This window comes from Pseudoliparis swirei, chromosome 7 (assembly GCF_029220125.1).
Source record: "Pseudoliparis swirei isolate HS2019 ecotype Mariana Trench chromosome 7, NWPU_hadal_v1, whole genome shotgun sequence".
In the NCBI taxonomy this organism is placed as follows: Eukaryota; Metazoa; Chordata; class Actinopteri; order Perciformes; family Liparidae; genus Pseudoliparis; species Pseudoliparis swirei.
In genome coordinates, this window is record NC_079394.1 from 14,656,379 (window position 1) to 14,782,380 (window position 126,002).

Sequence of the window (126,002 nt, forward strand, 5' to 3'; positions counted from 1 at the left end):
TTAATAAATGGGTTGATGGGTGCTAATAGATTAATAAAAGTGTATATTCTATTCTAAATAAGCACAACAAACAGTCATTAAAAACAGTAAAGAATCGACAATAACTGAAATATTATAAATACAGACAGAATAACTTATTGCACAGTGTATTTATTTATAAACGTAAATATATTTATATATATATATGAAAATGTTGTTATATATATTTATTTATATACGTAAATATATTTAAATATAAATATTTCTATATATATATAAATATATACATGTTTATATAAATATATATTTATATATATATATATATATATTAAAATCTATATTTACATATGTATAATAACATATATTTACACATATAAATACATATGTACAATATAGATTTTTATATATTTATTTCCATTAAACCAAACCCTAGACGACTACGTCCACATCTCCAGTAACCCGTGCGACCTCCACTGCACCACCACCGACGGCCAGCGGCAGCTGATGGTGGCGGCGCGCGACGGCACGTCCTGCAAGTACAGCAGCTACCGCGGCGTCTGCGTGGACGGTAAGTGTGAGGTGAGTGCAGCTTCCTCCTCCTCCTCCTCCTCATCATCATCATCATCATCATCTACCTCACCGTTTGCCACTTCTCATGTGGGCTCTTCTGTCTGATGCCCTGTGTTACAAACAGGTGTTGTTGTTGTTTGTTTTCTGAGGCTGTAAATAATGCAGATACATCCACACTATTCATATGCCTTCATTTCACACACACACACACACACACACACACACACACACATACACAGACACACACACATATTCACATGCCTTCGTTTTACACACACACACACACATTCTAATCCATTCATTTCACACACACAGACACACACACACACATACATATTAATATCTCTTCATTTTACACACAGACACACACACACACACTCATATCCCTTCATTTCACACACAGATACACACGCACACACACACAAACACACACATACATATCCCTTCATTTCACACACACACACATAAATATTCCTTCATTCCACACACACACACAAACACACACACACACAGACACTAACACACTCATATCCCTTCATTGCACACACACATAAACACACACAAACACACACACACGCCCCTTCATTTGAAGAACTCATGAAAGGGAAAGCTGTGACCTTATGACCTCGAACGACTACATGACCTCATCAACACTGATTGGACATACTAGGTGGACGACGTTCCCTTTATTGATGTTTCTCTAACCAGAGATTTAAACGTTGAAACGTGAGACATGAATAATTAAAAACAACAAATAAATATAAACATGAATAAAAGATGTACATTTTTAGAAACATCACGGCCATCTCTTTTATACTTATGATGTTCTCATGCATTCGTAATTTACAGTCGATGTTTATTTTCATATATTATTTCATCTTCCACTTCCTGCTTCGCAACTTCCTGCTTCCGGCCGCTTAGCCAATCGGGTGCGACGGCGTGCTGTTCTCCTCCAACACGTTGGATAAGTGCGGCGTCTGTCAGGGAGACGGCAGCAGCTGCAGCCGCGTTACCGGGAACCTCCACAAGGGGGCCACGAGTCTGGGTAAGTCGTCCCATAAATATATATATATATATATATATATATACAGGACTGTCTCAGAAAATTAGAATATTGTGATGAAGTTCTTTATTTTCTGTAATGAAATTTAAAAAACAAAAATGTCATGCATTCTGGATTCATTACAAATCAACTGAAATATTGCAAGCCTTTTATTCTTTTAATATTGCTGATTATGGCTTACAGCTTAAGAAAACTCAAATATCCTATTTCTAAATATTAGAATATCATGAAAAAGTATACTAGTAGGGTATTAAACAAATCACTTGAATCGTCTAATTAACTCGAAACACCTGGAAACACATTTTCAAATGTTTGATTTTGTTTTGCTGTTATAAATCTTTTTTTTTACTTGGTCTGAGGAAATATTCTAATTTTATGAGATAGGATTTTAGAGTTTTCTTAAGCTGTAAGCCATAATCAGCAATATTAAAAGAATAAAAGGCTTGCAATATTTCAGTTGATTTGTAATGAATCCAGAATGCATGACATTTTTGTTTTTTTAATTGCATTACAGAAAATAAAGAACTTTATCACAATATTCTAATTTTCTGAGACAGTCCTGTATATACACTACCATTCAAAAGTTTGGGATCACTTAGAAATGACCTTATTTTTCAAAGAAAAGCACTGTTTTTTCAACAAAGATAACATTACATTAATCAGAAATACACTCTCTACATTGTTAATGTGGTAAATGACTATTCTAGGTGGAAGTGTCTGGTTTCTAATGAAATATCTCCATAGGTGTATAGAGGCCCTTTTACAGCAACTATCACTCCAGTGTTCTAATGGTACATTGTGTTTGCTAATCGCCTTAGAAGACTAATGTCTGATTAGAAAACCCGTGCAATTATGTTAGCACAGCTGAAAACAGTTATGCTGGTGATATAAACTATACAACTGGCCTTCCTTTGAGCTTGAAGTTTGTAGAACAAAATTAATATTTCAAATATTAATCATTATTTCTAACCTTGTCAATGTCTTGACTATATTTTATATTCATTTGATAAATAAAAGTGTGATTTTTCATGGAAGACACGAAATTGTCTGGGTGATCCCAAACTTTTGAACGGTAGTGTATATATGTATATATATATACAGATATATATATATAAAAATATACATAAAGATATCTATGAATACATACTTTTATATATACATAAAAATATATATTTACACATATAAACGTATATATATATATATATATATTGAGAGAGAGAGAGAGATGTATACACACATTACTAGATATGCATTGACTATCTCTATATCTGATATACACCGAAAATATATAGTGAATTTAATTAGTCATTCCAGTTTTTTTCAGGCGCTACCAAGCGTTTGTCCAATCAGTGGTCACATTTTCAAAACTCTAAACACATTTAGCACAGCATCGGTGTTTTGTGGCCGTACCATTCACACATTTCATGTCGTTTTCAAACAATATGCAGTCAGTGAACACATTTTCACAATGCTTACATTTTCTTAACAGACAAGCTATATATACCTCTCAACAAAACGATGGATTGTTTTTGTATTATTTACGAATGTTAACACACAACATCCCACAATGGCAAACACAATATTCCAAACCTTAGATACAGTCTCAAAACCTGTTCTGCAATGATATCAGTTATAAAACAATATATCTCAGCTGATAATAAACAAACAATTGATTCCCCATCTCCTCCTGATGGTAGGTACGTTTGGAATGTTTTTGAGAAATATGTTTTTGCAAGTTTTGGATTAGAATTTAAGTTTCGATTATGACAGGTTGAGATGTTGATCACACAGACACCGCCGACATTGACTAACCCAATGTTGTTCTATTGCAGCCGTTGCCCCAAAACGGTTTATTTGTAAAAAAAATCAATTAAAAAAACTAAACAGTTTGGATTGAACTTTTTTAAAGGAACAATAGTTCCCCCCCTTTTTATCTGGGCTTGTTGCCGTTGTTCTTTTGTTCAGAATGCTCTTGTGTGTTTCTTGGATATTTTGTTCACTGTAAGCAATACTGTAAAACTTTTTTCTGTTCCATCATACTGTAAACAGTATTTATACTGTACCTCCTGTAGTAAACAGGAAAGAGAAAAAAACTGATTTGGTTTTTACTGGAATGCTTTTGAATGTGAATATTACATGTGGACATACAGTTCCCAACCAAGAAATGTAGTGTCAAAACAGTGGATTACATGTTTTGCATGCAAATACCTGTAAAACTTAAACATAAAAGTGTATGCAGTTGTTGTAATGTCAGCAACAGCCAGTGTTTTGAAACCTGGTGAACTTTGATTGACTGGAAGGACCTTGTGAAGTGAAAACAAGAGTTATTCTTTGACAGAATAATTTCATTTTGAGTCAGATTTCCAGTGTTTTGGTAAAGTTAGTGTCTGCAGAAAAAGATGTGTTCTATTCTGAAATGAAGAGTTAGTATATATTTAACAAAATGTGCTTTTGACAAGAAAATTATCCATTTGGCCAGTTGTGCTTTGTAGGTGTGAGTCTGTGTTAAGAGTTTAGAAAAAGTATCTGAAGTATGGGTAAGCGCTTGTTAGCGATTGAAAAAAACTGTAATATCAGTCAGAATAAACGTTTTGGTTAAATTAACAAAATATAATAACATAAAAACACACTTTCTACTTTCTGTCGTCAAGGTTACTCTTTCATCACTCAGATCCCTGAAGGATCATGGGACATCCAGATCATCGAGAGGAAGAAATCTGCTGACGTGCTGGGTACACACACTCAAAAGCACACGCCCACACACACATAAACACACACACACACACACACACACAATCATATCCCTTCATTTCACATATATTCACACACACATTCATTTCCCTTCATTTCACCACATACAAAAATACACACACATACGCACACGCACACACACACGCGCGCACACATACACACACACACACACACACACAGTAACGCTCTTCCTGATGAATGTTCATCGTCTCCTCCCAGCCGTCACCGACCAGGCAGGAAACTTCTTCTTCAACGGCGCCTACAAGGTGGACAGCCCTCAGAACTTCCACGCGGCGGGCGGTGTGTTCAAGTACCGCCGGCCCATGGACGTGTACGAGACGGGCATCGAGTACATCGTGGCTAAAGGGCCCATCGACCAGGCCGTCAACATTCTGGTACGCCCAGCTAGTGATGACGTGTGTGTGTCTCAAGCTTTTATTGTGAAAGGTAAGGACACGAGGAGAGGAGAGGATACGTCCGTCTCTATTCTATGCTGGATGGGCGACTTTAACTTTATCGCTAGTTTTACCTAGAACGTCTTCTCTCTGAGAAATACAATTTATTTTACTACTTTGTCTGTTTAATGCCTCATTTGCATATTTAAACATACATATTCATAAAACTACTTTTTTCAAGTATCATTGTGACATCTATTATTACACTTTATGCCGCTTTGGTCCTATTACTGGTCTGAAGCCAGTATATATAATTTTTATTTTATTATTTAAATGTATTATTTATATATATTTATATGTATACATTTGTATATGGATAGTAGTGCTGTGAAAAATAACGCGTTCACTCAGTTAATCCAATTACAGGTTTAACTAGTTATTTTTTTTTAACGCATTTAACGCATGCGCAGAATGAGCTTCCAATCCGTCTGTTGTTGGTCGTCGGGACGAAAAGAAAGTCACTTGCAAAATGAGCTTCCAATACACCAATTCAATCTGAACTCTGTCCGCTCTCATGCAGACGGTCTGTTCATCGGTAATGATCCTTCCGCAGGTTCACCTCCGGAAACCTTGTTACGACTTTTACTTCCTGTAGATCAGGGTCTCAACACGTCGATCGCGACCTGCCAGTCGATCGCGGCGTAGTGTCGGTAGATCGCATGACATTAAAAAGATTGGCCCGCCCCCTGACATGTTCTCTATAGCACATCTTTGTTCTTTTATTAAACTAAACGTCTGTTGTTGATCGTATCTCCACAGCAGCATGTCATTTCTGTCTCTTCGCGTTAACACTTATCGATCTCCGTCTCGCGCGCCACAGAGCTCCGTGCGCGCATCGGGACCGAGCAAAAAAAGTCACTTGTCAATCTGTCCACCTTTAGATTGTATCATGGTGGAGTTAATGGTTGACAAACAAGAAAAATGCTCTGCTTAACCCTCCTGTTACCTTTATATTTACTGACATATTTTACCCGCTGGGGTCAATTTGACCCCAGCAATTAAAACCTCCAGAAAATTATTAGAATTAATATTGCTTCCCAAGTTTAAGTGTGAGGTACTTTATGTTTGTTTGTTGACTACCTAAATAGCCCTTTAAATAAATAAAAAGTTGATATTTCTGATATGTTTGACACAGTGAAAAACAGCCTGGGGTCAAATTGACCCCAAAGAACACCGACATTAAACATTGAATGGGGTCAAATTGACCCTAAAGGTAACAGGAGGGTTAAACATTCTGTTTAGGATGAAGATGTATTAATGTTCCATATGGAAGAAAACTGCTAAATAACTGCTGAGTTGCAGCACCATTGTATAGAAGAATGTATAAATGTATATATCCGTCTTTTGTCATAAATCTCTATGTTCTCACAAAATATACCGAGAATATCGGTAATATGTGATTAATCATGATTAATCCACAAAAACCTGTGATTAATCCGATTAAAAATTGTAATCGTTTCACAGCCCTAATGGATAGATTTATATGAATATACTTTTTTATATATACATATGTATATATATATATACATATATATATATACATATATATATATATGTATATACATTTTTGTATATATATAGAAACTAACCCTCCCTGGACTCTCCTCTCAGGTGTGGAACCAGAGCGGCCACACGCCGTACATCACCTATGAGTACACCGTCCTCCGGGAGTCCATGCCGCCGATCCCGCATCCTCCCGTCTACACCGGGTCTGACGCCTCGGCCGGGGAGGTGTCTGCGGAGGTGGGCGGAGCACCGCCGGCCACCAACGGCAGCGTCTACGACCAGGCGGCACCCGAGGGCCGGCCGCTGCCGGAGGGCGCCGACGGGCCGAAGGGCCAAGAAACCAACGAGGTGTACGAGGAGACGGAGGCCATCGACTGCGACCTGGACGCCCCAAAGGTCACAGGTCAGGACTGTTGTCGCACCTGAGATCTGAACAGGTGTGATACATGTATGACACATGTATGACACATGTATGATACATGTATGATACCTGTATGATACATGTATGATACCTGTACGATACATGTATGATACCTGTATGATACCTGTACGATACCTGTATGATACCTGTACGATACATGTATGATACCTGTATGATACCTGTACGATACATGTATGATACCTGTACGATACATGTATGATACCTGTATGATACCTGTACGATACCTGTACGATACCTGTACGATACCTGTATGATACATGTATGATACCTGTACGATACCTGTATGATACCTGTACGATACATGTATGATACCTGTACGATACCTGTATGATACCTGTATGATACCTGTATGATACCTGTATGATACATGTATGATACCTGTATGATACCTGTACGATACATGTATGATACCTGTACGATACATGTATGATACCTGTATGATACCTGTATGATACATGTATGATACCTGTACGATACATGTATGATACCTGTATGATACATGTATGATACCTGTACGATACCTGTATGATACCTGTATGATACATGTATGATACCTGTATGATACATGTATGATACCTGTACGATACCTGTATGATACCTGTATGATACATGTATGATACCTGTATGATACCTGTATGATTTTTGATACATTTCAAAGGAGTGGCTGTAAAACGATGGATAACACATTTCACTTCTTCTAAAGCCTTATAATAGAGTATTATCATACTAAATAAAGGTCCCTGGTTATTGTTGCTGCTTCCATCAGCACTATTAATAGTTTACTAGTTTATTGTTACGTAGTCCTTCAATAAATCTACGCTAACTCAAATTTATACACCTTTTCACGTATTCACCAAAATAAAAGTATCTCGGACCCGAAACAAGTGGAACCAAGAGAACGAAAAAGAGATGAGGCCCATTGGCAGAGCACACAAATAGGTCAGATATTACATCTGTGTGTGTGTGTGTGTGTGGCCCTCTCGCTGCTCTGCATTATTCAGGCCTCAGACACATAGAGCGGATCGTTTGGCGGATGAAAAATTCAGAGTTTTCGTGTTTTCTCTTTTCTCAGTGAAACGTCGGCGTCACACACACGAGCGGTAATGGCTTCCCGTTCGCCCGGTGATACGAGGTGGAGGAGAAGGTGGTTGAAAGGCCTCCTCTTCCTCCTCGTCTTCCTCCTCTCGTTTCCCGTCTCCTCCTCTCTGTGTTTTTAAAGCATCGTGCTGCCTTCATAGGCTCGTAACTAAAACTGTGTAATATATACATATAATGTATAAATGTTACTATAACATTTAGTTAAATAACTCTCTCTGTTTTTAATTTGTTATGTTTATTCCAGTGTAAACATATTGTACACAAATTTATATAAATGTAATGTAAGTAAATTTCTCAAATATTATAACTAAAATACATTTAATTTGATTTATTATAACCCTCATTACTGAATGAACGATCAAAACGCACGTTATAACGTTAACTTTCTCCAAAGCTTTTTTGTCACAATAAATATGAATTAAAAATATTTGTTTCTCTTAATAAATCATATTAATTATAATAAATAATAATGTACACTTTAATTGACTGGGGAAATTCTTCTCTACCTTTAATTCGCCCGACTATTTGTGGTTCATTCGCTTCATTGCACTGGAGAGGGTGCGTGGCTTATCTCCGTGGAAACAGTTATCATTTCCGACGTCCACCACGGAAAAGATAACCACTATTTCTGCTTTATACTTGTTGTGGAAATATATAATATTAATAGTATGAGCCCAGACACAAGGACGTTAGATGTTCCGACGCATAAAGCAGAAATAATAGTGGTTATGAACTCATGGTGATAAGCCACGCCCCCTCTCCGGCGCTTCTGGCACGAATTATCTAAAATTGTCCGGCGAGTAAAGTAACGTGAGAGTTCGCTTCTCTTTGGTGTGAATGCAGCACGAATGAGAGTGAACAGATTAAAATATGACCTTCAAAATAAAAGCACAGGATTATTTTTCTTACATTTCTTTAAGAAAAGGTGATCACAAGTCTTTCAAGCCGTCGTTAACTTGCCGTTTTCTTCCCTCTTCGACCCATCAGAAGGAAACAGCAGCCATACGGGCAGCACCGTAAGCCCCGCCCCCGCCGGTGGGCCCCTGGACCCGGGGCCGGACTCCCCGAACCTCATTTGGAGGGTCCTGCTGGATGGCCGGGTTGGCCCTGACGAGCTGCTCGTCAACATCTCGACCAATCAGCTGCTGGCGGAGGGGGACGATCTGTACTCGTCGGAGGTGGGACCGGCGGAGGCGGACCTGAGCGGGCCGCTCGGCGCCAACGGCACGCTGGAGTTCACGCTGGGCCGCAAACGCAACGACAGCGGAGGAGACGGGTCCTTTCAGAACAAGACCGTGCCCAGCGGTGGGAGGAGCTCTGGACGCGCCAACAGAACCAGGTGAGCCTACAGAACCCAACAGAACCAGGTGAGCCTACAGAACCCAATAGAACCAGGTGAGCCTACAGAATCCAACAGAACCAGGTGAGCCTACAGAACCCAATATAACCAAGAGAGCATACAGAACCCAATAGAACCAGGTCAGCCTACAGAACCAGATGAGCCAATAGAATCCAACAGAACCAGGTGAGCCTACAAAACCCAACAGAATCAGGTCCTTCAGGCAGAAGTCCACTTTTCTGAACCTGGATGTTCAGACTCTGTAGAACCCTGCTGGACTTGAACAGGAAGGAATCCTCAGAGACGTAGCCAGAGGCAGTGAGACAGGTATACAGACTATAAGGCAGACAGACCAGTAGACAGACAGGTATACGTACAGACTATAAAGTGTGTGTGTGTGTGTGTGTGGTCACAGGGGGAATCAGAGGATCTACCAGAAGAACCGGAAGCTGAGCGTCGCCGACATGTACCGCTGGAAACTTTCCTCTCAGGAGCCCTGCAGCATGACCTGCTCTATAGGCAGATACACACAGACACACACACACGCACACAAACACACACACACACACACACATCTTCCATGCTGACTTAGCTTATTGTCTCCAGGCATCTCCAAGTCCTTCGTCACGTGCATCCGGTTCGACGGCGTGGAGGTGCACGACATGTACTGCGACGCTCTGACCCGACCGGAGCCGGTCCACGACTTCTGCATCGGGAGGGAGTGTCCGCCCAGGTACAGGAGGGGGGGGCGACATTTAAGCAGGGGGGGGGGGGGCTCATTCAACCTGTAAGTCAACGGGACCCCCCTGGTGTTCCAGGTGGGAGGCGAGCAGCTGGAGCGAATGTTCCCGGACGTGCGGCGAGGGCTTCCAGTTCCGTCAGGTGCGCTGCTGGAAGATGATCTCGCCGGGCCTGGACAGCTCGGTGTACAGCGACCTCTGCTCCGCCGCCGACCTGGAGAGACCCGTGGAGCGGCGGCCATGCAAGAGCCCCGCCTGCGGCCCCCAGTGGGAGGTGGCCGAGTGGACAGAGGTACGGAGGCGTCTGTGATACGGCGACCGCACCCGTAAAAAAAAAGATCGGCGCGATCCGGAGATAACGCAGGGTTCATACACAAGTTGACCATGGATTTCCATGACCTTTCCATGCCATTTATAACCTTTCCATTACCTATCCAGGACTTTTCCATTACCTTTCTATGACCTTTAAAAAAATAAAAATGTTTTAAATTCATGGGAAGGTCCTGGGAAGGTCCTGGAAAGGTCATGGAAATGTCATGGAAATCCACTGGTGATCATGTGTATGAACCCTGTATATCGCTTCAGGCTCTCAAATAGGGTTGGGTACCGAGAACCGGTGCCACATGCTACCCGGATCAAAACGCAACGCACATTTCGGTGCTTCCTTTCGGTGCCTGAGCCGATTGAAATAAAAAAATATATATTGTTTTGAACTTCTCTGGTGACTCCGCCCTGTCAGCAGGTTACGACAGCCTCTCATATTTAACTTTGAGAGCGGAGGCATGCGCAGTGTGTGACTACGTGAGGCCGGTGCCGAGCACACCAGCGTCAGGCTGAGCGCGATGGGGAGACCGTCACCGGTCCCCTTGAAAACATGGAGACCGATGAATAAAAGAGCAGCCTTAACTCAGATTAGTACCGTAACGTTGATTGCAAGTCTTGCATTCATAAAAGTAGGCAAACAAATAATAAATTAGCCATTATAACCATGTTTAAGCTAGCTCGTAGCTAGCGCTAGCTACGAGCTACGAGCGTGACAGTCTGCTAGCAGATGTGTTGATGTCCAGCGGTCCCGGCTGTATACCCGGTGTTACCGGGAATATAATGACGGAGAAATAAAGAACGTGGGGCATCACTTTGTTTCAGTGTAACTCTCGCTATCAATAGCAACACTTTATTTGTCACGTCATCTTCAGTACCTCTAGTTGGTTGTTCTCTTTGTCCATCAAAACAGTGACATGATTAACCCTATAAGGTCTGCACATGATAATATAAATATATATATATATATATATATATATCATATAATGGAGAACATATATTGTGTATGTTAACAGTCTGATATCCGTTTTTTGTCAGTGAGGCCATGATAACGGCTTTTACAGGGAATATGGCCAAAGAGGTTTTTAATGTCCTCATTGTGCGTTTAAAAAAAAGTATTGGTTCAGGCACCGGTATCGTTTTAAAAGTACCGGTTTAGCACCGGTATCGGAAAAAACCCAAACGATACCCATCCCTCAAGACTCTTAATTGAAGGAGTCCAGAGGAGCAGCTTGAGATGACCCTCGTCTTCACCTTCGTGTCTCGGTGCTTCCCTCCACAGTGTCCGGCTAAATGCGGCCGCAGAGCCCAGGTGACCCGCGACGTCCGCTGCTCCTACGAGACCCGACCGTGTGACCCGACCGCCAAACCGCCCAACGCCAAAAACTGCACCGGTCCGCCCTGCGAGCGCCAATGGACCATGTCGGAGTGGGGGCCCGTGAGTAGTCTTCATCCTCCAATCGGGTCACTGTGTTCATTTTGAAGGATTTATGGTTTTCTTTCCTTACATTTTAGATTTGTTCCAAAACATTAAAAAGATCACCTCCTTTTTCACTTCAGAGCCACCGAGTGAATTTCTTTTATGGCTTTGCACAGACAAATGAAGTTCTTGATGTTCCATTCAGAGTCAAGAGTCTGGAAGCCCGCACGTCTTATTATTTACAACTGTGGCGTCCGACCAGCACAAACATGGATGGATGTGAACTTTCCTTTCCACGGAGGAAAAAAGTCAGAAATGCGTTTTTTTATAATAGAAAAATACCAACTGTGAGCACCATGTACGACTTACTCTTTATTAACCGTTTTTGCAGTAAATCAGTGTTTGTAGTATTAAGCACCTTTTTTAACATGTACAAAATAATAATATACGGTTGTTTTGCGTTTTCTCACTGTGGTGACTTTTGCAGGATTTTCGGAGCTACATGACTTTAGTAGTCACCGTGACCCGGAAAGCAAACAGCTGGAGGCCAAAATGTGCGATGGTTTTATTCACTTCTTGTTTTTCTTTCAAAGTGTGTGTTAACCACTGGGTTTAAATCTCCCCACTGTGGGACCACTAAAGGATTATCTTATCTTAGAACATGAGGTAATTAAGAAGCTTGAACTTCAGCGGAACGATCAGATATTAAATGAATGCGACAAGATTTCCTCTGACTCGTCATTACATGACATTCATGAGATTGAATCCAACGTGAGGGCGACCCGATCTGACGTCAGCGTTTTTTGATAACGATCTTTTGTGACGAGACTCGGACGTCGAACAGTGAGAGCCAGATTGTACAACACTTTGTTGACGGTGACTCATCCCCCCCCCCCCCCCCCCCCACCCTGTTGTCGCAGTGCTCGGGCCTGTGCGGCCAGGGGAAGACGACGCGCCACGTGTACTGCAAGGCGCCGGAGGGCCGCGTGGTGCCTGAGAACCAGTGCTCGGCGGAGGACAAGCCGCTGGCCATTCACCCCTGTGGGGAGAGAGACTGTGCTCCACACTGGCTGAGCCAAGACTGGGAGAGGGTGAGGTCCTGATGCTGCCTTCAAGTGTGTACATGTAGTGGTCCTCTTTGATTTGGTCGGTTCTAAAATATTGGGGAATTCTAATGATGAATAAACTACAGTTTTTATCAGCTGTTATTGATTATTTAACAGTTCTGGGAGAAAGTCTTCCGGAAAGTCACCAGGTTTTGGCAACAAAACAACTTAGTTGAATTAGAAAAAAGATCATGACTTGTGTACAAGTAACAACATAACACTAATCAATGTAACATGTCAACAGAACAAGTAACAACATAACAATAAACAATATAACATGTAAACAGAACAAGTAACATAACAAACAATGTAACATGTCAACAGAACAAGTAACAACATAACAATAAACAATGTAACATGTAAACAGCCAGCATAAAGTCAGCGTTTACATTTTCTGTTTTCTATCCGTAGTGTAACACGACCTGCGGTCGCGGCATGAAGGGAAGGCTCATCCTGTGCGTCGGCATCAGTGCAGGAAAGTTCCAGAGCTTTGACGAAGAGGCCTGCGGCGGCAGCGAGAGGCCCGAAGAGGAGAACACCTGCTTTGAGAGGCCGTGCTTCAAATGGTACACCACCCCCTGGTCTGAGGTGAGGTCCGCACAGCGCACACACCACAAAGACACCACAAAGACTTCCTCCAGCTCATCAGCTGGCTTTGTTTCTTTTTGTGTGACCTCAGTGCACAAAGACGTGTGGTGTGGGCGTGAGGATGAGGGACGTCAAGTGTTACCAGGGCAGGGAGCTGGTCCGAGGCTGTGACCCCCTCACCAAGCCGGTGGCCAAGCAGACCTGCACTCTGCAGCCCTGCCCCACCGAGCCGCCAGGTAGCACCTGCCGCTCTACAGTCAGGGGCGCCTTTGCAACTCATTTAAATGGTTCACTTTGTGGGGACATCCTTTCGGTCCCCTTGAATTTGTTGTACCCCACAAATGCAGGAAGACAGGAACAAACACACACACGCTCACTATTATACTTCGTGAGGACACTCATTAACATAATTAATGCTCTAACCTTAATCATTACAACTAAATGCCTGACCCTCCCCAACCTTCACCTGAACCTTATTCTAACCAGAACCTTAAAACTAAGTCCTAAACTTTGAAGGTCCGTCCCGAAGTGAGGACCGACTCAAAATGGTCCTCACAAAGATAGCTGTACAAGCATTGACACACTCAGCGAGTTTCCTTTTTTTCTTCTATCAAAATTGTTAACAAATATATTATTTCAGCCACAAATCAACTGTTTACAATGCAAGAAAGACACAAAGAAAAGTAGTATAATTTACTGTTAACTACAGTGAATGTAGAGTGCCATTAAAGCGGAATATCGATTCTGACAACAAAACATGCAACAACCAGTATACAATAAAGTACAAAATAAAATAAAATAGACATGAATTATTAAATGTTAACCTGAAATTGAAAAAGGCTTTTTCTTTAAAAACATAATTCTTAATAAGAACTATTTCAAACTGGTTGCAGGTCCAGATTGAAATGTTTGGTGCTATGTGTCCCAGATGAGAGCTGCCAGGATCGCCCCTCCACCAACTGCCTGCTGGCGCTGAAGGTCAACCTGTGCAGCCACTGGTACTACAGCAAGGCCTGCTGCCACTCCTGCCGCGACCTGCGACCTCCGACCTCCTAGTCCAGGACGCCGCCCCCTCCTCTCCGACTTCAGAACGAGGAAACCAATGAGTATGTTTATATGTAAACGTGGTACTACAGTTACTGTGAACAATGGAGTCCAGGGCTTCCTCCTATGAAATGGATATAGCTGGTTAATTTAAATGATCTAAAATGAATTCTGATCCTCTTAATATCAGACAAGACACATTTTGTCAATCTCGTTGATGCTGCATCAACTGCAATATTCACACTTCTCTATTTGCTCTTTTTTCTTATTTATTTTCCAAACACTGAATGTGTGTCTTCTCTGTTTGGAATAAAAATGATTGGGGCAAAAAAAAGAGAAGCAAATTCTTACCGTGAGGAGAATTTCTTCTCCACATCTCAAAGTTTTAATCAGTTGCTTTGTGAGTCAAAATCGACGAAAATATTTCAACCCAGTCGCCAGGAAAACATTTTGGTATTGTCGTTTCTGCAAACCACGAATACATTGAATGTCGACGTTTCCGAATCAAAAATCCACTTTACAAATGTTTCATATTAGCCTTGTATGGCGCGTGCAGAAATGCACAAGTGGGTTGTTGCTGATGTTGTTATCATATTGTCAATTTGTAACCTTGTGTTATTTTGTTTTATTCCACAGTGTTCATTTTCTTAGCATAAATATTATTCTATGTTTCTTGCCCAGGGACAACGGGGGGAAATAGCCACATTAATGAAATAAATCTTAACATTTGGTTAGGTTTAGGCAACCAAACTACTTTGTGAAGTTCAAAAATATATCATTATGTTCAAATAATAACTTGACAAGAAACAATGCAACAAGAAACAATGTACGAAACAATATAACGTGACAACGTAGCAGTGTAACGTGACAACGTGACAATGTAACGTGACAATGTAATGTGAAAACGTAACAATGTAAGAAACAATATAATGTGATAACGTAACATTATAACGTGACAACGTAACGATATAACGTGACAACATAACAATGTAAAGTGACAATGTAACGTGACAACGTGGCAATGTAATGTGACAATGTGACGATGTAACGTGACAACAGTACAAAAGTAAATGCATAATTGGTAACTCGTTCATATTATACCACATACATTTCAATAATGGTCGCTCGTTGTGTTACATAATTTCCTTTGAACGAATTCTCAATCTGCCGCAATATAAAATCACAAAAAAATTTTCATGGCGACTGGGCTGAAAATTGAAATAAATCATTCTTCTTGTCCCGATAATACTTATCCTGACCGTATCCAATATTATGCAGAGTATAGTGTGATGAAGACAGAGAGCAGACAGTGAATAAACATTCTTATTAACATTATACGGTTCTTATACAGTTTTTATGAGCTGTAACTGAATATCTATCATTTCCGGTCGAAGGTCTTCCTCTAATAACACATGGAGACTAAATGAGTCGACACTCAAACAGACCTCCATCACCAGTGAGCATTTCACCCTTGTTGAAAAAAATCCATTAAATTATTTCTCAACCGAATGTACTGCATGACTATAATTTTTGTATACAGATACTGTTTATGGGATATTATTTAATTGTGTTTTAGTTTGGTGCCTGGCATGTAAAAAATGTATATTTCCATTCCGCCCCACTGCCCGCTCTGCGCCATGCCAGTACGCCTGCAGGACATGGAAGCGTATTTATTAGTCATAGCACATTTTTCATTTATCGTGACGATGCTCGCCGGCTGTTATTTATCCGGTAGACTGATGCCAGTTCAGAAGAAAGTTAATACAAACACAGAAGATTCCTGACACTTGAAGTACGCTTGAAATGTATTCAGGCGTGTGTATGTCTCATTTTTAACTATTGTGTACTGTGTTTTTATATAACTACCTCTTTGTACGAAACGTAAGTATAGACATTGTGTACTGTTGATAATAAACTTAAAACCTAATGGTGCTGATTTCAATTAAATAACAGTTAAAATGAACAGATTTATGTGTCGTTTTTATGTAAATTTGATAATTTTGCTAAGGCACAAGAAGTTGCTCCTTCTTAACAAATGAAAACAAATAAATAAATATGTAATGTAACAGCTCAAATGTAACAACATAACATAATGACGTAATGTACTAACGTAATAATATAACGTAGCAAGGTAACAACGTAATGTAGTAACATAACAACGTAATGTAGTGACGTAACAAGATAATGTAACAACATAACTTACTAACATAAAATATCAAGGTAACAACGTAATGTAATACCATTACAATATAACCTAACAATATAACATAGCAAGGTAACAATTTAATGTAGTAACGTAACAACGTAATGTAGCAACATAATGTAGTAAGGTGACAATGTAACGTAGTAACATAACAATATAATGTAACAAGTAACATAACGTAACAAGGTAACAACGTATTGGAGTAACGTAACAATGTAACACAATGTAACACATGAAAAGTAAAAGTGTACATTGAGTTTCACACAAGATGACAAGAACAAACTCAGACTCATTTTCTGAGGGAAGCCGACCAGAATAAACAGCATTTATTTTATTAGCAGCGTACCATTGCATCATACACGTTGCCCTCACATTACAGTGTACATGTGCTTTGTTTTATTCCATCAAAATGTTCATTTTGAGATGAAGAAATGAATGATGTGAAGTACCAAACACTCATCTACTGTGCTATCAATCTATCTACAGTGTGACGTATGTACCAGGAAGTAAACGCCTTCCAGAGATCACAGTCATTGGATCATTTAATGCTTCAGAAAAGCCCTTTGAAATGAGATTTGTTTTCTGAACCGCAATAGGAACTCACACAGTGAAACACTCACAGTGAAACACTCACACACTGAAACACGGCCCAGCTGCCCTCTGCTGTTAGAACTGAGTACACACAATAACACACAAAGCTGTGCTGACACCAGTGAACACAAACTTGTATGTAAACACATATATGGTCCATTTATGCCAGCAGTGTGAACTTAACCATAAGTACAAACACAACACCTGTTAGGCCTACTACTCCAGACATGGTTGTGGATCTAATGACAATAAACCCAGATTCATACTTTAAAAGACAGTTAGCTCGCTAGCTAAACAGCCATTAGCCTCATTTACGAAACCAGACTTATTTCGGCTATTTGGGGTTTTTACTTCCACTTCTGTCTAGTTTTGTGGTGAAAGACAAACAAACAACATCTGTGTTTAATATACCAAAAATCACCAACTGTAAATTGTCTCGTATATATACTTTGATACACATACAGTACATACTAGCTAGGTAGCTAACAAGCTACTTTTCTAAAAACACATAATCAGACATATTGGTCACAAAATGATCTGCTTTAAAGCCCCATTATGTAGTTTTTCCCTTTTAGCGCCCCCTTCAGTTTTTGAGGTATTTAACGTTTACTTCAGTGTCGTAAATACCCAGTTACGATAGATGCACCCTCGCATACACTTGTATTGAGTTGGGATCATGTGTTGTCCTGTATTATAATTATAATAATAATTATTGTTATTATTTGTACGTGTCATGGGTTATAAAAGGTGACGAGGGGGAGGTGACGCGAGGGTTTTTTTGTTTGGAGTGCGCTGACAGGCGGCGGTCTTGTGAGCGGACTCAGAACGGCAGCAATCCGGCGACTGTTTCTATTTTGGATTAATACCAACGGGCGGGATCACTAATACGAAGACTGCGCAGGAACATTGAACTGGGCCCAGCACCGACCGGACTAGGGTGAAGTAGCGCGGGGATTGAACGCGGCGCCTCGCCACGTTTCCGCCTGGTCGGTCAGCTGTTTGCCGGCTTTTGGGGGGAGGGGGGGTGTGTGTGCGCGTGCACTCGTTTACTTTTGTTTTGGGGGACTGCAAAGACTTTGGGACTGTCGGGATCCGGGGATTATACTTCGTTTTGAGTGGGTTTGATTGTTTGTAGTGTATGTGTTCATTTTGGGGGCTTGCAGATGCATTGAATTTGATTTAATATAACAACATTTGGGTTTCCGCATATCGACTGTGTGTTTTTCTTTTACGACCATTTGAGCAGTGAGAGTTAACACCAGAATTCGCAGATCCGCCCATTCCCTTTTTTTTTAGCATATTGTACCTTTTCCCCTTGATTGAGTTGCTAAGGGCGAATTGTTACAACATAACCAAAAGAATGACATTTAGTTTAGATGAAATACCGATCGCGTTTTCAGCCTATATACGTTGTTTTCTAAATGTTTGAATGTGGAGTACGTGTGATCGAATACAATATTGTTGACAACACCAAAGAGCTACATAAAAAAGCTACCCTTATACTGTAGCTGCGAGCGTGGAGTGGCACTCTATGACATTGCGTAATCACTGCCAGAAAGCAGGTCGAAGTACATCCGCCCCGGAGCGGGCGGCTCCAGAATCCTACATAGCTGAGTTATTTCCCCACAGACCCCCGATGGCAATAGCGGAGGCGCAAATCGCCATATTAAAAGTAATTGTAGCGGCACAATTTTTTTCAAGCTGTTATTTTAAGGTACAATTGTTACATAATGTTACTTTAAGTCAAGTCTGTCAGAAACAAACAGCATTCAGCTGTTAGCAGTTCCTCCAATATGGCTGCGAGGATATGTGTCGCGTTACCCAGAAGCCCTCGGGAGTTGCACTGCATCAATGCTATGTCCACAGCATGTTGATAGAATGCGCCGTTGCACCTCGACCTCCACGTCGTCGGCTCCTAGACGTCGGTGCTGACGCTGTGGGTGACCACCTCCTTCATGGTGACGGAGCGGATGAGGTTGAGCTTCTGGTAGAATCTGGTTAGGTCCACGGGGGGCAGCTCCAGGTCCTGCTGCTGCACAGTCCTGTAGCCGAACCCGCGCCCGCCGCCGCCGCCGCCGCAGAGCCTCTCCGGGTGCTGCAGGTAGAAGGGCAGCGAGCAGCGGGCGCAGGACGGGCAGAAGGCGTGCGAGCGCTGGCACCTGGGCGGCGGCGGCGGGGGCGTGGAGGAGTAGCTGGCCGGCCCGTTGGCCTCGGTGAGGAAGGTGGGGGGGTAGTCCGGCTCGTCAAAGTAGTGCTGCGGCGTCGGCGGCGACGGGGGAGCGGACAGAGCCAGAGGCCGGCCCGGAGACATGGCGGCGAGCTCCGGTTCCTCCCCTTCCCCCTTCTCAGACTCCTCCCTCTTACAGCAGTAATACTGCAGCGGGGGGAAATAACGGGAAGAGAGTTTTATTAATGTTCACAACAATGTGAATATGTGGCAATGATGGACTTTCACCAAGGAGACCGGTGTTCCTGTCCCATGTGAAACCACATCTCCAATATTAAGATTTTGAAGACATTCGCATCAGCCTCAGCTGCACTTTATTGCCAAATGTTAGAATGCTAACACATTGAAGTATCATGTCAAATCAAACATGGTGAACATCAGCAGCATCGCTGTCTTCATCCTTGTATTATTATTTATTTTAGTATTGATGCTTTTTGAACATCAATTAATGAATTATGTAAATTAACTTAAAATAAAACGCTCCTACCTGCAGCCTACACAAACACAGTACGGCGACGATGGTCAGTAAGATGACTGTAGCCAGAATTCCTCCCGCGATGACCACGGTCCCGGCTGACATTCGAAATCCTCTCCATCAACAGCCTGCAGGGAGGAGGAAGAGGAGGAGGAGGAGAAAAGAGGAGGAAGGTGAAAACAAGGGAGACGAAGCAAGTGAGGAGTTGAGAGGAAGACGAGAAGGAGAAGAAAGGAGTGAGGAAGAAGTTGCTTACGAGATTAGAGGGAAAGAGGAGGAAGTAGAGATGGAAAAAGACAAAGGAGACGGGTAGAGGAAAGAAACTACAAAGGGACAAAATGCAACTACAAAGAGACACAAGGAAACTACAAAAAGAAACTACAAATAAACTACGAAGAGACACAAAGAAACTACAAAGAGACACAAAGAAACTACAAAGAAACTACGAAGAGACACAAAGAAACTACAAAGAGACACAAAGAAACTACAGAGACAAAGAAACTACAAATAAACAATAAAGATACACAAAGAAACTACAGAGACAAGGAAACTACAAATAAACAATAAAGATACACATAGAAACTACAAAGGAACACAAACAAACTACAAAGAAACACAAATAAACTACAAAGAGACACAAACTACAAAAATAAAATGCATCAATAAAGAGACTTAAAGAACCAAATGAATCAAAGACAAAAACACACAAAAACACATAACTTCAAAGAGACACACATATTCTGAAAACAACTACAAAAAGACTAGAAAGACATCAAAGTAGCAGCTAAGAGACAAAAAGAGACACTTTTTACAACTATGAAAGGATGAAAAACAACCACAAAGACACATGAAGCAACAGAGAACCTCAAAAGCTCCTCAGAAAGGGCCAAAACCATCACAGACAAACCCACACAAACTAAGTGTGGTGGGTTGTCTCAGAACTCCAGTAGATGCACTGACGGCATCACGGCCACGTGTTCCGATGTGGAAGAGTTTCCATTAATGTGGTTCATTAATGTTAAAAAGATATTTACTCCAGACTGAACTGGAGAATCAAACGTTTATGTAATGAGAGGAAGATCTGGATTCATCTCTTAGCTTGTGGTGAGCATTTCATGAGCACTCCATTAAACATGTTGAGTTCAGCTCCCAAAGCAACTCGACAACTCAATCAGGAGAGACGGGTATTTAGAGTTGAACAATCATTTATTACAATAGAATATTGCAATAGTGCAAAGTCTTTTTGGCGATTGGACTCCATCCTGAAGTAGGATAAACCAGGGGTAGAGCTGCTGATATCTGCGCAGGCAGAATCCCCCCAAAGAGAATTATTTTATATGTATAAAATAAATTAAACCTTACCTACAGCCGCAGAAGTTTCCTAGGCACCCCTAGAACCATTTCATGAAACCACTAGTTATGGTTCGAAGGGGTTAAGGCTAGCCGTAATAGTAAACATCACAGAGTTAAGAAGGTCTAGCTAAAAAGCAAGAGAGGAAGGCCCCGAAGGACTGCAGACAAGGATACGGAGGTCTATCGACCGCAGAAGCTAATAGTGCCGATCTAGATATACAGCACTAAGACAGCAGGATCCGACCGGATCCCGAAAATGATAGTGGGGTCGGAAATGACGCAGAAAGGCAGATTAGGGGTGAAGATGCACCGCAGACAAGGACAGGAGGGGGTCGAGAGTAGACCGCAGAACTGGACAGTGTGGATAGGAACTACCACTTCAAAGGAGAAGGGGATTTTAAGATCCCCGAATGGATAGCGGGGGTCACGACGTGCTTGGTCGCTCCCAAGGACCGGATAGGTTGGGTCAAGTTAGACCGCAGACAAGAATAGATTGGGGTCATGGGTAGACCGCAGACAAGGACAGGTTGGGGTCCTGTGTAGACCGCAGAACAGGATAGTAGGGGTCACGTTCAAGACCGCAGGACAGTTCGAGTCGGATTTGTATCGGTTGGTCGCTTCTCGTTAGACCCCTGTCGGACTCTGGCGTTCCCACGCATCCGGGGAAGTACGTCCGGGGAAAAGACTGTGTCCTCGTTGGACGGGTTCGTCGCAGACCCAGAAACAAGAAATACCCGGAAACAGGAATATTATGTCAGCTTTGTGACGGCCCTCCCTGGACCTGTAAACGAGAGCGGGTTTCCATACCATCTTTTGCCTGATTTTTTTGCTGGAAATTGGAAGATAATCCGCTTTGCCAGGTAACGGAGACCTAGGAAAATAAGAAGGATACCGTTACGCCAGATAGCATTCACCGAGGAAAATAAGAAAAGATCACGTTAAGCCGGGCAACGTAAACCGCTAACTATTACGTTAAACTAGGCAACGTCAAGCAGGGAAGTAGAAACTTCACGTTAGTTAAGGGCAACGTGAAACCAGAGAATGCTAGAAGAACACGTTTAGGCGAGACAACGTAAAAGCAGGAAAATATTCTTCTTCTTCTTTTAAATTTAAGGCCAGCATAGCCGCGAAATGAACACCACCACCAGTTATATGTAACCTTACCAATTTAAGGTTTCAGGGACCTTTGATTTGACCATATGGTGTCGAGGTCCAGCCGGATGTCGGAGCCAACGGCAGAGGAGGACCACCTCCCCATTCTCTGGAGAGTTGAGGCGGAGATGCCTTGGCGGCCGCCGAAGTAGCAGCCCCTATCCGGAAAGAATGCCCCGAGTAGTTTGGCTAGGCTAAGTTGCTATTTGGGAGGATAACCTTCCAATGACCCCGGAACCAAGTCTGAGATATGGCCACCTTCCCCGGGGGAAGGAAGAGAGGAGCAGTGGAGCCCGTCTTAGGCCGAACCAAGAGGTACTCAAGCATGCTTCATGTTAGTTAAGGGCAACGTGAAACTAGAGAATGCTAGAAGCACACGTTTAGATGAGGCAACGTAGAAGCAGGAAATTGAGGAAAACTCACAAGAAAACTGATCACCTCGCACCAGCATGGTTCCACAAGTCCGTGTTAGCGAGCGGATCTGGAACCTTAGCTATGGTGAGATACGGCTGTACATAAGATGACTGACAAGTCACTGCCAACCGATACTTGAAACGGACACCACAAACAATTTATATGAATGACTTACCATATAGTGTCGGACTTCAATGATTTATGACTTGCCAGCATTAGGTTGAGGTCAGAGTAAAGGTCTACAGCTGTCCCATTCCCGGCATCAGTGCAACTGCGATGCCTAGGGGTTAGCCAAAGTAGCAGCCTCTGTGCTACCCCTTTGACCTACATAATGCTTCGTTGATCGAAGAAAGGAGGCCCTCCCGTACAAAGCTGCCTAGATACTTGGAGTATTGCCCGGGAAGACCATCCAGGATCCGAAAATGGCCTGAGGTGTTTAGGAAGCTGAGCGTCTCCTAAGCTAATGAAGTTGCTTAACGATAACCATTGACGGACTGCAACTGTGTCACAGAGGGAGGCCAGTAACCCCCCAAAACCACGGATGGCCTGCATCCGTGTAGCCCTTGACTGCATCAGGGAAATGCACCATCAGCCTTTGCAGAAAACGCAACTCCATACAGAAATTGTCCAACAACCTGCCCCGCAGGTCATACCGGCCCGTCAAGATAGATAATATCGGGAAAATTTGAGATAGGCCGATGCCATATCCAGAGAGTAGGCCATAAACGCGCATTCGTCAGGTATGATACCTCTGACGAATGTACCAATGGCCAGGAGAGTGAGTAAGCGTAAACTCTTTTACTTGTTCTTGCGTCCTAGACCAAGCCTCCGCAGACGCACACGACCATACTGCCGCGTTCACAGCAAAGCGTTTATGCAGTCCTTTATGCAAGGGTCAAGACCCAGCCGATATCATCCTCACGCTGGACCTACCCCTGATAGATACTTACTCTCTATTCTACCTTCTTACCTCTCTAGTCATTCCACATGCAACAGTACTAACCTGCCAATCAGATTGCCCGCTGAATTACTCCTCAGGTGTCAAGCACACAGCTAGAGGTGACTATGAATTGCCACACTGAAGTGGAAATAGATTGAGATCGTGATCACGATATCCTGATTAATGAGCATTAGTTCAACCACATTTCTCCTCGGATTTAACATTAGACAGGGAGCATGTACTGATGGAAAACTCTTCCTTTTGCCATCTGTCAGGTATCCTTACAACCAGCCAACGTTATCATCCTGTTTCTTCTGAAAACTTATTACCACATTTAAAGACGAGCTGTTGAATTAACGTTTAATGACTATTTAAAGAAAACACAAAAACCCACGCCTACTAAATATATGCTACCTCTATTATACTTCTAAATGTTGTATCCTAACAAGCCCACTCTGGCTTTTACCTTATTCTGCTACCCAACTACAAATATGTGACCAAGCAAAGCCATCTTTACCACAAACCGGTAGGCAGAAAGAAAGTAAATCTTTGAAAGTCTCAAGTTTCCAACAGATCGACTCCCATTCCCCAACTTAGCGGCTCAATGCTTGCTTCTGCCTGCCATTAGAGGCTCAATGCTAGCTCCAGCCAGTCTTACAGGCCCAACGCTTGCTCCAGCCTTCCGAGGCTTAATGCTTGCTCCAGTCTTCCGAGGCTCAATGCTCACGCCAGTCTTCCGAGGCTCAATGCTTGCTCCTGCCTGCCATTAGAGGCTCAATGCTCGCTCCGGCCAGCTTTTACAGGGTCAATGCTAGCTCCAGCCAGTCTTACCGGCCCCAATGCTTGTGCCAGCCTGCCTTCCAGACCCAAGGCTCGCTCCAGCCAGTCTTACAGGCCCAACGCTTGCTCCAGCCTTCCGAGGCTCAATGCTCACGCCAGCCTTACCGGCTTAATGTTTGCTCTAGTCAGCCTTACGGGGCACAGCGTTAGTCCCAGCTGTCTTGTAAAGGCTGAAACTTGCCCCGGACTACATCGGCTCTATTGACTTTACAGACTCAATGACTTCGACCTTCTTTATAAATATAAACTAAAATATAAAATATTTATTTTCATTTGTATACAATATATAAATATATTTATATTTTATTCTCACTGACATCCTCCCACTAAATGTACTTACATGCAGTCAACTACGTTACGTATTATTTAGTTGCAACTGCATCCTAAGTTAACCTAAATTAGAAACCTTTATTTACACTACGTATCCATTGATACAACTATCAGGCTATGTCAAAACAGAATACACGTTAGACAATGTGATGTCACGACCAAGCGCGACCATAGCGGGACTACCAGAGTAATCGCCGGCTGCGATACTTCTCCTGCGTGCATGCCTGGCGCCGTCCTACCGCGACATTAAAGTTTGTATGAACTGCTGCCCGTTATGTCATTTCAGCGGCATCACTTTCGAACACGCTCCTTCCGTGACTGGAAGGACTGGTTCGTACTGCTTGAATCGAAAAGACGGTCCGGAGCTTCGGGCGCGAGTCTGAACTCAGAGTGCACTTATTTAGTGTTCCGGTTCACCTCACGGAGCCCAGTTAGCGCCGCCGAAACAACGTAATAAAGACACCGCGGTTACCGGGATTTGAAGAGAGCATCGATGGTGTGCATGAAGCTACACCGTGACTGCAGGGCGGAGATGACGCCGTTGTCAATCGTAGAGGAGACAAATTCCTGGCGTACCAAATACCAGAAGCGCCGTGCTCCTCTTGGCCTGCAGCCTCGGCATACGCCCGCTCTTCCGGTCCCGTCGCCGTAGAGGGAGCAGCTGATAGCAGCTAACTAACTAGCCATACTTGCTAGTGGAGCAGGAGAGGAGGCTCGCTGCTAGAAACACCGCACTGGGTGAGTATACCTGAGCAGGGCAGCCCGCTGGCTAAACAGCTAGCTCTGATAGCAGCAGAGACTCCACTAGCAAGCTCTGAATGCTCCACCATCAACAGCGGGACCGAGGTAAAGCCCAGAAATCCAGTATTTAAAAAACACCGCTGCACAAAAATGTTTCAAACATTGAATCATGCTAAAACAGTGTGGGATCCTCGGTGCAAGCCGAAGGGACTATTCAGTGGACACTTAAACTTTCGCAGCATTGCTAATAAACATGAACAATTAGAACATCTGCTGTTTGAGTCCAATATTGACTGTTTAGGAATATCAGAATCTTGGCTAAAACCGTCATCACCATCCGCTCTTGTGTCTATGTCAGGATATCATGTGTTTAGGAAAGATAAACTGAGGGGAAAAGGAGGGGGTGTGCTACTTTATGTGAGGGATACTTTCACCTGTAGGGAAATCAAACTCCCAGCTAACATTGCATTTGATTGTGTTGGTGTAGAAATCACACTATCTGAGGAAATGTCCCTCACTATGATTTGCCTGTATCGCCAACCCACCGCTAAGGTGGATTTCTATGACCAGGTAAAACTCCTGCTGAACTCATGTGACTCCAACAAAGAGCTAATTATCATAGGTGATTTTAACATTAACTGGAATGACAAAAAAATAGAAAAATCTTAAAACGAATCACGGATAAACACAACTTAACACAGCTGGTGGATCAACCAACCAGAATAACCAAAACCTCAAAACTATGATAGATTTATTGTTTACAAACAAGGCTGACAGGATAGTTAAAACCTACAACTTCCTGACAGGTCTTTCTGACCACAATCTTGTCCTTTTTGCCAGAAAACTCACAAAAAAAAGGCTCATTGCCAAAGCTAAAACGCCTGCCTTGGGCTCACGCTTCATCCCCAAAAACCTGCAGCAACGTTTCATGGAGGCAATACAAATTATTGACTGGGGGGACACTCTGTCCTCTGAAGACATTGGTGTAAACAGTAATCTGTTTATATCCAAAATCAATGAAACAATGTCTTCATTCTCAAAGAAAGGGGGTCGTAGGGAGAGGAAGGAGCACCACATTCCCTGGCTTAACATCGCCTGTAGGAATTTAATGAAAACTAGAGACCAACTATTAAAGCAGAGTTTGAAATCTGGACTATCTACTGACAGACAGAAATTCACTCATGCTCGTAACAAGGTGACTCAAACAATAAGACAGGCCAAAGCAAACTTTTTTATCAACATAATTGAAGGTGCAAAAGGTAACAGTAAAGACGTTTGGCAAATCCTAAATAAATTATTAGGTAAAGATAATAAACAGAAAAATAATACTATAGAATTAAAAATCAATGATGCCTCCATAAAAGACCCTGCTGTGTTAGCCAGCTCTCTAAATGAGTACTTTATAAATAGTGCTCTGGATGTCACTAAGTTCTTCCCACCATCTGAGGTCTCCCACAGCCCGATTGTGTATACAAATCCAGTCTTTGAGCTGGAGGAAATCACAGAGGTGGAGGTAAAAAGTATAATCTCAGGATTAAGAGGTTCTAAGGCTAGGGATGCAGATGATCTAGACATCAACTTTAAAAACAAATATTGACGGTCTAATAAAACCAATTACTATGCTTGTAAATCAATCAATCAGCATGAGGGAAGTCCCATCATCCTGGAAAATGGCCACGGTAATACCGATTTTTAAATCTGGGGATAAGGAAATAATGTCCAACTACAGACCTATCTGCATCCTCCCCTGTGTCTCTAAGGTAGCTGAGAAATGGGTGTCAAAACTAATCACCAAACATTTAGACAAAGGTTTTGTTCCTCTCCACCCAATGCAGTTTGGTTTTCGTGCTCAACACTCCACTGAGACAGCTAACTGTGTCTTTGTGGAAAAGGTTAAATGTATGTTGGACACAAGCCCGTATGTGGGTGCTGTATTCCTAGACCTCAGGAAAGCTTTTGACACTGTTGACCACCAAGTGCTCCTGACAAAGCTGACTTATTTCAACTTTTCAGCAGACTCAATACAGTGGCTTGAGTCATATTTATCAAACAGAAAACAGAGTGTTTTGGTCAACGGTGCCAAATCCCCATACCTTGTCAACCCTGTAGGGTTCCACAAGGTTCCATTCTTGGACCATTACTGTTTTCACTGTACATAAATGACTTACCTAATGTATGTCCTGAGTTAAATGTACAAATGTATGCCGATGATGCGGTCATCTTTGTACAGGGAAAAAATACTGAAATGATCTCATTGTGTCTCTCAAATGCTTTGGACAAGGTCCAACACTGGCTGAACAACATTTGCTTACAGTTAAATGCAAAAAAAACTGTATGCATGATGTTCAGTAAACGACCAGTCGTAATCGAAGGATCAAAGGTGTTTTTAAACGGAGCAGAACTACAACTAGTCCCCCACTTCAAGTATCTTGGGGTCATACTAGACTCAAACTTGAATTTTAAAAAACATATTTAAAAAATCTCCAACACCATAAAATTCAATCTGCAAAATTGTAAACAAATTATACCCTTCTTAACCATCAATGCTGCAAAGTCATACCTCCACTGTATGATCTTTTCCCACATTGAATACTGTTTTACAAATTGGTCGTTTGCCTGTGCCACAAACCTGAAACCAATACAACAGCTGTACAAGAGGGCTATCAAGGTGTTTGACAGAAAGCCTAATTCATACCACCACTGTACTATCCTTGAGAAACACCATTTCCTGAGTTTTGACAATTTAAAGTCTTTTAAAAGTATGGGTTTTATTTATAAATGTTTACATGGACTGGCTCCCTCCCTTAGGGAGTTCATCCACAGAAAAACACTGGACGCTCCACCAGGTCAGAAACCAGAGGAGACTGTGAAGTCCCCATAGACGGACCACTTTTGGCCAAAATGTCCTCTCCGTTAAAGGAAGCTCATTGTGGAATAGCCTCCCAACTCAGATACGGGATTGTGCCACCCTCAACAGCTTTAAAGGTCAACTAAAAGAATGGTTGAGAAACACACAGACGTGCAATCACCGCTAAATGCACTTTAGCATAGGGGTATTCTCCTCTTGCACTTTATGTAGCACTTTTATCTTATATTGTATTGCACTTTACATGTCACTGCTGCTATATTGTACTGCCATGTGGTAAATACTCATGTATGCTGCTCTTGCTCTTTTTGCATATCACGTATTTAATATTTTTACAAATGTCATGTTATTATATATTGTACGTCAGGGACTACGGATGGAAATTAGCTCAAAGCTATAATCTGGCATATTTACACTGAAAACATAACCTGTCTAAAGTGTTCATTAATGTGCATTGTCCCTCTTCAAATAAAACGATTAACTAACTAACGATTAACTGAACACACCTCTCCACGAGATAACCACAATCGGAATCTGACATGTTTCAGCTCCTAATAATTAGATGCAATCAGCAGAGGACCAATCTCCCCATACGAACTGACGCGAGCTGAAACGACAACTGACAGCAGCAGAGAACAGAACTTTAAAGTGTTACCAACGACTCTGTGATAGGCTTATCCAACTGGGCTGGCTCTAAATGGTTCATTCATCGGGCCCGCCCCCAATCAGCTAAGGGAGTAATCGCTGCAAGACTTGTGAATGAACCAGCTGTACCCAATGTCTTCCTGTCTGAATTTTCGCTAAGCTACATTTAGACAACACCGGAGCCCTCAGCGACCCACAACGCCTCCCCATCCATCCGTCTACCTCTCCATCCATCCGTCGACCTCTCTATCCGTCTATCTACCTCCATATACACCTGTCTATCTACACATCTATCTACCTACCTACCTATCTACTAGAGATGCTCCGATCAGGTTTTTTGGTGCCGATCACTGAAATCAGTATCTGCCGATCCGATAATACCGATCAACGATTACTGTGTCGGTTGAAGCATTCTATTTATTGTGTAGCATTATTTATGAAATTAATTATTCTAAACAACATTGGTTTTGTATTTTACGTATTTACAATTTAAATTTAAATTTAATACATTAAAATTGTTTGATTGCCAGTGTAGGGGAATTCAGATATGTATGGAACACATCTGCATCAGTCATTTCCTGGAACTCTTTGGGAAATCTATATACAGGACTTCAAATAATCAGAAATGTGCTTTTTTAACATACAAAAGTCTGACCTTTATTTTTATAAACTCTTCCTTGGTCCAGTAAAAATGTTTTAATTTTTGAATAATTGAAGCTAAATCTCAGAAACGATCTATAAAGATACAAAATCAGTTCATTGTTTACTTTTATTTGTTTGTGTATGATTTGTCGACATCTTATATTGAAAAACTGATGTTTTTTCACGTGAATCCTTCCGCTAATTTTATCAAAACCCTCGCGCGCTCCCGATCAAATGCATGTTCCGTGAACATCAGTCGATAGGGGCACAGAAGTTATTTGTCGGCTTAGTTGACCACGGAGATCCGAGTGTCGGCTGAGTTGACCGCAGTTCGGCGGGACAGGGACGCCGCTCGGTGCGTGAGGATCCCCTCTGCACTCTGCCGGCCCTCGCTGGGCGGATTGTCTCCGTTGCGGTTCGCCGCGATTGAATCGTCTCTGATAGTTCTCGCAGATTTTATGTCATCTGATTGGCCAAGTTTAAACCGATAATGGGAATATCGGCCGATATGGATCTGTGCCGATCAGATCGGAGCATCCCTACTATCTACATATCTACCTACATACCTACCTACCCATCCATCTACCCATCTATCCATATACATATCCATCTGTCTACCTATCTACCCATCTATCTATCTATATATCTACCCATCTACATAGCTACCTATCTATCTATCTCCCCATCTAACTACCAACCTACCAACCAACATCTATCTATCTATCCATCTATCCATCCATCCATCCATCCATCTATCTATATATATATATATATACCTACCTACCTACCTATTGTTAGGAACTGAGTGTTTCCTGTTTCATGTTGAAGTCCCTGTCTTGTTTCCTGTTTCCCTGCTCTTCCCTCCCTGTGCTTGTTTGTTTCTTTCCTGATTGTTTCCACCTGTGTCTCCACCTGTGTCTCGTTCCCCTGTGTATTTAATCTGTGTCTTTCTTTTTGTCCGGGGTCGGATCGTTTTTGTTCTTGTGTGGTGTTTGTCCGTGTTCCTGGTCGATATCCGGTTAAATAAACCTTGTCTTTTGAGAAACTCCTGCTGCGTTTGGGTCCTCCACACCACTCACCATAACACCTGTCTCTCTATCTATCTCCCCATCTAACTACCAACCAACCTATCTATCTATCTATCTATATATCTATATACCTATATACCTACCTACCTACCTATCTTTCTATGTAATGAGTTTCAATAAAATATCAGCATGTTTTGAAGTGTTAAACAGGAGGAGAAATAATTTTGGGAAACGTTGACAGAAGGAACTTGTTCAGTTTTCCTTTTTCTTTCTTCCTGTGTGAACGAGTAAAGAAGTCTGTTTATCTCCTTGAAATTACACGAGCTAGACAGAGAGATTATGCATTTTAAAAAGTCCTTTCCCTTCATGTTTCATGCAATAAATCCAGCATTGAATGTCGGTGAGGACGAGGAAAGAGAACTCAAAACGCCAAAGAGACGGCGGCAACGTTTCTGTACCTTTAATCTGGCGACTGTATTAGTATTATGACTTTAAATTATGAAGCGCTAATATTCAGCTTTCCTCTCATGTTCGATGTAATAAAAACCATGGTCCGAGCATCAGGTCTACGAGCTGCCCCCCTCAGCATCACGTCCATGCATCCAGCATCTATCCACCATCCATCATCTATCCATCCATCCATGTCCATCCATCCATCATCAAGTTATGCATCCATCATCTACCCATCCAGCCACGTCCATGCATCCATCATATATCCATCCATTCATCAACGTCCATCCATCCATCCAATGTCCATGCATCCGTCATCAATCCATCCATCCATCATCTATCCATCCACCCAGCCATTGACAAAACATTGTGACATCAAACAATGATATATTGTCTTCTGTAGGAACCAATGGGCTTGCAGCACAGACAGGAAGTCAGAGACGTTGTCATCTACATTTATACAAGTTTCATCGTTTAATAGTTGAAGCTTTAACGCCTCGTATCCAAAACATGTGCCAGTATATCACTCCGCTCACACAGGAGTACAAACTACAGTCAGTCCAAAAAAAATACAACTTAAACATTTCCTAAATTTCCTTTTTTTTGTATTCCATGCAGTGGTTTGTATGCGCACTTTACGCACAGACAGTTTCCGGTTTGGAAACGACCCGATGGTTTCTGGCACTTGGCACAGTTTCACCCACTTTGCTTCCTCACGCTCCGCAGGAGGCGCGGAGACACGCACCACACACACACACAACCACACACACACGCGCGCACACATGCACACACACACACGCACACACACACACTCTTACCCATCACACTAGTATTCTGATCGTCCCATGGTGTCCCCGCCCCTTCCCCCCACGCAGCACCTCCAGCTCGTTTGAGTTTCAGCCGTCTCGGGGGGATGGGGGTGGAGGTCTAACCGGACCCGGGCTCCCTACTCACAGCAGCGTGTTAAACAAACACACACACACACACACACACACACACTGGACCTGAGATGATTTATCTCTTCATGACCTCACGACCTGCAGCTGGACACGTCTTAGGAGTTCCTCTGGATGAGGAAGTGGTTCCTTATCCGTTTCCTCTTTTAATTTCCCATCAGTCGTTAAAAGTCCTTAAAATCCATTAAAATGCTGAAATATTCCCTCTCCAGGTCCCCGGGTTCTCAAAACGTAGAAATAAGCAACCGGACGACGTGTTGGGGCTAAAGCTCCGGTCCTGCACACCGGAACCGGTCTCACCCGGTCTGCTGAGGCGCGTTCACTCCTGATGCTGACCGGAGTGGGACGTGAACGCGCGTCATCACTGGAGCGCGCGCTGCAAAATATTAATATAAAATGTACACACACACGCACACGCACACACATGCACACACACACACACACACATGCATACATCTATATCTTTCATCCCTGTTTTTTATAATTTATATTTTATTCTCGTGTGTTTAGTTTATTGGTGCTGCTACTGTGACGACAAATTTCCCCTTGGGGATTAATAAAGTATATTTCTATCTATCTATCTATATGCGTTCAGGTCTTCAATGACAAAGAGATTTAAAATAAGTTTGTCTACACGGAAATATAATCTAAATTTAAGGACCACTATGGGAATTAACCTTCTTCTTCTTCTTCTTCTCCAAAGCTTTATGCACCATCTTATGAGTTATAGGGCGATAACTCACTATTATCATGAGTTATTGAGGATTTGATGAGGAGACACACAATAAGCTTTAGAGAACTAGAGACCTTTTTCCTCTCCTCGAATCTGTCCTCAAATATCAATCAAATTATCAATTTAAATAAAAGTGATCTGCAGTTAAAAATGAGTGTTTTTGTTTTATTGAATAAATTGAACTCCCTTTGACTGCAGAGAAAACATCCTTTTTTTAGAACGAAACATCAACAACATTGAAGCACAATACTTTGTGTTTTTCCATTTTATCAATTCATTTTGACTTTGGGATTTTTTTGGAGGGACATTTTTGGATCATAAAAGCTAGGTTTAAAACATTTCTTGGGGAAAGACTGAGATGAAGTCTGTGATCCCGGAAATAAACTTCAACGTGAGAAATGTGATTACATCTTTTGGTGTTTCAGCCTCGTCTGTTTCCTCTGGAGATGAAACCTGAAGCTCCTGAAGACGAGTTCAAAGAGGAAGAAAAGATTTTACCAGGTAAATAATTTAAAGGAGGGCTGAGATTCCTCTGTGTCGTACCGACAGCAGCTAGAATATTAATAAGAGTTTCTTCCCCTCATCCTCATGTGGAGCTGAAAGCTCACAACTCCAGAACTTTGATGAGCTCCGGAGAGAAGAAGAGAGTCGGGTTCTGGAGTAGGAGAAACGAGTGTGAAACAGACTTCAGTGGACGAAGAGCAGATCAAAGAAGTTTTTATTCGTATTCTTTCAACGCAGCGGGACCAGACGTCGTGTTTTCATGAGCATTTCTTATTATCCTGTGTCATATTTTTGGTAAAGCAAATATCAATCAACTAAAAGTTTGACATATATTCTGAACATTTGACAAAATAAATTCTGGAGGTCCGATATTTAAATGGATTTATATATTCTTTGCTGGGGTTTATATTCTTCAAATGATAAATGGATATTCGGATAACACTACATGTGTCCTCCTCCTCCTCCAATGACAGCAGGAAGCATGACTTCCTCATTAAAACAGTTTTTAGATGACTCTTCAGCTTCTGGCATTCACAGCTCCACTTCCTGAATCACGGCTCAACTTCCTGAATCACAGCTCCACTTCCTGAATCACAGCTCCACTTCCTGAATCACGGCTCAACTTCCTGAATCACAGCTCCACTTCCTTAATCACAGCTCCACTTCCTGAATCACGGCTCAACTTCCTGAATCACAGCTCCACTTCCTGAATCACAGCTCCACTTCCTGAATCACTTCCTGAATCACAGCTCCACTTCCTGAATCACTTCCTGAATCACAGCTCCACTTCCTGTCCCTTTAGTCATCTTTATTATTCCTGTACAGTTCTATTTTCATAACATTTATAGCTACTTCTAGTCGTGAAGGTTCTGGTTCCCTCTACTTCTAGTCGTGATGGTTCTGGTTCCCTCTACTTTTAGTCGTGAAGGTTATGGTTCCCTCTACTTCTAGTTGTGATGCTTCCAGTTCCCTTAACTTCTAGTCGTGATGGTTCTGGTTTCTTCTACTTCTAGTCGTGATGGTTCTGGTTTCTTCTACTTCTAGTCGTGATGGTTCTGGTTCCAGAGAGCAGCAGGACTTCTGTCCTACAGCGAAGTCTTGAGTTGGTACCAGGAAGCTGGACGTCAGAGCCGACCTCAGGCGTCTCCTGTTCCACTTCTTAGTTGAAGGACTCAGAGCCTCATTTATACACATCGATAATAAAAACATGGAGAGAATGAAGTCACCTTTGACTCCAATGCGTCAACAACAAGGAACAAGAGTTCTGAACCCGGCTTCATCCAAAGTTCCCATTTATGTTCTGACCATGTGTGAAAATGATCACATTTAAAGAGAGACTGCCTCATTTGCATATTAAAATATACTTTTCTCAAACACTTGTCACACAGAATATCTCAGTGTCAGTGATCCACGCCACGGCTAGAGCTTCATGGGGATGTCAGTAATCACGGATGACATCATCCAGGTCGGAACAACATATATACCCCCACCCCACCCCATCCCACAAAGATCTCTATTTGATGGTTTCGTCCTCTCCGACGCAGCGACCACTTTCAGAAGAAGAAAAAAGGCTTTTTCAAAGAATCCTCTGGCTCGTCTCCACTGAAGCGAGAGCATCTCTGTTGGAAGAGGCTTTTATTGGAGCGGAGAGCACCTGACCCCCCCCCCCCCCCCCACACACACACACACACACACCCCCACCATGTTGGAAAGAGTCTGCTGTGAATAAATGAAGGTGAAGAGCTATGTCACCGTTAAGATATGCAGACGAGGTCCAGGTGAAGGAAAGAAACAAAGGACATTAATGGTGACATCACTTTTCAAACTCCTCATATGAGAGTTATTGGAGACATCCAATTGGATGTTGATGTCGATGCAATCAAAAGCAATTGGTGTTCATCCTCTTGGGACCATTGCTAGAAATCCATACCGTTAGCATGTCTAAAAATCAGCATCTTGAAGAGCTTATGGAAATGAAATCTTTCAGGGTTCAACTCACTCTGGGAATCAAACCGGCAACCTCGGTGTCTGCATGCGGTGATGTGGTGAGGAGCTCAGAAGTGAAGCCGTCACAAGGTTTTGTCCTGCCTCGTTTCCTCTGCCGCCGCCGAGTCTCAGCTCCCCTACTGTCATCACTAATGCGTTCAAATAGGGCGATGAATATTCAAGCCCTGCATTAGCATACTGTCCAGGTTACTAGCATAAACGGTGACAATTAATCAGAGGGCGAGTGGGCAGAGGCCCGGGGGGAGGGGGGGGGGGGGGGGCGACAGCGGGTCAGCATTCATTACCTCCATGAAAGAAGATGGGGAAGAGGTAGCGGCTAAGGAGATGACACAAGGAGAGGACACAAGGAAATGCCACAAGGAAACCACACGAGGAGGCACAGAGATTAAAGTGAAGCTGGTGGAGCGTCTGGATTTAAGGTTGTTCTCGGTGGGTACGAGTTTCAGTCGTCAACTTGAAATGTTAAAAGCTCCAAAATACACAATATTACATTGTGGTAGAGACCTGTCAATCCCCTTGTAGCCCCGCCCCTAAAGCGTCCCCTGCTTTATGGTCTGTTTGACTCTTAATGACCATAATGTACTAAATGATGACATCATGCTGTTAGGAAGAAGACTTGAAACTAGAGATTGAGACATAAACTCATGTTTACAATGTTTACTGAGGGAATACATCAAGAGAGAAGTAGAGTCATTATATAGACTTCTATACAACCAGAGCAATCACCCCCTGGTGGTCAGTAGAGAGAATGCAGCTTTAACACATGAAGCATAGACTTCTATACAACCAGAGGAGTCACCCCCTGGTGGTCAGGAGAATGCAGCCTTAACACATGAAGCATAGACTTCTATACAACCAAAGGATTCACTTCCTGGTGGTCAGGAGAGAGAATGCACCTTCAATACATGAATCAGACTTCTATACAGTGTGTGTGTGTAGAACCAACAGAAAGAAGGAAAGGTGGATCTTTCCATCTCGTGGACAGGACTAAAGGTCCCTGATGGACTCGCTGGTTTGCGTAGTGGAACCTGCTCGTGACCGTCCAGCCGCAACGAGAGGCCGATGGCGTCAGGCTGCCGTGAGGTGAGGCTCCGGGATGCAAATGCGCTACAAGATAATGTGCATGCATTTTTCATGGCGAACAGGGCAGCTCGGCTCCTCCGATACGACAACGAGAAGCCGACCGCCGGGCGGTGAGCCGGGCGCGACGCGGTCCACACCTCAATGCAGGGAACGTCACGCTCGTACAGAGGATTCCATTCAATTCAGTTTATTTGTATAGCCCAATTTCACAAATTACAAATTTGTCTCGGAGTGCTTTACAATCTGTACACATAGACATCCCTGCCCCAAAACCTCGCATCGGATCAGGAAAAACTCCCAAATAACCCTTCAGGGGAAAAAAAGGGAAGAAACCTTCAGGAGAGCAACAGAGGAGGATCCCTCTCCAGGATGGACAGGTGCAATAGATGTAATGTGTACAGATGGACAGATTTAGAGTTAAAATACATTCAATGAATGTGACAGAGTGGATGAATAGTTCATAGTCGGCATATTCCACGAAGGAGACCTCCACGATCCATCAGGCAGATGGAGGTAGAGAGGAGGAGTGGGCGGAGTCTCAACAGTGGGCGGAGTCTCAACAGGGCAGTGGCGTAGTTGGTAGCAGGAATTCCACGACCCAGACCTCGATGATCCATCAGGCAGATAGGATCTATGCCGTCTCATAGGGTCCGATGACCCCATGAGACGTGAAGTCAAAAGGACTCCGGAGAGAAAGCAGAGTTGGTAATGTGTGATTGAGAGATGAAAATTCATCCCTAAGGAGAGAAAAAAGAGGAGATAGGTGCTCAGTGTATCTAAACGTCCCCCAGCAGCCTATAAGCCTATAGCAGCATATCAAGGGGCTGGACCAGGGCAAACCTGATTCAGCCCTCACTATAAGCTCTGTCAAAGAGGAAAGTCTTCAGTCTACTCTACATGAGGTGACTGTCTGCCTCCAGGACTGAAATTGGAAGCTGGTTCCATAAAAGAGGAGCTTGATAACTAAAGGCTCTGGCTCCCATTCTACTTTTTAAGACTAGGAACTACAAGTAGTCCCGCATTTAGTGAGTGCAGCTCTCTAGTGGGGCAATATGGTACTACAAGCTCCTTAAGATATGGTGGTGCATCACCAATCAAGGCTTTGTAGGTTAAGAGAAGAATTTTAAAAGTGATTCTTGATTTTAAAGGGAGCCAGTGCAGAGCAGCTAGTGCAGGAGTGATGTGATCTCTTTTCTTAGTTTTACTGAGAATACGAGCTGCAGCATTCTGGATCAACTGGAGGGACCTAAGAGACTTATTAGAGCAGCCTGATAATAAGGAGTTGCAGTAATCCAGTTTCGAAGTAACGAACGCGTGAACCAATTTTTCTGCATCTTCTTGAGACAAGATGTGCCTGATTTTTGAAATATTACGTCGATGAAAGAATGCAGTCCTTGAGATTTGCTTTAAGTGGGAGTTAAAGGACAAGTCCCGATCAAAGATAACGCCAAGATTCTTTACAGTGGTGTTGGATGCCAGGGCAATGCCGTCTACAGAAACTACATCACCAGATAATTGATCTCTGAGGCGCTCAGGGCCGAGTAAAATTACTTCGGTTTTGTTTGAGTTTAACATCAAGAAGTTGCAGGTCATCCATGTTTTTATGTCTTTAAGACATGCTTGAATTTTACCGAGTTGGTTGGTCTCCTCTGGTTTTATCGATAGATATAATTGAGTATCATCTGCATAACAATGAAAGTTTATGGAGTGTTTCCTGATAATATTGCCCAAAGGAAGCATGTATAAGGTAAATAAAATTGGTCCAAGCACAGAACCTTGTGGAACTCCGTGACTAACGTTGGTGGTTATCGAGGCTGCTGCTGCACTCTGGGAACTGTAGTCTCACACAGCTAGGCCCTCAGATTCAGCTCAACACCTCCCACTTGAGCTCCTGGTTTTTCAAATCCAGAGAGGTCACACAAACCCTTTACACCTCTGCTTGGCTCGGGAAGTTTGACTGTCAATTAGATGGAACCATCTCTCGATCTTCATTCGAGCATGCTTTTCCACATACTTCCTAATCCTGGCTGCGAAGACAGCACCACAGATCTCAGCTTTTATAGCTTCTCCCTTCTGATCCAGGGGTGTCAGCTTGGCTTTTGATTCCACGAATCAAACTTCAGTGCCTTGACCTGTCTCCCATCTTAAGTACATCACAGCTCCATAGGTTTTGTCACTCCCATCAGAGAATGTGATGCCCCAAGGTCTCCCTTTCCAGTCAGCTGGTGTGAAGATCCTGTGGAATCTCACCTCTCCAAGCTGCACATATTCTTCAAAAAGCTGTATGGCTTCTTCTCTGAGGCTTTCTGAGAGAGGTTTGTCCCAGGTTTCTTGGGTTAGTCTCCCACTCCCTCCTTCTTGGAATGCTTTCCTAACAAGAATTGCTCCCTTTTGTTTGGCAGGTGTAACTAAGCAGATTGGGTCATACAGTCCAGCCACTTGGCTTAAGAGAGCCCTCCTAGTCAGTGGATTAGGTGTCTCAGTTCTCACCTCCTCCTTGAGAAGATCTTTTCCGACTCTCATCTTCTTCTTCCTTTTGGAAAAGTTAACTGAGGTTAACATGTAGAGCTTGTCTTCATCCATTTGGTAGCCGATATCCAAGGCTCTGTTGTCTCCGTCCCTCATTTGATTTGGAAGAATTAAGGGTTTACCTCGTGTCTCAGATAGACCCTCTGTCTCCATTCTTTGCCTCCCACTTTGCCCAGACCGGACCCATGGTTTGAGGAAGAAACCTCCCGCTTTCAAGATCTCTTCAACATTTTCTGTGGTTTTGTCCAGTGTCTTTAGGTCATTTTGGGAGGTCAAGATGTCATCTACATAACTGTCCTCTTCAATGACTCTGCGCTCATCCTCCAAGTGAAGAAAGTTAGGCAGGCGTGCTGTTTCCCTCATAGCCAACTGAGCAATGCAACCAGCAGGTCTGTCCCCAATGTTGACTCTGGTAATTGCATATTCTTTTATCTCTTCATCTGGGCTGTCCCTCCAGACCATGTCATGGATCTGGGTAGCATATGCGACTTTCCAGTCCGGTTCTCTACTTAGTTGCTTTTCCATTCTTAAGAAACAAGCCTTGACTGCACCTTTGTTGTTTGGGAGAGAAGATGGATCTACCGTCCAAGGATACTTTGCGTCCCAATGTGGATCTGGTGTGTGAGCATCCCCCTCCTTGTAGGTGAGGCCTCCTTTAATGATCTCCAGCTCCCTCTCCTCTGTGAGGGTCATTTCTTTTCCTCCCGGTGGACAGTTGCCACATCGGCATCCTCCACATCTCGGCTCACATGCAGCTCCAATGCTGTCCCAGTGCCACCACTCAAGGAACTCACGGTTACTGGCACCTGTAAATTTGGTCTGAGCCACATCCTTCTGTAGTAGCTGGACTGTGTCAGTGGTTGGACTTGTGATTTCTTGATATTTGACAGCAGCTGCCCTCATGGAGCGAGCGAAGTGTGTTTTGGACTCATATGCTGCAACCTCCACTTCCTCAAATAAGTCGGGATGTGCTCCACCCACTGTCTTCCCCAATGGACTCTCCCACAAAACGAGGTCTCCGATGATTTTTACCCTCTGGGGAGCGAGTCTTCCCTCTCGGTGGCTAATGAAAAGTTCAACCTCTTCTGGCCTTTCCAATTCATTAAGTTCGACCTCTGGGAAGAATCTTTTCAACTTCTCAGGTTCAATTCCTTGATGCACTTTGGTGATTTCATCCAAGCCATAGCAGACCATTTCATGAGCTCTCTGGGTTCCTTTAGGTGTCTTGACTCTGACTTTGAGGAGATACCTTTGTGTGTTCACTTCCATGGCCATACCACCAACCCCATGCACAACTAAAGTTATCTTTTCATGTCTTAACCTCAGTCTTTTAGCAGCCTTATGGGTAATGTAATTTGTATCCGAAGCAAGGTCAATTAGAGTCCCAATCTTCTGGCCTGCATTTGCAGTGACTTGCATCAACATCATGATGACCGGAAGTTCAGAGAGCCCATTCCTCTGCAGTAGTTCAGACTGGCCTGAAGCATCGAGTGTCACCGCGGTTTTGTTGGTGTTGGTGAAAGCCTTTCTGCATCGAACTGCCACTTCTGGGGAAAGTTCAGACAAGATCTCCTCTTGTTCCTCCGTGAGTTTGCTCCCACCTTTGCCGTCCTTTCCGCTCTTTCTCTCTTCCCCTCTTTTGACTTCTTTTGGGCAGAGGAAAAAATGGTGGTCTGGGGCGTCACCTTCCCTTCTACAGTCCTTATTTCTGCATAGGAAGGTGTCTCTGCAGTACCCATCTTCATCATGGCATCCAAGACATTTTCTGCAGGCTCCCAGCCTTATCAATGCAGCTTTCTTTTCAGGCAGCGCAAGTCTTTTGAACTTTCTACAGTAGAAGACTTTGTCTTTGTGCCCACTATCACCACAGACACCACATACCTCATCAAACTCTTCTTTCTTTGTGGTTCTTGTTGAGGCAATCTTTCTGTCATACCTCTTGTCAAAACGATCTGATTTCTCCACCTTGTCTACAGTTCTGAGCTGTTCGAGTCTCTCTAGTATTTCTTCTTGACTTTTCAGGAAATTCAAGAGCATGACAAAGTGATTGTCTGATGTAACATTATTTCTGGGTTCAACCATGAATATCACCCAGTCTCTTTTAATAAAGTCAGGCAGCTTGCTTTCAATGGTTTTAATTACCAGTGGGTTCTTTATGGCTCCAGAGTTTCCTAACTGTGAGATCTGCTAGGGCCTTCTCCACTGTCTGTATCAGGTCAATGACCTTTCTTGGCTGGTTCCCTTTCACATGTGGCATCTTATCCAGCTCTTCAAGGATCGCCACTATGATGGCTGACTTGTTGCCATATCTGTTCTCCAGGACTCTGAACATGTCATTGGTCGTGGTGTAGGTTGAAAGTCTTAGGTCTTTTGAGATTGTGTCATCTACACTCTCCAAGAGTTGAATTTTCCTAACTTCAATCGATCCGGATGGCTCCCCCTGCTTTTGCAGGCTTTCCCAGTCTTTCCTCCATCTGTGATATTCTCTCTTGCTTCCATTGAAGATAGGTAGAGAGGTTGGCTTGATCCGAATTATTGGTGTGGGTGTTCCCGGTTGGGGTAGTGGTTTCACTCTAGTGCCTTGCTCCTTGATCGTCCGTGCAATGGCAAATTCAGCTTTCCTTAACTCAAGCCTGTAGTAGGATGCTCTTACGTCCTTGACTCTTCCATCTAATTCATCCTTTAATTCTACAGGGATCCATCTCTCCCATGTTGATATAGCTGAGATGGCCTCTTTCATTCTCTTGTCCAAGAGCGCGAGGTGCATGTCATAGCCCTCTAAATTGGCACTTTCCACAGGTACATCAGCCGCTTTCCCATTGGCTCTTTCTGCTTCCAGGATTGCAACAGGAAGTTCACTGCTTCCATACCTTGACCACAGGTTTGTTTGAACAATGTCTCTCATCTCCGCCAACTTTGTTTCACCTTCATTTACAGATCTATCAATGTCGGCTTCTTGCTGTTCATCAAGACCTGCTTCCACATCCTCAGTCTTAATGTCAGCCTCCAGTCCAGTCCTGTAGTCATCATTGGCGTCGAGCATCTTTCTGAAACAGTCTGAAAGCTTTGTGAATCCCTCCTCCAACTCCACTTGAAGCTTGCTCCTTGCTCCTCTTGAAATAAGGTTGGCTTGTCTGGTGAAGCTGCTTTTTGCAGTGGTCCTTTCCTTCTTCAGCTGCTGGACCGACTTCCCCAGGACATCTTCCGCCATCTTGTCTTCCTTTGTGTCAACAGCTTATTTCTGGATCTGAAGCCGTTTATCTTCAGGGCCAGGCCGCTTCGTTGGTTACAACTGTCAAGTCCAGCTCCTGTTCACCGTTTCCAAAGGACGTGAAGACAACTCAAATTACTGACTTAATCTTTCTTTTATTTTTCTTTAGTTCGTTGATTGCTCTGCCAGTGAATTAGTTTGTAACCTTTAAGACAGAACATGAATTACATTTTAAATTACACATTTTAATTAAACATTTTATACTTTTCATTTTTACCAAACTCAAAATGAAATATTCTTTTAACACAAAATCAGCATTTTTAAACACCATTTAATTAAACAAATCATTTCACCATTGCCGTCTTTGGGTTGAACCGTGGAGTGACCTGGGGCCTCATTCATAACGGCGTGCGTAGGATTTGCGTAGGAAGGTTGCTTACGTAGTAGAAAGCAAAAAAATAGGTACAAAAAATTTACGCCATTTTCCCATTCAAGATTCAAGATTCAAGATGTTTTATTTGTCACATACACACACAGGGTGTGCAGTGAAATGAAAGTGGCAATGCTCAGCAGGAATGTGCAAGGGCAACAAGTACACACTATTTACAAATAAAAAACAACACAATATTTACAGTAAGTGTGTGTGTGTGTGTGTGTGTGTGCCTAAGAGGGGCAGTTGTGTGGGTCTATGTGGGGGTCCTGGTGAGGTCGGAGTTCACAATCCTGATGGCCTGAGGAAAGAAACTCCGTCTCAGTCTCTCTGTTCTTGCAGCGTGACTACGGAGGCGCCTGCCTGACCGCAGCAGCTGAAACAGTCTGTTGTTGGGGTGGTGAGGATCCTTCATGATCCTGCCGGCTCTGGTTCTGCACCTCCTGGTGTACAAGTCCTGCAGGGTGGGAGTGTAGTTCCAATAGTGCGCTCAGCCGAACGCACTACTCTCTGCAGAGCCTTCCTGTCCTGAGCGGAGCAGTTGCCAAACCAGGCTGTGATGCTTCCTGTCAGGACGCTCTCTACAGCTCCAGAGTAGAAGGACTGAAGGATCCTCTGGGAAACTTTAAATTTCCTCAGCTGCCTGAGGTGGTAGAGGCGCTGCCTTGCCTTTCTCACCAGAGTGTCTGTGTTTGTTGACCATGTCAGATCCTCGGTGATGTGGACTCCCAGGTATTTATACCGCTCACCCTCTCCACAGTAGTCCCGTTAATCCCCAGTGGTGAGTACGTCCTCTGTTGTTGTACCCTCCTAAAGTCCACAATCAGCTCCTTAGTTTTGGTGACATTCATGATGAGGCTGTTGTCCTGGCACCAGAGTGACAGATCAGCAACTTCCTCCAGGTAGGCCTTCTCGTCGTTGTTGGAGATCAGGCCCACCACCACTGTGTCATCCGCAAACTTGATGATGGTGTTGGAGCTGAACCTGGCCACACAGTCATGTGTGTACAGGGAGTACAGTAGGGGGCTGAGGACGCAACCCTGGGGGGATCCTGTGTTCAGGGTGAGGGATTTGGAGGTGTGTCTGCCCACCCTGACCACCTGTGGCCTGGCGGTCAGGAAGTCCAGGATCCAAGCACACGGGGGTGTTCAGTCCCAGCTCAATCAGCTTGCCGGCCAGTCTGGAGGGGACTATGGTGTTGAAAGCTGAACTATAATCAATGAACAGCAGTCTCACATAGCCCCCCCTCTGGCTGTCCAGATGAGAGAGTGTGGTGTGCAGTACCTGGGAGACAGCATCATCCGTGGATCTGTTTGGGCGACAAGCAAACTGCAGCGGGTCCATGGAGGAAGGGAGGAAGGCGCAGATGTAGTCCTTTATCAGCCTCTCAAAGCATTTCATGACCACCGAGGTGAGGGCCACCGGTCGGTAGTCATTCATACATGCTGGAGAAGCATTCTTGGGCACAGGGACAATAGTGGATCTGGATTCATAAAACCTTGCGTAAATGCGAGGGAAGTGCGTACCGCACATCCTACGCCGGTTTCCCTTTATAAATCACAATCAACTTGAAATGCGGAGCAGCTTTTGCGGTCTTCCCGTCACACCCATATTTGCCCATAAATAGTCATTGATACGCCCATAATGAATATTCATCAAACTACATCGAACATGGCAAACAAGGAAAAAAGAGGCAAAAAAAGAAACTTTAACAACTGTGAAGTAGAAATCCTTGTCGGAGAAATCGAGACGAGGCAACACATTTTGTTTGGTGGCCATAGCATTGGCGTAACAAATGCCAAAAAGGCAAGAGAGTGGCAGCATGTGACAGATGCTGTCAACGCTGCATCAGCACAGGGTCGCACTGTTGCGGAAATCAAAAAGAAGTGGTCCGACATTAAGGTGGACGCCAAAAAACGCCTGGCATCACACAGGCAGAGTGTGTGTGCCACGGGAGGGGGAACAGGAGCACCGGAGCTCACCCCTATGGATGAAAGGCTGGCCGGTATAATCGGCGAGTCCCTGCTGAGTGGAGTGGTGACGGAGGCAGATGGGGACACTGATGTTAAGGTTGCACCGACTGAACTAGGTAACCACATTTATATACCCGTGTTTGAAATGAGAGTAAACCAAATGTATTCAAGTTGTGTGATATCTGCTGGTATGTAAATAAAACAATACGTGTATTTCGAAAAACAAATCATAACTTTATTAAGAAAAAAGAATTAACAAGATGCTGGTTCCACCAGGGTAGAAGGACCTCGCGAGGAACCTCGTGCCTCGAACCCCGCTGCCTCCACGGGCACGGCACCTCCTGCCTCCACGGGCACAGCACCTCGTGCCTCGAGCCCGGCGTCTCCACAGCACCTCCTGCGCAGCCCTCCAGCAGCGGCCGTGTCCTCACAGATGCAGTCCTGCAGAATCAGAGGGACACACTTGCTGCAGTACACGAGGTTGCAAGAGAGCTGGGACAAATTCGTCATGTGTTGGGAGAAATATGCACTTGTTTAAAAGATATAGCCAATAAATAAGTTGTTTCAATACCTTGTTGTGTGTGTAAGTTACGCATCACATCCAGACGCTGTTGAACTTCACCTGGGTGTGGGTGTGGATGTGCATGGGGAAGTAGGTCTGGCTCGTGGCGGTACATGCAGCCTCAGGGGTAACGGCACATTTTAAGGAGTGCCAAATTGTGCAGCACAGCACACGCCCTCACAATTTGGCACACCTTCAAATCAAATCAAATTTTATTTATATAGCACATTTAAAATAGATTTTCGGTCGAACCAAAGTGCTGCACATGCCTTGTCCGGTTTATAGCAAAGCTTTCCTCCTGTGGCATCGAGGCAGCGCCACCTGCCCTTTAGCAGGCCTATTGAGCGCTCTACCACAGCTCGTGCCTGGCTGTGGCGAGTGTTGTAATTTCGCTCCTCTGCGCTCTGCGGGTTGTTGAACGGGTGAGCAGCCACCGCTTGAGGATATCCACTGTCACCTGTAGTGTTGATACATAGGTTATATAACGCAGCATATATACATTATTAATTATTTAGGAGTTTTAAAATCTTACCCAAAAGATACCCATCACGCACAGCTCCAGCCTCAAGTCGGCCAACACTGCTGTTTCGCCAAATGAAGGAGTCGTGTTGACCCAGGCCACCGAGCAACCACATTGGTGAACAGCATGTTAGCATCACATATAATTTGGACATTAATCGAATGAAAGTGCTTTCGATTAACGAATGCACTTTCATTGATACTGGGTGCCCTTACAGCAATGTGAGTGCAGTCAATGGCACCGATTACATTTGTGAAACCGGACATTGCTGCAAATTGCATTTTTTTATTTGCCTGCTCATCCACCGTGTTAGGAAACTTTATGTATAAAGGCGACAACGCAATTATACCTCCCAACACATCTGGCATAATACGGCTGAGGGTGGGCTGGGATATCCCCGACCTATCAGCCATTTCCCTCTGAAACGTGCCGGTTGCCAGAAATCCAAGTGTTGTCAATACTTGGATTGGAACCGGCACGGCTCGGTTCCTTCGGGTGCTCCGCTCTAACTCCGGACCCAACACAGCACACAGCTCTAGTAAAACGGCTCTTGGAAGTCGGAACCGGCTCATGAGCCACTCATCATCATTGGCCAGCAAATCTTGCCGGTCTCTGAAATTACGCACCCTCCGCACTCTTCCATTTGCCAAGTCCTCTAATAGTGCCAAATCAGCCATTGTGCGTCATTACGCATTGTGGCACGTCTTTTTATACACACCCGGCCACCTGATTGTATATGATAAGGTACAGGTGGTGAAATGACCCTGCTTTTATTGACTGGTCCATTTGCTAGCCATAATAAGACGGAGATTCGTCCTAATCATAAGGAATATTAATAGTTATATGGCTTCCTTTTCACTCTATATGTAAGGCACCTAAAGCTGAATCTGTGTTAACCCTTGTTTTAGCCTGCTACTGTTAGAAGTTATTATCGATAATTGATTTTAGACCATGAAGCTTTTTTAATCACAGAAACGTATATAGTTGCACACCGAGGTGTGCCCGTCACCAGACGCACATGATATATCAGTATAGACGTAATTCTGTCCTCCTGCTTACCGCATCATTTATGAGAATACATTTCATATCATTAACACAACATATTCGAGGTGGTTTTAAATAACATATCCGTATTTATTTATTTCTCCAAGTTATGTGTCTGTGTGCACTGAGGAGTCGCAACAGAAGTTTGTTTAATCATTTTAAGATTGGCTTTAATCAATGTTTGAAAAGTAGTCCTTCATATGATAAATGAGTAACATATTGATGGTATTATTTCCACATATTTCTCTCCATTCTTCCTTCTGCCAACGGTGTCGCAGTTTCTCGTCTCTCCTGTTGTTGTGCTTAGTGCGTACGCATGGGTTCGAGTTTGCGTGGAGGACCGCACCTTTTCCAGTCAAGTTAGTATTTTATAAATCGCAAACCTTGCGTAGAAACGGCGTACGCCATTTTTTCTTGCGTAAATCCCTTTATAAATGAGGCCCCTGAAGCGTCCTTTCTCTGCTGCTTGTCTTTGCAAAATGCATCAGAGCATCCCCACAGGTGCTCCTAATAAGCGACACTGATTGCTGCTGCTGCTGCACTCTGGGAACTGTAGTCTCACACAGCTAGGCCCTCAGATTCAGCTCAACAGCAGGATCTCCTAAAACTCCCTTTGACCTTCTATTAAACGCTGTCTGCAGACGGCACCGAGCGTGACCTGCAACCTTTGGACCAAGTGCCCCCCCACCACACAATTTATCAGTGTTTACGGTTGCATCTGAGATCTTTCATGAAGCTAAAACTTTTTGATTTCATCAGTGACTGATTTATAGAAGTATGTTTACTGCAGTAAAAGTACTCGGACCACGCTGTGAAAATTATCCAGTACAGCTACATGTCCTGTATGTATTCAGCACATTGTTTTACTGTATCTCATGTTTCTGGGTCAATAGTCCTGCTGCATTAATGTGTAAGAAAGTATAATATGAAACTGAGATGGAGAAGTAGGAAGAGGCTGGTAGAGTGAGCTGTGTGTGTGTGTGTCACAAAGAGATGGGCAGATATAGATAGATGGAAAGAGAGAAAGACGGGAGTGTATGTTTTATTAATTTGTGGTTAAGTGCCATTGAGAGCTGCAGAGTGAAACCATCTCAGTGTCCTGTTAACCTCCAACATGGCCGACACATGATACTTTTATTACATTGAAAAGACCAGAATGTTGCGCAATAACATTAAAATGGCTGAAATTATTAATTTGTTATGTGATTTTTTGTTGTTGTATTTTATCTCTAATGAATTCATTTAAATTAAAGGCTTCAAAATCTAGAATTTTTGTATGTAAATCATGGAAAATGTTTTAGATAAAAACATCGTGATTGAATCATTCATTGATACTTTTTTACATTTTGAAAATGTGCCCTATGCAAAACACAAAATATTTAAATATATATTTATTTATTTTTATTTATAAAATGAATATAAAAATCTAAATCTATATATTTTCATTTATATATGTATTTATATATATTATAAATGTATATGTATAAACATATATGTATTTATATATATATATATACGTACAATCATTTATACATATATATATACGTAGAAATGATTGTACGTATATATATACGTACGTACAATCAATTTTAAAGGATTTATTAAGTGAAAAGACTGAATCCAACCTTTTTAAGTCCAAACGCTCACGTGGAGCTTTTCAGTGTGTTGCTGCCCCCTGTTGGCGGTAGGTGTAATGGTCCTCATGACAACGTGCCAACTAATACAAGCTGCTTCATGCCATTAGGTAACTTTACAGATTTTCTTACTAACTATTTTAGGCACCACTATTTGACCCAAAACATGTTCACTGGATGTTTTAACTTTTTTTCTTCCCAACATGAAGAATGTTCAAATCTATCTAATAGTTTTTCATCCAGGAATTTTATAGTCTGAATATAAATAGAAAACGTGGATCGTGACATCATATAATTGAAAAGTAATGCTAAATATGCTCATACACGCCCGAGGAAAGCAGTAGTTTGAGATGAGCTGATCCAACGTGATCCGACATGAAGACCAAAACACAACCTCACGTATCAGATCGAATCAGGCTGCAGGAATCATGAGGCGGGCGAGTCCTAACAGAGGAAAACTCTCAGAAGCAGGTCATCATTCTCAGATTCTTCAGCTCGGTTGAAGTCGATCCGCTGCCGGTCGGACTTTAACCCCTCGGCCTGACGTTATTGGAACAAGTAAGTAAACATGGACTTTTGGTATGACTACCAACACATCGTAACAGTTCAGACAGAAACTGAGTGGAATCATCGATGCTCAAACAGCTTGATTTCTCAAAGATCTGGTTATCACTAAACTATTTAGTCTCTAATGCTAAAAGCTGCATAGAGTATATCACATTGTACGCTTTTAATTTGTTCTCATAAGACGTGGAGTTTCTCCTCTTGAGAAGCGACTCAAAAGCAACAAGTCTCAAAAGTTGTACACAGTCTAAAAATGGCAAGGGCGTAAATATGGGCGTGTAGAGTGCAGGAACAACAACGGGACTGTGTACACTTTCAGACACTTGCAGCTTTAGCACATGAAGCATTGACTTCTATGCAACCAGAGGAGTCACCCCTGGTGGTCAGGAGAGATAATGCAGCTTTAAAACATGAAGCATAGACTTCTATACAACCAGATGAGTCGCCCCCTGGTGGTCAGGAGAGAGAATGCAGCTTCAACACATGAAGCATTGACTTCTATGCAACCAGAGGAGTCACCCCTGGTGGTCAGGAGAGATAATGCAGCTTTAAAACATGAAGCATAGACTTCTATACAACCAGATGAGTTGCCCCCTGGTGGTCAGTCGAGAGAATGCAGCTTTAACACATGAAGCATAGACTTCTATACAACCAGAGGAGTCGCCCCCTCGTTGTCAGGAGAGATAATGCAGCTTTAACACATGAAGCATAGACTTCTATACAACCAGTGGAGTCACCCCCTGGTGGTCAGGAGAGAGAACGCAGCTTTAACACATGAAACATAGACCTCTATACAACCAGAGTAGTTGCCCCCAGAATCCTTATTCAGGGCTCCAGACTGCGACCAAATGGTCGCATTTTGCGCCTACAATTAGACACAGTGCGAGTAAATTTTTCATCAACTCGCGCATGCGCGACCAGTAAATTAGCAGATTTTTTTATTTTTATTATTAAATATTTTTGTTGCTGACAAACTTGTTCTACACTTCAGCCCACTATAGTTAGCGGTAATGCCTGAATGACTGGTTTGCTAACCGACATTAACTCCAGAAGAAGAAAGGAGACGAAAACCGAAGAAGAAGGCTGGCCTGTGTGTGAGAGCGGGGGGGGGGGGGGGGGACCACGGTTATAGGCTAATGCACAGGTGTCAAACACAAGGCCCGTGGGCCGAATCCGGCCCGCCGCATCATTTTCTGTGGCCCCTGACGGCTTGAAAGACACGTGATCCCCTTTTCTTTAAGAAATGGAAGAATAATTGCCCGTGCTTTTATTTTGAAGGTTTCAAATTAAATGGATTTATGTTGTAATATTAGAGACATTTTCTTATGTACAATATTTTTACCCTCAAATAAACAATAATCAAATGCAAAGAGAGATATTTAACAATATGTTCGAGGAGTTTATAAAGTGTTTCCGGCCCTTTAAGAGGGCGGCCATGATGCTGATGTGGCCCACGGTGAAAATTAGTTTGACACCTCTGGGCTAATGTGTGAAAAGAGGCGCATCGCAACGGAGGGCTGCAGAGTGAGAGGTCCACGAGGGGATCCTCACCACCGAGCGGCGTCCCCGTCCCCCGAGTTGAATCTCTGGGTCAACTCAGCCGACTCTCACATGTCTGCCCCTATAGACTGATGCTCACGGTAAACGCATTCGATCAGGAGCGCGCGAGGGTTTTGATAAAGTTAGCGGAAGGATTTAAGTGACAACATCCGGTTTTGCAAAGTTAGCGGAAAGAACCACGTGAAACAACATCCGTTTTTCAAAATAAGATGTCGACAAATCATACACGAACATATAAAAGTAAACAATGAACTGATTTTGTATCTTTATAGATCGTTTCTGAGATTTAGCTTAAATTATGCTAACATTAAAACATTTTTACTGGACCAAGGAAGAGTTTATAAAAATTAGTCAGTCTATTGTATGTTAAGAAAAGTCCTGTATATAGATTTCCCCAAGAGTTCCAGGAAATGAATAATGCAGATGTGTTCCATACATATCTGAAATCCCCTACAATAGCAATCAAACAATTTTAATATTTCAATTAGGACATTTTTCAAAGTAAAAGTCCTAAATGTTTAAAGAAATCGGTAATTTATTTAATGTTTGAGTTGCTTTATATATGTATTTCCTCATAGTCCTCATAGCAATAATGCTACACAATAAATAGAATGCTTCAATCAACACCGTGATCGGTGATCGGTATTATCGGATCGGAAGATACTGATTTCGGTGATCGGTGATCGGTATTATCGGTGATCGGCAGATACTGATTTCAGTGATCGGTGATCGGCACCAAAAACCTGATCGGTGCATCTCTAGAAACCAATAAATGTTTTGATTGGCCACATCGAAGTGCAACATGCACATGCTCAAGGTATGTTTTCTCTTAAAATATGTTTAAACTCAATACAGTAACTTCTGAAGAGTTCTCTGTTGTGAATGTTTTGCAGTTCATGAAGGCAAACAGGCATAAGATTGTATATTGTCAAATTATTTATCAGTAATACAGTAAAAATGATGGGGAAACTTTGCAAGTCGATTTATAGTGTGCGCCCCTAAATTTTCTGCTTGCGCCCCTAACATTTTAAGTTAGGGGCCACTGTGCTCCTAGTAAAAAAAGTTAGTCTGGAGCCCTGTTATTGGCAGGTGAAGGAATGGGAGACAGCCAACAGGAAATATGTCAGTGCCAAGATTTCAGTTCACATCATAGTCAAGCAAAAACAAGAAGCACATCACATATGCAAACAGGAAACTTTACATTACTGCACGAAAGTGTGTGGGAAATGGCTGATAATATACTGCATTGTTATTACTAAAGGATGTAATGGTGTAATAAATACATATGTATTAATAGTTTTGGCTTCTATTCTGTCTCCAGATGAAGCTGTCGGTGTTGTTGCTGCTGGTCCTGCCGGCTCTGTCTGCAGCCGCTCTTCAGGAGAACTCACAGTTCAAAAATTGTATTTCTTTGAAGTTTCTTCATCAAGAACAAACGTATACATGTGTATTACTTATTGAAAAAATCTAGACTGGGAAAGCCTGCTTAACAAGTTTTTTAGCTCTACGGTGACATATTTTTTAGAAAGACGATCAAGACTAATGACATCAGACTGATGACACAAATGTCTTAAAACTTACATTCTCTCTGACCACCAGGGGTCGACTCCTCTGGTTGTACAGAAGTATATGCTTCATGTGTTAAAGCTGCATTCTCTCTACTGACCACCAGAGGGTGACTCTTTTCATCACCAATGTGTCATAATGTGTCAAACAATAACCAAAAGACAATGAACTCTCCAACGTTAATAATTGATTGTGGTCCATATGTAACATTTAAATAGTAACGATTTGTATACAGCTGACCGATGACACTTAACACACTGCGCATGGGCCCTATTCCCTCTCTTTTTTTATACCCAGTCTCCATACAGGAACTGGCGCCATGGGACAGGACGCCTTACATCACCTCCAACACAACGATGGTAACTCATCGATTCCGTCCATCTTCTCGTATGTCGAGACGAAGGAGGAGACAGGCTGAAGCCTCCACCTTGTTTGACGGTAGTCAAAACCTGAAGTGGGTGATGTGGGACGGCTCTCTACCCGATGGAGTCGTTTCCATTCAAAACAACTACGCGGACCGCGTGGACTACATCTGCAAGTACAAGTGCGAAGCCGGTTTCTACAACCCCAGCCAGGGTAGTTACTGCAACTACCCCTATGGTAACAAAGAGTACGCAGCCTTCCAGTTTGAGGTCTTGGTGAACAGAGACCACTTTGAATTACTGGAGTGGAAGGACGGCTCCGGTGGGTCGGTGCCCGGACACTCAGTCAAAACGTGTTCCCACGAGTACGTATATGTCGGAAAGAATAAATACGGTCTTGGGAAGGTCCATACTAAGCACAAGGCGTTCTTCCTTCCCTGGAAAGGTTCGGAGTATTACTACAAGTCCTACATGGTCCTGACCTTTGACAGAGATGTAGTCAGCGAGGAAATCTCTGACATCAAATACAACACCGGTACAAGTGTGTTTAAGTATCCCCCAGACGCCTTGTTTACCACTAAAGTCATCAACAACGAGTGCACTCCAGTCATGAAGACGCCCACTCTATCAATGATGTCTGGGAGAGAGAGCCAGTGGGACATCAGCGGTTCCATCAGGGTTGGAATCGCCACGACCTTCAAAGGGGGAATCCCAAACATCATTTCTGGAGAAATTGAGGTCAGCTCCGATGTGTCCTTCACATTCTCAGGAGGACAAACTAAGAAAGAGGAGTTCTCCTTCACTATCCATTTGCAGGTCATGGTCCCACCAAATCATTACTGCAATGTCCAAATGGTGATGCATAAGTACAAGGCCGATATCTCTTTCACCGCACGCCTGAGTCGCCGATACAGAAACGGGAAGATCTCTGAGACGTACGTCACCGGGACATGTCACGGCGTCGATAATCGAGATGTTATGGCTTTGGTGGAGCGATGTAGACTCGTTCCCGATGCCGAGCCGTGTCCCGCCAGGAGTCGGTAAGGCGGTTCAGTGTTGAGCTTTTTATAAAATCACAAACCATCAGGACCCAATTCACATTCTCGGCTACTTGTACTCTTATTTCCATATCACTGTATACATCTTGAACAGGTAAACCAGCCATGATAAAAAGATATACTTACTTTCTTTCATGCGTGTGTTGTTGAAAAGTCATTGATATGCATTTTAGGTGGGGTTTTTTCCTACGCATGTTTTTTTTGGACATACTTGCTGGCTTTTCATAGAAAGAGTGATAGTCGCTCTGGTATTCGCTCTGATAGTCGCTCTGGTATTCGCTCTGATAGTCGCTCTGATAGTCGCTCTATTAGTCACTCTATTAGTCACTCTATTAGTCGCTCTGCTAAGCGCTCTGGTGGTCGCTCTGGTGGTCGCTCTTGTGATCGCCCGTGTGGTCGCTCTGTTGGTGGCTCTTGTGGTCGCTCTGGTAGTCGCTCTGGTGGTCGCTCTTGTGATCGCCATTGTGGTGACTCTTGTAGTCGCTCTTGTAGTCACTCTGGTAGTTGATCTGTTTTTCGATCTGTTAGTCTCTCTGGTCGTAGAGGATAAAATGTGTGCACAATGTTTTACAAAGTGTTGTGTGATCACTACATATCCGCCTTCAAGGTACCATGTGCGTTGTGTTTTCTGGTTACTGTTGATATGATGTACTAAGTTCCTTGGTAAGAAGTACGATAAGAACTCTTGTTGGCATTGTGACGGCAATACTCTTTTCTTCTCAGTGTTTCCCATGTTGTATTCTTCATTTTTTTCCTAATCATTTAGTAATGAATCAATGAATACTAATTGTTCTATATTTTTAAGGTGACAGACCTTTTTGGATTGGTTGGCAGGGAATAATGTTGAGTTAAAAACCATGATGTACGATAACTCAGGTCTATTTATGTTTAGTTTCTGTCTGCAACTAAAATACCAAATACAGTGTGGACTGCAAATCTATGCAGTCAGGTATCTAGATAATCATTAACAGTTAATTCTCTTTATGTGCATCTTAAAATGCAACAAAATGCTACAAAACTGCTACAAAATGCTACAGTAGTTCAATCAGGAGAGAATTTAACAATAATATATCACACATACATAACATTAGAACAGTGCAAGGTCTTTGGCCATTTAGACTAATACATAGAGACAATGAATGAAAAGGAGTTTAGAGTCTTCCTGACTATGAAAGGAATCCAGGTACCTTTGTCTTCCAGTCCAGTTTGCTACTTACAAGACTTTCAAATAATTGTATTGGTATTTATTCATCTCTTAACCGGTATTTATTCATCTCTTAACCCTTATTCTGGATAATCCCATCGACATTTTGAATTTATTTGACAAAGTTAAACCAATGTACATTCAAGCAAACTTGCATAGCCTTCGGTATCTCGCCTGAGGACCCTTTTAAGGGGCGGCTTTAGCTCAGTGGGGTAAGAGGGCCGTCCTGCAACCGCAGGGTTGTGGGTTCGATCCCCGCTCTCCCCATTAGTTGCAAGTCGAAGTGTCCTTGAGCAAGGCACTGAACCCCCAGTTGCTTCCCGGGCGCTTCACCGCAGCCCACTGCTCCTTAATAACTAAGGATGGGTTAAATGCAGAGAACTAATTTCCCCTTGGGGATTAATAAAAGTGTATATTCTTATATTCTTATATTCACCAATGCGGAGGAGCTGGGGATCAAACCACCGATCTTCTGATTAAATGTAACGACGCTTCCTACTTGATGGGATATTAAGTTTGCACGTCAATTTATTTTACATTATCAACTAAATACAAATGTTTCTTGGCTTGCAGCTGCACCGGTCAATTAGTGGGAACGAGCCCAGCCCAGCCCATGACAGATACATTGTTTGGGTATCAAACATGCAATTTATCAGGTATAAATCAGATGTATTTCCTTCCATCACTCTTTCAGGGACAGGGCGTGGGATCAGGTACAGGTTCACAGCGATCCATCACAGCTAGGATTTCTCCCATCTGGACACCTTTATATGTGCCAGAGATGGACGTCCATGTGGTCTTCCCGTTGCTGTAGGTGCGGCTGAGGCGTGCGGTGTAAGGGATTTCTGCCCCGTACTTAAACCCCACCATACTGATGCCACAGGACATGTTTGGTGGGACTTTGCACTCAACAGTAACAGTGTGGGTGGTGGACTCGATATAAGTGGTCCCCTTGGTGAACTCGAGGGTCGTCTCCTCGCTAAACCCGATTCCCGCGGAACCAATTATGGGTATTCCGGCGGTGATGCTGGTGTCGATGCCCATTGTGATAGAAAAGCTGGTGTCCCACCTTTGCTCCACTTGGTATGTCTTTGAGAGGGTTGCTGTCCCCGTCACCGTCTGACACTGGTAGTTGGTGATGGCAGACTTGCGCATGGTCTCTGGAGGATACTCAATGGGTTTAACCCCATCAGTCTTATACTGGACTTCAGACAAGTGCTCACTGTTTATATCTTTGTTTAAGGTCAGGACCTGGTAGTACCTGTACCAATACTCGGAACCTTCCCAGGGAAGGTAGAACACCTTATCGTTGACATCCACCTTTCCAAGACCGTACTCGTTCATCCCAACGTACACTTCTTTGGAGCAGGTCTTGATGGAGTTCGGAGGCACTGAACCGTAAGAGCCGTCCTTCCATTCCATGAACTCAAAGTTATCCTTGTTCACGAGGATCTCAAATGGCCATAAAAAGCTAGTGTACTCTTTCCCTCCAAGGGAGTAGTGGCAGTAAGGGTCTACGTTGGAGCTGTAGAAGCCGGCGTTGCACCAGAACTGGCAAACGTAGTCGATGCGTCCGACATATTTGTTGAAGATTGAGATCGCTCCGTTGGGGGCGGAGCGGTTAAAGACCCGCCACTCCAGGTTGGTTTGATTTATGTCGAGCGAGTCCAAAGAATACTGGTCGAGCGAGTTCTTTATCGCCACGGGAGTTGGAAGGGTTTGATTTGTAGATCTTTTAGCGGTGATATTAGGAACCCTGCCCCCCAGACCTGGGTCCAGCAAGAGGACTGTGTACAAGCAGGAAAGAAAGTTACATAAATGAGGCCATTCAGAAAGTAAAGATTCTAAAGCCGCGTTCACACTAAAAGCTTGCGTGAGTTTACCTCGCTTGACCGTTTGTCGCTTTTCGCTTTACTCTCGCCTTGAAGGGGGCGGAGCTTATCTCTGTGGCTTTACTCCATTGAAACAGTTATCATTTCCTTCATCCACCATGAAGAACTAACCACTAGTTCTGCTTTATACTTGTTGAGGACATTCCACAAAGTCTGAGCATGTAACGCTCTCGTCTTTGGGTTCATAACATCAAAATATATATATATGGGTAGTTGACATATAAGGGTGAAACAGTATTTTTTAAAATAATGTTCTAATGAGGATTTTAGTTGTATGAAATTATAATGTTCAAATGCTGAATTTTTCTAAACTGCTAGTGTTCCGTTGATTTTTTGTATAATTTCATTATTTCTGAAGCTTTTCTGATACAATTTGTCCTGCGGTGTGACATGTCACTATGACAAACATTTAGATATTTTACTATTATTGATTTCAAGTACAAATAAGGTATGTTTAACGTTTAAAAAGTACTCTCTCAGAATGTTCATTAAAATTCTGCATATGATTATTTTTCACAGCTGTTTTTTTATTTGATTATTCACTTGGAATTCTCATGTTTAATTTAAGAAAAATATTTTTTACAAATTTTGAGCTACAGCTGTCACACTACAGGACTCTCAGAAAATGACACATTCATTGTCTGACAGAAACAGTGACATTTATGAAATTAATCAGAGGTAAACACTCATCTTTCAACCTTTACTGTTCATTCCAACATCTGGGGGACTTCCTGGTAGGCGGGGTTGACTCAGGACCCCTATAGTTGTCCATGTAACTGCCGTTTAAAAATCTGATTTTCCATGTCACGCCACAGGACAGCATTTGTGTTACGAAAGTTATTTTGCTGTAAATACTAATTTACTAGTTTTGCGCATATTAAAACCTAATATCAATAATGTAAATATATACAATATAATGGCAAGGCAGTTATTAGCTGCTCCAGATATTTCTGGTTTATTTTGTTCATGGGTAAGTTTAATGCTTCACCTTTGTTACGGTCACACCGCAGGACATTTTGCGTATTCACCTTAAAATAGAATCAAAACATAACAGATATTTCATACAAAATCATACGTTTAAAACAAAGTACCATAATATGCTTCACAACCATGTGTTGTTTAAGTGGTAAAATGCATCTCAATAAACATTCACACTTAATTACAGAAAAGTCATGTGTCATGTCATCCACCCATATATATAAATATATGTATACATGACATCACCCGTAGGCTCACACAGCTCAGTGTCTTCCACCTCTATGTCTGAATGTCTCTTCCAGCTCCACTCCAGCAGCAGTTAGATTCACCAATGGCGGAGTAGCTCAACGCTGATTGGCTTTCACAACACTGCGTCGGGCGAATTTTTCGCCACAGTTGAAATATTTCAACTGACGGCGAATATTCGTGACACGCAATTTGCGTCAATAGCGGAAGAAAATTCACGTCTATTGCAACGACTCGCGTCCGTACGTTGACTTTGCTTCATGGAATCTACTCGCGTGAACAATTCGCAACGCTTTTGGTGTGAACGCAGCTTTAGTGATGCTTGTTCAGTTTACCTGAGTCAGTGCACAGAGCCAGCAGCAGCAACACGGACAGCTTCATCTGCAGATGAAACAAAGGACATTAAACCCACAAGAAAATATCCTTCATGGTCGAAACATCATTTGTTTACAGCAAGAGTTTAAAAGTGACTTTTATGAAGATAAAGCAGAGAGAAAAACAAGACTTTGATCATTTGTATCTCGTACGTTCGTGAATATGAGAACACATTTTAAGTGTGGATATTACACTTTTTAATTCGGCGAGTGGTTGTGTAACAGATGTAAACTAGAATGGGCACTCGATAGAGCGCATATCTTCGCATATCACAAGATTGGGCATTGAATTATGAACATTTTGGCATTAGTTGCATGCCAATTGGACAAAATGTATCGTGCTATGGTAAAAAAAGATGTTGACCTTTCTATGACCTTGACCTTTGACCCGATTGATCCCAAAATCTAATCAAATGGTCCCCGGATAATAACCAATCATCCCACCAAATTTCATGCGATTCAAGAAGATTTTGACCTGTTCATGACCTTTGACCTTGAACTTTGACCCGATCGATCCCAAAATCTAATCAACTGGTCCCCGGATAATAACCAATCATCCCACCAAATTTCATGCGATTCGGTTCAATACTTTTTGAGTTTTGCGAATAACACACATACAAATAAATAAATAAATACACGGCGATCAAAACATAACCTTCCGCATTTTCAATGCGAAGGTAAACAGGGCATGGAAGAAGTCGACTCAGATGATGGTTTTTCCGGCATTTATTCACAAACCGTATACTTTGACCGTCTAAATGACACACAACAACCGTGATCGTATTAGCGACCATTACCGCGTGTAACATAAACGGTTACATTTTTATAGAATACAACCAAAATAGTGCAACATCATTTTCCACTCAACTCACCCTCAGCAATATAGAATAATTGTGAGGGAAAGACGGGACTAAGGAGCAGGAAGTGCAAAAGAGATGGACCGCAATTTCCGCAGGAAACAGATTTTTAGAAATAACGCTAAATAAAAATAACTCATTAAAATAAAATTCACAAACACTCAACAGTATCATTGAATAATAAACAAAAATAAAATAGAATACATTGAAAATAAGAAATGACAAAGTGTATTTCTAACTCCATTACAGTTGTAAGTGTCGTAATAAATACTGAACATATTGAAATCAAATGTATGAGAAAGACTCACCATCAGATTTAGAAAGCAGCCCAACAGGTCCAGGCTTACGTAACCACTGGATCAAAAACATGCACTCTCACTTGGTCTGGACTTTGACTTTGACTGATACACATTGGGGTAGAAGGTTAATATCTATCTTTTATTTTATTTTAATGATTTTTATGAAGACTACTGAATATTAGTGTCAAGCCTGCATCATAATTAATATTATTGTTTCTAAAGCCATGAAAAATAGATAACAATTCCATTCTTTAGTTTCAATGATCTCTGTTTATAGAGAAGAGTTCAGCATCAGGAGCGCTCTGGTTTCCGGTTGGAGTCCCGATGTGTCGGCCAATATCCTTGGAGCAGGCTTTTGATTGATTGATAACTGGAAGTTAATATTTTATGCGTGAAATATGCTCGGGTTGATCAGACATTGCTGTATTTATAATATATTTTAAAACTATTTACAGAACACTCAGAAGTGAGCTTCACATCAATGTTATTGACCACAAGAGTTTACAGAACCCCGCTACACACTACTTTACACATTATATACTGTGGCAGCTGTCTCCAATTTGGCCTCGGCGGCAATCAGTCAGCAGCCGAGGCCGCCCTCATAAGAGCTCTCAGTTGAGAGTGGAGAGGAGAGTGAGCAGAGGCGCAGTGTGGCGGTCTGCTCTGTGTTGTGTGGAACACAATAAAATATGTTGTCAAACGGAACCTCTTTGGTCATGGCTGATTCTTGGTACTTTTGGGGGAAACCCACGGGTAACGGCGTGAGAGCTGCTACATTTACACACATATATATATATGTGTATATATGTTCCACTTTCGAGTAGCATCCTAAATTGAATCAACTCTCTGGGGTCTTAGGCCTGTTTTTCGATTTTGTATAATTTATTACATTTTCTTTTTAAATGCATTTCATACATTCCTGTGTGTTATAGTTATAGTTCATGAATGTCAGAACAATCTTATCTCTCTATATAATGACGCACCATTGTCTCCAGGCTCAGTGTCAAGAGGTCATGACTCATGTGGCCTCAAAGCTGAACAGTTGGGTTATTATAACAACTTTTCAAATCTCTTGTAAAATTCTGGGTAATATCTAAGCTATCCAACAGGGGGCAGTGAAGGATCACTAGTTGCTGACGACACAGCAGTTTAATAATGCTCAAACATAATATTAATACATGTATTAAGTTACATAACCAAAGTTTATCCACACACTTCAATTTGAATGTAGAAATACTTACAAATACTATATAATGTACCTCAATAACACATCTTACTCCTAGTAATGTTGGCATATATATATACAGTGCATCTGGAAAGTATTCACAGCGCTTCACTTTTTCCACATTTAGTTATGTTACAGCCTTATTCCAAAATGGATTAAATTAATTATTTTCCTCAACATTCTACACACAACAACCCATAATGAAAAAGTGAAAACTGTTTTTTGTAAATTTTTGCAAATCTGTTAAAAATAAAGAACGAAAACATAACATGTACATAAGTATTCACAGCCTTTGCCATGACACTCAAAATGTGGCTCAGGTGCATCCTGTTTCCACTGATCATCCTTGAGATGTTTGATTGGAGTCCACCTGTGCTAAATTCAGTTGATTGGACATGATTGAGAAAGGCACACACCTGTCTATATAAGGAATCACAGTTGACAGTGCATATCAGAGCATAAACCAAGCCATGAAGTTCAAGGAATTATCTATAGACCTCTGAGACAGAATTGTATCGAGGCACAGATCTGGCGAAGGGTACAGAAAGATTTCTGCAGCATTGAAAGTCCCAATGAGCACAGTGGCCTCCATCATCCAGACATGGAAGAAGTTTGGAACCACCAGGACTCTTCCTAGAGTTGGCCGCCCAGCCAGGCTGAGCGATCGGGGGAGAAGGGCCTTAGTCAGGGAGGTGACCAGGAACCCGATGGTCACTCTGACAGAGCTCCAGCGTTGTTCTATGAAGAGAGGAGAACCTTCCAGAAGGACAACCATCTCTGCAGCACTCCCTAAATCAGGCCTGTTTGGTAGAGTGGCCAGACGGAAGCCACTCCTCAGTAAAAAGCACATGACAGCCCGCCTAGAGTTTGCAAAAAAGCACCTGAAGGACTCTCAGACCATGAGAAACAAAATTCCCTGGTCTGATGAAACAAAGATTGAACTCTTTGGCTTCAATGCCAAGCGTCATGTCTGGAGGAAACCAGGCACTGCTCATCACCTGGCCAATACCATCCCTACAGTGAAGCATGGTGGTGGCAGCATCATGCTGTGGGGATGTCTTTCAGCGGGAGGAACTGGGAGACTAGTCAGGATTGAGGGAAAGATGAATGCAGCAATGTACAGAGACATCCTCGATGAAAACATGCTCCAAAGCACTCTGGACCTCAGACTGGGGCGACGGTTCATCTTCCAACAGGACAACGACCCGAAGCACACAGCCGAGATAACAAAGGAGTGGCTTGGGGACAACTCTGTGAATGTCCTTGAGTGGCCCAGCCAGAGCCCTGACTTGAACCCGATTGAAAATGGCTGTGCACCGACGCTCCCCATCCAACCTGATGGAACTTGACAGGTTCTGCAAAGAAGAATGGGAGAAACTGCCCAGAAATAGGTGTGCCACGCTTGTGGAATCATACCCAAGAAGACTTGAGGCTGTAATTGCTGCCAAAGGTGCTTCAACAAAGTATTGAGCAAAGGCTGTGAAAACTTATGTACATGTTATGTTTTCGTTCTTTATTTTTAATAAATGTGCAAAAATGTGCAAAAAACAGTTTTTACTTTGTCATTATGGGTTTTTGTGTGTAGAATGTTGAGGAAAATAATGAATTTAATCCATTTTGGAATAAGGCTGTAACATAACAAAATGTGGAAAAAATGAAGTGCTGTGAATACTTTCCGGATGCACTGTATATAAATATATATATATATTAGGGCTGTGAAACGATTACAAATTTTAATCGGGTTAATCACAGGTTTTTGTGGATTAATCATGATTAATCACATATTACCGATATTCTCGGTATATTTTGTGAGAACATAGAGATTTATGACAAAAGACGGATATATACATTTATACATTCTTCTATACAATGGTGCTGCAACTCAGCAGTTATTTAGCAGTTTTCTTCCATATGGAACATTAATACATCTTCATCCTAAACAGAATGTTTAACCCTCCTGTTACCTTTCGGGTCAATTTGACCCCATTCAATGTTTAATGTCGGTGTTCTTTGGGGTCAATTTGACCCCAGGCTGTTTTTCACTGTGTCAAACATATAAGAAATATCAACTTTTTATTTATTTAAAGGGCTATTTAGGTAGTCAACAAACAAACATAAAGTACCTCACACTTAAACTTGGGAAGCAATATTAATTCTAATAATTTTCTGGAGGTTTAATTGCTGGGGTCAAATTGACCCCGAGGGTAAAATATGTTAGTAAATGTAAAGGTAACAGGAGGGTTAAACAGAACATTTTCCTCTTGTTTGTCAACCATTAACTCCACCATGATACAATCTAAAGGCCTCTAGTCTTCCTCTAGCAGCTGCTGAGGCAAACTGACTGTGTGGGTTTTCTTCATGAACTGGGCCGTGATGAAAGGGACGGCGGGGACACCGCTGCAAAGCTGAAACCTCACCGGCCCGGACAGGTGGACAGATTGACAAGTGACTTTTTTTTTGCTCGGTCCCGATGCGCTCGCACGGAGCTCCGTGGTGCGCGAGACGGAGATCGATAAGTGTTAACGCAACGCGAAGAGACAGAAATGACATGCTGCTGTGGAGATACGATCAACAACAGACGTTTAGTTTAATAAAAGAACAAAGACGTGCTCTAGAGAACATGTCAGGGGGGGGGGCAATCTTTTTAATGTCATGCGATCTACCAACACTACGCCGCGATCGACTGGCAGGTCGCGATCGACGTGTTGAGCCCCTGATCTACAGGAAGTAAAAGTCGTAACAAGGTTTCCGGAGGTGAACCTGCGGAAGGATCATTACCGATGAACAGACCGTCTGCATGAGAGCGGACAGAGTTCAGATTGAAGTGGTGTATTGGAAGCTCATTTTGCAAGTGACTTTTTTTTCGTCCCGACGACCAACAACAGACGGATTGGAAGCTCATTCTGCGCATGCGTTAAATGCGTTAAAAAAAAAACACTAGTTAAACCTGTAATTGAATTAACTTGAGTTAACGCGTTATTTTTCACAGCACTAATATATATATAATGTACCTAAATACTACATCTTACTAGTGGTAATGTTGACATATATGTATACACACAGTGCAAAGCATGAGCAAGGTGATAATAAATCTTTATTATCGTCCCGTGAGGAGATTTTTGATTTCTCAAAGTTTATTAGTTGTTGTCTGAAACCCTGAAGGTCGTCAACACGGGATGACAGCTTGGAGGACTATACGTCTTATCGCCGTGTTTTTATTTTCTTCACGTTAATAATCCTGAATCTTATCATATGACGGGTGGTGAGATCAGCACAAAACACAATGGCTGTAATTAGTAGATAATAAACTTCTGCAGATGTTATTTCCATCCACTTCATCTGGTTAAAGCAAGACACTAAAAGGCAAAATCATAATTATTTTTCTCATTTTGGTCTTCTTGTCAGACCAGTGGAAAGAAAACACATTATATAAACATTTAGATGGTCATTATTATCTTTTTTCTGAAGGTACATTATGAACATTTTATGATTAAAAACATGGAGGATTGTTGTGTAATTATGTCAACAAATTGAAACAATCATTTTGAAGCTGGCTTTATCCAATGTTAAGATAATAATTAAAAAAGACAATGCCTAATTTGCATGCAGAATATGAACATATATTTTCACAAAACCTAATGTAACTCTTAATGTAAGTTTTAAGGTGATATCTGTGAGTTATATCCTTCGATGCCGAAACCTCAACCATCCGCATAAGTTTTGCAACTCAAGCATTCTGATTGGTCGAGAGTGAGTCACAGAATGTACTGTAAACCTGTTGACATCTATCTGAGCGTTCCATATCACTGCACACTCAAAATAACGATAAGGTTAGGTAGATTTTACGCGACCGGTAATTCTCATTTCAAGCATCAACATTTTGTGTAATATTGGATATTTTGGGGGGAATGACTAATAAAGATATACAAACTACATGATAAAGGTTATCAACAGCCTCATTTTAGTCCATCGAGTCTCAAGTCACTCGGAACTTTAGTTTATTGAGTTCAAACTGCTATTTAGCTAACGTTTATTCACCTTACGTTGGTATACTGAATGCCTACGAAGTATTTATGATTGATTTAGAATATTTAGACCTAATGTTTAAATTATATATCACTTTATTGAAAGTGTGCCATTGTAATTTTTGTTATGTTAATGGTAACTTGTGAATGAATGAGATATAGCTAGGTTAACAAACGTGATGTTCCGAAGATGTGATACGGGGGCTATTTTCTCTCGGCTACTGAAATGCGACACACAACGTGGCTACAACTATTTTGTGCAGCTTAATATTTACTTACTATTTATAATGTCGCAAGCAACCGTATTATAAAAGACAGTACTGTATCGTCAATAATGTGTTACTGTTAGCCGCTACACATCGGGCCTAACAACACACTGATCAGTACATTAATTACGATAAACTACTGCCTCTCATACCTTATTGCTTAATTAACATGGAAATGCTATTGCACATTTACTTTTTTATTAATTTACTTTTCTAAAGTCACCAAAATACTGCAGACAGAGTCTCTGAAATTAAAACTTTCGTAAAGAAGACCCTCCAAGGACCTTTCCAAATCCTCCCTATGTGTGAGGTCACAAGGTTGGCATGTGTTAGGGCTTGCAGTAGTATCCATATTACCCCCTCTAAACCTTCAGTGACATCATTTTGCAAAGTTCTGTTGCCTTCAACAGAAACATGTCCCCATGAATTCAGAAATTATCCACCGCTATGCTGATGACACCCTGATATTCTGTCAAGGTGTTTCGAAACATATCCCGATTACTAGCTTGCCATTATTACTAGATTACCATTATTACTAGATTACCAATATTACGATTCAGTTTTCAATTCAATTCAGTTTATTTTGTATAGCCCATTCTCACAATTTACAAATTTGCCTCAGAGTGCGATACAATCTGTTCACATAGACATCCCTGTCCCAGAACCTCACATCGGATCAGAAAAAACTCCCAAACAACCCTTCACGGGGAAAAAGGGAAGAAACCTTCAGGAGAGCAACAGAGGAGGATCCCTCTCCAGGATGGACAGAAGAATAGATGTAATGTGTACAGAAGGACAGATTACCGTAGAGTTAAAACACATTCAATGAATATGACAGAGTGTATGAATAGTTGGTAGTAGGCATATTCCACGATCCAGACCTCTGTGATCCATAAGGCAGATGGAGGTAGAGAGTGATAGCTAGATTGATATTATTATTACCGTTATTACTACATTTCCATTGTTACTAGATTACCATCATTACTAGATTACCATTGTGTAATGAAATCCAGTCTGTAATAATAGTTGACGGTGGACAGACTCGGACAGTAATTGTCTTTTGATAGAAATCACAGATTCAGATCTTTCAAATGTCTCATTGGCCCACAAATATAATCCATGCACAAAATGAAACGGGAGCCTAAATGTTTGCAGAAAAAGATATAGACAAACAAACAGAGATGAAAGGTCGTTTTTAGGGAACATAAAGATTGTTTCTGTTAATCGGTCAATGTCAGGCAGTAAAAGTGCACAGTCGGCTTTATGGTTCAGCCATAAACCAGGAAGCATAAACCAGCACATATAAAGCTGGAGGGACTGGCGGTGTGGACTCAGAGCGACTGTAAGGGTGAGTGCTGTTCAGTCTCTTTTCACCATCAGTCAATCAGACTGGATTATGATTAAACTGGCAATAATCTCCAGTAATAAATTTGTGTTCTTGCGTCATTTTATATTTTTTATTTTGTTTCGTAAAGATCTGTCAAGTGAAGACTTGGGGTTTCATTAAAATGTCTTTTGAATGTGGAATATATTTACAATACTTGACAATCTAATAATAAAAAAATGAAAAATGATGGTTAATCCGATAATAATTTATTATTTCATAAATATTCTCATTATTTGTTACTATACTATATTAAACGATTACAAATTAGTATCTGTGGTGAAATGCAAATTGGACTAATGATTACAAGAATAAATAAAAAAGTATATTAAATCTGTGAAATATTCTTTCTCGGGGTGAAAATGGAAGACACGTTGAGCCGAAATGATTTGACATATGGAGTAAAGAAAGCATTTTGTAATTTCTTTAATCCTCAGATGAAGCTGTCAGTGTTGCTGCTTCCGGCCCTGCTGGGTCTGGCCTCGGCCGGTCTGCAGGACATCGTGAAGAAGAGCGCTCAGCACAGAAAAGGTATACATCTTATGAGTTTTCCATTTTAATAGCATTTGATTATGGGGTCTGATCAGTCTCAATAATTGCAAATGTGTACAGATGATTCACAAATACATTCCAATGTACACATAAATAAATTAAGATTTGTTTGTTTGTGGATCGCTACATGTTTGTTTGTGGGTTTTTGAGACTCCCTGCTGTGGCTCGATTCATAAATGCGTTTTTTCCCCAACATAGACCTACGTGTAGCCAATCAGATGTCGCCCTCATTTTCAACCAATCACATGACCCCATATTTGATGGAGAGCGCCGTGTCGTTACCGACCTAAAAGTCTCCGTTTGTCTCTTTTGCATAGTTTCCTTACTAAACCCCGAGCTGGAGGGTCGGGTGCCTGAACCGACGGGCGACAAAGGGGCGTCGGATACTCTGACTCCGGCCGACCTCGACCAGCAGGATCGACCTTCCTCCTTTGTCTTCGGCGAGAACGTCAACCTGGAGTGGCTGACCTGGAACGGCTCCGTGCCCGACGGCGCCGTCGCCATCTACAACGGCTACACCGAGCGCACCGACTACGTCTGCAAGTACAATTGCGAGGCCGGCTTCTACAACCCGAGCCTGGGCCCCTACTGCCGCTACCCCTACGGGGATGCCGAGTTCTACGCCCCCGAGTTCGAGATCATGGCCAACAAGGACAACTTTGAGTTCCTAGAGTGGAAGGAAGGTTCCTACGGTTCAGTGCCCCGGTATTCAGTCAGGACCTGCCCGGGTGTCGGCATCTACGTGGGGAAGAACAAGTACGGCCTCGGGAAGGTGGTCGCTCAGTTTGAAGCCTTCTTCCTGCCCTGGGAAGGCGACGAGTACTGGTACAAGAAGTACCAGGTCCTGACCATCAACAGGGACGCCTACAGCCAGCACATCTCCGACGTCAAGTACGCCATCGACCAAGTCGCCATCTTCCAGTACCCTCCGGAGACCATGCGCATCTCGGGGGTCACCAACAACGATTGCCAGACGGTGGTTAAGACGGTCACCATCTCGAAGACCTCGGAGCTGGAGACCACCTGGAGCATCGGCCGTGCCACCATGCTGGGCATCGCCGGCAGCATCTCGGCGAAAATCCCCTTCGTCGGCTCCGGGGGCATTGAGCTGAGCGGCGAGAAGACGCTGCAGTTCTCTAGGGGAACCACCGTGGTGGAGTCGCTGAGCCACGCCGTGTCCGTGGAGCTCAGCATCCCGCCGAACCACTCCTGCAGGGTCCGCATGGAGGGGCGCAAGATCAAAGCTGACATCCCTTACACCGCTCGCCTCAGCCGGACCTACCGCAACGGGGAGACCCAGTGGACGTCCATCTCGGGCACATATGATGGAGTCCAGATCGGAGAGATCCGAGCTGTGGTGGACCGCTGTGAACCAGTACCGGACGCCCTGCCGTGCCCCTGAAGGACTGATGGGGGAACAGAGGGAAATGATGCATACAAATAAAAAGATAATAATGCCACATGTTGGATTTAAATGTAACATATATTTTGGTTAATAAAACTTAACATGTTGAAAATACATTTAAACAATAATAAAATCATATGCCACTTTATCTTTTTTTTCATTTCAATTCCCTTCCCAATTAAAATTCATATGTCGTCATTGTACACAAACATCAAAGCAGGTACATTTTTACTTATATATATAATATATTATTATTTATTAATATCATATTATATATTATAATAATATATTATAATAATATATATAATATAATATACTGTTATAATATTATATATATTATAATATATTATAATAATATATTATATATTTTATCTATTCTGAAATAATAGATAAAATAATGAATTTGTGCAGCATTTTTAGTGTAATTTAACTTTATTTGAGTGCTGGACTTTCACTTTAAATTCAATTAGTTTGTGATAATGATATTACTATTATTTGTATTACTTAACATATTAACCAATTTTAAAGAACACTTAAAATATAAAAAAGCACAATAAATGGCATTTAAACAGACGTGGAGTTTTAAGTAATTTGCACAAAAGATACTGTTTACAAATGCAGTTGCATGAAAAATAAAATAAAATAAAAAAATGTAATAAAGATGGAAAGAAAATAAACTCATGATACAAAATAAACGTAATATAAATAAATAATAAAAAAGATACAATGTGAATAAATAATAATAGAAATGCAATGTGGATTTAAAAAAATGCAATGTGAATAAATAATAATAACAATGCAATGTGAATAAATAATCAAATAAATGCAACGTGAAAAAATAATAAAAGAAATGCAATGTGAATAAATAATGAAAATAATTGGATGATTTCACAGTATTTCAAGTTGTCATTGCTGATTTTTACCCTTTTACTTTAAGGCTTTTTAATGCATATTTATACAATTCCTTGTACATTCTGCTTGATGTTCTTCTGACGTTAAATCATAATGACTCTCTATCTCTCGCTCTCTCTCTCTCTATATATATATATATATATATACAGGACTGTCTCAGAAAATTAGAATATTGTGATAAAGTTCTTTATTTTCTGTAATGCAATTAAAAAATTATTAAATATTAAAAGAATAAAAGGCTTGCAATATTTCAGTTGATTTGTAATGAATCCAGAATGCATGACATTTTTGTTTTTTTAATTGCATTACAGAAAATAAAGAACTTTATCACAATATTCTAATTTTCTGAGACAGTCCTGTATATTGACTTGTCGTTCACTTCCTGTTGGACAAAATGCTGCAGCAGCAACTTGATGGAAGCCGTTCAACATTCAGCATTGACATTGAATACAGTAACTATTCTAACTCTTCCCTAATGAGAGACGTGTTGTGTTCACAATATAATGTATAGATATTTATATAAATGCACAAACAACACGTGAATAGTTCGGCTCCGGCTGCAGCAGCTGAAGGCCGAAGAAGGTTAAGGAGTCCTCATTCAGACCGAGAAGAGCTGATAATAACTCTCTGTCTCAAGGTCGCGACCTCTCCATGATGCCAATCGCCGTTACGTAACGGGGACCTTTTATTAATCAATGACCCAGTATCACGGGGATCGGACCGCCGTGTTCCGGCTTATCTAAAGCGTGCAGTATCTCGCTATCAATGGACAAAAAGAAGCGCTGCAGCACTTTGGACTCCAGATACGAGACGTTACAGCCAAGGGAATGTATTTATGGGGCACTCCTAACCAAATCAAAGAGGGCATTCACAGGGGGGGGGAGAGGGGGGGGGGATCAATAAAGAATCCTGCTATCTGATCGGCATGAATGGGTTCTTTACTGTGTTTCCCAGCCGAGGACGAAGTCAGGAGTCTACAAAGTTTGAATAAGACAAATATAAAGTATGAATAAGACAAATATAAAGTTTGAATAAGAAAAATATAAAGTATGAATAAGACAATTATAAAGTATGAAAAAGACAATTATAAATTATGAAGACAATTATAAAGTCTCAATAAGACAAATATAAAGTATGAATAAGACAAATATAAAGTATGAATAAGATAATTATAAAGTATGAATAAGACAAATATAAAGTATGAATAAGACAAATATCCAAACACACTCTGTTAATCCATTAGGAGACATTTAGGGTCATGAAGGTCACCATCTGGGTTTCCTCTGTCCTCGAGCAAGGCATCAAACCCCAAACACGTCCTGTAAGATACTTTATGTAATTATGATGTTCTGCTGTGAGCCGAGCCGGTTTATTGGGGCAATAAGTCTGAAGCAGTTTAAGAAGCCGGCGTCGGCATCGGGCGGCGTCACTGCAGGAGGAGGCTGACGAGGTAAATGCAACAATACACTCATCTAATATGGTTAAATGTTGTTAATTTTGTAATTATTAATTAAAGTAATAATACATGAATGGGAATCCAGTTAATCATAAAATATTAATTGCCTAAATTATATATATTGTATTTCATTTATGTGAAGCGATTCCATTTGTCACGTATTTTAAAAACATTTAATATATATTTATAATATTTAATCTTTGTGTTTTTATCGTATCACGGAAAAATGATCCTGCATGTCTACTTAAAAAATAATGATGCAATGTCATCATGTTAAGGAAAGAAAATACACCAAATGAATATTTAACTTCATACTTTGTACTTTTTGCATGTTGGTAAGTGAGATTAAAAGTTTAATAATAATGTGTTAAATATTGGATGAATACGGATTGTTTGACATAAAACATATTTTATAAAAGAGCAGTCATTAAAAACATGAATAGAAAGGTTTTTACAGTCTTTAATATCTACAAAAAACAGGTATACCTTTTTAAAGGAGCATGACGTTTGTCTAACCTTTACTCACCCCTGCAGGCCACCAGGAGCAACTGCAGCTTTATCATCTGCTTTCTGTAAGTCCATCAGCTCCAGAGGTCACGTAAACAAGCAACATTACATTTGAACAACAACGATGCACTAATTAAACGTTTCCGCTTCATTCATCAGGCCTGTCGCTCTGCCCGTAAACAACAACAAAAAGGTAAACACTGACGTGACTCAATTGTGATAATTGCTGATTTACTTAGAAAGCTAAGAACAATGTGAACTGATTTTTGTCTTTTTAAATTCATTTTCAAAACGGAAATGAATGAGATATGTAACAATGTAACACTGAATACACTAAACATCATGTTTAATAACAATGTAACACTTAAAACACAAAACAACATAATTTATAACAATGTAACACTTAATACACTAAATAACATAATTAATAACAATTTAACACTTAAATACACTAAACAACATCATTAATAACAATGTAACATTTAATACACTAAACATCATGTTTAATAACAATGTAACACTTAATACACTAAACAACATCATTAATAACAATGTAACACTTAATACACTAAACAACATAATTAATAACAATGTAACACTTAATACACTAAACAACATCATTAATAACAATGTAACATTTAATACACTAAACATCATGTTTAATAACAATGTAACACTTAATACACTAAACAACATAATTAATAACAATGTAACATTTAATACAATAAAACATCATGTTTTATAACAATAACATTAAATACACTAAACATCATGTTTAATAACAATGTAACCTTTAATTCTTTGTGTCATCAGATGATCTGGCGTGTCACCGTCGTCATGGTGATGCTGCTCGACGTCGCCCAGTTGCAGGCCGGTGGGTCACATCTGGAAGGCTTCAACAGTCGTACTCTTTCAAAATAAAAGCCTTTCGTCTTGGATTCAAATAACTATTTAAGTACAATAGTTTCGTTACCAATAAATCAACGTGGGAACAAAAAGAAAGACCATCGTTGGTCTACGGCCTTCGACTAAGACGAGATTGTGCTTTTATTTAGAACTATTTCTGTAGTTCTGGTCAATAACTTTGATACCAAACCGTTTCATCTTCCGTCTCTCCAGCGTTGAACCCTGCGCTGGAAGACGTCGTCCCTTCCCGGGAAGCCGTCCGACCTCCTGACATCAGAGAGGTCCGAACCTCGCCGTCCTCCTCCCCCGTGTTCGCCGAGCACGCCAACCTCCGGTGGGCGACGTGGGGCGGCCGCCTCCCGAGCGGCGCCGTCGCCGTCTTCAACGGCTACGCCGGACGCACGGACTACGTGTGCAAGGTCAACTGCGAGGCCGGCTTCTACTCGCCGGGCCAAGAAGGCGGCGACTTCTGCCGCTACCCGTACGCCGACAAAGAGTACGCGTCCTCTGAGTTCGAGATGCTGATCAACGTGGACCAATTTGAGTTCCTGGAGTGGGTCGAGGGTTCGTACGGGTCGGTGCCGAGCTACGCCGTCAAAACCTGCCCCGACGCCGACATCTTCGTGGGCAAGAACAAGTACGGCCTCGGCAAAGTGGTGGTCCAACACAAGGCCTTCTTCCTGCCCTGGGAGGGCGATGAGTACTGGTACAAGAGCTACCAGGTCCTGGCCGTCAGCCGCGACGGCTACAGCCAGCACGTGTCCCACGTGGAGTACGGCGTGGACCAGATGGAGCTCTTCCACCACCCCCCCGAGGCCTTGCAGCTCGCCAAGGTCACCAACCTGGAGTGCCGAGACGTGCAGAAGACGGTGAGGCTGGAGAAGACCAGCTCGGTGGAGAAGACCTGGGACATCGGCCGGGTGACCCGCAACGGCACCGTGTCCACCATGAAGGCCAAGGTGCCGATACTCAGCCCGGGCGACGTGGACTTCACCAAGGAGCAGACGGTGACCTTCTCCGAGGGCACCAGCGTGACGGAGTCCGTGGGTCATGCCGTCTCCGTGAAGCTGCTGGTGCCGCCCAACCACTCGTGCGCCGTGAGGATGGACGGCAGGAAGATGACTGCAGACATTCCGTTCACCGGCCGGCTGAGCCGGACCAACCGCGACGGAGACACACGCTGGACGTTCATCACGGGCGTGTACGACGGCATGAGCGTGGGCGAGATCAACACCGTGGTGGAGAGGTGCCGGCCGGTGGCGGACGCCGTGCCCTGTCCGTCGGCTCAAGGCTGAGGACCAGTCTGCTGGACTTAAACGGTTTAATGAAAGTCTTGTTTTACAAAATAAAATACAATCATGAATTTAAAGTTGTTTCTTTGTATTTTTTTAAACAATTATGTAAAACTAATTTTCTAATTATTTATTTATTTTAATACTTATTTTTTTAAATGCCTGGAAGTATTAATATTAGAAGTAATATATAACAGGGCATCATTAAATAAAACGTTATTTTTATCAATACAATCCAATCATGACTTTAAAGGCGTTTTATTTATTTATAGGACAGTTACTTGATTATTTGTTTATTTTAATACTTACTTTTTTAATCCCTTGAAGAATTAATATCAATGAGAACATATTACAGGGCATCATTAAACAAAACATGTTTTTTAAATATCATACAAACATGAATTTCAAGGTGTTTCTTTGTACTAAAATATCTCAGTTAAAGGCATGCAACCAAAAAAAGGGTAATTGCCCCTTAAAAGTAATGATCTGATGACATAAAAACTATAATTATAATGATAATACAAATTATTAAATATTATTTATAATTATTATAATAATAGTAATATTTATAAATATTACCATTATTATAAATTGTGATATTTACCATTATTGTAATAATGAATGGTAATAATCAGTCATTCTTATAATAATGATAATAATAATATAGTGCAGTTGCCAGTGCCCACCCATAGGAGGTGCTGTAGTCCAACAGGAGGAGGAAATAACCCGGACCCTGGTTGTCTTTGTGGGTCGTTGACTGTATGAGAGGATCACGTGACCACGTTAGAGTCGCTTATACCGTAACACAACCCTCACCGGGTGTGTTGATAGTGTGTGTGTGTGTGTGTGTGTGTGTGTGTGTGTGTGTGTGTGTCCGTTTCCGACATGAACACAGGCGAGTGGAGCTACACGTGAATCCACTTCCGGTTTAATGTCGTGTCCTCGCGAGGGGAAACGCTTTACATCTGACTCAAAGAAACTTCTCTCTGTATGGGCCGGAAGTCCTCGCGAGTCTCCGTCTCGAGTAGTTTTCGTCGTTATTTGACATATTATTTCCGGAAGCTGTTGAACTTCGTTGCTATGCGGCGACTTCTCACGAGACTCGTGAGCCGGGTCCTGCTGAGCGCCCCGTGGGGTCCGGCGGCGGCCATCGAGACCCAGATACACACGGAGGGCCGGCGGAAGCTGGTGAGTGTGACCCCTGAGTGTGCTGTGCATTGTGGGTATTGTGGGCCTTTTTTAGATCTACTTTATCAAATGTTAATCACACTAAACACCATTAAAAAACATGTCGGGTTAGAGTTTTTTTGGGTAGTCTATCCATCCCATAATATACATTTGAATATATGTTCCGGATCCTCTATTACTTTTAAATTCGGAATACATTTAATTCGAATTAAGAGTTAGTGGAGTGTCTTTATATGTATATACATATGAATAAAATAACTATAAATATACATATATATACATATAATATATATGTATATATACATAGTTATTTTATTCATATGTATATTATATATTACATACATATATATTTGTACATTTATATTGTATATAGATAGATGTAGATGTATAGATAGATGTATACTTTATTGATCCCGCAAGCGGGAAATTACAGGCAGATCCATGAAGATTACAGCATAACACGAGGGAAGAGAGGAGAAAATAAAAAACAACCCCCAGAATATGCCCCTAGAGGGGTACAGTGTGGGAGCAGAAAAAACACCTCAGCACAAAAGCATATAGAGTTATTTATATATAATATATATGTGTGTAATATTCTTTGTGTTAACAGTATACATACATATGTATTCATATACTGTATATTTATATATGTATTTTTATAATCATATATTAATATATATATATATTTAGTTGTATATTTATATGCTGTATATATGTATAGTTATTTATATATGTATATATAAATATGTATTTACTTGTGTATATATATATACAGGACTGTCTCAGAAAATTAGAATTTTGTGATAAAGTTCTTTATTTTCTGTAATGCAATTAAAAAAACAAAAATGTCATGCATTCTGGATTCATTTCAAATCAACTGAAATATTGCAAGCCTTTTATTCTTTTAATATTTAATAATTTTTTAATTGCATTACAGAAAATAAAGAACTTTATCACAATATTCTAATTTTCTGAGACAGTCCTGTATATATGTCTTTGTGTGTTCCAGGTGGTGGGGCTGGGGAACCCGGGGATGGAGGGTACCCGGCACAGCGTCGGTATGGCGGTGCTCGCCGCGCTTGCCGCCCGCCTCGGCGTGGGCGACCGTTGGCGCGGCGACAAGCAAGTGTCCGGCGAGGTCATCGTGTCGGAGATGCAGCGGACACACGTGGTGTTGCTCCGCCCCCGGCTGCTCATGAATGTCAACGGCGTGTCGGTGGCCAAAGCCGGTGAGTTCGTGAGTTTATTTTGACTTATTCCTGCTTTTCCTCTGAAAATTTTCGTTTTTGCAATTTAGAAAATGAATCGGCAACCGATTAGACACAATTAGTCATTTTATTAAACCTAATCTGTCAATTTAATATCTGTCTGTTTTCACCCTCATCATATGTGTATTATGGATGATAAACATCGGTATCGTTGTCTTGTGATCTAAAACGTGCGTTCGTTGTTTCTCCAGCCGGTAAATTTGGCATCAAGCCCGAAGATATCCTGCTGGTCCACGACGAGCTAGACAAGCCCCTGGGCAAAGTGGTGCTGAAGCACGGAGGCAGCGCCAGGTGGGTTCCCTGTTTCCTGTTTTCTGTCTCCTTTTTCCCATTTTCTGTTTCCTGTTTTCTGTTTTCTATATTCTTTTTCCCGTTTTCTGTTTCCCGTTTGAATGTTTTCTGTTTCCTGTTTCCCATTTTCTGTTTCTTGTTTGAATGTTTTCTGTTTTCTGTTTCCCATTTGAATGTTTCCCGTTTCACATTTTCCGTTACCTGTGTTCTGTTTCCTGTTTTCTTTTTCCCGTTTTCTGTTTTCTGTTTCCCATTTCCTGTTTCCCTTTTGAATATTGTATGGGTTCTTTACTCTTCTGTGAAAGAAAACCGAATAACTTTTTGAGTTGTGGACCAATCGTGGAATTTTTCGACATTTTCTTACATTTTACAGACAAAACGACGATTTGATTCATTGACCTTTGACCTCTTCTTCACAGAGGTCACAATGGAGTCCGCTCCTGTGTCGACTGCCTTCAGACGGATGTGAGTGACACACTTTACATTTATTAATAAGAGTTATTATTACCCTTTATTTATAAGAGGTATTATAACCCTTTATTAATAACACTTATTGCACTTTGTTACTAAGTTATTATTACCTTTATTAATAGTTTGTATTGCATGTTATAAGAGTTATTACACTTTATTAATAAGAGTTAGTATTACACGTTATTACTAGGGCTGTCAATCGATTAAAAAAAATTAACTAATTAATCGCACATTTTGAAATTCATTAATCGCGATTAAAAGGTTGTTTTTCTTTTTTTTCTTTTTAAAGACAAAACTTCACACAGAGCTGTGTTTTCAAAGAGGCTCCTACCTATAAAGTGCAGCGAGGTATTTAATATCGTGGATGATAAATTGTTTCTTCAGTGGAACATCAGATTAGTTAAAAAAAAGAAGTATATTGAGACCCCATTGGTCCTGTCACCTTTAACAATGAACAACAGCAGAACCAGTGGCCTTGATAACTGACTGACATTCAAATATGTCACGTTAACCCTCTGGAGGCTGGGCTCATGTTCTCCATTTTACAAAAAAATGTAAATTCACCTTTTAAAGGCTTTTGCATATGACATATTCATGTGTTATACATCAAACATTCTAGAACAATCTCAGCTCTATTCAATGAGGCACATTTGTCCTCGCGCCGTGTTCTCTGTCTTCTCTGACTGACAGGTTGCTAATGAGCCTTACCTGTGAGGTGGGAGGTCCTTTGTGATTTACTGAGTGTTCATTGGTTGTTTTTTTCGCAAAATGGTGACAGACAAACAGATTGACAAATCATGGTGAAGGTTTCGTGTGACGAGTTCCCCCCCCCCCCCCCCCCCCCCCGTTAATCGGAGCAGCAGAGCGGAGGAGGAAACCCGACTGATTCATCCAGGAGTTTAAACTGATTTCTGCTCCGTATTTTCGCGGAGAAATAATTGTTTTAAAAACGGAAACAGTGTCAAACCGTACTGCCGCTGTTTGACACTCAGGGGAGTGCAAAAACTTCAACGAACACCGGAAGTAAACAAAGTTGCCTTAATTGCGCTAAAATATTTTAGTGCGTTAATCGCGGCCACATTAATCGCATAGATTAACGCTGACAGACCTAGTTATATTACACTTTATTATTTATAGTTGTTACACTTTATTATTAATAGTTATTACACTTTATTATCAATAATTATTATTATCCTATATTAATAATAGTTATTATTACCCTTTATTAATAATAGTTATTAACCTTTATTTATAATAGTTATGACCCTTTATTAATAATAGTTAATACACTTTATTATTAATAGTTATTATTGCAGGATGTCTATCGGTCAGTGGGTAGCAGGTCCGTCTTTCAATCAGGGGGTTGGACACATTGACTAGGGCGGGTGATTGAACCTCCAACCCCTGCCATAGTCAAAGTGTCCTTGAGCAAGACACTTAACCCTGAATGTCTCCCTGTAGCTGCGTCTACGGTGTATGAATGCAACAGGATTGTAAGTCGCTTTGGATAAAAGCGTCAGCTAAATGAAATGTAATGTAATTACCCTTTATTAATAAGTTATTACCTTTATCAGGTGATGCCCCGGCTCCGGGTCGGGATCGGCCGCCCGGGCCCCGGAGCCCCCGTTCAGGCTCACGTTCTGGGCCACTTCTCCTCCTCCGAGAAGAAGGTTCTGGACTCGGTTCTGGTCCAGAGCGTAGACCTGCTGCTGGCCCAGCTCTCCCAGGAGGAACCCCACCCCCCCTCCTCACCAGCAGGGGGCGCCGGGAAGAAGACGTGACCCTTCAGAGACTATCGATCCTCTGCCGATCACAATGATGGATCGGCAGTTATTCATATTATTTATGTCTTTCAGTGAAGCGGCTGTGATATTGATCATTGGGGGATATTGATATTTACATTTATATTGATGTTGATATTGATATTAATATTGATCGTTTCTCTATTGAGGAAATCTAACCAGATGATATTTTTGAACTGTTTCCTGATGATGCCGACGTACATTTCAATACATTTATTCTGACTGAATTAATAAATGTAAAGTGTAAATGTTTTGTTTCCCATTTCTTATATTTTATTAAATTCACCATTAAAATGAGTCAGCTTTAATAAAGATGATGAAATACTTCCGAGTTCATGATTATTTAAATTAATTTTAAAAATGTTTATTTGCCGGATGAGACCACATTCTAATTATATTTAAAAAGCCAATTTAATCATTTATTATTTGCACAATGACCTAAACAATTGATTTAAATGCAGGAAATAGTGTCTCCTGATTGGTGCAACTTCAGAAGGAATCGGAGCGTCTGATTGGCTCCCGGGTGCTTCAGCTGCCCCCAGAGGCCCAGGAGGGTTTATGAGGAACATCAGAGTCTCATCTCTGAACTAACTCCCGGGTGATGTCACAGGAAGAAAGAAAACAAGAACAACAAAAAGCTCTTTTTCTTCAAGCTCAATTTCTCCTCCTTTTGTATCAGAAAGTGGCACCGACCACACGGTTCACCTCACTGCTCTGTTCCTCTTGTCCCCCCTGCTCTTCTCCTGATTATCACACTAATTACTCTTCATCAATGAGGGACTTTAATGAGTTGCATCCAGTCAAAAGGTGGAATGTGTGCGTGTATGTGTGTGTGTGTGTGCGTATGTCTGTGTATATGTGTGTGTTTAGGAGTGTGTGTGTCTCCGTGTGTGTCTGTTTGTATGTGTGTGTGTGTGTGTCTGTCCGTGTGTGTCTGTGTTTGTATGTGCGTGTGTGTGTGTCTGTCCGTGTGTGTCTGTGTTTGTATGTGCGTGTGTGTGTGTCTGTTTGTATGTGCGTGTGTGTGTGTCTGTCTGTGTGTGTGTGTTTGTATGTGCGTGTGTGTGTGTGTGTCTGTCCGTGTGTGTCTGTGTTTGTATGTGCGTGTGTCTGTGTGTGTCTGTGTTTGTATGTGCGTGTGTGTGTTTGTGTTTCTCCGTGTGTGTGTGTCTGTGTGTTTGTGTGTGTGTGTGTATGCTTCTCCATGTGTGTGTGTGTGTGTGTGTGAGACCAGAAAAGAGCATTTATCCCTGACTACAAAGGATCTAGATTGCGCTGCAGAAGAAAGAAACAAAAGGTTGAACATTGTGTTCAGGCCTTCTGGCCTTCTGCCGAGTCACAAAGGCTGCAGGGACACACTTGTGGACAGGAAGGGGGGGACGGGGGGGGGACTCAAAGGAGACTCCTTCACACTCCTAATCCCCCCCCACACACCCCCACACCCTAACCCTCCATCAGGGCTCTTTCCCAGCCCTCTTCCTCGCTGGTCAGCGAGCTTCACCGACGCCTTTCAATAACTTCTCTCTGCAGGAGGTCAGAGGTCAGCACTGGGGCCGGACACCTGGACCCTAAAATGTATTCAGGAATGGGACCTCCAACCTTCCTCCCACCATCACACCCCCCGACCCCCACCCCACATTGCACCAGGGTCGGGCGTAGCGGGGCTCACAGAGGCCTGGTGGGGGGTCTTCCCACAGTCGTGCCAACTGCAGGAACACAACACAAGCCCACCGGCCCTGGTGTGTGTGTGTGTGTGTGTGTATGTGTGCGTGCGCATGCGTGTGTGTCAGTGGCGGTGCGTCCATAGAGGGCGCTAGGGCGCCGCCCCTCTTAAAATTTTGAGATGAAAAAAAAAAAGGAGAAGAAAAAAATATAATATATCCTGTCAAAAAACATTATATACCAAATCATTTAAATAGTAAATATACCGTGTTGATGCGCTAAATGTGTGTGGGAGACCGTAAGCCTGTCAACAACCACTTAAGTTAAATGTGACATAAATAATATATCGCCACTCATCCTCACGGAGAGAAGCCCCTCCCCATTTTCGGGGCGCCGGCCCAACGTGTGTGTGCGGCAGCGAGCAAACATGTCACGGTCGTTTCGGCAAGGACGGCTTCTCATTGGCGGATGAAACGTGAATCTTGGGGCGCAACAATGTGCGCCCTGGCCAATGACATTGTTTCTTATTTCACGTGACTGGACTATTCGGCCAATCAGAGACCGGTATCGTTCCCTCAGCCAGAGAGCTCCACGGAGCTACGCGAGCAGGTTGCTAACGGAGCTGTTAGCTGGAGGCTCAGTGAGTAATGCGCTGTTTAGTTTCCCCTGTCTGTTGTTCCAAAGTCCTGGGACTGAAACTCTCTGGACGACAACGGGGTGAGGGATCTAAAGAGCTGCAGACAAGTGTAAGAAGCACGAATCTTGCCGCAGTTATCTAGCTAAGAGCATGGAGCTAACTCGCTAACAGCATGAAGCTAACCCTGTTTGCAGAGCAGAGCAGCAGAAGGAGACCGAACTGGCATCGAAAACACAACGAAGAAGTTCTGAAAAACAGACACATTCCCTCCAGAATAATGGAAACAGGCTGGTTACAGACATGATTGACTTTAACCAGAGAGTTATTGAGAAGTTTGCCAACTTTAAAGAGAGGAGGCTACTTTTCTTTACAGTAGTGGGTCTACTCTGTCAAACACCCAATGTAACATGTGCTGCATCTCTTTCTGACTCTATTCTGCTCTGAACCTCTTTCATGTGAGGGTGAAACTCTTTTATCCTGTAAACCTCTGAAACCCAACCCAATGTTCCTTAGAGCTGCTCTGAACCTCTCATGCCCAAAGTTACAGTGTGTTGATAGTTGTTATTGGACAGTGTTGAGCACGGTGTTTTCTTGAAATAAAGCTTTGTTTTTTACAATATTCTACTCAAAACCTCTTTTCTTCTCATTGTTGAGTGCTATTTAAACCGCGTCGCCCAACTGCGCCCCCTCCCCAAAAAAATTTCACCAGCCGCCACTGGTGTGTGTGTGTGTGTGTGTGAGGGTCATGAAGAATTATATTTGTGTCACATTCATACATTTACACTCTCAAAGCTCACGTCCACATGTGTTCTACTCACGAGGATCCAGGGAGGTCCTCTGAAACATCTTTACATCTAGACTCCTCTGGTTGTATAGAAGTCTCTACTTCATGTGTTAAAGCTGCATTCTCTCTCTTGACCACCAGGGGACAACTCCTCTGGTTGTATAGAAGTATATGCTTCAAGTGTTAAAGCTGCATTCTCTCTACTAGCCACCAGGGGGTGATTCCTCTGGTTGTATAGAAGTCTATTCTTCAAGTGTTAAAGCTGCATTTTCTCTACTAAACAACAGGGAGAGACTCTTCTGGTTGTATATAAATCTATGCTTCATTTGTTATAGCTGCATTTTCTCTACTGACCACCAGGGGGCGACTCCTCTGGTTGTATAGAAGTATATGCTTTATGAGTTAGTCATTTATCCCTTAACCCCTTGTGCCACTGTTTACATTCTACTTCAACTACTTAGGCAGCTCGATACAACTACACTACTTAGTTAGCTTTAGATAACTAAACTACTCAGTTAAGTTTAGATAACTAAACTAGTCCGTTAGCTTTAGATAACTAAACTACTTATTTCTATTTCACCAATTAAACGCTTTCTTTAAATGATCTTTTATTAATCATCCAGTACCGGATTAGCCTAGTTTAGCACAAACACTGGAAACAAAAGGAAACTGCTATCCTATAGCTTAATTTAAGAGAAACATATTTAAACAACCTTCAAGCTGTTTGAGTTGCACATGTATTGTTTTTCTTTTTATGTTCTGAACACATTAAAGTTGTTTTGTTGTGTTTTTTCTTTAACTTGCAAAACAGAAAAGTAAATTATGAAAAGAATTTTTTTATTATTTATGTGTGTTTGATTAAATGTGCCTTATTTATTGCTTTGAATTGGTGATTGTCTGCTATAAGGACATACATGTTTTATAATTTTTTAAAACATAATTCCTTACAAGGAAAAACAACTGAAACATATGTTATTGATATAATGTTACTATACAATAAATTTTAATAGAAATGTAATTTGTTTATCATTAAACGAGACATGCTCAATAAATAAAGTTCTTCTTTTATTTTAGTCACTCTGAGGTCCAACTGTCATCATATGGTCTTCCAAAAATACACATTTAGCTTTTTGAAAAGTTGAGTATACAATTACATGTTCTATACGAGAACATTGTATTATATTCTTTAAATATCTATATTTTTATTTAAGGACGGCTTTTGTCTTTCAAGATTAAAATCTAGTAAATAAACACATTTTTACTTTTTTAATGAATTTCGTTTGTCATTAAATGAACGTAATGTACTTTTGTTTGTTTATTGTTGTCATTGTTGTGTTTGTTTATTGTTATCATTGTTTTGTTTGTCTATTGTTGTCATTGATTTGTTTACATCATCATCGAGGGGAAGCCTCCAACTGTCCCAGGGGAAACGTCATCTGTGTGTGTGTGTGTGTGTGTTATTTTGTGTGTGTTACGGTGTATAGAGAACGATTCACAGTGTGTGGATTGTAATTGGAAAATGGAAAAATAACACCGTTGTGTCTGTAAGAGTCGCTGGTCCTCCACAGCTGCTCTCTCTCTCTCTCTCTCCCTCTATCTGCCTCTCTCCCTCTCTTTCACTCTCTCTTCTACTCTGCCTTTCTCCCTCTAGCTCTCTCCCTCTCTCTTCTAGTGCAGATTCATTACTTCTTCTCCTCCTCCTCCTTCTCCCGGTAGGCTACAATGGGCATTTATCATCAACCCCCGTGGTGTGTGTGTGTGTGTGTGTGTGTGCGTGTGTGTGTGTGTTTGTAAGTGTGTGTGTGTGTGTGTGTGTGTGTTTTTTAGGGGTGTGTGTGTGTGTGTTTATTCAAATCTCAGTAGCAAGAGCGGACCAGCCCCTCCCTCTCTCTCTCTCTCTCTCTCTCTCTCTCTCTCTCTCTCTCTCTCTCTCTCGGTGACACGGACCCACCGGGGCTTATTGTTGGAGGAGTCCCAGAAAAAGCCCTCCGAAATCGGCCAGTGAGAGAGGGAGGGAGGAGGAGGAGGAAGAGCGGAGGAGGAGGAAGAGAAGGAGGAGATGAGGAGCGACAGAAGAAGCCGGCGGCCGCGGCCGGCGGTCGGTCTTAGCATCGCGGCTCGCCGTCCTCGCGACCATCCAGGATCCAGGAGGAGGAGAAGCACCCAGACCCTTTCACCCTTCTCCTCCTCCTCCTCTTCCTCCTCCTGCTCCATCCTCCTCCTTTTATTTTGGAAGAGGAAACTGTTTCTGGAAGTACGCGCACGCAGCAGCAGGTGCATCGCGGACCCGAAGCGCGTTCTGCACTTCTTCTTCTTTTTAGTTGTATTTTTATTTTATTTTTGCAGGTTTGTGCAGCTTTAGAAAAAATGGTCGATGGAAGTTACGCTTTTTCTATACAGATGATTATTCAGGTAGGAAGGAAGGAGAGAGAGAGAGAGAGGGGGGGGGGGGAGAGAGAGAGAGAGAGATTTGTCCTAACAGGTGCAGATATTGTTCTTCTTCTTCTTCTTCTTCTTCTTCTTCTTCTTCTTCTTCTTCTTCTTCTTCTTCTTCTTCTTCTTCTTCTTCTTCTTCTTCTTCTTCTTCTTCTTCTTCTTCTTCTTCCTCTCCACAAAGCTATGTTCTGTGTTTTTTGGGGGTGTAGTTTGTCTCGGCTGCTGTGTTGTTGTTGTTGTTGTCGGGTTTGGAATCTAATTAAAGGCTGTTATTGGATAATGTGGCTCTGATGGAGTCTGTGAACCATGGTGAGAAGCTTCACTTTAATATATATATATATATATGTATATGCTAAAGTCGTTGCATGTCTGATTCAAGGACAGTCTGTATTTTTGAGCTCTAGCTGCTGATTGTCCAAACGCAATTCTTGTGAGATTTCAAACCCCAAAGCCGAGAGTTGTGCCTGGACATCTGTTGCTGGAGCTCCTCCTCTACACCTCCTCCTCCTCTTCTCCTCCTCCTCTTCTCCCATCACCGGATTCGAGATGTTCCTTCTTTTTTTATATTATTAATAGTATATATATACATATACATATATATATATATATCTATATATATACACACACATATATATGTATTTATTTATGTATATATATCTATATATATATATATAAATACACACACACACACACACACACACACACACACACACACACATATATACCTGCATGTCGCTCATTCGATGTGAGTGATTGTGTCTGAGAGCTTGTAATCATCTGTTTCTCTCTTCATGTAACTTCCGGTTACTTTTTACCCATTTTTGTTCATGAACTTTAATTATAATAATCGGGTTCTCTGGATGCACTGAAGCAGAATTCACTGCAGGTCCCAAAAGAACAACATAGTGATAATAAAGAGTGATAATAAAGAGTGACAATGAAGTATTTTACAAGCTGTTGCAGTGAAACTAATATCTGGAGGTTTATTGTCGCTCCGCTTTTGTTGCCGCCCTTTTGTTGGCGTTTTGGGGGGGATTAAAATTAGCATAATTCTCTCCAGGAATGTATCATTTAAATTTTGTTTAACAAACCGTTACCTTTTTTTCAAGCCTTTTTATCCCTTTGATGAAAAGAAGACGAGAGAAGATGATATCATGAGCCAATAAAGAAGAATTTGTTTGTTCTGATTATATTGTCGGTTAATAATAAATAATTAATTATCAGTTTTCATGTTTCTTTTCTCTTTTTTTCATCTTCCGGATTTATTTTACTCACGTGCAGCTTTATTGAAAGGTTTATTATTCAAATGTAAATCCGATTTAAGCAGTTTAAATGTTCAATAATGTAATCGTCACATTTATTTTGTCTCATAATTTGTGCAGGGTCTATGTTTTATATTTTTGGGGGGAGTTTCAGTCACGTGACTTCTGACATGCATTCATCAGAAATCAAAAGATGCATAAAATGGTCCAGGAAATGAAAATAAAAAAGAATAGTTACGGTGTGATATTATTATATTTATTAATAAAATAAAATACAATTATATAATAAAGAATAATAAAAATACAGCTTCAAAGAAGTTACGACATTTTCAACAATGTGCCATATTGAAATGAACTTTTTTGGTTTATTTTTTCATTCGATTAATTAATTACATTCATATTTTTTTTAAATTAATCTCAGTGAAATTGTTTTCTGCAGATTTTTAATGTGTGTGTTTTATTTTTTGACTTCCGGTCAGAACGAACCAATCAAACCTTCAGCTGGACTTTTTTACACCATGACGGAGCTCAGTGGATTAAAACAGTACCACCCACGTGGGGGGGAAACACACAGGTTGTCTATGGACCCAGCGCCCCTGAACGCCTCATCGTGCCCGGGCCGGAGATGCAACAAAAAACAAGTTTTCATTTAACAAATGAATCAATAATAAAAAAAGAAAACACAAATTGTCAACATGTTGATTGAAGTCTGTTGATTCACACAATCATAAATATACAGAAAATAAGTTTTAATTGGAGGAATAATGACCCAGACATGACCGTCGCAGAGCAGAGCAGGCAATGAGGATGGAGACCGATGTAAAGGGAGGAGCATCACGACACACACACACACACACACACACACAAACAGACACACACAGACACACGCACACACCCACCCACCCACACACACACACACACACACACACACACACACACACACACACACACACACACACACACACACACACACACACACATCTAACACTGACCTGAGAGCAGCTGAAAGCTCCATAATAATGTAGGCATCCCATTAAAGGTGCTAAACATTTCAATTGTCTCCACATGACTCTAAACATGGCGACTAGCAGCTAGTGTGTAGCAGCTGGTGGCTAGCAGACGGTTGTTAGCAGCTTGCGGCGTTGCAGCAAATAAAAGCATCGACCAATCAAGTTGGGCTGAACGGACATAATGTACACATTTTAATATAATTCCAATATTGTAAGACATGCAGGTGACATTACAGGTGACATGACATTTAAAATGGCAGCTGACATAGCAGGTGTAATTGCAGGTGTCATGAAAGGTGACACGACAGGTGACATGGCCGGTGATATGACAGGTGTCATGGTAGGTATCATGGCATGTATCATAGCCATGGCAAAACGTCCTTAAAGACATTTTCCCTTTAATTGGCAGCTCTCTATTAGATATTATCAATGTGTCTCTGCTAACAGGCCACGTACCACACTCCTTCAAAGTGGCTGTTATTAAACCTCTCCTGAAGAAGCCCACTCTGGATCCAGAGGTGTTGGCTAACTACAGACCGATCTCTAACCTCCCTTTCCTCTCCAAGATCCTTGAGAAAGTGGTCGCAAATCAGTTGTGCGACTTTCTACGTCATAATAGTTTATTTGAGGAGTTTCAGTCAGGATTTAGAAAACACCACAGCACCGAGACAGCACTGGTGAAAATTACAAATGACCTCTTAATGGCAGCAGATAAAGGACTCCTCTCTGTCCTGGTCTTGTTAGACCTTAGTGCTGCGTTCAACACCATTGACCATGACATCCTATTACAGGGACTGGAGCAGTCGATTGGCATTTCAGGCACGGCACTAATTTGGTTTAAATCCTATTTATCAGATCGATCTCAGTTTGTATTTGTAAAGGATGACGCCTCGATAACCACCAACGTTAGTCACGGAGTTCCACAAGGTTCTGTTCTTGGACCAATTTTATTTACCTTATACATGCTTCCTTTGGGCAATATTATCAGGAAACACTCCATAAACTTTCATTGTTATGCAGAGGCAAAAAAGACGGGGACATAAAAACATGGATGACCTGCAACTTCTTGATGTTAAACTCAGACAAAACCGAAGTAATTTTACTCGGCCCTGAGCACCTCAGAGATCAATTATCTGGTGATGTGGTTTCTGTCGACGGCATTGCCCTGGCATCCAACACCACTGTAAAGAATCTTGGCGTTATCTTTGATCGGGACTTGTCCTTTAACTCCCACGTAAAGCAAATCTCAAGGACTGCATTCTTTCATCTACATAATGTTTCAAAAATCAGGCACATCTTGTCTCAAAAAGATGCCGAAAAATTGGTTCACACGTTCGTTACTTCGAGACTGGATTACTGCAACTCCTTATTATCAGGCTGCTCTAATAAGTCTCTTAGGTCCCTCCAGTTGATCCAGAATGCTGCAGCTCGTGTTCTCACTAAAACTAAGAAAAGAGATCACATCACTCCTGCACTAGCTGCTCTGCACTGGCTCCCTGTAACATCAAGAATCACTTTTAAAATTCTTCTCTTAACCTACAAAGCCTTGATTGGTGATGCACCATCATATCTTAAGGAGCTTGTAGTACCATATTGCCCCACTAGAGAGCTGCACTCACTAAATGCGGGACTACTTGTAGTTCCTAGTCTTAAAAAGTAGAATGGGAGCCAGAGCCTTTAGTTATCAAGCTCCTCTTTTATGGAACCAGCTTCCACCTTCAGTCCTGGAGGCAGACACAGTCACCTCATGTAGAGTAGACTGAAGACTTTCCTCTTTGACAGAGCTTATAGTTAGGGCTGAATCAGGTTCACCTGGTCCAGCCCCTTGATATGCTGCTATAGGCTTATAGCTGCCGGGGGACGTTTTAGGATGCACTGAGCACCTATCTCCTCTTTTCTCTCCTTAAGGATGAATTTTCATCTCTCAATCACACATTACTAACTCTGCTTTCTCCCCGAAGTCCTTTTGACTTCACGTCTCATAGGTCATAGATCCTATCTGCCTGATGGATCATCGAGGTCTGGGTCGTGGAATTCCTGCTCCTGACTACGCCACTGTCCTGTTGAGACTCCGCCCACTGTTGAGACTCCGCCCACTCCTCCTCTCTACCTCCATCTGCCTGATGGATCGTGGAGGTCTCCATCGTGGAATATGCCTACTATGAACTATTCATACACTCTGTCACATTCATTGAATGTATTTTAACTCTAAATCTGTCCTTCTGTACACATGGCATCTATTCTTCTGTCCATCCTGGAGAGGGATCCTCCTCTGTTGCTCTCCTGGAGGTTTCTTCCCTCTTTCCCCCTGAAGGGTTATTTGGGAGTTTTTCCTGATCCGATGTGAGATCCTGGGACAGGGATGTCTATGTGTACAGATTGTAAAGCACTCTGAGACAAATTAGTAATTTGTGAAAATGGGCTCTACAAATAAACTGAATTGGAAAAAAAATGAATGGCAGGTATCATGGCAGGTGTCATGGCAAGTGTCATGGCAGGTGTCATGTGTTAGGTTGTAATAGTTTATTTTGATAACATCTGCAGAGGTCTTATGTTTTAAATTAATACATATAGAAAGATATTATAATAGAAAATGTTGATATTGTTATTAATGTATTATGAAGCATAGGGGTAATGTTTACTCTATGCAATTGTAAATGGCAAGAATGAATGTATATTGCATGAGGGTGACTGTATGTTAGTATTATAGATTGACGAGGCCGGTTGAATTCCGTCAAGTGACTTACAATAACAAGGGACTTTTATTGTGAAAGTGACTTTAATGCGGACAACAACAAGACGGGACTCTTATTTTTAAAATACTTGTTTAGCGACTTGACCGGAAGTGACGTTTTGACCGGGGCCAGGGACATTGAGTATAAAACTCCGTGAAGGAAGGTGGAGGAGCCGATGAAGAGCACGATCGTGAGCCTTGAATGTTTGTTTTACACTTCCTGCCATTAAATGTTGATAACTTAATTCACGCGCGTCCGGAGGCCTGTTTTCCATCATTTGCGAAGTGCCCAGTTTCAGAACTACTTTACACATGGCAGGTGTCATGGCAGGTGTCATGGCAGGTGTCATGACAGGTGTCATGCATGAGTCCAGTGGACCCAGAGGACCAGATCTGGTGCCTGGACTCTGAGCAGCTGCAGAGTCTCATTAACATAATTTGCGGTGGGAAAGGAATCGCTCATCAATCAGGAAGTGACCACGCCAGAGACCGAGTGGTCAGCCGTGTGTGTGTGTGTGTGAGTGTGTGTGTGTGTCTGTGTGAGAGTGTGTGCGTGTGTTTAGTCATTAATCAAATGGGTTTGAAGAAAGTGAGCGGCGTCACAGCCTTCATCCTCCCCTCGCTCCTCGTCCTCCTCCTTTGGCCTTCGCACCCCATCTGACCACGGCACAGAGGCCAAGGTCACACACACACAGACACACACACAACCTCCTCGCCTCACATTCCCCCCGCAGCGTCCCCTTTGTCCACCTGTTGTCCAGGAGACTCGATTGCCACTGAGACCACCCGACTGTGTGTGTGTGTGTGTGTGTGTGTATGTGTGTGTGTATGTGTGTGTGTGTGTGTGTGTGTTAGAGGTCAGACCGGGGGCTAAAATAACAGATAATCCCACAGAACCTGGTCCGGCTGTGACATCATGGAGGTTAAATCCAGCTGCCTCCTCAATGTAAACATATCTGAATCCTACGTTCTTTAGAAGAAAAAAATATAAATATATTTATATTAATAAATATAATGCTGCAAACTTTAGCTAGTTGCTGCTGCAGCTTCCTCCTTAAAGAGACAGTACACTTTATGTACAAACCTTTATCAACATGTCTCCTGTAATGTAAGTTTCTGAACTCTAACAATTCATTTTAACCTAATGAGTAAAATCAACACAATAAAAAGAGGGGGTGGTAAAGGAAGGGAGGGGGGGGGGGAGGGGTTAAAGGAGTGGCCGGCTGCAGGAATGCGAAGCCGGCCCAAAGCGTCCCAAATGACTGCACACACAAAAAAGGATTTAACTCTTTGTCACGATTGTCCCCTCACACTCCTGAGAGGAGAAGAAAGAACCTAGCACAAGACTCCCTAAACCTCCCCCCCTCTCCTCACCCCTCAACCCTGACCCTCCCCCTCTTTGCTCCCTCCCCCCCCTGACCCCGGCCGGCTGCATAAAAGACCTATCAGAAGTATCGCTGGCAACATTTACAAGTGAAAGAGGCTCAATAATGGAGCGGTTAGGGAGAAGAAAGAGAAGGAGAGGGGCACTCACAGATGTGGAGGTGGGAGGAGGAGGGGGGGAGCAGCGTCCCATTGTTACCCCCCATCCCCCCAATGCAGGGGAGGAAAGGAGCAAGGGATGGGATAGGAGTGAGGAAGTAAAGTAGGAGGTGAAAGTGGCTTTTTACACCCGATTTGTGACGAGGGGGCAGAGGAAGGAAGGAAGGATGGATGGATGGACAGATGGAAGGAAGGAAGTCCCTGAGTTTAGTCCCTCAGACTGAAGAGAAAGAAGGAAGGTATGAGGGAAGGAGGGATGACTGGAAGGAGTAAGGAAGGATGGAAGGAAGGATGGATGGACAGATGGAAGGATGGATGGAAGGAAGGATGGAGGAGAAAAAAGAAGTCAGGAAGTAAGAGAAGTAAAAAAGGAAGGAGTGGACAGCAGAGAGGCCGGTCCAGCTCTTCTGTAGAGACTGTGTGTGTGCATGTGCGTGGTGTGTCTGTGCATGTGTATGTGTGCATGTGTGTGGTGTGTGTGTGCATGTGTGTGGTGTGTGGTATGTCTGTGCATGTGTGTGTGTGTGTGTCTGTGCATGTGTGTCTGTGCATGTGTGTGTGTGTGTCTGTGCATGTGTGTGTGTCTGTGCATGTGTGTGTGTCTGTGCATGTGTGTGTGCATGTGTGTGTGTGTGTGTCTGTGCATGTGTATGTGTGCATGTGTGTGGTGTGTGTGTGCATGTGTGTGGTGTGTGGTATGTCTGTGCATGTGTGTGTGTGTGTGTGTGTCTGTGCATGTGTGTGTGTGTGTGTCTGTGCATGTGTGTGTGTGTCTGTGCATGTGTGTGCATGTGTGTGTGTGTGTGCATGTGTGTGTGTGTGTCTGTGCATGTGTGTGTGTGTGTCTGTGCATGTGTGTGTGTGCATGTGTGTGTGTGTGTGTGTCTGTGCATGTGTGTGTGTGTGTGTGTGTCTGTGCATGTGTGTGTGTGTCTGTGCATGTGTGTGGTGTGTGTCTGTGCATGTGTGGTGTGTCTGTGCATGTGTGTGGTGTGTGCATGTGGTGTGTCTGTGCATGTGTGTGGTGTGTGTGTCTGTGCATGTGTGTGGTGTGTGTGTCTGTGCATGTGTGTGGTGTGTGTGTCTGTGCATGTGTGTGGTGTGTGTCTGTGCATGTGTGGTGTGTCTGTGCATGTGTGGTGTGTGTGTGGTGTGTGTCTGTGCATGTGTGTGGTGTGTGTCTGTGCATGTGTGGTGTGTCTGTGCATGTGTGTGTGTGATAGTCATCACGGTCGGAACTGCAGAGAGACGTGACCGATATAAGGAGGTGACAGCATGAAGTCTGAGAGTGGAGGAGGATGAGGAAGAGGAGGAGGAGGAAGGTCACCTTCCAGCAAGTAGAGAGTCAGGAAAACCACAGTCACTTTTAGGCCTGAAAATATGCAAAAATGTCAGATTCAGGTTCAATATATTAGAGACCGAGGATAAGAAGCAGAGACTTCTATACCACCAGAGGAGTCGCCCTCTGGTGGTATATTAATGACACTGCTTTAAGGATTCAGGACATGACATAAGACATGTTGTTTATTCATAAACATTTCTTTTAATCCTTATTGATGCTTTTTGACAAAAACAAGTGAATATATTTGACTTTTTTCTTCTGGAAGATGATTAAATCAGGATGTAAACAATAATAAATTATATTTAATAGTTTGGCTTTTTAAACCAATCATACTGGAAAACTCTATAAAAATGTTTGAATACATTTCCTCTTTTTAAACAGTGTTATAGTGTGTGTGTCTGTGTGTTGACACAGTCATCAATGTAAACAATAGGAAAAAAAACAAATAACAGAAAATCAGAGATCCATAAGACTCGTTGTCCGTTCACATTTTTGTCATTATATTCGTAGCAGAAGTCGTATTCTGGCTTCGTGAAACGTAGATGATCAAAGAACAATAGGCACAAACAATAGAAACATCTGATGGTGGCTGCACCTCCTCCTGCTGCACCTCCTGCTCCGTTAAAGGTGATTTTCATTGTCTTGTTTATTCACGAGTTGTCAACAATTCAAACTCGTGGCAATATCTCAGAATTCAAAGTGTCCGTGTGGCGTTCACTGGCATCAGGTCCACGTCGCCGCCCACAGAGTTAAAGTGCACTTTGCGTGTGTCCACACAGGAAACTTCTCTACGACACAAGTTACATTAAAGACACTAAATACTCATATAAAAAGCACCGAGCTCCTCCTCTTTGTGGCTAAACGCAGTCTCTGCTGCCCCCTGGTGGCAGAACCCGCCACCTGTACTAAACCCTGCAAAATTACTTTCAGGTGAAATTCATTTAAAAATTACAAAAAACACAAACAACCTCCTGGAAGATGAATACTTGTGGACGTCGTACATGTTTTAATACATGAAGTATGTACAACGTGTTGTTAGGAGGAGTGAAGATGATATTTCAAGGATATTTAGGTTCTTAATCAAGGATATGCATTTAATTAAATGATATTCATTCTCAATTCTCTAAATCTCTTGAGGAATTACACCCCAATTCTTCTTCTAGATTTTTGTGTGTGGAGTGACTGAAAGACAAATGTTGGCTTTTTTCCCCACACAAATTAAAACATTCAGATTTAAATCAACAAAATATTTGTTTTTTACATTTCTATCCCTTTGTAGTCGAATTCTCAAACACACAAAAAAAAACTGCATGTTGAGAAAAAAGATCCATGATAACTGAATAAATACGGCGGCTGAAATATGAACGTACCAACTCCAGAGTTCATAAGTTAAAAGGGGAGGCCGGAGCATCACGTGACTCCTGGTTCAGTTCGATAATGCCTTCAGGGAACCTCTGCGAGTTCAATCCCTCCCCCCCCCCCTGAGGGTAGTTGGTGAGAGTCCTTTCCTCTCACAGGAAGAGGTTTATTTTGGCGGGCACGGTCTTGCAGCCAGTGGTGGAGAAGTAGTGACCTGGCACAGGGTCGTAGGTCATGTCGCCGCCCACCGACGCCACCACGTCGCCGCGGCCGCAGCTGCCTCGCTGGCAGAGCTGCGATTGGGCGCAGCGCTCCACGTGGCGCCGGCTCAGCGGCAGGAAGGGCACGAAGCGAGAGACCAGCTTCTGGCTGATGACGGAGGAGCGGAAGAAACCGCCTGAGAGAGAGAGAGAGAGAGAGAGAGAGAGGAGTCACTTCAGACATGTGGTGGTCAGGAGAGAGAATGCAGTTTTAACACATGAAGCATAGGCTTCTATACAACCAGAGGAGTCACCCTCTGGTGGCCAATAGAGATAATATAGCATTAACACATGAAGCATATACTTCTATACAACCAGAGGAAGACCGGAAGTAGACTCACTGGCTGAGCTGTTGTACGCCGCCTGTGCGATGGCGTCCTGGAAGTCGGCCCACTGGATCTCCTCCCGGTCGAGTCCGGCCTGCCGGCTCTCCAGAACCTCCCTGTGGATCACCTCCTCTCCTGTGGTGCTGCAGGAGACACAACCACACCTCAGATGAGACACTCTAATAAACCGATTCTGATCCGTGTGCCCCGAGTCGTCTCAGGGTCTGTGTGTGTGTGTGAGGGTGCGTACCCGATGAAGACGTAGATGGCCTTGCGGTAGTTGGTGCGGAACACAACGTGCGAGGGGCCGAGGAAGGGCTCCAAAATGTCGATGACGCCCGGAGGCATCTTCTCCATCTCCTCGAACAGGAAGACGGAGCGAGCGCACTGTGTCAGGTTACCCAGAACCCACCTCTTCAGCTCCTCCTGAAACCACAAGGGGCGGTGGGGGGTCAGTACAGTAGAAAGTACATGTTGTACCTCTGAGATGCAGTAAAAAGCACAATGTTTACTTTAATCTTTGAACTGTTTCAATGGAGATTGCCTGTCACCCCTGACCTTTGACCCCTGACTCACCCTGTACTGCTGGACCCGGTCCGACGAGGGGAAGTGCAGCGCGGGCACGAAGGTGTGGACGAAGGGGCTGCTCATGGCCGAGCCGTACAGGTGGTTGACCAGAATGGAGCTGACCAGCGTCTTGCCCGTGCCCGAGGAGCCGTGGAAGGACAGCACCAGGGGCCGCTCGGGGCTTTTATTCTGAAGGAACCTCGCCACCTCCTCCGACACGATGTCCTGGGCCAGGTGTTGCCCGTACACATTCTTGTAGAGGTCCCACTCCAGGTCTGGTTGGTTCAGGACATAAGGAGATGTTACCGACAGATTAAAACGTGTGACCTTTGACCCCCAAAGGGTCCAGGAAGTGAAGAAACTAAAAGTACTTCTGCACAAGAAACAACTCTTGTTTTGGCGAGAAACTGGTTTCACACCCTGGTATTATTATTAATATCTCAGAGCTAAATATTTACATAACTATTAAATAATAATAATAACGTAAATATTTACCTGAGATGTAGTACAGTGAAAAGTACTATGTATACCTGATATGTAATACAATAAAGAGTACTATATTACCTCTGAGACAGTAAAATGTACTATATATATATATATATATATATATACCTGATATGTAGTACAGTCAAACTACTTTATTTACTTCTGAGACAGTAAAAAGTACTATATATATACCGGAGATGTAAAAAGGTAAAAAGTACTATATTTATACCTGATATGTAATTCTGTAAAAACTAAGTACTATATTTACTTGTGAAACAGTACAAGAGTACTATATTTACCTGAGTAGAAAGTCGCAGAAAATGTAAATAATGAAGTACAAGTACCTCAACGTAAAGTAATTGAGTAAATATACTCAGTTACATTAAACAATATGTAACGATTTATATAAAATGTATTAAACTAAATATGTACATAAACACAATAATTTCCCATTAAGTGACCACATTGTAACGCTGCATATTAAGAAAGTCCCTCCGTAGTTTTTAGAGCTATTAATAAAATATTGAATTAATATCTTTTTTTAACCAACAGCTGAGGGGACTTCCTGTTTAGCTCGCGAGCTAGCAGGAAGCGGCCGTCAGTGCCCGTTAGCAGACGTTGGTGCCCGTTAGCGCCTCACCTCTGATGTTTGGCTTAAAGTCACATTCGCAGCTGTCTGAGATGCTGCAGTAGAGCTTCTGGAACACTCCACAGACCGGACTACAGAGGTGTAAACACAGCACGGACAGGACGGCTAACATCTCGGCTGCCTGCTGGCGCGCAGAGAAACCGGAAGAACTTTCCCCCCGTCTCGGAAGTCCGTCCGTGGACACGTAAAGAAGTGACAGAGGAAACGACAGTTCCCAGAGTGCATCTGGCGCGGGTGCGGAACGTGGAAGAGGGACACGTTGGAAGACCGCAGTCCAGAAAGCAAAGCCGTAAAACACATTTGGGACAACGAGTGACTTTTTCTTTTACTCGCTTTGTATTTATTATTTTACTCAATAAATAATAATACTACAAATATAAAAACAAATGTTATTTATGTAATTATTCGGAACAAATTGACAAAACAAATACAATAAAACAATAGTAATCTTTATGTAATAGCGGAGAAACGTGTTATTAGTAAATATTTCAACAGAATATAAAGTTTTAGACACTTGATATTAAATAATTATATTTATTTAATCCCAATTGCCGCTATTACTTCATGGACTGGAATCCATCGGACACTGGCTCCTTGGCCAAACACAATCCGCTCAAGACCAATGGCCTGTAAGATGTTGCAAAAACAAGAATATCAGTGTCATTAGCATTGATGATGAGGGACTTGATACCTCCCATTGCTGCATCCCTGCATGGCATGTACAAATATGCGGTTGTCTGCTTCCTCATAAGAGCATGGGGACATAGCATCCAGGCATTTCCTTGTATTGATATTGACATCTCCTTTTGTCACAATATTTGTACTTGTCGTCTGTGCATCACATATCTTATCTGCTAGGAAGTGAAACAGCTCGATCTTGTTGTCATCTCGAAGAAAACTCCTCCAGTTATTTGCGTCTTGCTAATTCCACTCCTGCTTCCACAAGGGCACTGGTCCAACCGCTGTCCTGTAAAAGAGTTCCCAAAGATCTCAGTGGAGCCATCTCAATGTGAAGTCCACCACACATTATTACCAACTTGTCCTCTCCATGAGGCCACTGCCATTGGATTTGTTTAGCCAGAGCATACAGCGGTTGATCAGCAGTAACAACAGGTGTCTGCTCTCGGTTAAGGACAAACCTTCCCTATAGGTATGCTTGGTGGTTGCAACTGAGTGAGCCTGGTCTCGCATTAGGGGCATCAGTGCTGACATGCAAACTTCAAATGGATGGCTCCTGTTCTGCTCTCCATGATGGGCTGACTATGTTATGCAAGCAGCATTATCCACATCTTCAGTGGGGTAAACATCTTTTAATCAGTCAAATTCTTGTTTGAAGTGTGACTGGATTGATTCTGGTGCTGGGAGGGAATTGTATGCTGCTGGTGGAGGGTTGGGATTCTTTTTAATGTAAGCTGGGAGGACATTGGTGAATGCTTCTGGTAACTCTGGAATTTTCTTCACCTTCACAACTGAATTCAATTTATTCATCAAAATGTTTCCAAATTTTGAAAATGTAGCAACATTTCGGTCACAAGTCTAATAAATTAGCATGTTTAGCTCCAGATTACTTAGAAACATAAGAATAGACACCAAGATCATTGAAATCGGGGAAATACAAACAGTTTTATGAAGAAAACACATTTTTGGAGACCCAATTGGCAGCCATCTTGAAATATGGCCGCCATCTTGGATTTTTGAATGGCCAATCGGGTAGATTTGACCAAATACCTCTGGAGAACAACTCCACCAAATGTCATGCTTTTATCAAAATGTGCACGATTATTCTCCTATCTGCCCCACTATGTTGTAGTCTTTTTAAAGGTTGTAATAGGATGTTACCAACGCCTAAAATGTAAAGAAAATCACCGCCCGACAACGAGGTAAACATGTTTACTTACATTTCAGATAAATATTTGACATTAATACAATCGGTTGTATCGTAAAAGAAAAGCTTCAGAAGTCAGGCGGCTATATAATGAGAAAGAGTGTGAGGAACCGTATGGGATTTTATTTTGAAGGAAACAGAAAGAAAAGCCCAGAACTGACCTCAGCACCGATTACAGCGTCAGTAACCTCGTTATTCCGTTAAATATTAATACATATTAAAGTCGTCATGATTCACACGTGGTCACAACGTTATTCTGTTATTGGGGTTATTGAATATGAAGAAAGGAAGGTCCAGCCTTCAGACACGCCCACAACACACCTGAGGCTCCGGCCTCATTTCACCAAAATGAAAGCCCACTTCCTCTTTGGTTTTTCCCGCAGAATCAAAAGCAACAGAATCCTGAATATATACACAGACGTCTTCGGCGTGGTTAAAGGAATGTGGCTCTCAGAGGAGGAAGTGAAGGAGGAACCACGTGGATCAACATGAGGGGCGTGGGCCGCGGCGCCGGCCGGGCGGCTCCAGCCGGACGGACAAGGCGGTCAGCACCTGGTCGAACTTGGCGTAGCGCAGAGCCTGGCTCTCCTCGGCACCGCGGCTCCCCCACAGCAGCCGCATCTGGAAGTCGGTCAGGAAGAGCTCCAGGACCTCCGGCTGCTCCGTGAAACCTGCAGCATCAACAATAACATCAACAACAACAGCATCAACGACAACAACATCAACAACAACAACAGCATCAACAACAATAACCCCTGGATCAACAGCAGAATGTACTAAAGACACAAGATCATAACAATTATTATAAATAAGCAATAAAAAACCAGAGGAGTCGCCCCCTGGTGGTCAGGAGAGAGAATACAGCTTCAACACATGAAACATAGACTTCTATACAACCAGAGGAGTCGCCCCCTCCTACCTCGTAGCTTGCTCTCGGCGTTGGAGCTGTAGATGCCCCCCAGCTGAGCGATGGTCCTCGCCGCCCCCAGGTGGAACATGACCACGTCCAGCTCGACATCCGCCACCTCCCACGGCTCCGCCCCCTCGCCCACCGCCACGCTCTTCTCCATCAGGGCCAGGAGGGGCATGACGTGGGGGAAGCTGGTGCTGGACAGCGGGCAGCTCTCTGAAGGACGGAGCACAGAGACGGTCAGCGGCCGTCGTTTAAAAAGCTGAACGAACGACGAGCTGCGGCACGAACCTCGGCCGTCGTTCAGGCTCTTCATGAACGGCCTCAGGGTCTTCTCGTAAAGAATGGCGCCCTCTGTGTGTCGCTGGCGTAATGCCGTCCAGGTCTGCTCCAGACGGGATACCTGAGACAGAAAGACCTTTAAGTTCACTCAGACTGGGGTAAAAACTGTGAACATCAATATATACAAAAATAAAAAACTCTGAAAACTTTTCAGTAAAAAATTAACTCAAACTGGTATTTGAACGCGATTAAAGCTTTAATGGGATATTTGGTATTATTTGATGGAGATTAATCTGTAAATTAGGTGTTAGACTTGAAGACTAAATATATATATATATATATATATATATATAAATACATATATCTAATATATATATATATATATATATGTAATGAATAAATCAACAAATAAAAATAAATAATACAGTTAAATTGGTTCTTTAAATCATTGTTTTTTTAACAGACTGGTATTTCAACAAGATTAAAGCTTTAATTGGATATTTGGCATTATTTGTTTTCTAACTATATGTAAAACATGAGATGACCGAGAAACTGTAAATGCTGAATTTTCCTGAGAGAATATTTTAAAATATTAAAAATAAATACAGTGAAATAAAATAAAGTTTTTTTTTTTTTTTAACTCGGTGACAAAATAAATGACAAAGATGAACGACAACACAACCAAAGACGGAGTCACCTCCTCTACTGCTGTAAAGGTGAGCCATATTTGTGATCTCTAACTTCTAAGATGAGTAAACAATAAATACTTATTAATTAAAGTTTTATAGCATCAATCAATCAACCCATGCTCACCATCAGTGTTCTGCTGCAGGTTTTATAGCAGATGACTAAGCCGTCAATATCATAAACTGTTAATCTTCAAGCTGTAGATAAAGGTCATGTCATGCTCCCCCCCCCCCCCCCCTCACCTGGGGCAGCTCCAGCGCCCTCATGACGGCGGTGAAGCCGAACATGTCCCCCGTGGTGGTCTTGAGCTCGGCAGCGATCTGGATGAGCTTGTGCAGCAGGCCGGCGCGCTCCTCGGTGGAGCTGGTGCAGCCCAGAAGCTGCACGGCCAGCGCGGTGGCCATGGTGTGGAACCTGAGGACGAGGTCATGTGATCAGGCCGTAGGAAGGCCCTGAAGTTTTATACGGCTTCGTGATCTACTGCTCCTAAGATTGTTTTATACTCGACGAGAAAATATATTTATGCCAGGCTTTTATTGTGGAGAGTAGTGGACCTGAGCTGCCTTTGTCCAAAGGTCAAAAGAGTAATAACGCCGTGATTGGTTGATGCCTTTTGGGGGGGGGGGGGGGGGGGAATTAAATGGAATTTTTTTTATCTTAAAGTATATATTTTTGTTAAGTTGTGATGTAAAAAAAAAGGTTTTCATAATAAATAAATAAAAATCCCTTTAAAAAAAATGTGCACATAAAAAAAAAGTGTTTACATTTCCCCAAAACATGTCAATTTCTTTTTACACATTAAAAAAATATTATTTTTAACATTTACATTCTTTTTCACATAATAAAAAAAAAAGTAAAAAAATAACTATATTGTCGCACTAAAGCCGGGGTTAGCTGATGCCTTTATTTGTGGAGAAAAATGTAATGGCATTTATTAGCTTAAAATGTTTTTTTTTAACAAAGTTTTCAATTAAAACAAAAAAATTAAACAAAAAAAGGAAGAAGTTTTTACATTAAAAAATAAGTATTTTGACTTAAAAAAAAGTTCATATTTAAAAATTGTGTTTCACATTTCAATTATATCATTAAAAAAAAGTGTTACAATTGTTTTAATCAAAAAGAATATATATATATTGTCGCGTGAAAGCCGGAATTGGCTGACACCTTTATTTGTGATGAAAAGTGAAATCGAATTTTTTACGCCTAAAAAATATATTATTAAAAAAAAAGTTTTTGGGAATTTCTTTTTACAGTTCAAACAAATTCTGCCATTAAAAAAATTGGTTTAAAAAAGTTAAATTAAATTGTAAAATTTGTATTAAAAAAAACTGTAAACGTCCTTGAATTTTCACTTTCTTTATTTTTAATAATTCAGAGATACCGCTGTCAGGTTTGGATCCACATGCTAACCGTTAGCCTCTAAAGGCTAACTCAATAGATCCTCCAAATGAGACGTGGTTTTCTTTTGAATCCTTCCTCACCTCTCCAGCAGGTCCAGTCTCAACCGACGGCCGTGTGGCAACGTAAGTAACTCCATCCCAGAACTAACTCCCATCATCCTTAGCTCCTCCGGAGTCACCTCCAGAATTCTGGCCAGCTGGTGAAACACGGACACACGTTTACTGGTTTTACTCCTGAAGCTGTGTCTTTATATTCGGTGATAATAGTTAAGTGGTTGAGGCTAACGGGTCCGCTAAGAGTTCCCAAAGTGGCGTTTGCGTCCGCCTTAAATTCTCTTTTAGCTCCGGTTTTGGTCTCCACCATCACCAAGGGCCAAAAGGGGTGATACAGGGTAAAAAGGGGCCATAAAGTGGCCATAGAGGGCTAAACTGGGCCAAAAAGTGCCAAAAAGAGCTCAAAAAAAGGAGCTAAAGATGCTAACAAGGAGCTACTCTTTATCATATAGTCCTTCCCGCCCCCGGTGGTCATACCACGCAGTTGGTCTTGGTGATGTGTTTGGCCGTCGTCCTCGGGTCGACCTCGGCCAGCAGCTCCTTGACCCGCCGCAGGACGCCCACTTCCAGAGGTTTGTTGTCCCCGGGCATCAGCCGCGACCGGTACCCGCCGGGTTTGAAAGAAGAGACCGTCTCCGCCGCCTCCGCCGCCGTCGAGTACACGTTCCCGTCCTCGATGCCCGCCGACCCGTCCTCGGCCCGCAGCCTCTCCACGTAGCTCCGGGGGCCCGGCTGCAGCTCTGTGTAGCAGCTTCCGAGATCCTCGGAGGACGGGGGGTCCGGGTTCGGATGAGAGAGGGACGGGGCTAGAGGAAAGAGGGGCGGGGCTAGAGCCACGCCGTCGCCATCAGGAGCTGGAAACAGAGGCACGGGAAGTCCATCTAAGGATGAAAGTGGGAGCCTAATTTAGATGTTTTTTCTTTATTTTAAGTCTCTAAAAACATTTGTTTTAGAACTATATTATATATAATAATTAGTGCTGTGAAAAATAACGCGTTAACTCAGTTAATTCAATTACAGGTTTAACTAGTTATTTTCTTTTAGCGCATTTAACACATGCGCAGAATGAGCTTCCAATCCGTCTGTTGTTGGTCGTCTCTACAGCAGCATGTCATTCCATCTCTAGTGTCGCGTTAACACGACTCCGATCTCCGTCTCGCGCGCCGCAGAGCTCGGATGCCGGCGTGTGCGCGCACATCGGGACGAAAAAAAGTCACTTGCAACCCCCCCCCCCCCCCCGTCAACAACTCTTCTCTGCTCGCGCACACTGATGAGCAAGTTATGTGCACCCCTGTGTATAAATGTATATATCCGTCTTTTGTCATAAATCTTTATGTTCTCACAAAAATATACCGAGAATATCGGTAATATGTGATTAATCATGATTAATCCACAGAAACCTGTGATTAATTTGATTAAAATTTTTAATCGTTTCACAGCCCTAATTTTTATACATTTATTTTGTACATGTATAAATATATGGATATAAATATCATTTTAATCATGAAAAATACATGTATAAATACTTATTTATATATATATATTTAAATGATTCAAATACAAAAAATACATATATGTTTTACATATATATATAAATATATGTATTTATATATATAAAGATAATTTTAATCATATTAAAATATATGTATTTAAAGATGTATTTATACATACATTTGTATGTATTTAAGTATATGTATTTATATACATATATAAAACATTTAAGCGTTTTATGTTTTCTAACCCTTAAAAGTAATTTCTGCTTCTTTTGTGTTTTAAAGAAAGCAAAGTGTGTCAAAAAGAAAGAATAAGAATTAAATCATTATTAAAGGGTTAATTTTCATCCCTCTGCTCTCAGCACTACGTCCTGAGGTCTTATCAGGGTTCAAGTTTGCCACGTGAGACTCTTTGATCCTACTTCCCTTTACATAACTAAACCTGCACAACACACCTACACATCTACACACACACACACACACACACACACACACACTGTGAACTTTACTACTGCTTAGAGGCAACACCCTCCTCAGTCGGCCGTTTGCTGTGAGGGAGGCCGGACGCACAGAGAGCTGAAGACCTCGCCCACCAGTAAGTGTTTACGTCAAAGAAGCCGTGTGTGTTTGTGTGTGTGTGTGTGTGTGTGTGTGTTGAACGCTGACCGCAACCAGATGTGTGCAGACCTCCAGATGTTTCCGTCTCGGATACTTTGAGTGAACGCTCACCACATTCCTGTTTGTCAGAGTTTCGAGGTTTTGGATGAGCAGGAAAAACAACACAGGGTCTTAAAGTGTTTTGGGATCGGTCAGCTCGTGTTCCTGTGTGCAGACGTGTTCTCTCGTTTCACAACGAGGTCATGGACGTTTATTAAAGTATCCCCGGACTTTTAAAGTATTGCTCAAAATTTTATTAAAGTATCCCCGGACTTTTAAAGTATTGCTCAAAATTTGTTCTTGCATGAAAATTATTTTAATTTGGTCTCTGAGACTTCTCATGATCTACAGGTACTGTAGCTTTAAGAAATACACACCCAGGTGTATTATTATAGTCTTATTAATAATATGTAATGTAACAGTAGTCGTGGAATGAGTCAAAATTACTTTTACTGACACGTTTAATAACATGTTTAAATCATTTTGTGAAGCTAAAACTGAACATTTTATTGACGTTTTACTCACAGTAGTGTTTTATTCATCTTTATTAAGCTCAATAATCTCCGTTACAGTTCGACACATTTCATTACACACCAACACAAAGTGGTGGACCCAATCTACACAATCCCCAAAACACTTTTTGGTTAACATCGGCAGGCATTCCCTCAGTGAGCGGTTGCGTAATCAGGAAATCCGGAAGTTGCGCAGATCCGTTTGTGCGTCGACGTTCCTAAAACTGGAAGTCTTCTCTCTCTGAATATTCATGAGCCATGTGCACTCTGTGTATTTGCAGGTTATGGAGTGGAAAACGTCTTGTTGCCAAAATCTACTAAGCTGAAAAGAATGATAACATAAAGAAACACAGGGTAATAATGTGCTATAGTCCTACATTTGACCCATAACTTTAACTTTAGGAGCTTTTTATTTGATATTAGTATTTAGTTATTTTATTGACTAGAAGTATTCTTTCAGCATTCAGGTTGTTTACTTATTTAGTTTGTTTTGATATATTATAAAAGATTTAGCTTGTGATAGTTTCTAGTTTAGTTTAATTCATATGTATATGTACGTATCTTGTCTTGTTCATTTGTTCACTAATTGGCTAACACCCTATATTTATATGTAGGAGTAGTCAGGTATAGGACCAGCATGCACATGGGTAGGGTGAAGCATTAGAAGTTCCTTTTTTCTTTGACACCTGAATGAAACCTGCTTTCTTTTGGCTCCGTGAAACACAAACCATTTGATTTATGTTTGTTTTTGATTTATTGGACAAATGGCCACTACTGTAACTGTTACTATTGAAAACCAGCTTTTCGCCGAGCTAAATGTTGCTAATAAAGTAGAATATTCATCCTTGTTGGTTGTAAATTGACAATATTAATCTGGGTGCAAATAAAAACTCTTCTTCAAATAAGGATTTCATACCCACACCAATCAATAGTAAAACTGTGAGTGAGCCGGAGAAGCTAACTTCCTGTTCCTGGACCAATTTCTTTGAAGGCGAGGTATAGAAGTTATCCGTTTGCTTCCTCTGAAGAGCCTTAAGGCGTCAAGTCGGACAGGATGGAGGTAGCACTGACGTTTATGGAGTCTCAAAGGTCTTACAGATGGTATCTATCTTTATCTAACAACTAACCAGACTTAGAAAAGGTCCAATCTTCTGACCCATTGGTTCTGATCCTCAAACAACGCTTTCCAAACTCAAATTAATGGAACTAGAACTAAAGGTATTGCAAATGTAACCTCTTGAGACCCACCCGATTGTTTAGGTTTATGCTCGAAATGAAATACCCAAACTAAAAAGGCTGTAGCTCTGCAACCACAAAAGCTATTTGAATAATGTTGGTGTTATCATAAAGGCAACACATGTGAGCTTTTGTTCCGATGTGTAAATATTAGTATATATGTTACTGGTTAAGAGTAATTAAAGATGAAACTTCTATGAAAATAGAAGTTTCAGGTTCACTTAGGAAAAAAAGCACTTTCAGGATGAATATTTCCTGGATGGATGCACAGCAAAGGCATAAAATCACCCAGATAATAACACAACTTGTGAACAGACTCTCTGCAAAGTATGACTCTATTAAGATATTTAGAATCTGTGTGAAGTCCTCTTGCTTTCTAACATCTCGTTTTTTACGATAGCACGAAGCTACATGTCGCTAGCTCCGGAAACATTCTGAGTGGGCCGACACCTGACAAAATTATGATTATGATATTTTTATTTTTAGTTGGTGTTTTAGTTGTGTTGAAATGGCTCACTGATACCTGTAGCCAAAGTTGTCTTCTTTAATTTGCTGTACAACATCAATATATTTGCTCATGTTTATTATAATATTATAGACAGTTTAAAACACAATATCAAAAATGCACCCAATTGGGTGCGTTGGAGCTTAAGTGAGATGCAACGTGGTTCTGCAACTGCACGGTTTCGTTCTTCTTAAGGTTCAGGTTCAGGTAAAGGAGTGCAGCTTCTAGATGTATATTCACACTCTTGAGCTTAAGACCTGTCAGGCCTTACTGAGCATGACGGATTTCTAACCTTCTTGTGTATCTCGTCAGAATCTCTTTCAGCGATGTACCGACCGACCTCGGTGGCCCTGGCGGTGCTGCTCTGCTCTTCGCTCTTGGTGAATGGAGGTAAAATCCTGGTGTTCCCCGTGGACGGGAGCCACTGGATCAACATGAAAGTCCTCGTGGAGGAGCTCCACGCCAGAGGCCACGAACTCACGGTGATACGTCCATCGGACAGCTGGTACATCAAGCCGGAGTCCCCCCACTACACGTCCATCACCGTCAACTCCACTGCCGGTTTTGATGAAGAAGGCTTTGGTTTGTTTGTGGACACGATGATGAAAATGCGGCGCGATGGCGCCTCGGTTTGGACTCGCATATCTCTGGAGCTGGAGTTGATGGAACAGTTCTACGAGATGAACAAGCTGCTGATCCAGTTGATGGTGGAGATGTTTGAGGACGTCGAACTGATGCAAAGCCTCCGCGATGCCAAATACGACGTGTTTTTGACAGACCCTGCGATTGGCGGAGGGGTGGTTCTGGGTCACCGGTTGGGTCTTCCACTCGTCTTTAATGTAAGGTGGACTGTTCAGGGTGAAGGACATCAAGCCATCGCTCCTTCCCCATTGTCTTACGTCCCGATACCAGGGGCGGAGCTGACCGACAAGATGACTTTTCCCGAGCGGATCAATAACGTACTTTATTACTTCTTCACCGTTTTTCAAGTTTGGTACATCACAGATCCCATCTTCAAACCGTTCGTCCATCATTACTTTGGAAACGACGTCCATTACATGGAGCTGTTTCAGTCGGCGGACATCTGGCTGATGAGGAACGATTTCACCTTTGAGTACCCGCGACCCACGATGCCGAACGTCGTCTACATGTCCGGATTTCAGTGCAAGCCCTCCAAGCCCCTGTCTGAGGAACTAGAGGCCTTTGTCCAGAGCTCCGGTGACCACGGCGTCATCGTGATGACATTGGGAACCCTCGTGGGGAAACTTCCCGAGGACATCACCGAGGACATCGCCGCTGCTTTTGCCCAACTTCCTCAGAAAGTGATCTGGAGGCACAAAGGCAATAGACCGTCGACCCTCGGCAACAACACCTTACTCTTGGACTGGCTGCCTCAAAACGACCTCCTGGGTCACCCGAAGACCAGAGTGTTTATGGCCCACGGAGGCACCAACGGAATCCAGGAGGCCATCTACCACGGGGTCCCTCTGGTGGGCCTACCGCTTATGTTCGACCAGCCGGACAACTTCGCCAGGATGAAAGCGAGAGGCGTGGCCAAAGTTCTAGACATCGCGACCGTGAACAAAGACAACGTCCTGGAGGCTCTGAAGGAGGTTCTCCACGATCCGACCTACAGGGAGAAGATGAAGTTGCTTTCCAACCTGCATAGAGACCAGCCCATGAAACCCCTGGACCGGGCCATGTTCTGGATCGAGTTTGTCATGAGGAACAAAGGAGCGGCACATCTTAGGACGGAGTCCTACAAGATGTCTACGATCCAGTACTACTCAATTGATGTGGTGGCGTTCCTATTGGCGGCCGTTTTGCTTGTTTTTACCATTTTTGTTTATGCGTTAAAAATTTTGTGCCGCAGAGTGTTTAGAAGCAAAGTCAAGAAGGAATGAAGAATATCTCGCTAGATAGTCAACTGTCCATACATTCATGAAATGCTTTATTGTTATCATCAGGATGCCTTGCATTGGTGACCTAACACGTCTTAGAGTGCAGCTTCACTCACAAACCTTCTTTTATCAGATGACTTCAGCCAAAGAGGTCATGTTTACGTTGTTTGTTTGTTCGTCGGATAGCAGAATACCTCAAAAATAAATATGTAATGCTGTTAGGTTGGACCATCAGTTTTTACTCAATATCCAGGAATTGTTTTGGCTTGATTTCTTGTCAGCTTTTTGAAAAAATAAATACATCTCATTAAATTGTGCACTTATTTTGAATTAAATGAAATGAGATTTATTTTACAAAACTTGCACATGCATCTTGAGATTGTTTTTCCCTGTGGCCAGTGAATGATTACATATTGTTCGTAATGTTTAGTGATTATGAGATGTTGTTAGGTTAATCATTCTACAAATTCATGTTTTAAAAATGATGATTTCAAGCTGTAAATAAAAATGTACCCAAATGATGTATTGATTGATTGGTTATTTGCTTGTTTATTTATCATCTGTTAAGGATAAACATCCTTTCTTTATCCGACTGGTCTCTCCTGATTGAAATGTATTTGGCCTAGAAACATCAAAGGAGTATTGTTTTCTACTAAGTATTGTCTTGTTTCTTCCATTTTTACCTTATTTGACTAAATTAAACCATTTAATGGATCCATATTTGAAAACTCGGCTATCTCGGCTGCTGAAACAGTTTTATAATACTCACTGAATAAACCCGTTCTGTCCCTTGAAGCGTGTTATCCTTAATTACCAAAGCGTAGATGCTTTTTGGTATCTTCTTACATAGCTGAATTAGTTTGGGGTTATTGTGCCATTGTGTTTGAAGTGTCTTTGTATTTATGACATTCCCTTGAACACGTTATCGTGGATGCTGGAGACAGAAGGCATACAACAAAGCTCCCCGGCCAAACTCGCTACGTTCCGGTAATGCCCCCCAAACATTAAACTTGCATAAAAAAAGCAGCAAAATAACTTTAACAGACTCCTATTAACTATATGAAATACTTATAGTCCAAGACAGACAACTCCGAAATAAAGTCCTCTTTATATCCATGATAAACCTTATATCCCCAATAACCCCAATAACCCCTGTAACTCATATAATCCAATAACCCCAATAACTTCTATAACCCCAATAAACCCTATAACCCCTATATTCCCAATAACCCCAATAACGTCTATAACCCATATGCACTCCTCACCTAGAATCCATATCCATAAACTGCAAGCCATTTTATTCACCGCGGGAGTTTTCCTCCTTTATTCTTGTCGGTGTCTACATACCACCTCAAGCCTGCGTTAGCGAGGCACTACGGCACCTCGCTGACCAGATAACCAGCACGGAGCGAAAACACCCAGACTCTCTTCTGATTATCCTTGGGGATTTCAACCAAGCGAAACTCAGCCGCGAACTTCCGAAATACAGGCAGCACATTAAGTGTCCCACCAGGGACAAAAACACACTCGACCACTGCTACACAATACTGAAGAACGAATACCGTTCTGTTTCCCGTGCAGCTTTGGGACTCTCTGATCACTGCCTGGTTCATCTCCTCCCAAGCTACAGGCAGAAACTTAAATCTGCAAAGCCTGTGGTGAAAACTGTGAGGAAATGGACCAACGAGTCGAAGCTGGAGCTACAGGCCTGCTTTGACTGCACTGACTGGAGTGTCTTTGAGGCTGCATCTCCATCACTTGACGAACTCACTGAAACTGTGACGTCATATATCAGTTTTTGTGAAGACATGTGTGTACCCACCAAAATGTACTGCATCTTTAATAACAATAAACCGTGGTTCACAGCAAGGCTCAGACGGCTTCGTCAAGACAAAGAAGAGGCCTTCATGAGTGGGGACAGGATCCTGTACAACCAGGCCAGAAACACATTCAGTGCGTTTACATGCAATCGAATTATTGGCTTAGTCGGACTGAAATCGAATTATCCGTTTCATGTAAACACCTTAGTCGGACTATGTGCGGTCCGACTTCGGTCCGATTAACACCCCTGGATAGCTCGGTCCGATCCAGTTGATAATTCGACTCTCGCGGCATGTAACTCTGAATTCGATTCGGAACTGGACTTTGCGTCTTTGCGCATGCTCGAGATCCCGCCGCCCTCCTCCCTCCCTCCCTCCCATGTCGTGACCCGGAAGTCGAAAGAGACGATAAATTAAATTTTCCGTGTACCTTCGGCGACGGCGTCTTCTCTCCTTTATCAACTCAGCCAATAGCGCCATTTGCATTCGCTGTACTCCTATTAACACCACGGAAGAATAGTAGAGGGATGTAGCTTCGCCTTGCTCTCTGTTCGCCATCTTTCTCGAAATGTTGTTGTTGGTGGTGGTGAAGAGGTCAAGCGGAAATGGCTGTATCACCACGAGTTGTAATGAAAACAGCGCCGCCTATCGTATCGGATATGACATGCTTTCGGCCAATGATTCGAATTACTCACTGCCATGTATATTGGGATAACAGCTGATCCCCCAAAAGATAGCATAGTCCACTAAAGCAAGATTCGAATTATACTATCATGTAAACGCACTGAGTGTGGAGAGGCCTGCGGGACATCAACTATAGGAAACCCTCCCCCCACTCCATGGAGAGCCCTCAACTGGCTGACGATCTGAATGTGTTTTACTGCAGGTTTGATCACCCCACATTCACACCCCTCACCTGCTCCAACTCAGACCTCACACAGTCATCTGCATCCCCTGTTATCACCTCCCCCCTCCCCCCTGACCCCCTCCGGCACTGACGGTCTATGAAGAAGATGTGTGCCGGCTCTTTCAGAGACAGAAGACGAGGAAGGCAGCAGGCCCAGACGGTGTGTCACCCTCCTGTCTGATCAGCTGGCCCCCATCTTCACACGGATCTTCAGCAGGTCTCTGGAGCTGTGTGAAGTCCCCTCCTGCTTCAAACGCTCCACCATCATCCCGGTTCCCAAAACATCCTCCATCACTGGACTGAATGACTACAGGCCCGTCGCCCTGACGTCTGTGGTCATGAAGTCCTTTGAGAGACTGGTATTGACCCATCTGAAGGGCATCACAGGCCCCCTGCTGGACCCTCTGCAGTTTGCCTACCGGGCAAACAGGTCAGTGGATGATGCAGTCAAGCCAGCTTAGGAAGTACAACCTGCCTCAGGAGCTGCTGACCATGTTCTACACCGCAGTTATAGAGTCTGTTCTGTGAACTTCAATCACTGTCTGGTTTGGATCGGCCACCAAACTGGACCAGAACAGACTCCAACGGACAGTCAGGTCTGCAGAGAAGATCATCGGTGCCAACCTGCCCACCATCCAAGACCTGTACACCTCCAGAGTCAGGAAACGGGCAGGAAAAATCACTGCAGACTCCTCCCACCCCGGACACAAACTATTCAAACTCCTCCCCTCTGGTAGACGCTACAGATCACTGTTCGCGAAAACCTCGAGACACAAAAACAGTTTCTTCCCCCTCGCCGTCTCACTACTAAACAATAACCCACTGTAGCATATATATTTATCCCTTCTCTTCTCGCACTCTCCACTTCTTCTTGTATATACTTAAGTCACTTTCTAATACTTCTTAGACCGTTGCACTGTTTTGCACTGTTTGTTCTGTTCTGCACTATTCGTTTTTGTTTTTGTTTGTTCTGTGTTGTAATGTACATTTTGTGTAAGCACAGAGACACTTTACCGAGACAAATTCCTTGTTGAGCAAACTACTTGGCCAATAAAACTGATTCTGATTCTGATATAACCCCAATCACCCCAATAACTTCTATAACCCCTATAACCCCAATAACTTCTATAACCCCTATAATCTCTATAACCCCTATAACCTCAATAACTTCTATAACCCGTATAACCCCTATAACCCCAATAATTTATATAACCCCTATAATCCCAATAACCCCTACAACCCGAATAACCCCAATAACCCATATAATAATAATATACACTTTTATTAATCCCCAAGGGGAAATTAGTTCTCTGCATTTAACCCATTCTTAGTTATTAAGGAGCAGTGGGCTGCGGTGATGCGCCCGGGAAGCAACTGGGGGTTCAGTGCCTTGCTCAAGGACACTTCGACTTGCAACTAATGGGGAGAGCGGGGATCGAACCCACAACCTTGCGGTTGCAAGACGGCCCTCTTACCCCACTGAGCTACAGCCGCCCCTATATCGCCAATAACCCCAATAACCCATAGAAACCCTATATCGCCAATAACCCCAATAAGCCCTATAACCCCTATATCCCCCAAACCCCAACAACCCATATAACCCCAATAACTCCTATAACCCCAATAACTCAAATAACCTATATAACCCCAACAATCCTAGAACCCCAATACCCCAATAACCCATATAACCCCAATAACCCCCATAACCCCGATCACCTGAGCACCAACTTGTCCACCAAAGTCAAACTAACAAAACAATCACTCGTGAACTGAACAGAAACGTAAGGCACCTTCATCATTTGAAGTTGACTCATACTGGGTCCTGGAATAATTCAACGTGGATATTCATTAAATGACAATTTGACTATTTCATCGGTTCACGTACCGGGCGACCAAGAGGAGAACGACTTTAGTCTGCTACTAAACTCACTGTTGTTGTTCAGAGGAGAGAGAGAGGCTTCTCCAGCAGTCAGTGGAGGCCGGTGGTGCTGCTCCCCATCAACCTCTGCCCCCATGTGGAGAGAGGAAGGACTGCATGGAGAGAGAGAGAGAGAGAGAGTTATTACCAGAAAGGAAATCGTATCTCAATTTGAATGGTTAACAGAGGTACGATATCTGTTTTTAATTTAATATATATAAAGAGTGGCAAAATAAATATAATATACGACTTCGAACTATATCAAACATTTGAAGAAGTAATGCAATTTGCATCTTGCAGATCATTATAATGAACATTAAATCTACGATAAACTAAAATTATAAATCAGGACTGATAGAAGAACCATGGGGAAACTTTTGCTTCGTTTTTTTAGGTCAGTGTGACCTTTTGGCCACCAAATTATAATGAGGTCATCATTGGGTCCACGTGGAGGTTTGTGCCTAATTTGAAAAAATTTCCTCCAGACGTTCCTGAGATATTGTTTCCACAAAAATGACGTTAATTGCACTTTTAGAAATGATCCTTTTCTTTTCTCAACATCTTATTCTGTCTGAACATCTTTGTCCTGATATTTTCTACAACATCTATAATTTTCCCGCCAAAATAATATCAGTATCAGTCGTCGACAAAGCTCCTCACCTCCTCGGACGGACCTCCTCCTCGCCGCTCCCGCCCTCCCAGTGGCAGAACGCCGCCTCCAGGTGGCCGAGAGGCAGCTTCCTGTTCACGGGCCGGTGGATCCGAGCTCCGCTCCACTGGGTCAGAGCCGCCCGGCTCCCCGCGTAGAAGTGGACCAGAGCCGGCAGCGAGTCGAAGGCCTCGCCCTCCAGGCGGTACTGGACCCGCGGCGCCGCCGTCCTCCTGACCAGGAAGTGGACCGCCTCCTGCTCCCAGCGGCCCGTCAGGACGAAGTCGCCCCGACTGGACCGAGAGTGTCGAACCAGGAAGTCTCCGTGGTTCACCACCAGGCTCTCGGACACCTGAGTAATAATTAATAAATGGATTGTTATGTGCAGAAATAATAGAATATTAAAGCTTGTGGGTTATAATATGAAGTCCACCCGTCTCAAGAATAATATTGTTTAAATTAAATAATTCCTATTTATCTTTAATGACGTAGAGGGATACGTGTGTTTCGGTCGTTTCTTATTGAACACATTTTAAGAATCTAGATTTCCTGAAAAAGATGTTTCCTTTAAACTAAGAATCCGATCAGCTGGAGTTTGAACAGAGCTCCCTCTAGTGGTTTGATCACTGCATTGCTCCTGATCATTTAAAGCAGTTGTCGCCAACCTTCTTGAGCCCAAGATCCCTGACCTCCGCCTTCGTGACAGGCAAGATCTACCTATTGAGGCGTTGAGAGAAAACGACTGTCCAGACTGGACTTGAGGCTTTTCATTTGGCCTAATTCTAATTGAATGAAATCAAAACACTTTGGTCCAGCTCTCAAATTGATGAGACCAGGAACACAACATTTAAGTGCAATATAGAAATGTAATTATTTGTTAACCGCACACAATATAAACAAGAACAAACACATTTGCAATGAGCAGCTGGATGAACAACCAATATAAATGCTGTGTTTATCAACTGACATTACAGCACAACACTGACAACATGATCAGTGCAATTTAGAATAAATACAATTGCAATCACTTTCAAGTAAACCAGATTGCTCCACCAGACAAGAAAAAAGCTCAATGTTAAGCTTTTGTTTTGAAGGGCAACAGCAGAAAAGCCGAACTCACAGAGGTAAGACCTGGCAAGTCGCCAAGAATCTCGGCTGTCGCGCATGCGCAGGCGTAACCTGTTAATGCCGTAACGTAAACATGTACACGAAGGTACAGGCACTTCAACATTTATTTATTCATGACTTAGTTTTATGTCTTTGTACTTTGACCTTGTGTAATATGTGAAGTTATCAATAAAGGTCTTTCTGCATTTCCCCTGCGCCTCACCTGTAGTCCTACGTTCCTCTTTCAGGGAGCACAGCTGAGAACACGGCTGTCAGAGAACCCGTTTTTAGGCGTTCATTAAAATCAGGCGGAGATCTTTTCTGACGTCGATCTTTCAGTCAGGATGAAAACGTTTCAGAAGACACGTCAGAAAATGTTCAAGAATGAGGAACAATGTGTTTCTGATTTTATTTTCATTTTATTTTGGAGAGCGTCAGGGAACGTCTCGGAGATCGACGGGTTGGCGACCGCTGATTTAAAGGGAGGGTTCACTCTAAAATAGGATTCTGAGGTCCCGACAGTCACGCGTTAGATCCCAAATCATTCGGGTGTTGAATTACTTAATGACAGTTATGTAACTGTAAACTTGAAAATCATGTAAAAGATGCTGAGAAGTTGCTTTTCATACTTATCTAATTTACTTGGATTTGTGTAATTCTTTTGTAAATAATGTAACTATTTCATGGTAATAGAATAGAAACACCTGTACTCTACTCACCTCAGAGTTTCTCCTGGCACCAAACATAAGGCATTTGTGGATTATTTAAAACAAAAAAGCAAGAAAATTGAACCTTATTACATTCGCATTGAAAATTCGGAAGGTTATGTTTTTATCGCCGTGTATTTATTTATTTGTATGTGTGTTATTCGCATAACAAAAAAAGTTTTAAACCGAATCGCATGAAATTTGGTGGGATGATTGGTTATTATCCGGGGATCATTTGAGTAGATTTTGGGATTGATCGGGTCAAAGGTCAAGGTCATGAAAAGGTCAACATCTTCTTGAATCGCATGAAATTTGGTGGGATGATTGGTTATTATCCGGGGACCATTTGATTAGATTTTGGGATCAATCGGGTCAAAGGTCAAGGTCAAGGTCATGGATAGGTCAACATCTTCTTTTTACCATAGCACGGTCAAGTTTTATCCAATTGGCATGCAACTAATGCCAACATGTTCATAATTCAATGCCCAATCTTGTGATATGCGAAGGTATGCGCTCTACCGAGTGCCCATTCTAGTTGAAAGTGTGTGTTGATGGTGTATTTGCACAGCACCGTGGGGACCTGAAGCACAAAGCTCACTATGAGGACTCATGCAAAAAGTGTGTGTATGTGTTTATTTGTGTGTATGTGTGTATTAATATGTGTGTGTCATTGCGTGTGTGTGTCTTTTTATGTGTGTGTTTTTGTGTGTATGTGTGTATGTGTTTATGTGTGTGTATGTGCGTGTGTGTGTAAGGGTGTGTGTGTATGTGTGTATATGTGTGTGTGTATTCGTGTGTGTGTTTGTGTGTGAGTGTGTGTGTGTGTTTGTGTGTGTATGTGAGTATGTGTGTAAGGGTGTGTGTGTATGTATGTCTGTGTATGTGTGTGTATGTGTTTTCGTGTGTGTATGTGTGTGTGTGTGTGTGTGTGTGTGTGTGTGTCTGTGGTACCACCTCCCAGGGGACCGCTCCGTGGTACCAGCCGTGGCTCTCCAGGTTGCTTCCGCTCAGTTTAAGCTCTGCCTCCAACTGCTTCTTCAGTTCGTCCGTCGGCTCCAACCAGAACTTTTCTTTGGAGAACTTAACGGGATATCATAGACTCACAATCAGACAGAAAGAAACAACAACAATAACAACAACAAAGGTAAACAATAACCTGACTTTAGACCATTCATGCAGCGTCTTCTGCTCTCCGACCGATACGATTTTACCAAAAATATGTTGTACCGGTCGCCTTTAGAGAACAACGTGCATTGTGGGTCTGTGTGTGTTTGTGTCTGTGCTAACTAGACCACAGAGGAGGAGTTTGGGGGCGGGGGGACAGCTCGGGCATTCCCACACTGGAGACGCCAGGGCCCCCGAGCACCGCCAGACACCCTCTGGCGTGAAGTCTTGGCCTCATTGCCGTGGCAACGCCATTGTGCGATCTTTGGGTGTGTGTGGTTGTGTGTGTGTGGGAGGGGGGTGGGGGGCTTCATCACTCAGTGGCGCTTTTGTCCGTCGCTTCTTTACACAAACACAAGTGAAGATACTGTAGATGAAGAGTTTACACTGACGACGGGCGGGGAATGCTTTTGTTTTTTGGACACACACACATATACACATACACCATACACACACATACATACATAGACAAATATAAAAAACATACACCATACACACACACATACACATTCATACAGAGAGAGACACACACACATATACAGACACACACCCACACACACTTTAACTCATTACATCATCATTACAAAGCGTGTGTCCCCTTCACGGTGAACTGGACCCTCGGCCTCTAAGTGTGTGTTTCATCTTATGACGAGCAGGAAGCTGAGGGCCAACAGGAAGATGAGGGCCAACAGGAAGCTAAGGGCCAACAGGAAGCTGAAGGCCAACAGGAAGCTAAGGGCCAACAGGAAGCTGAAGGCCAACAGGAAGCTAAGGGCCAACAGGAAGCTGAAGGCCAACAGGAAGCTGAGGGCCAACAGGAAGCTAAGGGCCAACAGGAAGCTGAAGGCCAACAGGAAGCAGAGGGCCAACAGAGGCTATGGGCAACAGGAAGCTAAGGGTAACAGGAAGCTGAGGGCAAACAGGAAGCAGAGGGCCAACAGGAAGAGGAAGTTCACCTTAACGTATTCTCCTCCTCTCTGCGCCACGTTCTGCTGCCTGGAAACAAACACAACAACAAAAACACGGAAATGATCCTTTATGTAAATACTTTAAACCGACTCACAGCTCTGAAACCTGCCATCTGGGCACCTTATCTTATATTTATTATATATTTGTATATTTATATATTTTTTTGTGTTGATTGTCATTGATTGTTGTTGTCTACTGTAGATACGTTTATTCTGTATTGAACCACAAAGAGGAGGAGAAGAAGAAGAAGAAGAAGAAGAAGAAGAAGAAGAAGAAGAAGAAGAAGAAGAAGAAGAAGAAGAAGAAGAAGAAGAGCAGCCCCGTGGGTTCTACCTGACTGCAGTCGGTGAAGCTCTGGAACTGTTTTTGAGGCTCGCTCTGCTCAACGTGCTGCGTATATGACATGAGTAATGGCAAGGGAGGTGACCTTTTGTTCACACACACACACACACACAAAGACACACACACAGATGTGAAAACATAAAGCATGAGAAACTCCCAAACCTCGATGTTATGGAGCTATTTGTTACATCATTTCATAATTAGAGTAAACGCTTGTTTTAAGATGAACATTTATTTAATTTTCTCATCCGTTTAGTTTTTTACGGCTTGTTAGTTGTAAAACACTTGTATGTCTTGGCTTCAGTCCAGATAACTGGTGGAGACGAAAGGAATGTCTATTTGTTTATTTTTATATTAAAAAGCTATATATAAAGCTTTTATTCAGGTTTTCAAATGGAGTGTCACCATATTTTATAAAGTCATCATTTAATTATATATGAAACTAAATCCTCAATTAAATTAAATAGATCGATGTTATTAGTTGATTGAATATAACTCGTTAGTGCTGCTGCTTTGAAAGCTGTTGTCACAGTATTGTTGGATATTTCATGACAATAAAACATATTGTGCATTTTTGTATTATGAGATCTTTTATCAGTGAATGTTGCCTATTGGACGAGACAAAGCTCCGTCCCCAGCAAGAGGGGAACTCCTTCCACCTGGGGGCCGCTGCCCCAAGCCAGCATTTACATTTTACTGCACTTCCGTCTCCTCCAGAAAGCTCTTCCACCACTGTTTGACAAACACACACACACACACACACAAACACACACACACACACAAACATACACACACACATACAAACACACTCACACACACAGCTTCTGGTCAGCAACCATCAAAGTGTAAACCGGTGAATGCCGACCTCACTGATGGAGCTTTGGCTTGGTTTAGGCACTACGTTGTAACGCTACGCTGCGACGCTACGCTGCGGTGCTATGTTCCGGCGCTACGTTGTGATGCTACGTTGTGATGCTACGTTGCGATGCTACGTTGCGATGCTACGTTGCGAAGCTTCGTTGCGAAGCTTCGTTGTAAAGCTACATTCTAACGCTACGCTGCAACGCTACAACGCTATGCTGCAACGCTACGTTGTAACGCTACGTTGTAACGCTACGTTGTAATGCTACGCTGTAACGCTACAACGCTAACGCTGTAATGCTACGCTGTAACTTATTGCGTTAACTTATTGCGTTAACTTATTGCGATAACTTCTTGCGATAACTTGGACGTGATGAACAAGCAAGAGCAACAATCCAATAAGAGACATGAATATCTAATGAAGAAGACTTTCAATCTGCAAGATGATATGTATGATATCTGGTGTCATGTACCAAACAGCTTCATTCAGTCGTCAGAGATCAGATTCAGCTCAGACTTAATAAAATGAAAAAAAGAAAATGCCTTCAAGACTGTTCTTATGTAACCATCCGGTCCAGTTTCAGCCTCCAGATGAAACACACAGCAGATCTTCTGGCTTCAAAGTCAAAGTAAACTTTTAATAGTTGAGCCCAAATGAACCAAAAACATGTGTTTTCCTGCTCTAAATGCATCAATAAGCCACCAGGAAGAGATTCATGTTCCCAGTAGCATTTCCTTTTCATTTATTCAAATAATATTACGACTTTGTTCCTGCAGTAGCACATAATTATAAAATGAGCTCAAATCAATTGACGTTAATCATATTGTCCAATCATGTCTATGCCAATTAAAATAGAGTTAAGTGTTTTCCTTTGTTCCTAGAATACAATCTATATTTAGTAATTTCACAAGTCGACTGATAGGAGTTTAATTAGGATGTTTTTTATTTGTGTTTGTAGGTATTTTCTTGTCTTTTAACCCTTGTGTTGCCTTAGGGTCATTTTGACCCGAATCAATATTACACCCTCCCCCCGCTTTAGGATTAATTTGACCCCATTCAATGTTTAATGTCGGTGTTCTTTCGGTAGTCAACAAACAAACATAAAGTGCCTCACACTTAAACTTGGAAAACAATATTAATTCTAATAATTTTCTGGAGGTTTTAATTGCTGGCGTCAAATTGAACCCAAAGGGTAAAATATGTTAGTAAATATAAAGGTAACAGGAGGGTGAAACATTGAATCGGGTCAAAATGACCCAAAGGCGGGGGGAGGGTGTAATATTGATTCGGGTCAAAATGACCCTAAGGCAACACAAGGGTTAAAAAATATTTATTCTACAGCGATAAAACAAAATGTAACCACCAAACACAAAATATAAAAGTGTTCTAAAACCTCTCATTCTGATGGATGCTGGCATTCCTCCAGCAGGTTGAAAGCACACAAACTAAATCTACTTCCTCACCCGTCGACACGCTCCACTTCCTGCGCGACGCTCTCATCCTTTCCCGTTTCCAGTGATTGGCTGCGAGCCGCTTCGGCTATCGGGTCCATCGGCACGTAGACGTCCTGCGGTGAAGCCGCGGTGATGCCGTTAGTCGTCATGTCCGACGTTTCTCTTTCTAAAGCCTCCCTGCTCCCCGACCGGCTCTTCAAGGGGTCGGCCAGGCGGCCATTGAAGCGGCTTTCGTGCGCCGAGGTCAAAGGTGAAGCGCGGACGAGTGACGGGATGGAGGGCAGCGGGCGGGCCGGTGCGGGACCAGGAAGAGTCCGGTCCAGACTGGTCTCACTGAGGCCAGACAGTGCACTGAGCAGAGGGGAGTCCCGGACATGCTCTCCCGCCTCCCTCTGCCCCTCCCCCTCCTCCTCGTCCTCTTTTTTCTTCTTGTTCTTATTCTTCTCCTTCAGTCCCGTGCAGCTCTTCTTCTGGCTGCGTGGCACCGTGCCCACATGTGTGTACATCTGGCTGGAGCAGGCGTAGCCGGGGGTGTGGAGGCGGGGCTCCATGTCGTCCACTGATTTTTGACCGCCGAGGCTCCCATGATGCTCTGGGGCGGCCTTGGTGTTGGTCTTCTGTGACGGGCGGCGGGCGGACAGATTGGTGAGGCTCCCAAACCATTTGAAACCTGAAGAGTAGAAGGACGTTAACTATCAGTGCAGGAACCTTAAAGACAGAAATATGTTACTTTGTACAGATTTGGGTCAGTGATCATCAGAACTGAACTCAATGAAACAAAGTAGCGCAGCAACGTATCGCAACAAAGTATCGCAACAACGTATCGCAACAATGTAACACAACAACGTAATGCAACAACGTAACGCAACAACGTATCTCAACATCGTATCGCAACAACGTAATGCAACAACGTAACACAACAACGTAATGCAACAACGTAACGCAACAACGTAACGCAACAACGTATCTCAACAACGGATCTCAACAATGTATCGCAACAACGTAATGCAACAACGTAACGCAACAATGTATCGCAACAACGTAATGCAACAACGTAATGCAACAACGTAACGCAACAACATATAACAACAATGTATCGCAACAATGTATCGCAACACCGTAACGCAACAACGTAATGCAACAACGTAATGCAACAACGTAATGCAACAACGTAACGCAAAAACGTAACGCAAAAACGTAGCGCAACAACATATCGCAACAACGTAACGCAACAACGTAACGCAACAACGTATCGCAACAACGTATCGCAACAACGTAACGCAACAACGTAACGCAACAACGTAATGCAACAATGTATCGCAACAATGTATCGCAACAACGTATCGCAACAACGTAACGCAACGTAACGCAACAACGTAACGCAACAACGTAACGCAAATATTTTATTTTCACTTTTGTCCTGTGAAACAAAAACAAATGTTTTCTTTGCCTCCGAGCCTCTGAGGAATGTTTCTGAGGAATGCTGTTGTTGTTCCCTTGTGTTGCTGAAACTCTCATCATTTCTATTCTGATCCGTCTGGTTATGTTTCGGCCCCGGAGACCAATTAGATCCCCAAAAACCAGCCGGATATCTATTATTATTATAACCCTAAACATAAACTATGATGTGGAGGAGAAAATAACATTATTTCTCCCACAAGAAACAGAAAGTTACTTCATTTCCTTTTGATTTGTTCTGCTTGTTGCGTAACAAGTGACAACGCAACAAACTTCTCCTTCAACCTCTGAAGTGAATCAGGAGTTCGGAGGCTATTCCTGGACGGCGGGGTTTGTGTTTACGGTGGCTCAGAATGGACAAAACAGAGAGAAACCAAACCTCTTTTAAAAGTTGTTGCGTAAACGTGATTAACGCAACACAAGGTTGTGTTTAATATTAGAGATGCAAAACATTTGCATAATAAATACAGAATATTTGTGTAAAAGCATCACCTTGATGGTGCAGGGCTAACAGTTTCCCTCAAAGAAACTCAAAGAACACAGACATTTTTGTTTAAAGCCTCCAGATGCATCATGGGTAACATTAAGCTTTTACAAAAAAGTAAACAACGACGGAGTCAGCGGCCAAAGAAGAGAAGCCTGTTATCTCACAATGAATCAGAGAACACACACACACACCCACACCCACACCCACACACACACAGTGAAACAAGTGTCAACAGATAACTGTCTTTTATAGGATCACACAAACAAACTGATTATTAAACATCGTCTTTGTCTGCGTTAGGTCATATTATGACTCATTTATACATATTCATTGATAACAAGTCTATATTATGAAGCTTTAGGCAGTGGGGTTTGTTCACACAGCATTCAGAGACTCATTTATACACATTTATTAATAAAAACAATTAAATAAACCACAACATGAAATGCAACTCACTCAGTTTCCGCGTGTTCATGTTCAGACGTTGACTTCCTGATGAATTCGCTCAGCTTCAGCAGCGTGATGACGAGCCGAATGCTCGATGCCCCACATCCTGTTTCCTGTGTGTTGATGCAACCGGATCTATGTGGAAGTCAATGGATACATTCTTATTGTTCATTTTTCAGAATAATCAAAACTTTTAATAATGGTGAAAAGGATTCAACGACAATCTGACACCAAAAAATATATATATACCACATTCGAGCGGATAACAGGACAGAGAGAATTAGTGTCCAGAGAGAAGAGGAGGGGTCCCAGGACAGAGCCTTGAGGGACCCCAGTAGGGACAAGGTTCTGTCTGTGCTTGGACCAATTTTATTTACCTTATACATGCTTCCTTTGGGCAATATTATCAGGAAACACTCCATAAACTTTCATTGTTATGCAGATGATACTCAATTATATCTATGGATCAAACCAGAGGAGTCCAACCAACTCAGTAAAATTCAAGCATGTCTTAAAGACATAACAACTCAGACAAAACTGAAGTAATTTTCCTCGGCCCTGAGCACCTCAGAGATCAATTATCTGGTGATGTGGTTTCTGTAGACGGCATTGCCCTGGCATCCAACACCACTGTAAAGAATCTCGACGTTATCTGTGATCGGGACTTTTCCTTTAACTCCCACGTGAAGCAAATCTCAAGGACTGCATTCTTTCATCGACGTAATATTTAAAAAATCAGGCACATCTTATCTCAAAAAGATGCAGACAAATTGGTTCATGCGTTTGTTACTTCTAGACTGGATTACTGCAACTCCTTATTATCAGGCTGCTCTAATAAGTCTCTTAGGTCCCTCCAGTTGATCCAGAATGCTGCAGCTTGTGTTCTCACTAAAACTAAGAAAAGAGATCACATCACTCCTGCACTAGCTGCTCTGCACTGGCTCCCAGTAAAATCAAGAATCACTTTTAAAATTCTTCTCTTAACCTACAAAGCCTTGATTGGTGATGCACCATCATATCTTAAGGAGCTTGTAGTACCATATTGCCCCACTAGAGAGCTGCGCTCACTAAATGCGGGACTACTTGTAGTTCCTAGAATCTTAAAAAGTAGGATGGGAGCCAGAGCCTTTAGTTATCAAGCTCCTCTTTTATGGAACCAGCTTCCACCTTCAGTCCGGGAGGCAAACACAGTCATCTCATTTAAGAGTAGACTTAAGACTTTCCTCTTTGACAGAGCTTATAGTTAGGGCTGAATCAGGTTTGCCCTGGTCCAGCCCCTTGATATGCTGCTATAGGCTTATCGGCTGCTGGGGGACGTTTAGGATATACTGAGCACCTATCTCCTCTTGTCTCCCTCCTTGTGGATGAATGTTCATCTCTCGATTGCACATTACTAACTTTTCTTTCTCCCCGGAGTCCTTTTGACTTCACGTCTCATAGGGTTATCGGACCCTATGAGACGTCATAGATCCTATCTGCCTGATGGATCATCGAGGTCTGGATCGTGGAATATGACTACTACCAACTATTCATACACTGCCATATTCATTGATTGTGTTATTACTGTGCTTTAATTTGTGTGTAATGATACCTTCTGTACACATTACATCTATTACACCTGTCCATCCTGGAGAGGGATCCTCCTCTGTTGCTCTCCTGAAGGTGTTTTCCCTTTTTTCCCTGTGAAGGGTTGTTTGGGAGTTTTTCCTGATCCGATGTGAGGTTCATGGACAGGGATGTCTATGTGTACAGATTTTAAAGCACTCAAATTTTTAATTTGTGAAAATGGGCTATACAAATAAACTGAATTGAATTGAGAGGAAGAGGAGGGGAGCCAGGATGGAGCCTTGATGGACCCCAGTATTGAGAGGAAGAGAAGTGGAACCAGGACAGAGCCTTGAGGGACCCCAGTAGTGAGAGGGCAAGGTTCAAACACAGATCCTCTCCAAGTTACCCGGTCAGTGCATGTCATTGAGGTAGGATGAGAAAATGGAGAGTGCAGTGCTTGAGATACCAGGTCCTGAAGGGAGGAAATAAGGATCTGGTGGTTAACTGAACCAACACTATCACTTTAGTCCACAGAGGGCGTCAGAACCAACACTACTGGAAATGTTCTCCATGGTAACTTTAAGTAAATAAACATTAGAGAGAGAAGGACATATTCTGCTTTTTAGGTTATCTGGAAAACAGGAGTTAGGAGGTTATCTCCTCACAGAAAGCATGTGACTCATTGGTTAATAAGTGTTGATGTCATCACAGTTTAAACATTAAGACCAAGAAGTTAACAGCAACAGTTTGACCCCTTTTACTCCAGTAAACTTTGACACATAAGAGTTTAAATACTTCCTCACCCGTCGAGACGCTCCACTTCCTGCGCAATGCTCTCATCCTTACAGTATATGTATATATATATATATATATATATATATATATAAAAAAAAGAAACTAAGATCTTTTTTCCCGGTAGCCAAAATTAAAATTAAAATTAAGACTAAATGATAAACTTTTCATGAAATCAGTATTTACAAAATGAAAGGGAGGAACACAAACACTACAAATTAGAACAATTTCACTTCCTGTTTCAGTTCCTAAAATCATCGGGTGGAGCTCAATTTGTCGGTGAAAACATGCAACACTGCAGGAACTGACTGAACTGAAGGGTTGATTTTAAAGTGCAATACTCCAATAAAAGTACAACAACTTCATAATCGTACATCAGTAAATTAACTCAGTTTGTGTCCATCGCTGCATGAAATGTGTTTGTCTCATATGATATATATATATTGTCATATTATATCTGAAAACGTTTCCCTCAAAACACAAAAAAAAATTAAAAGTCTGATATTTCTATTATATATGTAATATAAATGATTATTAGTAGAACGATTTCATTTCTAGGGTTTGTCCAATAGGTGGCAGCAGACGTCCTGATAAAATAGAGAGAGAGAGAGACTTCATTTTTTAGAGAACCTTTATTTTACTTTAAACAATATGGATGAACAGAACAGCATATTTAAGTCAAACACAAAATAAATAAAAATATAGTCTTTCAATGCAGTTTGATCTGTTTTACATAAGCTAAACATGTTTTTATTTTCCATGTCAATGAATATACTGAAAAATACAACAGTGTAGAATACTGGCCCTTAAGGACCTGCACATTTGTTACTATGTATGAATATTTCCATAAACCATATATACATATACAAATATTAACCTATAATTGAGCTCATATTTCAGTGTTCATCAAACCCACTATACGTGGAACAGACTTACAGAAGGTAAAAGCAATATAAAAGTTACAAATAATTTTACAGAACTTTCTTCAATAAAACATGCGGAGAGGCAACATTACAACACATTATAAGCCAAAACAACACAACGTGAGGATCAATGCGTCATGACGTCAGTGAGAAGAGAACGTGAAGAGTCATTTTATCACAGGAGCAAGAAAATACACATCTATATTTGGTTCCACCCAGTGGCCAAAAGAGGTTACTGCACCCAGCTTTGTTACTGAATTGTTTGTGCTAAACGATTCTGTTGCTCTGATGATGTGAGATGTTAGTCAGAAATATAAATAAATAAATAAATAACAGTGGCATTCAACATTATTATTGAATTGGACATCTATCATGTTTATGATACATGTCAATGCACAATGTCAATCTACGATATCAATGTACAATATCAATGTACGATGTCAATGTACGATGACAATGTACAATATCAATATACGATGTCAATCTACGATGACAATGTACAATATCAATGTACGATGTCAATGTACGATGACAATGCACAATGTTTATGTACGATGTCAATGTACGATGTTAATGTACGGTGTCAATGCAGGATGCCAATGCACGATGTCAATGCATGATGTAAATGCACGATGTCAATCTACGATATAAATGTACAATATCAATGCAAAATGTCACTCTAAGATGTCAATGCACAATGTCAATGCACGATGTCAATGCACGATGTTTATGTACGATGTTTATGAACAATGTCAATGCACGGTGTTTATATATGATGTCAATGCACAATGTCAATGCACGATGTCAATGCACGATATTTATGTACGATGTTTATGTACAATGTCAATGCACGATGTTAATGTACGATGTCAATGCACGATGTTTATGTACGATGTCAATGCACGATGTCAATGCACGATGTTTATGTACAATGTCAATGCACGATGTTAATGTACGATGTCAATGCACAATGTCAATGTACGATGTCAATGCACGATGTTTATGTACGATGTCAATGCACGATGTTTATGTACGATGTCAATGCACAATGTCAATGCACGATGTCAATGTACGATGTTTATGTACGATGTCAATGCACAATGTCAATGTGAGATGTCAATGCACGATGCACCACCATAATAGTACAAATCCCACAATGCACTGTCCATGTGTCGGCACGTCAATCACGGGCCCGCGAATGTGCGCCTCATAGTCTGTATTACACACCAATTCTGTCAACTTTCAACTATCCCTCTCCCCAAAAAATGGCTAAACGAAAGGTGGAATCTGAAAACAGGAGTTTCAAGACAGGTGGATGCTCAGTGTTTGTTCGCGGATGTAAACGTCAAAGCTGTGTGTCTTCTGTGGAGACAGTGTGGCTGTAATGAAAGAATACAACATAAAGGCGCGATCACACCAGACGAGACTTTTAAAAGAGCAACCGCTCCAAAACCG

At 42.3% G+C, this 126,002-nt stretch overlaps 10 protein-coding genes across 13 annotated transcripts in view; 6 read left to right on the forward strand and 4 right to left on the reverse strand.

Moving 5' to 3' along the window:
* The window catches only part of adamtsl2 (ADAMTS-like 2), an 18,877-nt gene extending 4,443 nt beyond the window's left edge, over positions 1–14,434 (forward strand). The window contains exons 5-18 of the mRNA XM_056419378.1: positions 413–558; positions 1,471–1,594; positions 4,264–4,344; positions 4,583–4,758; positions 6,430–6,727; positions 8,852–9,203; positions 9,619–9,722; positions 9,810–9,936; positions 10,022–10,235; positions 11,547–11,702; positions 12,605–12,775; positions 13,202–13,378; positions 13,470–13,614; positions 14,307–14,434. Of these exons, the coding sequence (XP_056275353.1) occupies positions 413–558; positions 1,471–1,594; positions 4,264–4,344; positions 4,583–4,758; positions 6,430–6,727; positions 8,852–9,203; positions 9,619–9,722; positions 9,810–9,936; positions 10,022–10,235; positions 11,547–11,702; positions 12,605–12,775; positions 13,202–13,378; positions 13,470–13,614; positions 14,307–14,434 (2,399 nt within the window). The remainder of the gene's footprint in view (positions 1–412; positions 559–1,470; positions 1,595–4,263; positions 4,345–4,582; positions 4,759–6,429; positions 6,728–8,851; positions 9,204–9,618; positions 9,723–9,809; positions 9,937–10,021; positions 10,236–11,546; positions 11,703–12,604; positions 12,776–13,201; positions 13,379–13,469; positions 13,615–14,306) is intronic.
* Positions 14,435–19,131: 4,697 nt separating this feature from the next.
* Positions 19,132–20,023, reverse strand: LOC130196138 (protein FAM163B). The gene is made up of 2 exons (XM_056418019.1): positions 19,931–20,023; positions 19,132–19,590 (listed from the first exon to the last, which is right to left on the reverse strand). Exons 1-2 carry the CDS (start codon positions 20,021–20,023, stop codon positions 19,132–19,134), a joined length of 552 nt encoding a protein of 183 aa, XP_056273994.1.
* Positions 20,024–48,461: 28,438 nt separating this feature from the next.
* Positions 48,462–55,242, forward strand: LOC130197171 (natterin-3-like). 2 transcript variants are annotated; one of them, XM_056419714.1, is made up of 2 exons: positions 48,462–52,032; positions 52,493–55,242. In XM_056419714.1, the coding sequence occupies exons 1-2, from the start codon at positions 51,951–51,953 to the stop codon at positions 53,599–53,601; spliced, it is 1,191 nt and encodes a 396-aa protein (XP_056275689.1). In that variant the 5' UTR covers positions 48,462–51,950; the 3' UTR covers positions 53,602–55,242. The 2 variants fall into 2 exon arrangements, with proteins under 2 accessions (XP_056275689.1, XP_056275690.1); XM_056419715.1 differs by having other exon boundaries at positions 48,462–49,063.
* An 87-nt stretch (positions 55,243–55,329) lies between these two features.
* On the reverse strand, positions 55,330–60,122 carry LOC130197172 (natterin-3-like). Its single transcript, XM_056419716.1, has 3 exons — positions 59,475–60,122; positions 58,271–58,316; positions 55,330–56,606 (listed from the first exon to the last, which is right to left on the reverse strand). The coding sequence occupies exons 1-3, from the start codon at positions 59,475–59,477 to the stop codon at positions 55,510–55,512; spliced, it is 1,146 nt and encodes a 381-aa protein (XP_056275691.1). The 5' UTR covers positions 59,478–60,122; the 3' UTR covers positions 55,330–55,509.
* Positions 60,123–66,802: 6,680 nt separating this feature from the next.
* On the forward strand, positions 66,803–68,429 carry LOC130196069 (natterin-3-like). Its single transcript, XM_056417932.1, has 2 exons — positions 66,803–66,896; positions 67,235–68,429. Exons 1-2 carry the CDS (start codon positions 66,803–66,805, stop codon positions 68,317–68,319), a joined length of 1,179 nt encoding a protein of 392 aa, XP_056273907.1. The 3' UTR covers positions 68,320–68,429.
* A 2,063-nt stretch (positions 68,430–70,492) lies between these two features.
* On the forward strand, positions 70,493–73,398 carry LOC130196070 (natterin-3-like). The gene is made up of 3 exons (XM_056417933.1): positions 70,493–70,555; positions 72,011–72,071; positions 72,317–73,398. Exons 1-3 carry the CDS (start codon positions 70,493–70,495, stop codon positions 73,396–73,398), a joined length of 1,206 nt encoding a protein of 401 aa, XP_056273908.1.
* A 785-nt stretch (positions 73,399–74,183) lies between these two features.
* ptrh1 (peptidyl-tRNA hydrolase 1 homolog) lies at positions 74,184–78,741 on the forward strand. Its single transcript, XM_056418841.1, has 5 exons — positions 74,184–74,583; positions 75,593–75,812; positions 76,043–76,142; positions 76,562–76,607; positions 78,188–78,741. The coding sequence occupies exons 1-5, from the start codon at positions 74,386–74,388 to the stop codon at positions 78,392–78,394; spliced, it is 771 nt and encodes a 256-aa protein (XP_056274816.1). The 5' UTR covers positions 74,184–74,385; the 3' UTR covers positions 78,395–78,741.
* A 14,055-nt stretch (positions 78,742–92,796) lies between these two features.
* Positions 92,797–95,632, reverse strand: tor2a (torsin family 2, member A). The gene is made up of 5 exons (XM_056418940.1): positions 95,463–95,632; positions 94,346–94,611; positions 94,020–94,195; positions 93,785–93,912; positions 92,797–93,580 (listed from the first exon to the last, which is right to left on the reverse strand). The coding sequence occupies exons 1-5, from the start codon at positions 95,581–95,583 to the stop codon at positions 93,336–93,338; spliced, it is 936 nt and encodes a 311-aa protein (XP_056274915.1). The 5' UTR covers positions 95,584–95,632; the 3' UTR covers positions 92,797–93,335.
* Positions 95,633–97,345: 1,713 nt separating this feature from the next.
* On the reverse strand, positions 97,346–121,331 carry sh2d3cb (SH2 domain containing 3Cb). Its single transcript, XM_056418855.1, has 12 exons — positions 121,294–121,331; positions 118,902–119,562; positions 116,222–116,261; positions 115,056–115,181; positions 112,299–112,639; positions 111,651–111,751; positions 101,167–101,570; positions 100,717–100,832; positions 99,478–99,649; positions 98,558–98,669; positions 98,276–98,482; positions 97,346–98,027 (listed from the first exon to the last, which is right to left on the reverse strand). The coding sequence occupies exons 1-12, from the start codon at positions 121,310–121,312 to the stop codon at positions 97,840–97,842; spliced, it is 2,487 nt and encodes an 828-aa protein (XP_056274830.1). The 5' UTR covers positions 121,313–121,331; the 3' UTR covers positions 97,346–97,839.
* LOC130196587 (UDP-glucuronosyltransferase 2B31-like) lies at positions 102,677–107,514 on the forward strand. 3 transcript variants are annotated; one of them, XM_056418856.1, is made up of 3 exons: positions 102,677–102,777; positions 103,633–103,705; positions 105,405–107,514. In XM_056418856.1, exon 3 carries the CDS (start codon positions 105,419–105,421, stop codon positions 106,994–106,996), a length of 1,578 nt encoding a protein of 525 aa, XP_056274831.1. In that variant the 5' UTR covers positions 102,677–102,777; positions 103,633–103,705; positions 105,405–105,418; the 3' UTR covers positions 106,997–107,514. The 3 variants fall into 3 exon arrangements, with proteins under 3 accessions (XP_056274831.1, XP_056274833.1, XP_056274832.1); XM_056418858.1 differs by lacking the exon at positions 103,633–103,705 and having other exon boundaries at positions 102,750–102,777; XM_056418857.1 differs by lacking the exon at positions 102,677–102,777 and having other exon boundaries at positions 103,390–103,705.
* Positions 121,332–126,002: the final 4,671 nt, after the last annotated feature.

Bases quoted from the DNA above. Each gene is read 5' to 3' on its own strand.
- LOC130196587 (XM_056418856.1), top strand. From the start codon at position 105,419: ATGTACCGACCGACCTCGGTGGCCCTGGCGGTGCTGCTCTGCTCTTCG.
- tor2a (XM_056418940.1), bottom strand. From the start codon at position 95,583: ATGTTAGCCGTCCTGTCCGTGCTGTGTTTACACCTCTGTAGTCCGGTC. The intron at 94,196-94,345 runs GTGAGTCAGGGG...TTGTGGTTTCAG, and splicing joins ACCGGGTCCAGCAGTACAGG to GAGGAGCTGAAGAGGTGGGT. The intron at 93,581-93,784 runs GTGAGTCTACTT...TCTCTCTCTCAG, and splicing joins GGCGTACAACAGCTCAGCCA to GCGGTTTCTTCCGCTCCTCC.
- LOC130196070 (XM_056417933.1), top strand. From the start codon at position 70,493: ATGAAGGTCACCATCTGGGTTTCCTCTGTCCTCGAGCAAGGCATCAAA. The intron at 70,556-72,010 runs GTAAGATACTTT...TTGTGTCATCAG, and splicing joins TCAAACCCCAAACACGTCCT to ATGATCTGGCGTGTCACCGT. The intron at 72,072-72,316 runs GTGGGTCACATC...CCGTCTCTCCAG, and splicing joins CGTCGCCCAGTTGCAGGCCG to CGTTGAACCCTGCGCTGGAA.
- LOC130196138 (XM_056418019.1), bottom strand. From the start codon at position 20,023: ATGTCAGCCGGGACCGTGGTCATCGCGGGAGGAATTCTGGCTACAGTC. The intron at 19,591-19,930 runs GTAGGAGCGTTT...CCCCCGCTGCAG, and splicing joins TGTGTTTGTGTAGGCTGCAG to TATTACTGCTGTAAGAGGGA.
- sh2d3cb (XM_056418855.1), bottom strand. The intron at 112,640-115,055 runs GTGGTACCACAG...ATTATTACTCAG, and splicing joins ACGGAGCGGTCCCCTGGGAG to GTGTCCGAGAGCCTGGTGGT. The intron at 100,833-101,166 runs GTATGACCACCG...GTGTTTCACCAG, and splicing joins TCACCAAGACCAACTGCGTG to CTGGCCAGAATTCTGGAGGT.
- LOC130197172 (XM_056419716.1), bottom strand. The intron at 56,607-58,270 runs GTAAACTGAACA...GCTTGTACACAG, and splicing joins GGCTCTGTGCACTGACTCAG to TCCTCTTGCTGGACCCAGGT.
- LOC130197171 (XM_056419714.1), top strand. From the start codon at position 51,951: ATGAAGCTGTCGGTGTTGTTGCTGCTGGTCCTGCCGGCTCTGTCTGCA. The intron at 52,033-52,492 runs GTATTTCTTTGA...TTTTATACCCAG, and splicing joins GAACTCACAGTTCAAAAATT to TCTCCATACAGGAACTGGCG.
- LOC130196069 (XM_056417932.1), top strand. From the start codon at position 66,803: ATGAAGCTGTCAGTGTTGCTGCTTCCGGCCCTGCTGGGTCTGGCCTCG. The intron at 66,897-67,234 runs GTATACATCTTA...TCTTTTGCATAG, and splicing joins GAGCGCTCAGCACAGAAAAG to TTTCCTTACTAAACCCCGAG.
- ptrh1 (XM_056418841.1), top strand. From the start codon at position 74,386: ATGGGCCGGAAGTCCTCGCGAGTCTCCGTCTCGAGTAGTTTTCGTCGT. The intron at 75,813-76,042 runs GTGAGTTCGTGA...TTGTTTCTCCAG, and splicing joins CGTGTCGGTGGCCAAAGCCG to CCGGTAAATTTGGCATCAAG. The intron at 76,143-76,561 runs GTGGGTTCCCTG...TCTTCTTCACAG, and splicing joins AAGCACGGAGGCAGCGCCAG to AGGTCACAATGGAGTCCGCT.